Source organism: Pongo abelii, chromosome 12 (genome assembly GCF_028885655.2).
Source record: "Pongo abelii isolate AG06213 chromosome 12, NHGRI_mPonAbe1-v2.0_pri, whole genome shotgun sequence".
NCBI classification, from domain to species: Eukaryota; Metazoa; Chordata; class Mammalia; order Primates; family Hominidae; genus Pongo; species Pongo abelii.
Window position 1 is genome coordinate 94421821 of NC_071997.2, and position 121896 is coordinate 94543716.

Sequence of the window (121896 nt, forward strand, 5' to 3'; positions counted from 1 at the left end):
CTTCTACATCCTCCATGGTTCCAGCTGGAAAAAGAGTTCATTCACTTATTTAACAAGTATTTATTGAGAGTCTTCTATGTGCTAGTTGCTGTGCTTGATGGTAGGAATACTGAGAGCTATATTGACAAACAGAACAAATCATAGCCCATAAACCACTGGTGTGACATCTGGCAGAGTAACAGCTCTCCAGGTATGTACCAAATGACACCCATTCCATGAAATTCTCTTGTCCCCACTGGAGAGAGAACGAGAAAAAGGAAGAAAGCATAAAGGAAGAAGGAAAGAAAGGAAAAGCAGGGAGAATTACTTTTTCTCAAATTTGGGAAACACTATACTCTCTGTTTTCATTGTATCATAGAATAATAAATGCTTTGGTATGTTCTTTAAATAATTTTGTTGATTTTGTTTAATTTAATAGAATTCTACCTATTAATATTTTGAGAACTAGTTTTCTGTGAAACATTCTTTGAGGAAACTCAGTAGAAATTAGTGTCAAAAACTATCAGGATGGCAAAACTGCCTTGCCATAGTTGTTGGTGGTCAAGTGTTGCTGCCACTGAGTGAAATCCACCATGGAGCCGCTAAGCCTGTCCTCTGTGGCTGCCAAACACACTTCATGCAGTGCATGGGGCTCCCTGCTGTGCACCTTCCCTGTGAGAAATGGCTCGTCTCGGCTACTCACCCACCTGTTCCAATTCATTTACTTTCATAATCCTGGCTTCAAATTTACTTCACTGGTAGCATTTTCTAAAGTGGCATCATTAGAATAAAGGAACATTTTATTATTTAATTTTCTTATGACAATAGCAAAGCATGTTTATCATAGAAACACTATAAAATGGTAGAAACTAGTAAAAGGAAATAAAAGCCCATCCAGAAATAGCTACTGTTCATGTCTTGGTGAGCATCCTCTCATTGTTCTCTCCCTACCTCTACTCTCTCTCTCTTTCTCTCTCTCACATACACACATCAAAAATGAAATCATTTGAACTTTTTCACTTAATACGATATTGTGACAGGGGCAGTCTTAGTTTTCACTATACTTGCAGTGCCTCACGCAGGCAGTGACACTCTGTAACTGCCCAGTGAAGATTTGATGAGAGGATGACCAGTTCTAAGGCCTCTGCTAGCTCTGAAACTATTTGATCTTTATCATTCTTTTTTTAAAATCATTCTCTCACTCTGTGAATCTTACATGTGGCAATTTACCCTGGGTTGATTTTTAAAGGATTATTAGATTTTACTTTTTAGAACAGTTTTAGATTTACAGAAAAATTGAGCTCATAGTATAGAACCTCCTCTCCCCAGATGTTCTATTGTTTCCCTGTTATTAACACCATGTATTAGTATGGAACATTTGCTGCAGTTAATGAAAAAATACTGACACAATATTAGTAACTAAAGTTCGTAGTTTACATTGAAGTTTATCTTTGTGTTGTACAGTTCTATTGGTTTTGACAAATGCATAATGTCATATATCCATCATTACAGTATTATAGAGAAGAGATTTATTGCCCTAAAAATCCCCTGTGCTTCACTGATTCATCTCTCTTCCCCTCCCGTCTCCCAACCTCTGGCAACCACTGACTTTTTTTTTTTTTACTATCTCCATAGTTTTGCCTTTCCAGAATGCCATCTAGATGGAATCGTACGGTATGTAGCCTTTTAAGACTGGCTTGTTTCACTTGACAGTATGCATTTAAAGTTTCTTCATCCCTTTTTATAGCTTCATAGCTCACTTCTTTTTATGAAAAGAAAATCATCCCATGTATGGCTATACCACTAATTTATTATTATTATTATTATTTTGAGATGGAGTTTCACTCTTGTTGTCCAGGCTGGGGTGCAATGGCGCGATCTTGGATCACTGCAACTGCCGCCTCCTGGGTTCAAGCGATTCTCCTGCCTCAGCCTCCCGAGTAGCTGGGATTACAGGCATGCACAACCACACCTGGATAATTTTTGTATTTTTAGTAGAGACGGGGTTTCTCCATGTTGGCCAGGCTAGTCTTGAACTCCCAACCTCAAGTGATCCTCCTGTCTTGGCCTCCCAAAGTGCTGGGATGTATGAGCCACCGTGCCCGACCACCACTACTTTTTAATTCGTTCACCTATTAAAGGACATCCAGTTTTTGGTGATTGTGATTTTACTTATTGCAAAAACTGCTATAAACGTTTGTGTGTAAGTTTTTGTGTAGACATAAATTTTAAAACCAACTGGGCAAAAACCTAGGAGCATGATTGCTGGAATGTATGATAAGGTTGTGTTTAGCTTTGGAAGAAATTGCCAAATGGTCTTCCAAAGTGGTTGTACAATTTTGCATTCCCACTAGCAAGAAACAAGAATTTCTGTTTTTCTGTGTTCTTACCAGCATTTGGTACTGTCAGTATTTTTTGTATTTTAGCCTTTCTAACAGGTGTGTAGTATCTCACTGTTGTTTTAATTTGCAACTTCCCTAATGACACATGATACTGAGCATCTTTTCATGTGCTTCTGTGTTTTTTTTTTTTTTTTAAAGTTGGGTATTGATTCAGGTCTTTGCTCAACGTTTCCTTCCTTCCTTCCTTCTTCCTTCTTTCTTTTACTTATGGATGTCCAATTTTTCCAACATCATTTGTTGAAAAAGACTATTCTTTATTGATTGAATTGCCTTTGTTCCTTTGTCAAGGATTAGTTAACTATATTTGTGTGGGTCTATTTCTGGACTCTTTTCTGTTCTGATCTATTTGTCTATACTTTCTCCAATATCAAGACATTTTGATTACTGGAGCTTGAAGTTGGGTAGTGTCAGTCCTCTTACCTTATTCTTCTTCTGTATTCTGTGGCTAATTCATAAAATAATAAATGGGTCTTTTGCCTTTCCATATAACCTTCTGCTTTTCCATATAAACTTTAGGAGCAGTTTGTTGATAGCAACAAAATATGTTGCTGGGATTTTGATTGGGAGTACATTGAATCTATAAGTTGAAAATAATCAATGTTTTAACAGTATTGACTCCTCCTGTTTATGAACATAGAATATCTCTAATATTTAAATACCAAATTTACAGGTGAATATTTTGTAAATTTGTATATGTGTAAATTTGGATATTTATAGATGATTAAATATCATTTATTTTGATCTTTTAAAATTTATTTCCATCTTTTAAAATTTATTTCATCAGAATATTATAGTTTTCCTCACAGATCCTGTATATATATTGTTAGATTTATACCTAGGTATTTCCTTGTGTGTATGTGTGTGTGCTAATGGAAATGGTATTGTGCTTTTAATTTCTTATTCCAATTGTTCACTGACGGTATATAGGAAAGATTTGCCTTTTATATATTAACCTTGTTTCCTGAAACTTTGTTATAATCACTTATTAGTTCCAGGAGGGTTTGTTGTTGTTGTTGTTGTTGCTCTTGTTGAGTCTTTGGGATTTTCTATGTAGACAATCATGTCATCTGCAAACAAAAGACAGCTTTATTTCTTCTTTGATAATTTGTATAATGTTTATCTCCTTATTTACTATTTCACAAATTATGACTTCCAGTGTGATTTTGAATATGAGCAGTGAGAGAAGACATCCTTGCATTATTTATGATCTTAGGGGGAAAGCATCTAGTTTTCCATTATTACATAAAATGTTAGCTGTAGGGTTTTTTTGTAGCTGTTCTTTATCAAGTTGAGAACGTTTCCCTCTATTTCTAGTTTGCTGACAGTTTTATCATGAATGGGTATTGAATTTTTTCAGATGCTTTTTCTGCATCTGTTGATATGATCATAAGATTTTTCTTCTTTAGGTTGTTAATGTTATAATTACATTAATTGGTTTTAAAATGTTAAGCCAAGCTTGCATACCTGGATTAAATTTCATTCAGGCATATTGTATCATTCTTTTTATATATTGTTTTATTTGATTTTCTAGTATTTTGTTGGAAGGTTCGTATCTATGTTCATGAGAGACATTGATTGGTCTGTTTTTCTTTATTGCAATGCCTTTATCTGGTTTTGGTGTTAGGGTAATGCTGGCCTCATAGAATAAGTTAGGAAGGTTCCTTCTGCTTTTATTTTTTAAAGAACTTGTAGGGAATTGTTATTTCTTTAAAAATGGTAAAATTTATTGGTGACATTTGGGCATGGTGCATTCTTTTTTTGGAAAGTTATTAATTGTTGGTTAAATTTCTTTAATAAATATAGGCCTATTCAGATATTCTATTCTTTATGTGTGAGTTTTGGCATTAATAGTTTGTGTCTTTCAAAGAATTGGTCCATTTCTACCAAGTTATCAAATTTGTGAGCATAGAGTTGTTCATACGTATTTAAAAGTATCATTTTAATGTCCGTGGGATCAGTAGTATTGATCCCTCTTTCATTTCTGATGTTAGTAATCTGTGCCTTCTCTTTTTTGCTCTTGATTAGCTAAGCTAGAAGTTTATCAGTTCTACTGACATTTTCAAAGAACCAGATTTTGGTTTTGTTGTTTTCTCTATTAATTTGTTTTCAATTTCATGATTTCTATTCTAATTTTTATTATTTTACTCTTTATGCTTGTTTTAGGTTTATATTGCTCTCCTTTTTTAAGTTTCCTAATGTGGGATCTTAGATGATTGGTTTTAGATCTTTCTTCTTTTCTAATATATGGATATAATGCTATAAATTTTTCTATTTTTTTAGCATATCAATCACACATCTTAAAAACTGTTTTCTAGTAGTTACCCTAGAGTTTGCTATATACATTTACAACTGATCAAGTCTACTTTCCAATAATAGTATACTGCTTCCCAGGTAGTGCAGTCATGTTATAACAGACTGTTCAAAGTTCTTCCCTTCCTTCCCTTATGACATTGCTGCTGTTTACTTTACTTATCCATACATTATAATCACCCAGTACATTGTTACTATTAGTACTCTGAACAAATTGTCATCTATTAGATCAGTTAAGAATAAGAAAAATGAAGAATGTTACTTTCTTCTTCATTTGTTCCTTCTCTGGTGCTCTTCCTTTTTAAAATGTTGATCTGAGTTTCTGACCTATATAATTTTCCTTCACTTGGAAGGCAAGGCAAGGCAAGTCTTGCACTGGTAAGTCTACTCACAACAAATTCCCTCAGTTTTTTGTTTGTCTGAGAAAGTCTTATTTCTCCTTCACTTTTGAAGGATATTTCACTGGATACAGGACTGTAGGTTGGTGGTTTTTTTTTTTTTGTTTTGTTTTTGTTTCAATACTTGAAATATTTCACTCCACTGTCTTCTTTCTTGGATGGTTTCTGAAGATAAGCATGATATAATTTTTATCTTTCTTCTTCTACAGGTAAGTTTTTTTTTCCTTCAAAATTTTCTCCATATCTTTGGTTTTCTGCAGTGCAATATGCCTAGGTATACATTTTTAGCTATTTAACGTGTTTAGTGTTCTCTGAGCTTCCTGGATCTGTGGTTTGGTGTTTGTCATTAATTTTGGGATTTTCAGCTATTACTATGTCAAATATACCTTCTGTTCCCTTTTCTTTTTCTTCTTTCACCAGTTTCATTTCACATATGTTATACCCTTTGTAATTGTCCTACAGTTTTTGGGTATTCTGTTTCATATTTTTTCATCCTTCTTTCTCTTTGTATTTTTGTTTTGGGAAGTTTCATAGACATTTCTTCAGTCACATTGATTTTTTCCCTCAACTGTGTTCAGTCTAATGATGAGCCCATCAAATGCATTCTGCATTTCTATGACAATATTTTTGATTTCTCAGATTTCCTTTTGATTCTTTTTAGATGTCCCATCCCTTGTTTGCATTATTCATCTATTCTTGTATGTTAGCTAAATTTCCTTTGGATTCTTTAACTTATTAGTCATAGTTATTTTAAATTCCCTATCTGATAATCTCAAAATCTATGTTATAACCAAGTCTTCTTCTTATGCTTGTTTTGTCTCTTTAGCCTGTGTTTTTAAAAATTTCCTTTTAGTTTATCTTTTAGTTCTTTGTTGAAAGCTAGACATGATGTGCTGGGTAAAGAAACTGAGATAATTGACTTTTAGAGTGAAGTTTTCTAGTAACAGGCTAGGAGCTGGGCTGTGTTTAATGCCTTTGGTAGCTGTGGGTGCCAGAGGCTTCACTTTCCTTTATCTTCTTTCCTGTTGTCTTTACATCTCCCCAAGAACTCCTTTTTCAATGGAATCTGAGCTGTGCAGCTCTCTCTGCTGCATTGTACTATTGTTACACTAGAGCCCTGCTGACATGAGGATAGACAGTGGGAATGGGGAAGCATTGTATAATCTTAAGATTAAATCCCCCCTTTTAAGAAAGTGGGCCTGAATCTCTGGACTGTGACTTTCAGAAGCATTCCTAGCCCTTTCCCTTTCCTTATATGAGACAAGAAGCCCGGAGGGGGTTAGAATTGGCTAATTTCTCTTCCCCTAGATCAGACAGGGCTCTGGTAAAGTGCTTTCTCTTAGAGCACAGGCTTTTGTTATGAAGATGCCCTGGGCATAGTTCCCCTCTGTTACTTTTCCTCTGTTGTATTCCCCTGTTGTTTACCCTCCACCACTAGAGATTTTTCCTTCATTCTGCACTGTGAGGACCTGCTGGAGATCCTTGAGATAAAAACCAGGAAAGCCTGCATACCCCTACTGCCACCCCAAGGCTGGGCCCCCAAGGTTTTTAAACCTCAAGTAGTCCATAGTCTGCCTCCATCAATTCTTCAAAATTACCATCAAAATGTTCCCAGTTACTGGCTCTAATGGCTTCTGCTTCAGGTAAGCTGATCTCAGCTGTGATTTTGTCTATTCACCAGTCTCTCCAGATTTTGGGATGGGCGATTTGCCCTGCAATTTCACTTCTCTGATGGTTCCAAAAAAAGTTGTTGATTTTTAATTTATTCAGCTTTTTTCTCATTGTGAAGACAGGAGTGATGACTTCCAAGCTCTTTACATGTGAAAGCTTAAACTGGAAGTCCTCTGTTGATTTTTACTTGATCCATTTGACTGTCATTTATTGAGCACCCTCTGTTGCTAAGACATTACACTAGAAACAACGGGGGCCACAGGCATAGCAAATTCAAGGCATTATCCTCAGGGGCCATCTGAGGTCATTTTCACAGTGTGTATTTTGCCTCTCAAACTGCGTCAAAGTTCTCCTCTCCTGGTGTGTATCCATATTCTGGCTTCCTCAGGCAAGCACTTCTCGAACAAGTCCCTAGATCCACCTTCTCAAAAGTTCAAGAGTTCTGTAAGATAATTTTACAATTTTATGTTTGTATTTTAATTATAATACAGTAGTCCCCCATTAACTGTGCTTTTTCTTTCTGTGGCTTTAGTTACCCATGGTCTGAAAATATTAAATGGAAAATTCCAGAAATAAACAATAAGTTTGAAATTGCATGCAGTTCTGAGTAGTGTGATGAAATCTTGAGCCATCCTGCTCTGTCCTGCCCAGGATGTAAATTGTCCCTTTGTCCAGCACATTCACAATGTATTTACCACTTAACCAGTAGCCACATCTTGACTGTCATGGTATCACAATGCTTCTGTCCAAGGAACCCTTATTTCACTTAATAATGGCCCCAAAGTACAAGAGTAGTGACGCTGGCAATTCAGATATGCCAAAGAGATGTTGTAAAGTGGTATAGTGTTTCCTTTAAGTGGAAAGGTAAACGTTCTTGAGCTAATAAGGAAAGAAAAACAATTATAAGCTGAGGTTGCTAGGATCTGTAGTGAGAACCAACCTTCTATCTGTGAAATTGTGGAGAGGGAAGAAGAAATCTGTGCTGGTTTTGTTGTCATACCTCAAACCTTTAACATAGGTATGTACATACAGAAAAAACAGTATGTATAGTATATATAGGACTCCATACTATCCAAGGTTTCAGGCATCCACTGGGGGTCTTGGAACATACTCCTTGTGGATAAGGGTAGACTACTGTATAAAATTTAAGACAATTTAAGGGTGTTCTAGACAGAGCTCAGCCAGCTATGGCCCTTGGACTAACTTTGGCTCACCACCTGTTAATTTGTAAAACAAGTTTTACTGGAACACAACCATGCCTATGTGTTTACATAATGTCTATGGTGCAGAGTTGAGTAGTTGTGACAGAAAATATGTAGCCCATGAAGCCTAAAATAATTACCATCTGGCACTTTACAGAAAAATTTCCTACCTTTGCTGTAGAAGATCTTCAGATATTATGATCTCATGATTTCAGTGTTAGTGCTTGTGTTTACGAACATGAGGTCAAATAACAATTTCAAATTTAGGTTTCTTGGGTGTTTGAAAATGGAAAAGTGGAGATTAATTGAGTTACCATATGGGCAATTTGAGAACAAGCTTTGGAACATGCAAAAGGATCTTCCCTGAAGCAGACAGAACCATGTTTATGTTGGGGGCTGACAGGATTTGGATCTGTGTCCCCACCCAAATCTCATGTTGAATTTTAATCCCCAGTGTTGGAGGTAGGGCCTGGTGGGAGTTGATTGGCTCATGGGGGTGCATCCTTCATGAATGGTTTAGCACCATCTCCTTGGTGCTGTTCCAGGATAGTGAGTGAGTGTGTTATCAGCAGATCTGGTTGTTTGAAACTGTGTAGCACCCTCCCCCGCCACTTTCTTGCTCCTTCTCCAGCCACGTGAACTGCTGCTCCTCCTTTGTCTTCTGCCATGATTGTAAGTTGCCTGAGGCCTTCCCAGAAGCAGAAACCACTATGCTTCCTGTATAGCCTGCAGAACCTTGAGCCGATTAAACCTCATTTCTCTATGAATTATTCAATCTTAGGTTTTTTTTTTTTTTTTTTTTTTTTTTGAGACAGAGTATCGCTCTTGTTGCTCAGGCTGGAGTGCAATGGTGCAATCTCGGCTCACCACAACCTCCACTTCCCGGGTTCAAGCAATTCTCCTGCCTCAGTCTCCTGAGTAGCTGGGATTGCAGGTATATGCCACCAGGCCCAGCTAATTTTGTATTTTTGTAGAGACGGGGTTTCTCCATGTTGGTCAGGCTGGTCGAAAACTCCCAACCTCAGGTGATCCACCCACTTCGGCCTCCCAAAGTGCTGGGATTACAGGCGTGAGCCACTGCGCCTGGCCAATCTTAGGTATTTTTTTTTAAAGCAGTGCGAGAATGGACTAATCCAGGGGCCCATACAATGTGGATAGCCTGCCTGTGTATGTACTGACTTGCTGTCATTCAATAAACAACTGCAGTGATTATGGCAATAAAAAGTTTTTCTGTCTGCAATTTCTCTTCCAGAAATAATGAAGGAAGATATACATTTCATGCTGCTTCCAGTAATATCACAATGCTAATGTTAAATTCAACTGAAGATAATTATCTTTACATAATTAACAGGTGACATCTCATTAAAATTGGCATTGGAGAATTGCTTGCTGGCAGAATTTTAGTTAAGCATGAGGTCTAAATATCCTGAACCAGCAAACAAAGCTGTGCCTCAGTCATACCATTTTATACAGTATCTTTATTGTTTGCTCTGGGCAGGAATTCCAGGTTGTCCTTCTTAGGAGGCTTTCCACTGTATAGACATGTGAGTCCCTGAGTGTTCTTTACCATCCTACTTGTTCCTGTCTTGGGACCATGAGGGACACCTGGATGTTCTCTACTATTCCCTCTACCACAGCCAAGGGCCTGCCCCTGAGCCAGTTGTTGTTCTAGACTCCTTTCACACCTTTTGAGATTCTAATTGGTGCCATTTCTTGACTGAGAGCATCTGTTAAAGCTCAGTATATTACAAAGAATCTAATAATATTGGTTTCCTTAAGGGAAAAGCTGCAGGTCATGGTCCATTTCCTCCTTAGAAGCATCTTGAGCCCCATTAACATTTCCCATCTCTTTCCTCCAGAGTTCTGTACCAAGCAGTGGGTGTTGGGAATAGCAGCTTTTGATAAGCCACCAAAAATGCCCTGTTACATTCTTCATCCGGGACAACAGACATCCTTAGGAGTCCAATGAGTATAATGGGTGGACCCTCAGTAAGACCCTGGGTATTGGCTGAAGTCAGAGGTAGTGCAAACATTTTGCTTACTCTTTTTATGTGTACAGAAACCAGGAAAGGCCGGGCATGTACTTCTGGTCCTTCTGTGGGATATAAGGATGCCTAATGTACAACTCAGCTAGATGAAATTGGAAGCCATTTTTTTTTTAGGAACATTAAGTGCTCTAAGGCAATGTTCACTTCCATTTTTTGTAATAGCTTTATTAAGATATAATTCACATGCCATACCATTCACCCACTTAAAGAGTACAATTCAAAGGCTTTAATATATCCATGAAGTGGTGCAACCATCACCACAATGAACTTCAGAATAGTTCATCAACTCAAAAAGAAGCTCTGTACACATTAGCTGTCTCCCTCCAATCTCCCCATCCCCCTCAGCCCTAAGCTAATCTACTTTTGTCTGTATGTATTTGTTTATTCTGGACATTTTATATAAATGGAATCATACAATATGTGCTTTTTTTGTGACTGGCTTCTTTCACTTGTTCTCAAGGTTCATCTATGTTGTAGTATGTATCAGTACTTCATTCTTTTTTATGACCAAATAAAATTCCATTGTGCATATATACCACATTTTGTTTATTCATCAGCTGTTGGACATTTGGGTTGTTTTTAGCTATTATGAATAATGCCATTGTGAACATTCACATACAAGTTTTTGTGTAGACCTGTCTTTATTCCTTTTTTTTTTTTTTTTTTTTTTGAGACGGAGTCTCACTCTGTTGACCAAGCTGGAGTGCAGTGGTGCAATCTTGGCTCACCACAACCTCCACCTCCTGGGTTCAAGCGATTTTCTTGCCTTAGTCTCCTGAGTAGCTGGGACTACAGGCACACACCACCATGCCTGGTTAATTTTTGTATTTTAGTAGAGATGGGGTTTTGCCATGTTAGCCAGGCTGGTCTCAAACTCCTGACCTCAAGTGATCTGCCTGCCTTGGCCTCCTGAAATGCTTGGATTACACGCACGAGCCACCATGCCTGGTCCTGTTTTCATTTCTCTCGGGTATATAACTAGGAGTGGATTTGCTAGACCAAATGGAAAGTCTGTGATTAAATTTTTGATGAGCTGTTAGCCTGTTTTCCAAAGTGATGGTGCCATTTTATATTTCCACCAGCAGTGTATGAGGGTTTCAATACTTTCACGTCCTCACTAACACTTGTTATTGTTTGACTTTTTAAAACTACAGCCCTGTTATTGGGTGTGAAGTGGCTATATCATTATGGTGTTGGCATGTGTTTACCTAATGACTAATGATGTTGGACATCTTTTCATGTGCTTATTGGCCATTTGTGTATCTTCTATGGAGAAATATTTATTCAATTTTTTTTGTCTATTTTCAAATTGGGTTATTTGGCTTTTTATTATTGACTTGTAAGAGTTCTTTATATATTCTAGGTACAAGTCCTTTATCAGATATATGATTTGTCAATATTGTCTCCTATTCCTTGGGTTGTCTATTCACTTTCTTGATGGTGTTCTTTGAAGCACAAAAGTGTTCAATTTTGTTGAGGTCTAACATTTATTTATTTTTTCTATGATTGCTTGTACTTTTGATGTCATGTCTAAGAATCCATTGCTAAATCCAAGGTCATGAAGATTTACCCCTATGTTTTTTTCTAGTAGTTTTATAATTTAGCGTCTTACATTTAGATCTTTGATCCATTTTGAGTTCATTTTTGTATACAGTATGAGGTAACTTCCCTTCTGTCAAAGCATCTGGCAGTGTTTGCAATCCTAGCTTCTCTGACACTTTGGATTTGGGAGATAGGGTATGAGGAGCAGAGCCTCTAGCCAACTCACAAGTGACATATAGCGTGAACAAGAAATAAACCCTTATTGTTTCAGCTGCTATGATTTGAGGGTTGTCTTTTACTATAATATAATTAAGTCTATGCTGATTGATGCAAGCCTCTTATCAGATTCTCTTATGTTTGGTTTTATTCTCTCCCACCTTGACCATTGTCCATCTTGTATGCTGTTTGCAAATTTATCTTTCTGAAGTATAGTCCCAGTCAGGACACTCTATCATTTACTTAAGCTATTTGGTGGCTTGCAAACTTCTTAGTGTGACATTCAAGGCCCTTAGGATCCTGCTCCAATTGCATTGCCAGAATTAGTTCCTTCCTTCATATAATTTTGTTTCTAGTCAAAAAGAAATCACTTGCAATTCTCACTCATATGTTCTGCTTTCCCTTCTCCACATTTGTTAATGCTTTTCCCTCCACCTGGAGTGCTTTTTGTTTCTTTCTGGCCTGCGGAGATTCTACTCTTCACCTCCTCGATGCAGACTGATTTGCTGTAGCTGGGTCCCTTCCTTTGTTGAGTGCTCAATGTGCATGAGATGCACAGATATGATAGTTACTCACAAATACACCCTTTCCCCCAACACTTGTCTAGAGGACCCAGACCATAACCTCATCTCATTTTTTCTCTTCTTTGCAAAGAGGAGGTGCTCAGTACAGATTTGTTGAACAAACTAAGGACAAATGAATTCCTGATTTTGCTTCCTGTGTCCTCAAAATAACAGCAGCAGCAGCAGGATCCTTTTCAGTTCATTAACAATCATGTTGCACAAAACAGATGCTGGCGAATAGCAGATGTGCTGCCAAATACATGTGCTGCTTCTGGAGTTCTTCATTTTGACAGAAAAATGAGTCCTCGTGTACAGCCACAGCCTTTCCCTGGAAGCAGCCACCTTTATGTCAGTCTCCCCATGAGGAGGAGAGGTGCCTCCAAGCCCCAGGGGTTTACAATCCCATGTGATTCCTCGTGAATAGTCCTGTCTGCTGGCAGGGCTGGGGCAGCACAGAGAAGGTCTGGGGACACTGACCCAGAGCAGATGTGTAACAGCTCAAACTGCAAAGCCTCTCAGGAAACTGTCAGCCAGAAGCACAACCACAGCCATTGTCTGCTGTCCCCTGCCAAACCTCCACCTTTCCTCTGTCATCCTCATCTTTGATTCCCCAGGGGACCCGTCTCTGACTACCAGACCTCAGCACTCCCTGGAAAAGGCTCCTAGGGAGGATTTGCCCCTGACTCCTCCTAAACATCCCAAACCAGCTAGACAAATGGAGCACATTTTAGTAAAGTATTGGGTGTTTTTATAATAAAGGATATGGGGAAAAAATGTATTCTTTCAGGCAGCCCATAACAGCAAACAAGAAGCAGCTGAGGTGCCTTCATCCTATGACGGCACAGGGAGAAGGTAGCAGTCTGCGACCTGGAGGAGCACCCTCACCAGGACACGACCTTGCTGGCACCCTGATCTCAGACGTCCAGCTTCCAGACTATGAGAAATAAATTTTTTGTAGCTTATAAGTCAAATAAAAAAAGAAAGAGGCAGAAAGAAAGAAAAGAGAAAGCAAGAGAGCAAGAAAGGAAGAAGAATAGAAGGAAAGAAAGAAGAAGGAAGGAAAGAAAGAAAGAAAGAAAGAAAGAGAAAGTAGTTGAGTGAGCCTGTGGATCCCTGTAGCTTAATTGGGACTGAATCGTAAGGAAGACAGGGCAAAACTCTGTGGATGTGGTGTAAAAACATTGATTCTGGGTGCCAGCCTCAGCCCTGTGCCTGTGAGACCTTAGGCAAACTGTGGTTAGTTAATTCAGTTAATTAACCCCCGAGCCACTGATTCCTTATCCTAAAAACAGGGAAATGCCTACCTCACCCAATCTTCTATTAGGCAAATTAATGAACTAACATAGGGAAATTACTGGCACACGGTGAACACTCAGGAAATATTAGATTCTTTTCCTTTGAAGGAGGCATTGAGGATGGCAAAGAGGCTGTTACTCAGATTCAGGGACAGGCAAAACGAGGACAAATATTGATGGAGTTCCCACCAACTGTGGGAGCCCAATGTCTGCTGGCTGGTGCAGACAAGCACACAGGCAATTGGAGACAGGGTGATATGGACCATCTGGAGCTTGTGAGCTTATATGTGGGGCACCTACTCTTGGGGATAGAGGGAAGGGAGGGTTCCTGGAGGGGTCCGTATAAGCCAGGTTAGAGGATTAGTAGGAATTACCTGGGAAAAGTGTATGAAACAGCACTCTGGACAAAGGGAACAGTTAATATGAAGACTTGGAAGCCAGAAATCCTTGTGAATGGTGAACTGCTGGTAATAAAAATAATAACACCAGCTGTGGACCTACTAGGTACTAAGTACTCTGCTAAATGTTTTATATACATTGTTGCCTTAATTTTCACAACTCTTTGAGCAATGTATTATTAATCACACTGTTTCATAGATGAGGAAACTAAGATCCAGAAGCATAAAAGAATCTTTGATCAAGACTCCTTGATCAAAGAGTCAGTGCCAGCTCTTGCTCCTAACCACTGTACAGAGCTGTCATTAGTAACTGGTTGTGACTGAGGAAGTACTTTCTGTAGATGTTGGGGTGGCCACTCCTCTAGGCAAGCCTGTTAAATCAATGGTTAGGTAAGCAGAACAGATCCATGAAGCCAATCTAACTCTGCCCTTACACCCTACCTGGCCACTATGTAGATGCCCGTTGGGCCAGTGCAAAACCTCTCCCATGATTGACCAAAGAACTACTCACAGGGATGCAGTCCATTAAAGGTGTGTTGTGGGGGCCTGCCTCCCATGGATGCTATGCACACAGACTCCCATGTGAATCCTGCTCTCCAGGGTTGTGTGGAGTGGCAGTCTTGTGCCATTTGGATGATATGGTATGTTGGCATTTATTGAGAAAGTGAGTTACTGGCTAGGTCTTGAAGCTCTTTTGTTTTTCAGAATATTGAAGAAAACATCTTTCTTGCATTAGAGTTTGGCCCAATTTGAAACATAGTAATGGAGTTAGGTGATTTGGTAAGGAAGGGTGGATATTGGAGGAGACAGAGAGTTGTCACAATTTAAGCAAAAATATTTTCAAGTTTTCAAGTGAGAAGTACATTTGACACATAGAAAACGATTGGTGCTTGCGGAGTTCTATATATCTTGATACTTTTCTCTGTTAAATTTCCTGCCATTATCTTAAAAAGTAAAGACCCATTATGAGCACATGAAAAGACACTGAACATCACTAGCCATCAGGAAAATGCAAATCAAAATCACAAGGAGATACTACTTTGCACTCAGTAGGATGGTGAATACAAAAAGGCAGGTCAAAAAGATGGGTAATAGCAAATATTGATGAAGATGTGGAGAAATTAGAATCCACATACATTGCTGGTGGGAATATGAAATGGTGCAACTGTTTTTGGAAAACAGCCTAGTAAATCCTCAAAAGGTTAAACCCAGAGCTACTGTATGACTCAGCAGTTCTACTCCCAGGTATGTACCCAAGATAAATAAGAACACATGTCCACAAAAACAAAAACACAAACAAAAAACCACCTTTGTATATGAAGGTTCATAGCAGCATTATTCGTTATAGCCAAAATATGGAAACAACCCAAATGTCCATGACTGGTAGATGGATAAACAAAGTGGGGTGTATCCCTGCAATGGAATATTATTTTGCAATAAAAAGAAATAAAATAGTGATAAATCTTGAAAATATTATGCTAAATTTAAAAAATTTGTTACAAAGGATTATGTATTATATGATTTCATTTATACAAAATATCTAGAATAAGCAAATCTATGCAGATAAAAGTAGATTGGTGGTTGCCTGGGGCTGTGTGTGGGCTGGGGAGAAATGGGGAGTGACTGCCAATGAGTATGGGGTTTCTTTCTGGCATGATGAAAGCATTTTAATATTGAATGCGATATTTGTACAACTCTGTTAATATACTAAAACCATTGAATTGTACACTTTCAATGAGTGAATTGTATGGTATGTGAATTACATCAATGAAGTTGTTTAAAATAACAACTATTATGAGCTATAACCCCCATACATGGGCTTATCAACACACTTTCCTCTCTATTCCATATTGATCCTAATTATAGCTCCTTGGGGCCAGCAGAAAAGGAGAGTCATGCTTACTAGATAAGGAAACCAGGCACAGTGAGACTGTGGTGCTTCCCCAAGCTCCATAGATTTGCAGAAGGTTCATCTGGCACCCTGGTCTTCTGGCAACTAGTTCCAGACATATTTGACAGACCTGATTTTCAAGCTATGCTCTATAGAACCTCTTCAAGGAAGGCTCTTGGGTAGGGGCTGTGGGATGGGGTGGGCATGGGCAGGTACAGTTGCTGATCAGGCCAAGCTCTGGCCTCCTACTTAACTTGAATCAAAGCACTTCTGGTTTTAAATCAACACATTGAGATCGTGCATATGCTTTCTTTGGAAAAAGGGTTACCCAGTCAAAATTCACTGTGCTTAGATCTATGATTCTCAGATTGAAAAGATAATGAAATAACACTTCCCTCAGCTTCAGCATCCAAAGTGCTGATGTGTCTTCAGAAACAATGTCCACATTTCAAACAAAAAGATGATAACTTGGGCTGCCAAGGTCTTATTGCTTTCATGTTGATTCTTTGCTGAGGAATGCATTCACAAGGTGTCTATTTACAGCACTAATTGACAATAAATAAGCAAGAAATATTGCTCTTGGCCAAAATATATTCTGTTGCTAGAAAACAACACAGTGTGTTTATGAAATTATCAGAAAACACTGTCACCAAACACTAATATTGTATAAGAAGTCTTTGTCCCCAGAAATGTTCCTATTCTCACCCCAGATTGTTTTTAGAAGCAGAAGTTGTTTCTCAACAAAATCTAGTTCTGTTCTCAATTTGTCTTAATAAGGAATGACATAAGTTTACTAGACTAAGGAGTCCATTTTTCATTCCCTGGGTTTAATCTGTGCAGACAGAAAGCTGTAAATATCATAAGTAGTTGTAGCTGGCTGGCTGGCCTTGAAGGGGTCCATTTGTTAAGGACCATGGTTCGTTGATTTCATGTGTGTCTTCCAAGGGCCAAGAGGCTGTTTGCCCATCAACACTATGCGGTCTGGGGAACAAAAGCCGGGGGCCCAGAAGCCTGTGTTGAAGGATGACGTGACCTTTGACCACCACTAGAAAGGCCTGGAGGGAAGGAGGCAAAGTCAGGCTCCAGTAAGGTTTAATGACAGATCTTGTTAGGGTTAAAAAAACAGCCCAGGCATCCAGCTGGGGCTTCATCTGGGGAGGTATTCAAAGGGCCTTCAGTGACAGCCACCCAGGCACCGTGCACAACTGCACCAGGTCTTCTAAGCTGTCATTCTGAGCCTGCTCTGCTGAGGTCCGCCACTCTGCATCAGTCTGAGTCAATAGGAAGATTCATTCTTTTTTTTTTTTTTTAAATTACCTATTGCCACCAGCATATGTCATTCCTCCTGATGTTATGGTGACGTTTTGATTGTGGAAAGGCATTAATGTTGGTTTTTCTCTTATGAGAAATAATCATCAAGAGAGTGATACAGCATGCCTTTGGCATCTCTGGATTTAGCACTGTGGTTCTCACTGATCAGGAGCCTCCCTGGAAGCTCATGCTTGGTGGTAATTTGGCATTTTACTGAGGCATGGATTGTAGCAGCCCAGGACCTGGCACCTGCCCCCTGCAGCAGCACCAGGCTCTTGATTTTCTCTGTGTCTAGTGGCTCTGGAGGAATAAGGATGTTGTTGTGGAAAATGAACATACAGGGAGGAGGAAGCACCAGTAAAAGCCGAAATGTGATGAGGTGGTATGAGGATGTGTACAGGGAATGCGTGATGATGCAGGAAGTGTGATGTGAGAGAAAGCCTATGCAAACATGTTCACTTTCCAGTATTTGAGGATTCTTGAAGGTTTGGACATATTATTCTCAAATGTCAAGGGTCTGCTATAAAAAGGAATGTAATACATAAAAAACTTTTTATTTGGAAACTATTATAGATTCATATACACTTGTAAGAAATAATACAGAGAAATCTTGTGTGTCCTGTACCCAGTTTCTCCCAATGGTAACATTTAAAAAATGTTAATATAATCATCCAGAATATTGACATTGATAGAGTTAAGATATGTAACATTTTCATCACCAGAAGGATTCCTCCTTTTTCTTTTTTTTTTTGTTTGAAACAGAGTCTTTCTCTGTCACCCAGGCTGGAGTGCAATGGTGTGATCTTGGCTCATTGCAACCTCTGCCTCCCAGGTTCAAGCAATTCTCCTGCCTCAGCCTCCCGCGTAGCTGGGATTACTACGCCTGGCTGATTTTTGTATTTTTAGTAGAGATGGGGTTTCACCATGTTAGGCTGGTCTTGAACTCCTGACCTCAGGTGATCCACCTGCCTCGACCTCCCAAAGTGCTGGGATTACAGGTGTGAGCCACTGCGCCCAGCCAGAGTCCTCCTTTTATAGCCACACATACTTTCCTCCCATCTTTACCCCCTCCATAATCACTGGCCAACATTAATTTTTTATCCATTTCAATAATTTTGTCATTTCAAGAATGTTATATAAATGGACTCATACTGTATGCAACCTTTTTGACTTCCCTTTTTTCATTCAGCATAATTTTCTGGAGATTCATCTAGGTTGTTTTATGTATCAGAAGATTATTCTCTTTTTTCATTTCTCAGTAGTATTCCATAATATGGATGTACTACAATTTATTTAACCATTTTTCCATTGAAGGACATCTGGGCTGTTTCCAGTTTTTAGCTATTATGAGTGAAACTGCTATAAACATTTGTGTACAAGTTTTTGTGTGAATAAGAGCCTTCATTTCTCTGGGATAAATGATATGCCCCGGAGTGCAGAAGAGTAATTGCTGGGTTGTATGATAGTGGCATATTTGGTTATTTAGAAACTATTAAACTGTTTCCAGAATAGCTGTACCATTTTCTATTTCCATCAACAACGTATGAATGATCCAGTTTCTACACATGTGGCCAGTATTTGGCAGCATTGCTATTTTTTATTTTAGTCATGCTGACAGGTGTGTGTGTGGCATCTCATATATGATTTACTTTCAACTTGCCTATATATTATTTTGAGTGAGTTTCTTGTAGACAGAATATAGTTGGGTCATGCTTTTTAATCTACTTTACCAATCTCTGCCTTTTAATTGGTATATACAGACCATTGACAGTTCATGTAATTATTGATAGATTCAGAGTTAAGTCTGCTTGTTCTGTCTGTTTTTCATTTCTCTACTTTCATTTTCCTGCCTTCCTATGAATTAAACATTTAAAAGAATTTTATATTGATTTATCTACAATTTTTAAAGTGTATTTCTTTGTCTAACCTTTTAAATGGCTGCCATAAGTATTACATTAGATATACAAACTCATCACAGTTTACTGTTACTGTCATTTTACCAGTTTGAGTGAAATATAGAAACCTTACCTCCATTTATACCCCTTTCCCTTTATCTGTTTATAATTGTCTTAAATATGTTCTCTACACACATTTAGAACATTGTCAGGTGGTGTTATAAATATCAAATATCAAACATAATTTAGAAAATTCATAAGGAGAAGGAAAGCCTATTGTATTTAGCCACATTATTGTTTATTGAATTCTTCCTTCCTTCCTGATGTTCCAAGTTCCTTATTTTTTATTTTTCTTTTGTTCAGGAAACTTCATTTAGCCCTTCATTTCAGAATGCCTTAGTTTCCCCTCCATTCCTGAAATATATTTTCACTAGGTATAGGATTCTCAGTTGACAGTTCTTTTCTTTCAGCCCCTGGAAAATATTATGCCTCTTCCTTCTGGCCTTTATGTTTTCTGATGAGAAATCTGCTGGCATTCTAATTGTTTTCCCCCTAGGTAAGGTGTCATTTTTCTCTAATTGCTTTCAAACTTTTTTTTACATTTTTAGCTTTCAGAAGTAGGTTTATATCTTTTTGCCAAATCTAGGAAATTTGCAGCCCTGGTTTCTTCAAGTGGTCTCTTTCAACCCTCTTTCTCGTCTCCTTCTGGAACTCTGATGACATACATGCTAAATCTTTTGTTATTGTCCCCCAAGTCTTTGAGACCTTATGCATATTTTCTCCCACTCTATTTGCTGAGTAATTTCTATTGTTCTGTGTTTCAATTCACTGATTTTTTTTCTCTGTCTTCTCCATTCTGCTGTTGAGCCCATCCCCTGGGCTTTTTATTTCAGTTATTTTATTTCTTAGTTCTAAAATTTTCATTTGCTTCTTCTCTATTTCTTTTACTTCTTTCCTGACACTTTTTATTTTTTTTTGCTGGGAATTTATATTTTTGTATTCATTTCAAGTATGTTTATAATGCTTGTCAAAGCATTTTTAATGTGACTACTTTTAAATCTTTGTCAAAAACATTTTAACAGCTTTCTCATCTTGGTGTTGGCATTTATTGTTTATCTTTAAAAATTCAATGAGAGATATTTCCAGTTCTTGGTAGGATGAGTAAATTTTAAAGTTAAAATCTGGACATTTTATATTATCAGACTCTGGATTTTATTCCAATATTTTGCTTTAGCTGGCAAAATATTGGCTGGCTTTCCCTGATGTCACTGTGTCAGGGAAAGGTTGCAGAGTGCTCTTTTGTTAATTTCAAGTAGAGATAGAAGTCTAGGTTCCCCACTCAGTCTTTATGAATTCTTGGTAGGGTGGCTCCTCATTACTGCTGGGCAGAGGGCGTTCCAGCTCTCCACGTTGTCTCCACTGACACTGTGGTAAGGGTAGCCTCATTACTGCTGGATGATGATTAAAGTCCCAACTCTCTACCTGACTGATATCACCTTATGGGGAGAAATGCCTTGTTACTGCCAGGTGGGACTGGAAGAAGTTCATGTTCTCTACAAGCTGTCCACTGGTACCATGATGGAGGAAGGTGGGTTGTTATTGGCCAGCTGGGATGAGAGTCCTAGTTCCCTTCTTGGCCTTCTCTAATACCGCCCTGGCAGGGGTTTGGAGTGCCTCAATACAGCCTTGCAAGGGTGGAAATCTAGGCTTTCACTTGCCCTTGCCTGTGTGGGTGAGGATGGGCCCACAGGTTTTTTTGTTGTTGTTGTTGTTTGTTTATTTTTGTGATGTTTAGCTAGGGTAGAGTGGTTATTGTCTAAATTATCTAAAAGTTTTTTTGTCTTTCTATGCTGTTCTTTTCTTAGTCCTTTGGCTTGAGGAGAGTAAGCTTTTGTTGGGGGTGTTTTTTGGTCTGTGTTTGTTGGCATTTCTAGGTTACCTACTTCTTTAGTTCCAAGTCTGGAGTATATGAGGCAAAAAGAAAACCCATGGAACTCACCATATTTTTCTATGGGTATCACTGTCCCTAGCTGTTCTACTGTCTTCTCTTCACCTTTCAAAGTGTTCTTACGTTTGCTTTATATACACTATCCAGCATTTTCACTTGTACTTAGAGAGAGGAATGAGAAAAGCACATCTGTTTCATCTTCCTGGAAACAGGAGTCTTTTTTTTTCTTCAATTGTTCATTTCAAAAAAATTTTTTTTATTGTATTTTAAGTTCTGGGATACAAGTGCAGAACGTGCAGGTTTGTTACATAGGTATACGTGTGCCACAGTGGTTTGCTGCACCCATCAACTCATCATCTACATTAGATATTTCTCTTATTGTTATCCCTCCCCAGCCCCCCACCCCATGACAGGCCCCAGTGTGTGATGTTTCCTGCCCTGTGTCCACGTGTTCTCATCGTTCAACTCCCACTTATGAGTGAGAACATGCGGTGTTTGGTTTTCTGTTCCTGTGTTAGTTTGGAAGCAGGAGTCTTGACACAATTTTGAGAAAAGAAAAAACTATCCACTCATTATCTATTCCTCATATTTTTTTTTTGCTTTTTTATATTCCTTTTGATTTCTTGTCAACATGTATACAATATTTTACAAAATAGTAATCAGTCTATGTACCTTTTTATTTCCTGTTTTTTCATTTATTATATTTTAAGATATAATAAACATTTCCCTATGTGTTTGTATAGACTTCATAATTACTATTTTAATAGCCACTAATACTTATGCTGTTTTCAGTCCTATTTTTAAAAACTTTTTTTCTATTGGTTATTACTCCTGCTTCTTTTTTCTATTAGAATTAACACGGCAAAATTACATATAGCTTTTTATCTGGCCTCTTTTGAACTTCTTCCTTAGGATAAATTTCTAGGATAAATGTATCCTTCCTTAGGATACATTATTTTTAAGTCAAAGAATGTTTTTAAATGAATTTTGTGATATATTGTTTGGCACTCTCTACAAGGAACATAGAAATTTATGCTGAGTGTTCAGTGTAGTAATTTCTTCACAATATCATCTCTTTTGGATTTTACATTAGTTTTCTGTGGTTGTGGTCCAGTCTCATCCTTACTTGAAACCCTGAAGGACTCAACTTGCAATACTTAGTTACATCATGTGCATTTCAGCCAGTGGCCTTCCAGTCAGTGGCACCATTGGAAAATAAACTTTAGATAGAACTGTTAGTTGGCCTTCTATGGACAATTACTTAGGACTCCTCCTCCTCTCTCTTTTCTGGGATGAATTTTATTGGAGAAACTTCTTAACCTCAGAAACAGAAACTCACCCCAGACATTACTTCTATAAGGTAAGTATATCTGCATTCAAACTTCCCAGAAAACTGAAAAAAACCAACGTTTCTTTCTGGATCAGATGACTTGAGGTCCCTTCCTAATGGGGACCTGAGCCAATATGTAGCCTCCACAAGTGAGTACTTTGGAACTAGAAAGGTTGGACATACCCTAGTGTCATATTAGAAAGCTGGAGAATCAATTTGTGGCCTTTTGGACACTGGCTGCTCATTAAAATCCTCTTTTTGCATCTACTTTCTTACCATACTTTGTAGCCTGATTCTAACTACTAAATCCAGCAACCTTTTCTTATACTTCTCATCTTTTTGAGCATTCTAGCCGCTGTTCAAACGAATTAACTTTATGAAGTAGTACCTACCAACTAGTAGCCCCATTTTATAGATGAAAATTGGAAGATTTGAATCCAGAAACTCTGGCTCCAAAGCCCACACTCTTAACCACTGTGCTGCTTTTGTGTTGATGATTAGCTGCCCCTCTCTCTTCTTTGAAGCATTCTTTAGCCTGGCTTCTATGTGCATGCATTTCTTGGTCCTTTTCCATCTCTTTGTTTTCTTCTTCCAACACCTACAGGTAAACATTCCCCAAGATTCCTTCTTTAGCTTTCTCTTCCCTTTCCCTTTATCATTATCTATGACTGTTGTAAGGAATGATATATTTATCTCCAGTAATATCCTGTCAACAGCAAGTATACGTCACTTTTCTTCCTGTTGGCTGAACATCTGTATTTCCACAAAAACCATCATTTTCAATTTCAACTGCATCATCTAACCTCAAAACATGTTTTACAGTGTACATTTTTTATTGACATATAACATAAATGCAGACAAATGTACCAAATAATAAGTGTACATCTGAGGAATTTTCATAAAGGGAACACACTCTTGTAGCCAGCACTAATATAAAAAAAACAACATCACCAGCACTTCAGACACACCTCTTGTGCTTTTTCCAGTCACTATCTACTTCACCCCAATAGTAAGCACTATCATAATTTTTAATATTATGAATTAGTTTTTCCTGTATTTGAACTTTATATAAATGTAGTTGAACTTTTGTGCTCTTTGGTGACTATCTTTTTTCATTCAACATTATGTTTGTAATGTTCCATGTTTTTGCATGTAGAGGTAGTTTGTTTACTGTATAACAGCAGTCCCCAACCTTTTTGACACCAGGGGCCACTTTCGTGGAAGACAATTTTTCCATGGACAGTGGGTTGGGGGAGGTGATGGTTTAGGAACGAAATTATTCCACCTCAGATCATCAGGCATTAGATTCTCACAAGGAGCATGCAACCTAGATCCATTGCAGGTGCAGTTCACAATAGGATTTGTGCTCCTATAAGAATCTAATGCCATCACTGATCTGACAGGAGGCGAAGTTCAGGTGGTAATGTTTGCTCACCCACTGCTTACCTCCTGCTGTGCAGCCTGGTTCCTAATAGGCTACAAACTGGTACTGGTCTGGTGGCCTGGGGTTTGGGGACCCCTGCTGTGTAATATTCCATTATGGGAACATACCACTATTTATAAAGTCCATTTTATTGTTGATGGATATTTTGGTTGGTTTGCCATGTTGGGATGATATGAATAATGCTGCTTTGAACATTCCTGTGTAAATGTTTTTAGTGGTTATATGCATTCTCTGGGTTCATGCCCAGGAATGAATTGTTAACTCTGTATTGCCTGTTTTTGTCTGTTTTCTTTCATTACTCATAATGATTTTGTGATTTGGCCATTTTGCTTATGTCAGTAGTTCATCACTATAATTAATGAATAGTATTCCATTGTATGGATATGATACCATTATTTATCTATTCACCTGTTGATAAATAGTTTCCAATTTGGGCTATCGTAAATAAAGCTGCTAAGAACACTCATGTACAATCTTTGTGTACATGTACATTTTAGTTGCTTTTGGTTAAATACTTAGAAGTGAAATGACTGAGTTGCAAGGTAGGTGTATATTTAACATTTTAAGAAGCTGCCAAATTGTTTTGGTGGTGGTTGTCTGTGTTAGTCCATTCTCATGCTGCTAGGAAGAAATACCTGAAACTGGGTAATTTATAAAGGAAAGAGGCTTAATTGACTCATAGTTTCTCATGGCTGGGGAGGTCTCAGGAAACTTACAGTCATGGTAGAAGGGGTCTCTTCACAGGGCAGCAGGAGAGAGAATGAGTACCAGCAGGGGAAATGCCAGGTGATTATAAAACCATCAGATCTTGTGAGAACTCACTCACTGTCATGAGAGCAGCATGGGGAAAATCACCCCATGATTCAATTACCTCCCACAGGGTCCCTCCCAGGACATGTAGGAATTACGGGAACTACAATTCAAGATGAGATTTGGGTGGGGACACAGTCAAACCATATTATTGTACTATTTTATATTCCCCTCATTAGTTTATGAGGTCCACTTCCCCATACTCGCAAACACTTGGTAAAAAGATTAGTATGTTCAATCTTTTTAATCTTAGGCAATCTAATGGGCGTGTAGTGCTATCTCATTAAGGTTTTAATCTGCAATGTATACATATGTCATAACAAATGATGTTGAACATCTTTTCATGTGTTGATTGGCCATTCATATCTTGACTTTGGTCAAAAGTCTGTTTACATTTTATCGAGTTTTAAGCGTTCTTCATGTATTTTGGATGTGAGTTCTTTACCAGATAAATATGTTGTAAATATTTTTATGAGTCTTTTGTTTTCTTATTGGTGGTCTCCAAAGAGTTAAAGTTTTAAATTTTGATATAGTTCAATTACCAACATTTTTTCTCTTATGGATAGTGATTTTGGTGTCATATCTAAGAAGTCTTTGCTTGCCCTAAGGTCTCACATATTTTTCCTGTGTTTTCTTCTAGAAGTTTCATAGCTTCACATTTCACATTAAGATGTGGAATACATTTTTAGTTGATTTTTGTGTATGGTAGGCAGTAAGATTGATTTTTTAAAAATATGGATATTTAGTTTATTGAATGACATTTGTCAAAAAGACTTTATTTTCCCCCATTGAGTTGCCTTGGCATATTTGTCAAAAATCAACTGGTCTATTTCTGGACTTCTGTTCCATTGATCTATATGCCTACCTTTACCATAATATTAAACAGAACGAAGTACTATAGCTTTATAGTAAGTACTGAAGTCAAATAGAGTAAGTCCTTCAACTATGTTCTTTGTTCGAATTACTTTGGCTATTCTAGGTTCCTTGAATTTTCATACAAATATTAGAATCAGCTTGTCAATTTTTATAAGAATGCTTATAGAAATTTTGATTGAGATTGTATTGAATCTTGGGAGGAATTTGGGCAGCATTGCCATTTTAACAATATAGAGTTTTGTAATCCGTAAGTATGCTATCTCTCTGCATTTATTTAGGTCATAGAAGTTGGGATGGGAGACAAGATGTTTTGACTTTAGTGCTAAACCACAATAAGTCTCAATTGTTCAACTGTTGGTTTCAAAAGTTGGAAATAATTCTCCTCAGCTACGTCCACTGCTACTTCTTTCTCCTTTCGTCTCTTCTTATTTTTTTTTTCTTCTTCTACATCTTTTTCACTGAAAGCAAATTTACCACAGGCTTGGTGTTTAATTCATATCCTATCCCTGTCCTTCTATTGTTGAAAATTTTTATATTGTTTTAGTTTCTAAATATCACGTCCATTTCCCCAAAGAGGTGGATCTCTCCATAAAATGGATTCTCAATCAACTGGTTAAGATTTTCTTCACCTTGTTGCTCTTGAATTCCCTAGGCCTGGCACATTGGTGAATAGTTGTAGACTACTCCATGGATATGCACTGAAAAGGAAGACTGCAGTTTTCTAGATGCTTTAGGCCAAAAATCCTGCTCTTGAGATCAAAAGGGAGCAAATTGTTTCAAAAAACCTTGTTTATCTACTAAAATCAATTTCTCTTGAGTAATCTCTTAATTCATGTCTTCACTTTGGTCTTACAGGTGCCACATGTAAACACGTATCAGTTAGTACAAGAAAATATTTTCAGTCAAATGGAATATATGTTCTTTACAAAGTGTACCATAGAGTTCCTTGATTTTGTCTCACTTGTAGACTTTTTGCCGACCACATCGATGATCATAGTTTTTATATTTTTTGGTCAGGTGAAGATACTTTAAGAAATACTTTTAATAAATGTGATAGCCAGCCTGCAAGATGGCTCCCAGAGATTCTTGCCTCCTGGTATTCATGCCTGTGTGTATTCCCCTCCCACACTGAATACAGCTGACCTGTGTGACCACTAGGATATTGTGGAGATGGTGGGGCATGACCTTGGACACTAGGTTAAAAAATAATTTGTGGATTTTTTTTTCTGTTGGATTATTGCTGTAGGGGAAGCTAGCTCCCATGTCGTGAGGACATGCAGGCAGCTCTATAGAGAAGCTGATGTGGCAACAGAGGCTTCCTGAATAAAACTAACAGTAATTTGCCAGACATGTGAGCAAACCAAATTGAGAGGAATCATCCAGCTCCAGACAAACCTTCACATGATATCACAGCTTTGGTCAACATCTGCACTGCAACTTTATGAGGCTGCCTACAGAAACTATGTGAGATAATAAATGTTTATTGTCATTGATGCCACCATATTTTGTGGCAATTTGTTATAAAGCAATTAATTAACTAGTACAGCTAGTTAGAAAAGCTTGAAATATCTTTCTTAAATCTCATTATAAAAATCTTTATGTAATTTTGTTTTCTACTGTGATGTCACTAATTTTTGAGTTAATTTGTTATTCAGCAATCAATAACTAAAACAACTAGTTAGAAAGACTTGAAAGAAATGTTCCTAAATCTCATGACAAAACTCCAGTATAACATTGTTTAATATAGTGATAAGCTCTTTAAATAGAAAGATCTGAACTGTTTTTGTAACACACGAGTGATTTTTGTTTTAGCGACATGGCAAACGGATAGGTGTTACTTCCAGTTTTCCTGGGAGAGGAATTAAGCAGTATGAGGTGCACTCTCATCCTCACCTCTAGTATGAGGTAGAGGAGAACATAATGGTGATCTCTTCAGAGTGCCAGGCACTAAATGAAGGTCAAGAGAATTCCAGGGTTTCTTCTGTGAGTATCTCTGACTCTGAAAACTTGGGACATTTCTCCATTGTTTCATGGATGTATTTTGATGTGGCAAAAATCCTTCCTTTGTGCTACATATCGGCATTAAATGATTGAGGTATAGACTCTTGTGAAGCTTTCATTTAATTACACATGAAGCTCTATAGAATTTCACCCACAGAACAGGGGTTGTTTTGTCAAGTGTTCAAGACCTCAATTTGCCGTTGGCTCACCCCCAGCGCAGTCATGCGATTAGTCACGCAAGTAGTCACGAACACACTTTACCATAAAGGAATCATCACTGAGGGCCCCACCGGTGCTCCTTCCCCCAGATATGGCTCTGAAAACTAAATTCAAACATGTGTGTCAGTTCAGACTTATTTTTCATGTTTGTTTTGCCCAAAGCATGGACCATGTCAGAGAAGATGGAGACACCTTCACGGCCTGTTAGTCACATCTCACCAAAGCTTCTCAATGGGCTGTCAGACAAGAAAGGAGCCTCCTGTAGCCATCTTAATCAGCATCCCCCATCTGTGAGGTCATCGGGATATTTCAAACAATCTTCAGCTCTCATTAGTTGAGTGCGTTTCACAGGCAAGTCCTTATCTTTTGTAACTTTTGCTGCCACATCCTGAGAAAGCCTCTCTGCAGAATGACACTTTCCCTATGGGTCAGCCCGCCATAACGAGCCACCAACTGATGTGCCCTTTGCACTCACTAGCCGTATATGTTGATATTAACCTTTCGTGTTGCGAGATGTCGCTTTTACCCTTGGCTTCTGCCATGTAAGTCTCATTATTTCTAATAGGCTGTGGCAATTAGGGTCTTGGGGCTGTTGATCGCAGCCATGTGGAGCGGGGAAGGGGCACTGGGGAGAACAGTTGCTTTTTCTTTCATGAACAATGTGATGCATAGCTCAGCCCAGATCTGCAAACAGCGAGCTGTAGTAGACCTCCGGCCGAGGATGGGAAATTCCACACCCAGCGCTTTCACATGTCCTTTCTTCACACCAACTACTGGCTATTTGCAAATCCCTTTTGTGTAGAATGACATGCTTGGCAGATATTTCAGCACATTGGATTTGGCCTAATAAGGAATTTATTAAAGAAGATTATTTGGGGAAAAAATGGATACATTCAAAGACACTCTTTTTTTTTCTTTTAAAGATAGTTGTCTGGAAAAGGAAGAGGATGACACTGATGACTAGCCATCTTGAGGGGCTCACAGGCTCACTAAGGAGGCAGTATTGAGCCTGATGGATCTGTGAAGGCCCCTCCAACTTGTAACTGTAAAATCATGACTCTTGATGGAACTCTACAGTTGTTGGAACCTGGTGGGCCACCTACAGCTGAAGGTAAATAAAAAGCTGTTTCTTCAAGGTTAGAACAATAAATTGGTAGAATCCTAATAGGGATAAGGGAATGAGGAGGAAAAATTCCACAGTAGGGCAAATGCATAAGTAAAAGCTACAAATAACTACAAACATAACATAGGGTCAGCTCTCACATTCTCTTCATTTCTTTGACCTGAAGCTCTTACTATATTAGAAAGATAGCAAAACAAAATTAAGCATGATTTTTGCTTCAGACTAGAAGAGGTTGAAGGCTAAGGGACAACAGCCCAGAGGAAAGACATTAGCTTATGTATAGGTAGCAGAGCTTGAATATTCTACATGAGGGCAAGATTTTTCCAAAGAAATGCAAGAAAAAGCCCCTATATTAATCTGCTCTTTATGAAAATAACACTTGGGAAAGCCCCTGCAATGAATGTCTCATAAATTAAGGGCATAAATTTAGAAATCCTAGTGTGATACTGCTAAAATAATCCCTCCTGGCAATGGAGCAGTATGGCCTGCTGAGAGCTCCTTACTCCTGAGAGCTGATTTATTACTTGCTCTGCAAAATGACTAATTTAAAATATAAGTTCATTTCAGCTAGGTTGGTCACAGTATAAATATGTGGTAGTGGCAAGGTGGAGAGTTCAAAATATATAGCCAGTAAACATCAAAAATTAATTCTTCTTTGAATAGGTAAAAAGTCTCCAGTAGAAAGCATAAGAACCAATTTTCCTTCCTTCCTTCTCTCCTTCTTTCCTTCCTTCCCTCCCTTCCTCCACAAACATTTAATCAACTTGTGTTATGAGTAAGCATTGGACCGGGAGCTGATGATACTACGCACCTAGTAATGAAATCTATGGCCTCTTTGCATTCCTAAGTGCCTTTTCCAGGCTACTCCCCCACCACCCAGCTCCAATTTTATTCTTCTCCCTTACTCCATGCCTGGGAAGATAGAATATAACCCACATGGAGGGGAGGAAACTACTGGGGCACAGAGGAATTCTCAGTGGAGTTCAAAGGCATTTACATATTTGTGGCATTGGCTCTTTGGTTTTTCTTTTTTGGATGCTTTTCTTCCCACTCGAACACTGCTCCCCAGACCTCTGGAGCCGTACAAAGGGCCTGGGGCTGCCTCACACATGGCAGGGAGGATTCTGTCCTGGGAAGTCCAAGCAGGAGCAGGATAGGACTCAGGGAAGGATGGCTTGGGCCAGCTTCTCTCAGACCCAGGGAGAAGAGCTCTGGTTCCTCATATTTCTTGGGATCATCCTTCCTTACTTTTTTGAGTTTTTAAGGCTTTCCCACCTATGTATGTATGTATGTATGTATGTATGTATGTGTGTGTGTATGTATGTATGTATGTATCTATCTATCTATCTATCTATCTATCTATCATCTATCTGTCTGTCTGTCTACCTCTCCAGCACAGTACCTAAAGGGGACTTTAGAAGGTAATAAAAATGATTGCAAATGACTAAACCCATTGAGCAACTGCCAGATGAGAAAACTGAAGCTCAAAGAAGGCAGGTGACTTTACCAGGGTAATGCAGTGTCTGGTAGAAGCTGCTCACAATCTTAAATCTGTAGTGTTTAAATGCAGCATTTATTGCCTACGATGTTATGACTCTTGGAATAGTTACTAAACTTTTTTGTTCTTCTATTCCCAATTGGGATCCCCTTAGTGACCCTTATTGAGAAAAGCCTTCTAAGTTCAAGAATAGAGGACATGTGGGAGAGGGTGAATTATGGAGCTGGAGCTGGAAAGAATTCCGTAGCGTGACTGTGCTGTGTGTACTGTTGTCAGCTATAATTCAACAAGAGCTCTTACAGAGAACTTTATTAATTTATGTTTAAAGTTTTTTTCCATCTGGTGCTGTGTCCATAAATGGCCAGATTATATGGGACCGTTTTCTTTGGTATTGTTTATAGTTATCTTGTACCAATACACAAAGTTGAAGCACTTCTTTCAGAAAATAAAATTATATTATGATAAACTACAGTTTGGAAGTAAATTTGGTGGTAAGTGAGCATTTCCTGGCTCCAAAGGGACTATGTAGGGCAGCAATGAGGTGATCAGCCCTCTGACCTTAGAACAAAGAACTTGGAGGAAGAGCGCACACACCTCACAAGAGGTTATCACTTTCTCCATAACTATTTCCACATTGGGTTGCAAACCACGATTCATGTCTGTTTCTAAGAGACTGTGAGATATTTTTCAGTTCAATTTCAAATTGCTTCTGACAATTGAGAGGGCTTCACAGCTTTACAAACTGATCAGTGGTTTGGGCTTTCAATTATTTGATGCACAGAGAGTTTCATGAAGGAGTGTTTTAAATGAAACTTTCAGATTCATTCCTTTTCCAATTGGACGGATGCACAGCAAAATTCAGTGGTGTAGCATCTCACAATGGACAGATTCCGTTTGACAGTGGGTAAAATTTCGTCCCCGGTGTTTTAAGGTTCAAAGTGATAAAACAAACCTTGTACGAAAATAACGGATTGTGGAATGCGAAGGACCTGTGATCATGCAAAGGTGACAGAGCAGGTAAAATGTTTTGGACGAGAGGGAGACAGTTTGCAGGTAAAGAACCTATAAGGGGCAGGAAGAGGAATGTAGGACACTTTGGGATGTGGGTCACATTTTGTCCTGGAATCAGTACTTACCAGCTTAGTCTGAGGCCTTGGGCCAGAAGTACTGCTCATAAAAGTAGATTGTATTTCTGCAATGAAATCACTGAAACTTCAGGAGAACAGCACTTGGTCAGCTTGCTTGGGGTTACTAGTTCAGTGGTGACATACAAGTGTGTGTGTGTGTGCACGTGCGTGCACATGCATATTTGTGTGTTTAGAAGGTGGGTGCTTGCTGCTTCAGAGAGCAGTTTCAGGGCCATCTGTTTTGAGCTCAGTGTGACTACCAAGAGTAGGAAACAACTCTGGGGTGATGATGGCAGCAACAATGACCTCAAAGTAAAGTGGTGAGTTTTTTTGACTATCTTCCCTGATTGTGTGGGACCCTCAAATATTTCCCCAATTATTTCTGGGAATCCCAAAGAGCTACCTCTTGAGTCCTCTAAGCAAATTATCTCAGCAGCCTGAGAAAAGGGACTTGCCATTTTCCCTCTTCTCTGCCTCTGAATCCATTTGGTAATTATGGCCAAGAAGTCACATGTAGACTGCATTGCAGTGGGGTGTGGCTGAGAGGACTTGCTTTAGGGTGGAGCGAAGTAACATGCTATTTATCTGTTCATGTAATCAAGCTATCTGTCTTTTATTCTACATATTGTCACATAGTCCATAGAGCATTCAAGGCCTGGAAAGAAAAGAACACTAACAACAAAACCAAAACAAGTAGACAAACAAAACAACTTCAAAATACAGCTCCTGTTCTGTAGGACCACATAGTCCATTGGAGGTCCACTTACACACACACACACACACAAGGGTGTGTGTAAACAGTGGTGCTGGAGTCTCCTGACATTGCGCCCGGCAGCACTGCATCAGGAAAGACCCCATGGGAGCAGAAATTTTGAGATTGGAGCCATATTTTGAAGGAAGAGTAACATTTGGACAGATTCAGGTGAAAGGAGGGAGAACTTCCTAGGTAGACAAATGGCATGTGGCAGGAACTTGCATGAGGAGAAGCTAAAGCCAGCTGTTTGGTTGGTAGGAAGATCAGTTTTCCAGGAGCAGTCAGTCAGTGTAGATAATCCACACTGGTGAGGTAGCCTGGAGTTAGGCTGTGGAGGACTTTAAGGACACTCTCACTGGATTTGGGGCCCACCCTAATGCAGGATTATCTTATTCCAATCCTTACCTTAATCATGTCTGCAAAGATGGCATTTCCAAATCAGGTCACATTCTGAGGCTTTGGTGGAGGTGAATTTTTGGGAGATGTTATTCAATTCACTACAGATGAGTTAAGATTGGGGCTGACTATAAACTGCTATAATTGGGGTAACAAGGAAAGGCTTTTTGGAGGGAATCATATTTGAGTTGAGACTTGACCGAGGACAAAGAAGAAGCCATGTGAATGTAAATAAGCAGAAGGAACACCAAGAGTCAAGACTTTAAGATGACAATAAGTGTAGTGTTTAGAAAGAATGACAGCTTTTTTTGTCCTCCGTGATGTGAATTTTCTCCCTTGAAATGGTGCTAAAGCATTTAAGCCTAAAGAGACAAAATAGGAGACAATCTTGGAATTGAATCCACTCAATCTGCCTGCTGCTCTTGCTAAGGTCAAGGCTGTGTCGTGGATGAACATGACCTCGGCTGAAAGTATTTGAATACTATTGGTGCCCCATGAAGTGAACTAAATTATTTCATGATTCTCTTCCTCTGCTAAACTTTATTCTCAGAAATTAGAAGCCCAGAAAAGTAGCTCACACTCAGTATTCAAACTCTCATTGCAATGGAAGCAGCATTGCAGAATTTATTTAGTGCAAAGAGTTGGGAAATTTGGGTTTTAAATCCCAACTTTAACAGTGGCCAACCATGCATTTTAGGAAAGTCTCTTTACCTCTCTAGGCCTCAGTTTTCCTCATCTGTAAGGCAATGTTGGACCAGATCATGTGAGGGCTGAGGCAGAGTGGGACCCTTCCAACTCTAGCTTCCTAGCTTCACGCAATGCCCCAGGAATTGTCTGGCCTTCGCAGGATCTTCCCAGAGTTCATGGACACATTTGGCTCTTGGGTAGCCAAGGCTCTGAGTGTAGAATAGTTGTAAAACCAATATGCATGAGGGTACTTGTGAATACACTTCCACTTAAACTTGACCTCTAATGTGAGGCCCAGTTTCTGAGTGTGGATTTACAAAGGCTTTCCTCTATACACTTCTCCTTGCACCTGGAGAATCTGCTTGTGGACTTTCAGATCTACCAACTACCTTCCACAGAGCTCTCTGAGATAGGGAAGGAAAACCAGGCTTTACAGCTAGACCAGGACTTTGTTAATAAGACGACTGTTCACAGCTATATGTTTACCGCAGCCTCTTCTAGCTTTGCCTGTAATTACCTTGGCCCTATGCACTGAAGAATCTGTCTGCACTGCATTGGGACTCTTAAGTTCCCATTGATTCTGAGTAAGTCCCAAATATATTTTTGTTCTGTCCTCTGGTATTCTGAGCAGAGAGCAGGGTGTCTCTTTCCTGCTCTGTGCAGGAGGTGATGAGCTCCTTGAGTGGTTCTGCTATTAGCTCACTGGTGACCTGGTGACCATCTCATTCTAGTCTGCCCAGGACAATCCCAGCTTGAAAATGGAAAATTCTGGATCCTGGAAAACCCCTCAGTCTTGAGCAAACTGGGAGACTGGCACTCTACAGCAGTGCATGAGGGCTGCTCGGAGTCCAGGAACACATTTGGAGAGTAAAGAAATAAACTGGAGATAGGCTGGGCATGGTGGCTCATGCCTATATTCCCAGCACTTTGGGAGGCCAATGTGAGCGGATCACCTAAGGTTGAGAGTTCGAGACCAGCCTGTCCAACATGGAGAAACCCCGTCTCTACTAAAAACACAAAATTAGCTGGGTGTGGTGGCACATGCCTGTAACCCCAGCTACTCTGGAGGTTGCGGTGAGTGGAGATCGTGCCATTGCATTCCAGTCTGGGCAACAAGAGTGAAACTCTGTCTCAAAGAAAAGAAAAGAAATAAACTGGAGACAAAGCGTTAATCCTAACAGAAGGAAATGCAGATCCACAGGCAGTGCCATGGAGCCAGCTGTGAGCCCTGCTACTGCTCCCTTCTCCCAATGCATCCCCCTGCAAGGCTGCACAACGCTATGCTGAGCACAGGGAGTCTCTGGATGCCTCTGCCTAGCTGCTTGGCTGGAAATCTACCCACATTTAGATTTTCTAGTAATACTCACTCTATTTTTCTTAAGAGACCCTGGCTGACTAAAACAATATGTAGCAACATAATACATTCTGTAAGGAAAATCAGTAGGAATTGCTTACCCTGAAAAACATCTTTTCTGGCTCTGTCACAAAATAGGCCCTAAGTGGTGGTGGCCAAAGGACCACCACTTCTCTTCACTGCTGATGCACAGGTGAGAAGCTTGGATTGTGATTTCTGATGCTATTCTTTTCTCAAAGCACTCAGATTTTCTTGGAAGTTAGTTAATTGCAGTCTTAGGGGAAAAAAAAGCGAGGATGGCTTGGAACATCTTTTTGTTGTGGACTGAAAAAAAGGCATTTTCGAGAATATCAGAGGCAGTGCTTAAAGGAGTTTCTCCTAGTCCCACTGTGAAAATGTGAACATCAAATAAAAGACAATCACGGCTTCATTAATGCAAGTTGTTTTTGTGAAAGGCTATGAGTTTGATATAATACTCTAATGAGATAAGTGTATGAAAACAAAGCTATCATACAAAAAGAAGTGAATCTAACAGACAAGCAAATTAGTATATATAGATATTCTGGCTTTTAAAAAATATTAAGTATATGCCTGTTTTAAAATATTGATTTGTATTTGTTTCTTTCTGCACAAGCAGGAGAGAACAAACTGAGGGACCTAAGAGTCAGCCATAACGCCCCTGGAGAAGTCTGTTTCAGGAGCAGGAGGGATTCCTCGGCATTGTGCCATTTAATAATTAGGAAGGAATGGGGCTCAAGAGATCAGGAGTAGCAGGAGAGCTCCACAGTGTACCCCGCCCTGATGAATTATTCATTATCCTAAGGAGGGAGTTCATCTTTCATTTCGTAAGAGATGAAATCTCATCATGGCTCCACTAATGAGAAGCAACTACTACTAAAGAAAGCGTTCTTTTTTTTTTTTTTCTTTTTGAGACAGAGTCTTACTCTGTCACCCAGGCTGGAGTGCAGTGGCGCCATCGTGACTCACTGAAACCTCCACCTCCCGGGTTCAAGTGATTCTCCTGCCTCAGCCTCCCGAGTAGCTGGGATTACAGGCGCCTGCCATCATGCCCAGTTAATTTTTGTATTTTTGGTAGAGACGGAGTTTCACCATGTTGGTCAGGCTGGTCTCAATCTCCTGACCTCAGGCAATCTGCCTGCCTTGGCCTCCCAAAGTGTAGGGATTACAGGCGTGAGCCACCATGCCCGGCCATGTTCATTTTTAAGAAGGCTAACAGATCAGGCCAATATATCCAAATTAAAGAATAATGCATGAATGCATCAGGACATTGCAAATTTAATGGACATTTTATTTCTGGGAAAGAAAAGTCATGCAAAAATGAAATCTCTATGAAAGAGACATAAGAGTGCCACATGGTGAAAAGAGGACTATATTAGGTATCTATTGCAGTGCAACAGATTATCCCCAAAACTTGGTGGAAAAGGGAGAAAGAGAAGGACAAGAGAAAGAAAACCAAATATCTGCTCTGGTGGCCTAGGAATATTGCCTAATATCAAGACAAGGAACAAGGGAGGCCAAACACTCGGGATATTTCAGGGCAAGAGATGATTGTAGCGCCAGGTATGGTGCTTTTTAAAGCTCCCAGGTGATTGTGTCAGGCATCAGGGTTGAGAAGCTTTATTCCAGAGTGTGACTTGCCAATCTACATTTACTTTAGTCACAGTCAGCATGGTTAGTAGAGGTGTTGGGGGCGTATAACGAACACTCACTGAGCATCAGTGATGAATCAGGTTCTGTGCTAGGGCTCTTTTGTGTATTTCCTCATTGATTCCTCACAATAGCCCCAGGCGAGTAGACAGCACGACTGTATTATCACCATTTTATAGAGGCAGGAACAGAGGCTAGAAAAGTTTAGTGAACTGAGTCTTTCTCCTCCTTATGAAGGAAAATGGTGAGCAGTGGGCTGCAGAAAACAGAGTGTTTGGACTTAGAAAGCAATGCCCCAAATGAAGCAAAAGTTTTTCCCTGACCTTATCCTGCCGTCCTGTCTCAGTCCCAGTCTCCACCTAGGCTAGCCATAGAAACTAGAATCCCTCTTCTTCAAGGTGAGTCATAGAAACCAGAACCCCTTTTCTCCAAAGCCAGCCATAAAACCTAAAAATATTACTCTGACATTCACCTGCCTTTCTGCGTAAAAACTGGCCACAAAGAAATTATCTGGCCTACTTTGTTTGGCTGTAGGTCATAAGACCCCCATTCCAGTGAGGGTCCTGCCCATAACCAGAAGGAAGGAATGATGAACAGAGGCCAAGAGGAACCTAGGCAGACAGGCCTTGCTGGATCCCCACTCAGTCTGTTAGCGTTAGATTACAGCCTTTTTGTCGAATCATATTTCTACATGGCTGTCCATACTTTATTGAACTTAAGCTGTCATACTTTGTTGAACATGGACAATTTCCCTTGCATCTTTAGGTCTTCATTCTGAAGTCTCTCATGTACACATTAATAGTAAATTGTATGCCTTTCCTGCTATTAATCTACCTCTTGTCTGTGATTTTCAGTAAGCCTTCAGAGGGCAAAGGGGAAATTTTCACTTGGCTCCTGCAAGGACGAGGTTCAACCAGCGGGAGCAATGATGGGTGCTGGAAGGGGAAGTGATGGGGGTGGGAGGGTAGAGGAGGGAAGATCTCTAGGCTTAAATCCAAGGCTGGGATGTAAATGTGGAGCTCTTTCTCCTTCTTTGCCCTTGGAACATGGTGCTGTGGCTCTGATGAGCTCCTACTGGGTGTTGAGTAACTTTGTGTGACAAGAGTAGAGAAACTGAGACGAGGCCCAGGAGGAAGGGTCAGGAAATGCAGATTTCAGGTCACTGAAGACGCCAGGCCAGTGAGGACAGGGATGATCCTATGGAACACGTCAATGCTGCTCCAGGAGCAAAAAGATCATCTCAGGATGGGGAGAAACTGGGTGTCTGGAGGCTTCAGGTTGCTGTTATCAGCAGTTATTGGAAAATGTTTTAAAGCAAATATGCACATCCCCACTCACCCATGCACACACATCTGCTTCTAGAAACAAACTGAATTTCTTTGCTACAACAAAGGGGTCTCATTACTTTATTTACGTGGAAAATGACATAGACCATTCCCTTCCCATAAGAGCTGCAAGTTCACCTTGAAATGCAAAGTGATTGATTGTGCTACACCCACTTAGTTTCTCCTTTTCTGAACGTTTGACATCATTCAGTCTTTGCTGATAGGGAATCCTGCAGCTGTGTATCTCCTCATGTGGCCTCAAAAGCATACCTGTTGGGGCCATTTCTTTACTCTGGTAATTTATAAGGCATCTTGTGCTACGCTGGTAAATGACTTGGGAAAGCCATTGGCGCCCGAAGAATTATTGAAATTGGGAGCCAAGACGAACTTGGAAAGATGGGCATGGTGCTAGGCACCAAATGAAAATAAAGGAAACAAAGCGACCACAAAATCAACCTCAAATGCCCTGCATTGTGCCTTAGAGGCAATGAAATGGTAGGGCTGGCTTCCTAAAACAGGAACCCTTCACCAAGCAAGAACTGCCCATTTCAGAGGCTGCAAGGTGCTCTTCTAAATCACAAAAGAAGCAAGAGTAAGTGAGGTCATGGTTAGAGGTCTGAGTCTGGGGTTAGAACGAGCCCCTGTGTCTATGATACTTAGGCTTGGGCCTTAAGGATGTTTCAAGACCTGGAGAGCCGTGCTTGGCTAGACCTTGTTGCCTCTCATCACCGAAGCTATTCCCAAGCACCACAGGCCCCTCTGGGAAATTAATGATGGTTGGAGTGGAAGCCAGCTCCACAGTCAAGCTGGGGGCATTTGAGGAGCCCAAGGTGAGGAAATAAGGGAGGGTATGAATTAAAGAGGCAGAGAATTTGCTTGAGTTCTGATCTCTGAGGCAGTATGTGGCTCAGATCAAAACTCTGTGGAGCTGTTTCCTATGCTGAATGGAGTTCTCTCTCACAATATGAAAGCTTTAAGTACTGAATGTAAAGTTCTCTATCAGCTATCTGGTGAATCTCTCCTATGCACAGTGTTGTAATATATCCAGGTGAGAGGTGGAGCCCAAGGAGTGTCGTACAGGCTGGTTCTTCCTTTCCAGAAAAAAAAGGTAAGAATATTTTTGTTTAAGATGAAAATTAATGAAAGGCCTTTCTTAAGGGTTATGGACTGAATATTTGTATCTCCCCCTCCCCAAACTTATATGTTGAAGCCCTAACCCCCAGTGTGAGGGTATTTGGAGATGAAGTTTACTGGGAGGTAATTAGGGTTAGATTAGGCCATGAAAGTAGGGTCCTCATGATGGGATGAATGGCTTTATAAGAAGAGGAAGAGAGAGAGGAAAAGGCCATATGGGACTTAATGAGAAGGCAGCTGTCTGAAGCCAGGAGGAGAGACTTCACCAGAACCTGACCATGCTGGCACCCTCATCTTGTGTCCAGCCTCCAGAACTGTGAAAAAATCAGTTTCTGTTGTTTAAGTCCCCAGTCAGTGGTATTTTGTCATGGCAGCCCAAGCTGACTAGACATTAAGTATCCACCTTTGCCCATGCTGGCCTGGGCTGTACTGAGAACATCTATCTTTTCATTGACTTTATCTGTCCCCAAATGGAATATTCCTTCCCTATGATTGTGGCTTCTCCAGTGGGGATCAGATGGCCAGTCTAGTAACAGGTAGGTGGCATCATAGGAAACTGACATTTTGTAGGTCAAAAGTTATTAAAAAAAAAAAAAGCCATTGAAAATTACTGCCATTTGGCCTATAAAATGACTTTTCCACGTGGTTGTAACGTTCCTGGCATTGTGTACCTAGGTGTTGTGGGTGCCCAAAATGTAAGAAGCACTTTTGTCTGCAGAGGATTTATATTATACCAGGATTCAGCAAACTATGACCCACGGGCCAAGTCTGGCCCATCACTGGTATTCGTAGTCTTCCTGGAACACAACCACACCCACTTGTTTACTTACTGTCTATGGCTGTCTTCATGCTACACCACCAGAGCTGAGTAGCTGAGCAAAGACTGCACCACCCACAAAACTTAAACTATTTACCATCTGACTGGTTAGAGAAAAAGTTTTCTGAGCCCTGCATTACACAGTGTAAGTGTAATGCAAGTAAGACTCAATGATCACGCATAAACACTGCCATTTTTCTTATTGCAATTTCACACATCTCCTACCTTACCCTTCTTACCTTTCGTCACTATTTTTTTCACTCCTCTACTTGTTTGAATTTCCAAAGTCTCTCCTTTCCCCACTCTTCATGATTCCTGCTGGTTTCTGGCCCCCATTCCTTTCCACTCTCTTCTGTTTGCTTTTCCTTCTTCTCTTGATTGGCTTCTGCTCTCCCATCCTTGCCCATCTCTTCCCACCTCTTCATTCACGTCTTCTTCTTCCACTTTGTTCCTTCCTCTTTTCCTCTGTGCCTCCTCCACGGAACTGGTTGGATTCTTTGACTTAGGATGGACGGATTGACTCACCTTCTTACCATTCACAGCGGCCTTTCTGGCCCACACACAATCTTGTGTAGATTTTCCTCTTTAGATCTTCTCTTTCTCTGAGGCAGGACTGATATTTAACTGGTAAGGAAGGTAGGTAAGAATCAGTGTTTATTTAGACTGTCTGCTCTGATTGGTCAGTGTTGAATGTTTTGCAAATCATTCTTGCCATCAGATCATCTGTCTCAACCAGCCAGACAGCTCAAAATTTAGAAATGTTGCCCAGATATCTTTCTCTTAGAGACTCTATGAATTCCTGTTTGTGGGCTCAGCCTCTGGGGTTTTAATGAGGCTCTTGTTGTTTTTATATCATTGTGAGGCAGTGTCTAGAATTCAGAAATTAAGTCCATTCAAAATTAGGATGGGTGTGTGTGCTGGGTGGTGCCTTTCTTCCCACAAAGAAATGTGTTTTGAATCTAAGATATTCTGTGGTCAAGTGCTTCTCAGAAGCATGTACCAGTGGTTGCTAAAGACTTTCTTATGCAATACTGTTGAAAACTACACCAAAAAACTGGGTAGTGTGGAGTCATTTCTAAGCAATTATCGGTGATACACCAAGCCTTGTCACACCACTCATCATTGATGCCAGACTGAAAAAAGACTTTATATTTCAGGGTTATTAACCATCAACCCAACCCATGATTGAATTGAGAGGAAATGGCCCCAGCACACAGCAGCCACAGACTTTGCTTGGCTTTGAAGAATGTTGCCTAGAATATATTTTAGTGACAAAGACTTGGCTGCATTTACAAATTTTTTTTTTTTTTTTTTTTTTTTTTTTTTTTTTTTTTTTTTTTTTTAAGAGACAAGGTCTTCCCGTGTTGCCCAGGCTGGACTCAAACTCTTAGGCTCCAGGGATCCTCCCACCTTGGCCTCCCAAGTAGCTGGCTGGGACTACAGGCACATGTCACCATGCCTGACTTTGTCTAAAATTTGAATTTATTCACCCTAATTACTTTTCTTTCTCTTTAAAATGTTCTTGTTAAAGCTGTGCTCCATTTTTTCCATGGTGAGTATGGCAATTCTGATTTCTGTATATTTTCAAAACTTGTGGACAAACCACTTAATCATTGTATCTAACAATAAAAGTCATAGGCCGGGTGCGGTATCTCATGCCTGTAATCCCAGCACTTTGGGAGGCCGAGGGGGGCAGATCACAAGGTCAGGAGATCGAGACCATCCTGGCTAACATGGTGAAACCCTGTCTCTACTAAAAATACAAAAAATTGGCCAGGTGTGGTGGTGGGCACCTGTAGTCCCAACTACTTGGGAGGCTGAGGCAGGAGAATGGCGTGAGCCCAGGAGGCAGAGCTTGCAGTGAGCCGAGATCGTGCCACTACACTCCAGCCTGGGCGACAGAGTGAGACTCCATCTCAAAAAAAAAAATAATAATAATAATAATAATAAAATAAAAGTTATAAACTTGCTATGGAAAAAAGAGAAGGAGATTTAGCCAAACAATGTCTAATAGACATTTGTTTGTTGATGCTGTAGCTTCTGTTATTTTCTTCCTAGCAGCCCTCACTGGAGTTTGGGAATCCATTTGGCTCTATGGAATCTGATTCCACCTGGGGCTCCAGGGGTGGAACATGTGACCCAGACCAGCACATTTGGCTTCCCAGTCATGTGGTTGGCTCTGGGTGGACATATGACCAAGCAAATCCAATTAGAGTGAATCCCAGGACTTTTGCTTGGAATTCTAGAACAAAAACCTTCTTTCTTTCCTGCTGGATGTAAATGAGAAGGCACACAGCTCAGGGACCTCTTGGTGAACATCTTGGGACTATGAACAATATTGGGCAGAGATTAGACAAAAGGAAACTAGGTGCTCAGTGAAACTGTTGAGCAACTGTTCAGTTGCCTCAACTGAAACCTCTAGACTTTACAGTTATAAGAGCCAATAAATTCCTTTACTTATTCAGGTCAAATTGGGTTGGGTTCTCCATCACTTGCGATCAAAAGATTTCTAGCTTATGCACAGGACAATTGAATAATGATCATAGGCATAGAAACAAGAGACCAAAGACTGGGTACTAGTGTCTGCTCCATGCCAACTAACTGAGACCTTCAGTGGGTCCTTATCCTCCCCTCTATGGGCCTCAGTCTCTAATATACAGACAGGAAGTACAAAATTGGGCTTGGTGCCTTCTAAGATCTGTTTTAAATTTAAGAATCTCTGAGTTCAACCCTCATCTTGATCCATTGCAAACTAGCTCTCGGTTTGCCGTTTCTATCAATGGCCCATCACACTCCCAGCCTCTGGATAGAAACTTTGAAGTTGTCACTGTATCCAACTCCAACTCCATCTCTCCTCACCAACTCCAACTCCTCTCTCCTCACCATCTCCTATATCTGGTCCGTTACCAAGGCTTGTCAGTTCTTCTTTCTAAACATCACTTTTAATCTTTCCCTCTTTCCCATTCTTATGAACATTATTCATGTCCAGGCCTTCATCCACTTGCTACATGTCCCTACAGTTCCTAATCCCTTGAATCCATCTTCCTCATTCCTGCCAAATTAATATCCTCAAACAGACTTTTAAAAATTACAGGAGCCCCACGATGGAAAAATAAAGTCTATACTGCTCAGGAGGCCTTCTGTGTGCTCCATTCATTGCAGCCATCCTGGCTTTTTAACATGGGTTACTTATAGCCTTGATTGAAACACAGAAAGAGGACTGTTTTTGTTTGTTTGTTTGTTTTTGAGGGTATTTGGAAAGGACTTTTTCAGGAAGTATTGGAGGCTCATATAGTAAATCTGTTGTTGCTGGGCCCAAGTTGTAGGGGAATACATGTTGGTGAATGAAGCATGGCAGCCTCAGAGCTAACAACCTAGGGCCCCATGAGCACTGCGTCCTCTACAGACTCCCTCAGATGAGTGTGCCCTGGAAAGTGTGTGGCAATTTTAGGTGTTAAATACACTTATCAAAGCAAGATATATCTTATATGTGGTTGACTGAAACGATGGGCATCTTAAACATTTGTGACTTTAACATAACCAAAACAGATATTGGTTAATGTCTAACTGCTCTTCTTTTTAAAGCATATATTAATGTATCAAGTATATATTTTACTAGGATACTCTGTAGTAGGTAGCCATGAAAAAAGTGACTGTTATTATCTTCTTGGAGTTATTGCTGGATTAAGAGGAGACATTCTCTGTTTTTTTTCTTTTCTTATTTTTAATAACAGAAACCCTGGCCCATGAAGGCCTGTGCGCTCTGAGAGAATGTGCTGAGGCGGCCTTGTTTTTCTCCTGTTTCCCGTGACAGGGCGCTCCTCCCCACAGGACTTGCCAAGTCCTCATGCATGTTGAGTCAACATTTTGGATATGAGCTCATGACATGGGAAAAAGTTTCAACAACAGCTCAACATGCAAGTGTACTATGGGCTCTTTCCTGTTAATGTTTCAGTTCAAATTTCCTGAAGCTTGGAAAATTGCATATATTTGTACAATATCTCAGCATTTTCCCTCTGGCCTGAAGTGAGGCAGTTGGCTTCCTGCTATAGACTAAACAAATGAATAAAAGATTCATGCCATGTATATAGTGTATCTACAGCTTTAGGCATTGTCTACTTTACTGGCCGCCTTGTGGGTATACTTATGTGTACAATGGCCCATTGTGCTAATCCAGTGGTCAGACTAAGAATTAACATTCTTGAAAACCACTTCAGCTGGTCAATTTTGATTTCAGCTAGCAATCAAGTCAATTTGAACATCTAGAAGAACTAGATATAGTTATTTTCTTTATATTCATGGGGGAAGGAGGGGATCTAGAAGTGAATTAAGCTTCTTTGAGGAATTAGGGTCAGGAAAAAACAGGTAAGAGATGAGAAGAAGATAAGAATGACTTGGGAAGAGAGACTGGGAGATAAATGGTGAATGGGTAAAGATGGAACTTAATCTTCACTGCGTTGTCATGTCACAGACCAGACATCAGTACCCACTGAGTACTCCCTTAATCTTCTCTCTGGGGGAATATTTAGCCCAGAATGTCGTGAGTACCCCTGGCAGATGTTCATTATCTAATTGGTGCTTGAATAACTGAATTTGATTTTTTGTGTGTGTTGCCTTAACCTGAATCCCTTAGTCATTGATAGTAGAACTGTGGAGAAGTATCTCTGGAGATGACCCACAATCTCAAGAAGGCTGAAGAGGAGAGGAAGAGAATGGATAACATCGAAACAAGTGTTTCGATGATCAAGGCCTTATAAGCCATATTAAGTTTAATAGTAAATAATACACAGAGGGAAATTTCTTCCTCTGAGTCATATGTGTTTATCAGTTTTCTATAGATGTTGATTGCCTTTGCCATATATAAAATTTTATGCTTTTATGAGACTTTTCTTAAAAATATCTCTTGGTCGGCCAGGTGCGGTGGCTCATGCCTGTAATCCCAGCACTTTGGGAGGCTGAAGCAGGCAGATCACGAAGTCAGGAGATTGAGACCATCCTGGTTAACACGGTGAAACCCCATCTCTACTAAAAATACAAAAAAATTAGCTGGCATGGTGGTGGGCGCCTGTAGTCCCAGCTACTTGGGAGACTGAGGCAGGAGAATGGCGTGAACCCAGGAGGTGGAGCTTGTAGTGAGCTGAGATCGTGCCACTGCACTCCAGCCTGGGCGACAGAGCGAGACTCTGTCTCAAAAAAAAAAAAAAAAAAAAAAAAAAAAAAAAAAAAAAAATCGCTTGGTCAAAGTTGAACAAGTGATGAGTTGAATTTGGGGAGTAAAGAGTGGTTGCCCTTCAGAAGGCAGATGTGAGCTCAGTAAAATGTAGATTCACAGGTGAAGAGTTTCTGAAAATGTGGGACTCCTGGAATATACTATATGTCTTTCTTTTTCTCTTACTTCCTCTTTCAACTTTCCAGTTTTCAATTGAGAAAAAGCTTATCTTTTTTTGTGTGTTTGACTCTGAAGCAATGTTTACCACCAAGGGTGGAGGCAAGAGGTACACTCTCTTCTAAATAACTTGGGATTTTCCCAAATAACCCAAGGTGTGAGGCTCTTTGGGACCCTACCTGGCTGACGCCTTTTTGGATGCCTGCTGATGGGTTGAGTTTCTTCCTAGGTGATGGGGCATGCCTGGCATGGAAGGGACTTTAAACTCCCTGATGGTTATGCCCAGTGTGGTAGGAGAGAATTAGTATCCATGTCCTGATAGATGAGACTTTCTAAACTGAACTTCCCACCCCCTCAGATCTTGTCTTTCTTCCAAATCACATTTGTAATATCCCTACACACCTCAGAGGCATTTATCTTTTTATCAAGCCCTACGTCATCTTGCTTGATAGACATTTGCTCTTTTTTCCACTCCTCTCCAAAAAGGAAAGGAGAAACAAACAGCCAATATTAGATGAACAGACCTCTTTCTGCCTTGTTTTATAGTTTCGTAAATCATAGTAAAACCTCACTTATTCAGATTTAAAGGTTGAAGGGCAGTTCAGGTTCATGAATAATCTCAAACATTGAAAATTATAAAAATAATGTATTGTTAAAACTGATATGTATATATAATGGTATGAACTAGTGGCTGAGAAAGTGGCCTCACTACTCCCAGGTCAAGGTTCTTGCCGGCTTGCTCTAATGAATTGAGAAACGCCATTTGTATTCAGTGTGTTTCTTGTTGGTTTGCAAATATTTACTGCTAAGATGTTTGAAAACAGCTTATCCTTTTAAGTAGTACCCAATCCATGATTTGTATCCAATTCATGATTAACACATTATTCAGGACTGGATGAATCAGACCTTAGCCTAGATTTCCTATGGGAAGTTGCTAAAACTCCACCGAGGAATATTTAGGAGAAGGAGCAAAGCTGAGTCAAGCCACTCAACAAATGTTTGTTGAGTCTTTCCCTTTGTGCTCAAACAGGACTGGATGTGGTAAACTGGGGTAACATAAGTATAGCAGCTAAAAGCAAAACCAACCAAACAAAAAATACCCACACATTTTACAAATCACACTTTGGCCACAAGCACCTCTTCACTCCACACATCTCTTAGCCAAATGGCCAAGAAAAAGTAAAGTAAAATGATTTGAGTTTTACTTCCTCTCTCTTATACTGTCCAAATGCTGGGGATCAGAGGATAGACAAGAGGAGGGAGTGAGAAGAGAAACAAAATTTGAATAACCACAGAAACAATTGGCTTTTGGGTGAATTCTAAAGCAGACCACAGGAAAAGGAAACCATTAAAATATTTTTGTTTTATCCCTCTTTCTCTCTCTCTGTGTGTGAACCTTAATTTGAATCTCACTTTTTTCAAATACCATCTAGTTTCTCTTGGCATGCATCTCCCTGCTCATAATTCCCTCCACATCTTGAATGAACTTCATGTTCACCTCTTTGAACATTATTTTCATTTGAAGTTCAATGCTTTTCTCTCAACTTAGCTAAAATTGCCACTGCTCATGAATTTATGTCCTATACTCCAGCTTCCAATTTTTTGCCAGGCTGTGAGAAGTCAGTTATAACTTACAGATTCTGAACTACAGTCTTCCCTACCTTCTTACTTCTCTTTCTCATAGTTCAAGTTTTGGTCTATTCCTCTTACCCACTCTCTCTCTGGGCACACTGATATGGTTTGTCTGTGTCCCCACCCAAATCTCATCTTGAATTGTAGCTCCCATAATTTCCATGTGTTGTGGGAGGGACCTGGTGGGAGATAAGTGAATCATGGGGGCAGTTTTCCCATACTGTTCTCATGGTAGTGAATAAGCCTCATGAGATCTGACGGTTTTATAAGGCAAAACCCTTTCCACTTGGCTTATTCTCTCTTGTCTGCTGCCATGTAAGACGTGCCATTCACCTTCCGCCATGATTGTGAGGCCTCCCCTGCCACGTGGAACTGTGAGTCCATTAAACCTCTTTTTCTTTATAAATTACCCAGTTTCAGGTATGTCTTTATCGGCGGCATGAAAATGGACTAGTTTATACGGGAAGGCTTTTTATTGACTGTCCCTCTCTGAAAAGTACTCTGACCCAAAGGTGCCCCTATGCTTATCCAAAACCAGTGAAGTGAGAGAAATGAAGGTAAAGCGTCATTCAATATGGTACCATTTTTAGATGAGGACATGAGATCCTGACTTATCCATAGAAAGTCAGTGTCATGCCAAACCAAACAGAGACTGTGGCTGCTGTAAATAGCTTTCAGTGTAAAGGAACTGTGGATAGAGAAAATAAAGAAGGTAAACTCTTTATACCATCCCTCTCTCCTATCTCCTTGCTACTGCTCTTCCCTGCTGGTCAGGGTCTCTGGGGGTTTTGATGGGCAAAACTGTCATTTCTGCTGTTGAGAACACAACACAAGAAGCAGCCCTGTTTGTTAATTTTGTATCAGGATCAAGAATATTTTCCCAATGAATTCCTGTTTTCCTAGGAATTGCTTGAGAGCTGGGAGGCTGTGGTGGTGTCAACCAGTGATTTAATGAGATGCTAGGGCCCCAATCTCTAACAGCTTCTCTTAAAATCACTCACAGCAGGCCGTGTGTGGTTCTCGGGCCTGTAATCCCAATGCTTTGGGAGGTCAAGTTGGGAGGACGGTTTGAGGCCAAGAGTTCAAGACCAGCCTGGGCAACACAGTGAGACCCCCATCCCTACAAAAAATTTAAAAATCAGCAATGTGTGGTTGTGCACACCTGGAGCCCCAGCTACTTGGGAGGCTGAGGTGGGAGGGTCACTTGAGCCCAGGATTTCGAGGCTGCAATAAGCTATGATCACCATTGCAGTCCAGCCTGGGTGACAGATTGAGACCCTGTCTCTAAAAATAAAATAAGAATTAAAACATCACTCACAGCAAGCATGTAGCAAAGCATGTGGTTAACATTACCATATAAACATATACATGTAATAATCGGGAAAGCATGTGATTAAAATTGTCATATAAGTCTACATTTTAAAAAGAATTGGCAAAGTATGTGTTTAAACTGCATTGCGCCATCATTTGTAGAAGGAAGATGCTAAGAAAGTGCTGTACTTTGGCACTGGGAAAATGCATTGTTTGAAAGGGGGAGATATTCTAGATTTGATTTTACTGAGTTTGTTTAAGAAACTGTCTACATGGATTTGTATTGGTGGTTTTGGCTGAGGGGCCGCTGGCAGATCATATCCACCACCTAAACACAGCTTCAACGGAGTGGCTGGCTACCTCCTCGTGCTCCTCTCTCATTGCCTTCTCAAGCCCCTCTTAGTTAACGATTCCCAGGCTCCCACTGGTTGCTGGTGAGGTACACAGGTGGATGCATCAGAACCGTGGGACTCAGAACTCAGAGCAGAGAAGGATTCTGGGATCTGTGGAGTCTGAAAACTCAGGAGTTGGCCTTCATCTTTGCTCCTGCTGCTGCTACTAGCTGACATTTATTTGATATTTCCCATCTGCTGGGAACTTTATATACTTTTCATCTGTAGTCCTTCCAACAGCCTTGAAAGGGAGATTTTCTTCTATTTTGTTGAGCTAAACTGGAGGGTCAGACAAGTTAAAACATATTTAATGTGGCATAGCTAGTTAGCAGCAGAGATCCCACAAAGATGTCTGACCACATACCTGACCCCTTTCCCTGCACCCACGTCTCCTCAATGATGGTGGACTGACCTGGAGAACATAGAAACCACTGCAATCATGAGATGACTATGACCAATTTTTAGCCTTATTTGATGTACAATTCCATTTGATTATTCAGAGATAAACTCTCATTTCCCTTTGCAGGCACACAGGGCCATCCCTGCAGCCCAAAACAACACTGCAAACTCCTATCCAATTTCCTGTCTCTGTATCTTTTAGAGTAATTATGGCTAGGTTTTCTCATTGATATTTATGCTTTGTTGATTTTTCTACAGATGTGTTGGGGGCACATGTCCAAATTAAATATCATTTTATTATTTCCTGCCTCTTATTTTAATTTCTCTTTGTCCTTTACTCTCCATGGGGTTTGTATTATATTCCAATTAGTATCTTACACAGTTAGGCTGTAGGCTATTAGCTACACTTCCATATCACTAGATAAGCTCAAGGCATTCAATTCTACCTGTTATTTAATTTTGGACTCTTAGAAATTAGACCTTGATCATAAGTAATGCTTGGAGTCAACCACTGAAGACCACCTCTTACTTTCAACTTGAACACTCAATTCACCACTCTCACCAGCCCTCCAGGCAGACAGGCTGGGTGTAATTGTCTATAGCTCATAAATAAGAAAGTCAAGGCCAGCAAGGTTGTGAGGCTTGCCCAGGCTCATGCAGTGATTATAACCATGAGCAGCACTAAAAGCTTCTGACTTTATAAAAGATCAAAACCATTCATGCGCCAAATACATTTTATATAAAAATGATTGACAATTTTTTTATTAAACTGCACTTTATTTGTTGGCATAAAACAGCTTTCAGGCTTTTAAGTGAGTTATGGTCACCTTGGAATGGCTCTGGGTAAAATGCTGACATCGCTGAAGTATGTTTTCAGCTTTTGGGGCTCCTACTTTCATTCCTTACCCTGGGTTTGGTCCCCACCTCCGTATTCCCCTGGTAGAGCAGAGTCTCCGGCTGCTCCTACCCTCCCTCTGCCAACCCCACCTTCTGGGTCCCAACTTGGAAACTCTGGCCTCTTGATTCTCCTCAAATCACAGCCTGACTATGGGGGTCCTTTGCCCCTCAAGTCAAAGGTCCAGCTTTTGGTGGATTTCTCAGTCTGGGGCATCTAAGCTCAAAGTTCTTTTAACAGAGAACAAAGCTTTTCATTCCTCAATCAGAGCTAAGATGCAAGCATGTGCTTGGGAGAGGTGACACTTTGATTTAGAGCCACATGAAAAGGTAAGTGACTGATGTCATATCTGCTCTTAAGCTGGTTTTAATGAGCATGGAGAAGGGAGGGCAAGGGCATGAGTATCTGAGGGGGCTGGTATAGAATGGATGTCCCTGAGAGAGTGGAGGAGGGACCTGGGAAGCAGCTTGAGAATGCTCATTTCAGGGCTACTGGCAATGAATGGGCTTAAAAATGCTGCTGACTTCACAACTTCACTGAGTGTGGCCTCCCCACCATGGGCTACCACTTTTCACCTTGATCCTTCTTCCCAAGAATTCTTGGCGTCAATGTAAACAAATCAAGTCAATTATTTATCACCTGAAAGGGTGTGGGGAAATAGGGAAAATTAGTGCATCCCTTTGAAAAAACCTTGGCCTAGTAATTTAGGCCAAGAGTCATAAAAATGTTCATGCCCTTTGAATCAGTAATCTTTCTTCTGGGAATCTAGCCTAAGGAAAGGATGCCAAATAGAGCAAATGGTATGTAATCTGTTCCACAGTGTAGGGGTACAAATACTAACCTGTTTCCTAGTTAGTCGCTTGAACTTCTAATGCCCTATTAGTAGGAAGTCTAATGATGACTTTTGAGGCTCTGTTCCAACCCTACCTCTGTTGGTCAAGAATACTGCGAGTTTATTTAGTCCAAAGAGGGTCAGAGAAAGAAGATAATGAGATTCATCCACAGCAGATCTCCCAGTTTCCATTTCTATTGCTTCTGCTGCTAGCACCTGCTTCACTATTGAACATGGGCCTGGGCATCCATGGCCACTGGCATACTGGTCACTGCTAGATCCAGCACAGGCTACAAGAGTCCTTTGAAGCCTCAAAGCTCAGCTTATTAACAGACTCCATATGCCAGCTGTGAGGCCTGTGTGGCCATGTTCAGTTGTCCTTCCTAGAGCAAGAACGCTGTGCCAGAGTGGCTGGATCCAGAGTGGCTTCCAGCCTTGGCTGCGTAGTGAGTGCAACCATGCCCCATGTTTCATCTGCATCATAGCTGGATACTCTCTTTCTTCATCAGTCTTTGTCTCCAGGGCCATTATCTTTCTCAGCGATGGGATCTTGGATGGTCATAACAGTACACCCCTCTCAGGTTTCTCTAACTTTGAACTGTGGGAGGAAGCTTTGAATATTAGTTTCTTCTCTCCTATGGCCTTGCTCCTTAGACAATTTAACCATCTCCTTTTAGTCATCAACTTTGCACTATGATGGCTCTCATCAAAGACAATTTTGTGACAGTTTTGATAGAATTCTACTTTACCTGAACACCAGAATAATAGACACTTATTTCTCTATTGTTGCATAACTAAGGCAATCACTCAGTGATCTTTTATACAGCAACAATAACAACAGCAAAAATCAGCTTCCCTACTTTAAAAACAAAAATAAAACATCTGTATAGGCATGCAGACATTCATTGAAAATTGTTTATAGAAATAAAATGTGAGAAGACTCCAAAGATACAACATTAGGGGGACTGTAAAGTAAATTAGGATGTGTCTACTCAATGAGACAGCGTGTGCTATTAAAATGATAATTATGAAGATTATGAGAAAACATGGGTGTTTTCTCTCCCACTTTCTAAACTTTTAAAAATTGTCAGTTTAAATTGAATAAAAGATTCTTAAAATTAACTCTTGACATGAAACTGTTGCCAACGGGACTTGCCGATGATTCATTTGGGAAAGTGAGGAAGAGAGAACTTAAGGATGACTTCTAAATGTTTGCCTTCACCAATGGGTGAAAATTGCTGCTGTTTACTAAGATGAGGGAGAACAGAGAGAGGCAAAGATGGACATTGGGAAACCAAGACCTTTGTCTACACTACATTTGAGAAACTTCTTAGACACCCATGTGGTGATATAAAGAAGTCAGTAGGATATAAGAACTTGACCTTAGGGGTTAGGTCAGATAAATCAAGACCAGAAATTTTAATTTTGAGAGCCATCAGTATGTAGATGGTATTTAGAAGACATGAGACTGAATGAGCTCACTTACAAAGAGCTTGTAGATGAACAGTAGAAGAAGATCTGTGACAGAGCCTGGAGTCATTCCAGGAGAGATCAGACAGAGAAAGAGAAATGAGCAAAAAGGCCTGAGACAATGCAGCCAGGGAGGTCAGAGGAAAAGGGGAGAAAGTGGTGTCATGGAAACTGGGAGAGGAGACAGCTTTAAGAATGAGGAAGTGATCAACTATGTCAACTATTTTCGAAAGTTGAATAAGATGAAGACACAGTGGTGGCCACTGCATTTGGCAAAAGAGGTTATTCATGACCTTGAAATGAACAGATTCAGGGGCATGGAGAGAAGGAAGTTGACCAGAGTTGGCTGAGCTACGAAAAGGAATTGATGAAGTGGAGCAGTGACTACAAATTCTTTGCAGGAAGGCGTGCTGTGAAAGAGTTGAGAAATAGGATTGTGTCTGGAGGGAGCAACGATGTGAGAGGATTTTTTTTTTGGAAAGTAGGCACCAGAACACATCTGACTTCTCATGGAAATGATCCAGGAGGGAGAGAGAAATTGATCATGTTGGGGAGAGCGGGGTTTATTGAAGGAGGAAAGTCTTTGGGAAGGACAAGGGGATGGTATCCAGAGCATGAGTGGAGAGATTGGTTTTAATGAAACGGACATGCTTGCTCTGCAGATCCCTGGTGTCCATACGAAGAATCTTGGCATACATACTAAGTGCTCAGTAACTCCTTGTTATTACAAATGTCAGTCTCCTTGAATCACTGAGAGGAATGACTGCTGGCTGGTCCATCTCATTGCTCAAAAGTCAGGCCTTGAATGAGGCATTGGCAATTGATATGGCCTGGACAAAGAAGAAAATGATGAAATGATAGAGAGGTATACCCTTCTCTCCTACAGCCCCGCTCAGACAGGCTATACTCCTACAAAAGGGGTGTTGATATGATATGCTTAAAAAATGAAAAGATCCCAGTAATTGATGAATAACTGATATGACTGTCTTTAAATTGAGCTCTTCAGAGGTCCTGAGAGTGGCCGCCAGGGAAATGGGCAATGTGGAGAAAACCACAACCTCAAAACCTCTGCTATTGTGCAATCAGGATGAAAACCACTCGAACTGCGCAGAAGCAGTCATGTGGTTGAACCCTGAGGAGAAAAGCTCCTAACCAACTTGTTTAGCAACCTAACAGAACACAAGTTATAGCTGTAGTTCCAGAAAGTGCTGTATTTAAGCTGGGAAGTCACAGCTTTTATCTACATGGAATGTTATTTTTTATCATTAGGCTTCACTGTTGAAACAGAGTAAGTAGATCTTCGTTGCCAAATAGCTCATGAAAAAAATGTCTATGTCTTCCAAAGCGTAGTTTAAAAAGAAGAATTTCTACAAAAACCCCGAAATTTTCACTTGATTTCTTAATCAATAAAAAACCTAGGTAACCCAATACAAATTTAGAATTAAAACAAATGTGGATCAGGCAGGATTCTTAGTTGCAAACATCAGAAGCCACTTCTAACAGATTTCTGCAGAAAAACAGTTTGTTAAAAGAATAGTGGAATAGTGGAAATAACCCTGATGTCCATTTAAATAAAATACACTGTGATGTAGTGATACCATGAAATATGACAATGAAAAAAGAACAAAACACCAATACAAACAACATGAATATATCCCACAGATGTAATATTGAATCAAAGAATCTATGCAGCATGTATTGAGTATGAACTGTATATTTCCATCTATATAAAGTTCAGAAAAAGGCAAAACAAACCTATGGTGCTGGTCTCAGGATAGTGGTTACATTTCAGTGGTAGGGGTGGTAAAAGAGAATATAAGGAGGGATTTGGGGTACTGGCTGCATAGATGTGCTCACTTTGGAAAATTCATTGACCTGAGTACTTTTGATATGTGCTTTTTTCCCTCTATCTATGTTTTCATGAAAGTCACACAGGAGAAATCAACCCGAGAGCTATTAGGTAGGTCAAAATGTCACCCAAGTGCTGGAAATGCAGATTTGGGATGTTAGATTCAAGCAGGCTTCTCAAATCTGGCATAGGACTTGAATGAGCACATCTCTGAGCCACACTAGATGCTGTTGTTTGCTCTGTGGACCCTCTGCCTGGGATACACACATATCACAACCAGACATCCAATTATAAATGCATTTATTTGTTTTCTGTCTCCCCAGCTAGAATGTGAGCTCACTGCTGGAACACAGTAGGTACTCAACAAATATTTATTGAATGCAGTTGCTTTGTTCATAACTTAGCAGAATTCTCCTTCTCACGAATGTGTTCTTTCTTTAGATTTAGAAATCTCATCAGTCAGGATCCAGTCAAATCTTGCTATCCTAGGAACACATTTGTTATTTAAAGTGGTTTCCTGTATTTCTTCTCTGATTCATTCTTAAAAGGCAATCTAATTTCTTGAGGTTCCAAGTTCATAGCACAGGGGTCATCCCATGGTAACCCCTGCATACTCACAACAGGAACATGTAATATACTCATGAACATGCAATTTGACACAAGAATGCACATTGGATGGAGCTGAGGGAAGTAGTAAGGAAAATGGTAAACTAAGAGATAGGAATATGCCCATCAGAGAAGAGTGATGAGGTGATTTCCTTGACCTAGATGAGATTGCACAAACACCATCTTTGTTTATTGCTTCACTTTCCCTCCCACTGACACTATGTCATTCATTTGCAGGGCCTGCTGAAGAATTCAGCAGTGGAATCTTGCCCTCCCACTGCACTTTCTGTTGTTTAGAATGGTTTAATAAAGAACTGACTGACTTCTCAGATGGAGAATCTCAGAGGGTGCCTATCCTACCAGCTTTAAGCCTCACCTCACCCTCCAAAACAAGGCCCTAGGCTCTGTGGCCTGTGTTAGCATCTCAGCCTGCTCTGGCCAGTAATGGCGGTGGTATCCTGGGATACTGACCAGGCCTTGGCATTCTTGTCTTATTCTGAGGCAAGAGAGAGAAAGAATGGGTTGCCCTTCATAATTTCAGTTAGACAGCCAGGAGTGGTGAGGCACACCTGCAGTTGCAGATACTTGGCTGAGGTGAGAGGATCTCGTGAGCCCAGAGTTTGAATTCAGCCCGGGGAACATAGCAACACTCGATCTCTAAAAAAGTTAATAATTTTACTTAAATTTTGCTTAGAATCTTCACACTTCTACTAAAGCTGCCTCTCTTCCTCCCAGAGATGGGAAGTCAAAGAATTATTCTACATGACCATTTTGTAAAATTTTGACCTACATTTCTCCATTTCATTCCCGAATGGGAGTAGATAAAAACTCAAAAGTCATCTCTATTCCAAGCTGAGTAAGAAGAAAAGAAACACCTGGGATGATTTTCTTCTGCCACCCTCCCTTGAGTATTTGCCCCTCTACTGCTTGCACGTGATGCCTCAGTTTCTCTTTCTAGCTCCATCTCCCCTCTTTAGCAACCAAACTATATTTCCAATGGCTGGATAGACATTTTCACTGGGATCTACTAATGGCATTTCAAACTCAATATAACTAAAACCATGTTAATAATCTTTTAATCATTGCCAAGTCTTTCTTCTGGTTTCTTTATTTAGGTTAGTAACAGTATCATTCTTCTTTTCACCCAGACACCAAATCACAGACCTCCATAGGCTCTTGTTGGTGAAGTCTTGCCAATCCTACCTCTAAGAATTTGATCCCTCTTTTCCATTACTATCTCCAACTTCCTAATTCAGACCCTAGTCACCTACCACCCATTCTAGCTTCCTTAAGAAGCTGTCAAGCATAGTGATTAAGGGCAGGTACCTGTGTCTAGATTAAAACACTGCCTCTTCTGCTTTAGCTGTGTGAATTTGAGCAAGTTGTTTAATCACCCTAAGTCTCAATTTTATCATCTGTAAAGTGGGCTAATAATGTTTCTTGCTATGAGAATTAAATCAGATTATGTATATGAAGTAGCACCTGCAAAGTACTCAGTACTGGTAGTGATTAGTACCACCTGTTCTCTCATTACTCCATTTCATTTGACTTACCACCACTAGGTTTACCTTCAACAAGGCAGCTCTGATCACGTTTTAAAAATCCTCAGTTCCCACACCCAGTATCAACCTAACACATAACAGTACCATTCTGGCATTCGAAATTTTCCATATGTCTTATGACCTCCTACTGCCTTAAATTTACCCTCTGTTCCAGTCAAATGGATCTCTTCCCTCTTCCCCACATCCTCTCCACAGTATAGCCTCTGTGCATTTGCTTACATTATATCTTCTGTTTGATTCACCCTCCCTGTCCTTCAAGGTCTAACTTGAATGGCTGCTCTCTGATGACTAAATATCTTTTTCTCTTCTTTTAAAGTCTCTGCACGTAATTGCACCTGTATAACATGATGACCTGCTTTCTTCCTGGTCCTGCATGTTCATCTTACCTCTCTAGCTAGAGGAACCTTCATTCACCTGGCTTCAAGTCACCACATGTCAGCATTAAGGCTGAAACATTCAAGCAGTCATTTCCCCTTCTGCCAAAAAGATACTAAAAAACCAATTTGAGCAAATTCTCCACTAAGCCACTTGGCTAGATCAATGTTTGATACACAAGGTCTTGCTCAAACAACAGCCAAAGCTGGAAAAAAATTGTGGCTATGAGACACGGAAAGGATCTAATTATTCTTCCTTAAGCAATGTTCTTAACCCCAGCCTGTTTCCCAGCTTCTGAGCACTCTGCTTGAGTGATTAGCAATGCAAGATTGCACATTGACCTTACCTCATACAGGATGAGGTAGTTCAATCCAAATTTCTCAAATAGTTTTTATTTTAACTTTTTTCTTCCCAGTATGTCTGTAAGAGCTGGAAAATCATTGAATAGTTTTTAAAGAAAATTTGTGCCTTTAGCAGCAACTGGATACAAACATCAGTTCTCATTAAAAAAAAATTTTCAGCTTTATTGGGGCATAACTGACAAATAGAAATTGCATGTATTTAAGGTATATGACTTGATGTTTTGATATATGTATACATTGGAAAAGGATCACCACAATCAAACTAGTTGACTTATCCATCACCTCACATAGCTGCCTCTTTTCTTTTGTGGTGAGAACACTTAAGATCTACCCTTGTAGCAAATTTCAAGTCTACAATATGGTATTGTTAACTGTTGTTACCATGCTGTATATTAGGTCTCCAGAACTAACTCCTCTTGCATGGCTGAAGCTTTGTACCCTTTGACCAACATCTCCTCATTTCCTGTATAACCCAGCCCTGACAACCACCATTCTACTCTCTGCTTCTATGAGATTAACTATTTTAGATTCCACATATACACAAGATCAGGCAGTATTTGTCTTGCTGTGACTGGTTTATCTCACTTAGCATAATGTTCTCCAGGTTTGTCCATGTTGTCCCAAATGGAAGGATTTCTGTTTTCAAATATTAGTTCTCTTCAAACTGTTTGAGTACCCTGAGAAAGTTTTTGGTTTCCAATGGCTGCTCCTTTCAGAAACTATGCTACTTTCTAAAATCTCATTTAGGATAGCAATACTTTACTCCAGACACTGGCCCCAGACCAGAGAGTGTGGGAGGAAAGCCGTGAATCCTTACAGAAAGTGATGCTTTAAAATTCTGAGGTAAAATTCCATTTTAAAAAGTTTTAGCATAACTTCCCTTCGCCCCAGAGCTGAACCTCACTTCGTGCTATTTTTTACTCAGTTCGAGTGTTTTTTTTAAATAAGCTGTCTCCTTATGAATTTTAAATGAGTTAATTAATAGGATATTGCTAGTTTAAATCATAATATAAATTCAGAAAATATTTTATAAATGGACCTATGCCATTCAGACTTAAAAAAATTATAAAGGCTTGAAACGTTTGTGTGCATAATCTTGTTTTAATAATTTCAATATTTTGCATTGAAATATACCTCACACTACACAGCTGACCTGACAGTTCTACGAATGGCATTCAAAAAAGTCGGTCTTGTTTCATGAATTTATCTGTCAACAAAATGCCTCTTTTATTATTGTTTTAAAATATAGTTATCGGATTTACTTTTGCCTTTTTTTATGATGTTCTGAAGATATTTACATTTGCTTTTCTCTTTCTCTCTTTTTTTTTTTTTTTTGAGACAAGTTCTCGCTCTGTCACCCAGGCTGGAGTGCAGTGGTGCCATCTCGGCTCACTGCAACCTCCGGCTCCTGGGTTCAAGAGATTCTCTGGGACTTCAGGTGTGTGGAAACATGCCTGGATAATTTTTGCATTTTTAATAGTGATGGGGTTTCACCATGTTGGCCAGGCTGGTCTCGAACTCCTGGCCTCAAGTGATCTGCCTGCCTTGGCCTCCCAAAGTGTTGGGATTACAGGCATGATCCACCATCCCAGTCCTTCTTTCTCTCTTTTGAAAAGAATTTTTAAAATTCTTTAAAAAAGTTTTCAAGGAAAATTTTCCTAGAAAATAGGAAAAATTTCAACCATACACAAAAATAGAGAATATAGTATTGGACTTCAAACATCAATCACTTAAATTCCAGAATTATCAGTATTTTCATACTTTTACTTCTGTACATTTTTCCTTCCTTCCTCCTTTATTTTGGCTGATGTATGATAAGCGAATCCCAGAATTGTGTCATTTTACCTTTCTGTATCTAAGTGTTGATTGCTAAAAATAGTGGTGTTTTCTTACATAACCACAATACCATTAATCACACCTATCAAAACTAATAATATGTTATTGGTATCATCTAATACACTATCCAAATTCAGATTTCCCTCATTGTCTTCAAAGTGTTGCATTGAAGATGGTTTGAGGCCAGGTGTGGTGGCTCATGCCTGTAATCCCAGTACTTTGGGAGGCCGAGGCAGGCAGATCACTTTTGAGCTCAGAAGTTTGAGACCAGCCCAGGCAACATGATGAAACTCCATCTCTACAAAAAATACACAAATTCGCCAGGCACGGTGTTGAGTGCCTGTAGTACAAGCTACTGGGGGAGGTTGAGGTGGGAGAATCACTTGAGCCCAGGAGGTTGAGGCTGCAGTGAGCTGTGATTGCGCCACTCCATTCAGCCTGGGCAACAGAGAGAGATGCTATCTGAAAGAAGAAGGAAGGAAGAAGGAGAAGAAGAAGAAGAAAAGTTGGTTTGCTCAAATCAGAATCTAAGCAAGGTCCATGCAGTGCATTGAATTGTCCGGGGATGGAGAAGAGGCTGAAGAAGAGGCTTAGGTAAGCAAGAGCATCAGTGCAGGGGAAGTTCAGGAAACACTGAGCTGGAGGAAAGGATAGAAGCATTACTTGAATAATGATCTTTGAGAGGTGCAAGTCATGATTGGAACAATTTTAGCTATTATTTAGCCACTAGATATTGCCTCTTTAAATTCCGTGCATAGACTGAAACTTGGAGGATCCCAAGATTTGTTCTATTTAGAGACCGACTTCCAGAACTATTCTACCTCCTCCATCACTTCTTACTGCAGTAAATGTCATGGAACACCCTTCTCAGGTTGAAAAATTTAGAGACTTCCAGAGTAGGCATTGTCACAGCTTTTGCTGGCAATCCATTACAAAATTAGCTGTCCATATTTTCAGAGGAGTGTTATGTGAGATCTCAATTCCTTTACCTAGTATTCTATTCCCAGCAAAGTAGATGTTGTGTTTGATAGTTCTGAATGTATTCTGTGTTGATATTAAGGCTTCTGGGTTTGCTAATCATATGAGAATATATGTCAGCAACTCTGGTGTTAATAATTTAGCCTATAAAAATCAATTCTAATGCAATCTTGGAATATTATGCAACCCACTTGTTCATTAATATTTCACCATCTGTAGATCCTAATGAAAGATGGGTCAAATTCAAATATATTTTCTTTGGCTCTGGAGACAAAAATAATTGGCAATCAACAGTGGTAGGGACAGCTTCTGTCAATGCACAGTAGGAGTCATGGAAGAACCCTCAGCTTCCTCCTACAGCTCTTCCCAGCAGACTTCAAACACATTTTTTCATCCAACAGGGAGCCCTTTAGGCTTCTATTCACCAACCCAGCGGGACCTCCAATTGCTGGAAATTTCATAAAGCAAAATTCCCCAGGGAGTTTCAACAGAGGTACTTGGGAAGCCAAAACCCCACTAGCTCTTTGGCCCAACTCAAAAACACAGCTGCAGAATAGCTTCCCACACTCTGTGCTCCTAGCCACTTGAGATTTAGCAGCTGTATTGTTCTCCTTGGTGTCAACTCCTGTCCATTGCAGGGGACTCTTGAAGGGTGGTCTAAATGGAGGTAGGGCTAGGGAGAAAAATGTCATACTCATTATCATCATCAGGCCACACATTTCTATAGGACTCTATGGTTGTACACGATGTTTATGAACATGGTATTCTTGTTCCTCATGTTGACCTTGTAAAGTAGGAAATGCAAGAAATCTTTTACTCTGTTTTGTACATAAGCAGACTGAGGCTTACTGAAGTTAAGTGCCTAGTCCAATGTCCTACACTTGGCAGAGCTAGAACCAAAATGTTGGTTTTTGCCCTCTAGTTCAGCACTTTGTTCTTTCCCCCAAATGGCTGCAGTATAGGTTTTGCCTCATAGACAGTCTTTGATTTGGCTTCTTAACTAGTGGATCCAGCTCACTTGTATGCAAAATAGGTATTCCTCAGTCTTTGGGGAGCCTAAGTGGACCTGGGGTGGCCCAGGCCAAGCAATCTCTGCCTCAAATGACTTAGTCCATTTACCATAGTGCCATAAAATTGTCACTTTCTTTGTGTATAATGACATGAAAAATGATGGAAACCACTATTTTAAAGGAAAGTGTAAAAATGTTCCCCCTTTCTACAGTGCTTAATATCTGAAAGCCAATTAATATGCCTGACCTTGAAAAGTCACGTCTATCAACCGTAAGTAGAAAATGAAATTTAATTTGCCATTTTTTAGTGAGCTTTTAAATTGTACATCTCCCCACAGCCTCTCATAACATGCATTGTGGATTAAAGTGCTATTTGAATACCTCTTTTTTCAAAACTTTATGGTCAGTCACTATAAAAGAACTTCTTGTTCCTTTTTCTTCTGTCCTCCAATGGAATGACTAACCTCCATCTCCCTGACCGCCCCCCCCGTATATTTAGGCCAGATTCCCTGACCTACCCTCTATTTCATGGTATTTAGTTCTGAAACAAAATAAGTCAGTCTCATTGCGTGAAGCAATTTCTTTGTTTATACTTCAAATTGGATTAAATCACGTCATTACTCTCACTTGGGCTATTATGAAAATTTTTCTTCTCCATGGGTTTTGTTTTCATTAGGTTTTCAATTCTGCTATTCTTGGTTCAGATCCAAAAGCCAATTAATGGAAACATGCCCACAGGCAAAATTAATATGTTCATTTTAACATCCATCAATTCCTTCTCTCTTTCCCTATTCCACTCTTTTCTCTTAACACACATTTGAGCACGCCTCAGGAACCTGTACCCAAAGCCTCATACATTCTCTGTCTTCACTCAGCTCTCATATCAAAAAGGTCAATTCACACTGAGTTATAGGAATGTGACTTTATGTTGACACCTAGTTTACTATTTACAAAGCTGTTTCTCATGCGTAGACGAGATTCTGGGTGTTGCGGTGCATATTAGGGAAGAAATGCTTTTGGGTTCATCTGTCCCACGTAGTGTCCGGGCAACACTTTTGCATGAGGGCATCCAATGATCCATGGGAAGAATGCTGTAGTCGTTAGGAACCTTCACCTCCAAGTGACAGAAAATGAACCCAGCTGCTTAAACAGAAAGACAATGCATTTTTTCATGTAACTGAAAAGTCCACTGGTACACTTGAGTCATGGCTGAATCCAAAGTCTTCCCACGCCAGTTCTCAGGCCTTAGGACTCTAACTGAATGACACCTATCCTGGGTCTCCAGCTTACAGTGGCATATTGTGGGACTTCTTGGCTTCTGTAATTGCATGAGTCAATTCCCATAACAATCTCCATATATATACACACACACACACATATATATATACACACATATATATAGAAATATATATGCACATATATATATAGAAATATATTTCTCTTTCTCTGGAGAACCCTAACACAAGACATTTAGTAGACCTATCCCCTTTCAATGTCCTCTTTACCACAAAAATTCTTCTGACTCAACCTCTAGAGAACTTGTTCTATGTTTGTGGTTAGGGAAACAAGTTCAGAGAAGCACAGGGAGGAGAAAATGGGGTACCTGTGAGAGATCTGGAAGCTTAACTTTCACGTTCATAATACAAGGGCACCATAGAAAGACTATAACACAAAGACACCATGTTTGAGATCTAATTAATGAGCAGAGACACTGGTTGGCAAAGGCCTCTCCCATCTCAGACAGAATAGGACCAGGACTGTAAGAGTGATAAGGTCAAGAAAGTAGTGACAGAAACTGTGATAAAAACACAGCAACATGGCAAGGGGTTTCTCCAGACTCACTGCAAGTTCAGCCCAGGTCAGAGCAGCAGCAGCAGCTAATGCAATAAAGCACAGCAGGTGCAGTGTGCAGTTCTGAATCCAGATACACCCTAAATCATATCCTCACACATCCTAATTGTGTAAACTTCAACGCATTTCTTCCTCTGTTAAGTAGGGATGGTGATATCTTGTCCCCCTCTGTGGGTTGTGTGAAGACTGAGTAAGATTTCATATGTAAGGAGCTTAGCAACACACTGATTAAGCGGTAGGTGGTAGGAATGAGATATTAATGTCTTTGACATTTCCATTTTAAGTTCTAAGAGGCTGTTTCAGGTGGGAAATGTCTAGAAATCTGGGTAGAACTACTTGAGTGGTTCTTTTGGGGCTTGCGGTTTTCAGGCAAGTATCCACCCACTGGAGGGCATTTTTTATTTGAGGCATGGATGCTATTGTTGTATGTTGTCAGGCTGTGTTCTTCCCCCCACCCTTACCACATATCTATTTGCAGACATAAGTTCACATAAGGAGAAAGGATCTTGATGGATTTGCAGTTCTGATTTATTTAACTATCTGATGGTCAAATCTGGCCCTAACTAAGGCCATGTGGCAGGGCAGGACTACTGACCATTAGGGAAGGGGAACTGTACTGGTGACCCCCAACTCAATATCAGGGTTCACCAGCCCATTGCAAATGATGCGCCTTACAGAAAACGTGTGTGTGTGGTGTGTGTTGAAAGAACCTAACACTAGGAGCCACAACACTCCAGACTTAGACAGTTTTATTGTCAGCATCTGGGACCTGGCCTAGAACAGAAGAAAGAATGATCGTTCCTCACATCTCAAGGAAGCAGCAACAAGATGGGGCTGGAGCCAACAGAAATGGGGGACATTTGACATGACTATAAGTGGGGTCGAAATAGTCAAAGAGGAACTGGCTTGGTCTCAAATCTCATGTTATTCTTCTGCCTATAGCAACTGGGGTCAGATTTAACATTCCTTTTAAAAAGGTCACATTGAACTTTTGTTGTTGTTGTTGTTGAGTTGGAGTCTTGTTCTGTTGCCCAGGCTGGAGTGCAATGGCACGATCTAGGCTCACTGCAACCTCTGCCTCCTGGGTTCAAGCGATTCTCCTGCCTCAGCCTCCCAAGTAGGTGGGATTACAGACACGCGCCCCCGTGCCCAGCTAATTTTTTTTGTATTTTTAGTAGAGATGGGGTTTCACCATGTTGGTCAGGCTGGTCTTGAACTCCTGACCTCGTGATCCACCCACCTTGGCCTCCCAAAGTGCTGAGATGACAGGCGTGAGCCACTGCGCCCAGCCAGTCACATTGAACTTTATCTACCCAAAGGCAAATTTAGGGGTCATTCTTCCATGACATTTAATAGTCCTAGGACAAAAGACTTTTCTGAGTCTCTAACTTCAGTAGTGACATATTAATAGTCATTATCAGTTATGAAAACAGGCTCGACTACTGTTGACAGTAATTAACTTTCCCAGTGCTGCGCTGGCACTGCTACTGGCAAATAATGTTAGCCACTGAGACATCTGCTAATTAGAAGGCAATGGTTTCCAACTTTGCATTGCTTCTGTGACCCACGCATGCCATATAAATGAAAAGTTGGAAAAGAATAAAAGCTGAAATTCCTATGCTGGAACAATATTTAGAAACCTCAGGGAAGAATCAAGATAAAAAGCAAATTTGATGCTGGTCCAAGGATCTTCCTCTTAGAAATATACAACAATAGGTCTAGAGCTTTCTCCACTGCACTTTACTCCCAGAGTGCCGAGTCAGTGGTAGCCAGGGATTAAGTGGAGAAAAGAACTGGATTGGATTGAATCTTCTCCTTTCTCCCTTTATTATTATTGTCCTGACCCCCACAACCTCAAACTTTTGAACTAGGGGATAGGAGGAAAGATAAAAGCCAAGAGCAGAGGTTTATGGGAGAATTCAGGAAAATATTCTGAATCCATGGTTCTCAAACTTGGCTGCACATTAGAGTAAACTGGGAGCTTTAAAAAACACTGAAGCCTGGGTCCTAGTTCAGAAGATTCTGATATCAATGGCATGGGGTGTGGTACTACGATTTTAGAAATATCACTAAGGGTGCAGCCAAGGTTGAAAACCATTGTTTTAAGTTTCTTGCATTTAACCCGAAAGTGAGGGGATTAATTTGTGGTTTCCTCTTAACTAGCCAGATTTCATAATGGTAGTGTTTCTTAGCTTTAGATGAATATTAGAATTACCTAGGCAGGTTTTAAAACATGCAATGCTAGGGCTTCACTGTAGTTGAAACTGAGGATCTCTGACAATAGGGCTTGAACAATGGCATTTTTAAACATTAATTCTCATATGAGCCAGGGTTGAGTGCTACCACTAAGGCAAAGGTTCTAAACTTTTAGTGTGCATGAGAATCACCTGGTGAGACTATTAAAAATGTATATTCCTGCATCCTACTCCCGGAGAGTGGGGCCTGAGAATTTTATTTTTAACAGACAACACAGGTCATTTTGGTGAAGTTGGTCATTAAGACCATTCTCATCCATCATTCTGATTGCTTTCTTGTGCTGACCAAGATGCAGTTTGCTCAACACAAATGCAACCCTGCCAACTGGTCTTTGGTGATCCTCAATTGAAGGGACAGGAAAATGAGGCAGTACCACCCTCCTAGGTGGCATTTGAAAATATCCTCGCTTGTTTTCTAATAATCATGCCTGGAGATGCAACAGATATTTAGTGAGCAAAGGCCAGGTATTCCAAACAGTCAGTTCTGCAAACAAGAATTGTCTTGCCCAAAATTTTAATAGTGTTTCCAGTGAGAGACCCCAGAAGGTGGAAAAGTTTGAATTGTGTGTGATCTAAAGTATCAAAGTACAGACTTTGGCACTAGGCAGTCCTCAAACTCAGTAGCCAAGAGACGTGAGGAAGGGTCCGACTGTTCAGGAAAGAAACCAAGACATGTAACAAAGCCTACCTCCCAGCTATCTCTATTTCTCTCTTCTCCTCTCCCAAACCCCCAGCCCTGACCCAATCTCTATTAGGATCCCAGAGGTGGACCCAGTAGTCTCATATTCATTTCTGGTGAAGTCATAACACAAGCTGTCTTTTCACTGGCCCCAGACCCTGTCATTCCTAGCTAGGTGTCCCTGGGGAGTCACTTTATCATGCAGGACCTGGAGTCTTCATTTGTAAAATCAGTAGCTCGAGTTGGATGATTTTTAACACCTATTTTATTTCTGACATTCTGATTTTATTTCAGTCTAGAAATTCTTACTCTGTGTAGAGAATAGCCTTCGGTATATTATTCCTAGTTGCTCAGTTGATACCTGAAATACCTTGTTAACTGGAGCCAAACTTAAATCCACAATAAAAGACCACGCTTACACCATTACTTGTTCTAAAGAAGGAGTACATTTACTTGAATTCTTTCTCATGATCCAACAATTGTCACATGGACCTTACTTAAGGGCAGAGTTTGGTTCAGTAAAATATATTCACTTTTTATCATTCATTAAGCAGCATTAAGTTTGTAGTCTTTGTCCTAGATTAAGATTTCTATTGACAGTTTGGGGCCAGATAACTTTTGGTTATGAAGGCCGTCGTGTGCATTGGAAGCCACTTAACAGCATTCCTGGCCTCTACTTACTTGGTATTAGTAGTACCCCCATCTAGTTATGACAACCAAAATGTCTCTAGACATGGCCAAATATCCCCGGGAGGCAAAATCACTGTCCTTAATGTTGGGGATGTGATGACTAATACCCATTCCCTGTTCTGTAGGATCTCACAGTCCTTGGTGAGGAGAGAGCCATTGCACAGTCAGTTACGATACCTCATGGAAGCGCACTGATGGTGCTATCCATCACAGCATATTTTGGGAGCAATCAGCCAGGGAACTTCCCTGGCTGAGCCTTCATGGATGAGTAGGGTTAGCCAAATGAAGCATAGGCAGAGGGCAAAAGGTGACAGCAGTTGCAAAGCCACAAAGGTGAGCAACAGCTTGGGGTGTGTGAGGGACTTCTTGCCCATCTGCAAGGCAGCAGGTTGGCAGAAGTGATATTGAAGAGGCAGACAGTACTTTGTAAGGCTTCTCACATGTTCTCTTCTGGGGAATGGGGAGTCTCAGGGAGGTCTGAGGCAGGGGAGAAACATGGTCAGATGTAAATTGTAAACAGACTGGATTTGCAGCAGACAGGCTTGGAGGGTATTGGAATAGGCAATCCAAGATAAAGAAGATGAGGGCCTGAGTCCAGGCAGAGGGTGAGGGGCTGGAGAGGAGAGATGAAGAGGGGCCTGAGGAAGCACCATCGTGGAACAGCAAGGGAGGCCCTTTTGCACCCATGGCCAGAGTTCTCCAGTTGCCCACATTCTCAGGGAAGGTACACAAACCATTATATATATATACATTTAAAAAACAAATCACTTTTATATGAAGTACACTATATATCATTTATATATATGTGATGAAGGTACATTCAATGAGAAGGTGATTAACCTAATTTTGTAACTAATTGTATTAGTCCATTTTCATACTGCTGTGAAGAAATACCCAAGACTGGGTGATTTATAAAGAAAAAAAAGTTTAACGATTCACAGTCAGACATGGCTGGGGAGGCCTCATAATCATGGCAGAAGGCAAAGGTGGAGCAAAGGCACTTCTTACATGGTGGTAGGCAAGAGGGCATATGCAGGGGAACTGCCCTTTATAAAACCATCAGATCTGGTGAGACTTATTCACTATCATGACAACAGCATGGGAAAAACCTGCCACTATGATTCAGTTACCTCCCACTGGGTCCCTCCCATGACACGTGGGGATTATGGGAGCTACAATTCAAGATGAAATTTGGGTGGGGACACAGCTAAACCATATCACTAACCTAATTAACCAGTGAAGCTTTTCACCAGTTTTTAATGTGTCGAGAAAGACAGGCCTACTTCAGTTTACAGATCTGCAGCAAATGGATGATGTTTCGCCAACAAACTGTTCTCCATAAGAGAGCATGCCTTTGAATTTCCACATGCTCCTCAGCAGATCCAAACTGTAGGGGGCCACCCTGGGAAATTTCTGGAATCAGGAGGTCTTCCACCACCACCAGCTGCTAATGCTGCTGCCACAGTTTCAGTTAGATGGAAATTGAGAGATAGATGAATGCTTAAAGAAGATTGCAGTGAGAAAGCAAAGTGCACACAGTGTATCCTGGAATGATTGGCAATTGGCTCTCAGGTGTCAGGAGTGTTAGGTTGGTACAAATGTAATTGCAGTTTTTGCCATTAGTTTTAATGACAAAAACAGCAATTACATTTGCACCAACCTAATAGATTGTTTCTCCCAGAACCTCCAAAATCATTCCCTGTTGGTAACAAAGTTAGGGCACAGGTTACTTTCAAGTTCCTTTAAGTCAGAGATCATGCATTATATACCACTCTGGCCCTTCCACAGAGCTGTGCGAAAGCAGACATTTAATAAGTATTTGTGAAAATGAATCAACATGATGATTGCGTTAAGTTCTCCGCAGCCTAAATAACGCTCCCAAGAGGAAAAAAAAACTCCCAAGAGGGAAGCAGGGATGATAGCTGAAATCTACGGGAGTGCAAGTGGAGACAAGCCAAGCCTAGAAAATTGGTGGAAGGGGGTATTTCGACATGCAGAGCTGACCCCAAGCAAACTCACGAATTAGACAAACTGTGTCTCTTTACCTTTATTCTCATGGCAACCCCTGGCTTCCCATGCTTCTCACCTAGGTTCTTAGGTTGGACCATGCCAGGTGGCACTCTGGGTCCCTCTACTGCATGCAAACAGCTCCTCTATGATTTATGCTGACAAGCTCTATGATCTTGGAGGGAGTAGCTCCAGGGCTATTATGAGGTGATAGCAGTGACTTTCTTTCTTCTAGGACTGAAAACTTTTCTCTGCTTGGCTAACCCATATTATCTCTGTCCTGCTGCGAAGTTTGACTACGTAAAGACAGGATGGATGGGATTTGAATTAATTATACTGATTTCATCTGAAGGAAGTCTCTTATTCAAAATATCTTCCTTTTTGGTATATCACTGAAGATTGTTTTGAGTGGAGCTCTGTGTTTAAAAAGAGTTGCTTTATATTAGAACACAATATTCTTAGCAGATTGAGATCAATGTCCTAGAAATAGAAATTTTGCCTGGGACAGAGAGGAGAAAGGAGAAATGTTGCATTTTTACAGTAGACTTAGATGGCAAGGCAGTAAAAGGTTGGGGAGAGGTTCAAAAATGGAGATAGGAGAACAACAAGAGAAAGTGTGGCTTATATTGGGATTGTTCTCTAGGGTCCTGGTGGTAACCAGTTCTTCCAGGGCTTTGTGGTTGAGTTCCAAAGGTCACACAAACCCCTTGGCTCAGAATCTCTAATTGAGGAGAGGCTCTCTCTGCAGATCAGCACCAAGTTTCTTTGCTATTCTTTGCTATTCCCTGCTTTAGGGAAAGTTGGAGAAAGTAAAAAGAGACTAACAACAAGCCAGGGAGATATATCCTGAAATACCTTAATGCTGTATGTAGAATTGAAGAGAGCTAGAGCTGGAAGGGCCCTTGGTGAGCCCCTAGTTTAATGCTTTTTTTTTTTTTTCCCCCATAGCTGAGGCCCATAGAAGGTAAGAGCCCACCCCAGGCATGCTGGTTCTAAGACTAAGGTCTGTCCAGTACCTGAATGACTGATGCCGAGAATGGGGTATAGGATGGTCCTTTTTTTTTTTTTTTTTAATGCTCTGTCATCCAGGCTGGTGTATAGTGGCGTGATCTCGGCTCATTGCACCCTCTGCCTGCTGGGTTCAAGCAATTCCCTGCCTCAGCCTCCCGAGTAGCTGAGATTATGGGTGCCCGCCACCATACCTGGCTAATTTTTGTAGTTTTAGTAGAGACGGGGTTTCACCATCTTGACCAGGCTGGTCTTGAACTCCAGACCTCGTGATTCACCCATGTCAGGCTCCCAAAGTGCTGGTATTACAGGCGTGAGCCAGTGTTCCCGGCCAGGTTGGTCCTTTTTTAGGAAGCAAAAATACTTGTGCAGAAAGGAAGCCACACTGTGGCTGGGTGGCTTTAGTTAGATCTTTTGCAACTATTCATGCCATAGTTGAGATCTGGATTTTTTGCTTCCCGTTGATGTTTGCCATTAGGTTTATTAAAGGATCTTATGTCAAGCTGACAAAGGCATCTGAGTTGAGAGAGGGGGGCTTGAGGGAATGAGAAGAGGAGCCCAAGCCCATGCCTGAAGGAAACAGCATCAGAACAAGGCAGCTTTGCCCAACACTCACGAGGCCATTGCCAGATGAAGCTCTATTTAATATGTGTATTTAGTTTCAATATAAAAAGATGTACTAGATTTATCCTGCAGCTAGAAAAATCCCAATGTAGGCCACCCTTTCTCTTGCTGGTCCCCTAGCTCCATTTCTGAACCCCTCCCCAACTGTTCACTGCTTTTCTTTCAGAAGACTTCCCCCATCCCTGTCTAGCCCATCTGCCTCTACTGCAAGATGCAACATTCCTTTCTCTTCTCCAGACACAATTTCAATTCCCAGAATGTCGATCTCAATCCACTGAGGATATTAAGTTCCAATGTAAAGCAACTCATTTTAAACAAAGTTTTTAAAAGTTCAGCTGAAAACTCCAGCTGCAAACCACCCAGAGTAGATGTATCTCGGTTTAAGATGTGTGGCCTTAGAGCAAGTAAGTGTATTCCTCTCTCCTGAAAATACCCTAAACACAGATTCTCATAGAAACAAATCAGACAGAATTATTTTATGAACTATCCCAGCTTTCCTCCAGAACTGAAGATGGGCTATAACATTCCTGCCTAGAAGTTTCTTGTTGTTAAATTCTGGTCATTTGTAATTGACATTTACTCCATGCCTACAAGTTTTTAGGGAATAGACTTCAATGGATTGAGAGATGTAACAGTAAACCATATAGATTGTAACAAAATACCATAGGCATGAAAGACTTGTGACCTACAGGTGTAAGACAGAATGTCTGAAAAGTACACCCTTGTTTTCAGTATCCTAAATGGCATGAGTGAAAACCCTAATGACTTAAATCCTGATTCATAGCAAAACATTTATGAAGATAGCCCAAAGGTATGTCTCCTGAAGTCACTGAGAAGAGACAACTCAGGCAAGGCAGAGAGAGCAAGAGAAAAATGCTCAGAAAAGAGCATCCACCAGGCTGTTTTACGAACAAGTCTTCTGCCCCTCCTCCCAAATGCGAAAGGTCTTTCTCTACAGCAGGTGCCTAACATGAGCAGCCTCATGGTGTTTTCAGTTTCCACAGCTGGATATATAATTCACTGGCTCCTGGGGAAAGCTGGATGTTAGATCATTCATATGAAATCATGACATAAAATTTTCAGTGGAAATCCATCCGATTTTCATTTCTCTCATTAAGCACAGATGAAAAGTTGCCCCAGAACGTAAAAGGTCACTTCTATACCTTGGTTTTTCAATTTATCAGCCTTATTAGGAGTGGGGCAATTCAACTCACATGTCTCACTTCCCATATCCTTCCTCTAAGCATCCCTGGAGACCACCGCAGCAGTCCCACGACAAGCCCCCAGAAACCCTGTAGATCATCTCATTAAGTGTGTAACACAGTAGTTTTTCAATAGTTTGTTTGGCACGTGAGTCTGTGCTAAAATCGATGCTTTGATTAAAACAATAGGGGAAGAATTCACTGAATGCATTTGACTCCACCATACCCATTTGTGTCCACAAGGGAATAGTTTGGGTTCAAAATCATCAGGTAATAGGGAAACCTAATTACCTTCCATCCCATCCCTAAGGCCAATTCAGTTTTAGTATAAACAGCACAGAGGTGAAAGCCTATTCCAGGCTAGGTTTCAAGAGTAGGGACCTGCCCAGAGATTATCCCCCCTCCAAAAAAACCCTAGTGCATTACATTCTATACCTTCTACCCTAGTCCATTTTATTTTCCGTATCAAAGAGAATGCTCAGGATTCATCCCCCTCATCAGTAGCAAGACCACCTGACTTGGCCAAAGTCACAGCTAGAGTCTCTTTTACTCATAGAGTTCTTCAGGGACAAATCACTTAGCAAAGCACAGGATGTTTTTTTCAACAAGAGTCACTTCTAAGAAAGGGCTAGTGTTCCTAGCAAGTATTTGACTTGCTTCACTGCCAATAAAAGGGGTTGGAGTGAGCAGCATTTGGCAGCTTCTTGATCCTGTTCACTTTATTAGAAAAGGCCTTCTTCATTTTCAGCCTTCCTGGAACCTTAATTTTTTTGACTTCCCCTCCAGATGGTTTTGCTGGTCTGCCCACCGTCCTCTGAGAAGGGTGGCTGAAAGCAAAGTTGGAGTCACTCCCTACCCCAATACCCTTTCTCAGCCTCTGATCCTCATATCTAGACCCCTCCAGGTTTTGGTCTGCCCTCCAAACAGCGAACCTCCAATATCATGATAGGCATGTTTGTCTTGAGGCCTTCTAACTCCTCGCTGGAGTTAATACAATATAAAGTACCACCGGATTTATTGCTTGCATTTGGCTTGGTCAGTGCACTCATTTTCTGCCAAGGGAAATATCAGCAGGCCGTAGAGACGCGTATGAGAACCAAACAAACATAGGTTTACTCCTTACTAAACTCCTTACTAAACAGAAAGCAAACCCATCATCTGTGTCCACATAACCATCTCCAGGAGGCCCACAAGTAAGTTCTCCTGACTTGAAGTTGGCAATTCCATATGCTGGCAGAGGTTCCTGTACCTTCCTTTGTGTGTAAGAAGTACTCTAAGACCTTGCAGAATTAGGAGAAATTGCCCTCTGAATAGCCTATGTGTTGTCTCCAATTCTCAGGGTTTTAGGAGGAATTTATTATAATTAATTTCCCATTCTCTCTTTTTTCCTCCTGCAAAACTTGGCTATGTGACCAGCTCAGCTTGTCTCACTAATATCCCATTCATCTCATGCTCTTCTGCCCAGAGTTTCCTTTATCAGCCGCTAGTGCCTGGGGCCAGCTGCTGTTGCTGAAGCTCTTATATCAACTTTTCTTTCACTCCTGACCTCTGCTTCAGTTGGCTTCATTTTCTTAATATATTTTTATCTGAGATGGAATGAGAGTGCTGAGAGGGTAAAAAATGTTCTCCCAAGGCCATGCCTACTTCTCAAAAATGAACTGAAAAATTGTCCAGTTAGCTGAGTCTCAGGCCTAAAAGCAATTTTTATCCTCAAATAATGAAAACTGAGCAAAAAGTATGAGTCTACAGAGACCAAATTCAGCAAATAATTGTCTCCATTTGCCATTTTCTTCCAGCCTGTAGTGACGAAGAAAAACTCCTCCAATGTTTTTCCATCTGGGCTCATTCACATGGAACCTTTGCTCAGGATGTGGAGAGGTGGGGAGGTTAGGCTGAGAGGAGGCCAGAAGCAGTCCTGTGGAAAAGTTCAGTTGGGATAAATGCGCAGATACAGGGAAACTCAGACCTCAGAAGAGCCCTTCCCCTGAATTCCCCAGCATCCTGTCCTCTGCCCCCACTCTGGGTTTTATGGTGGCCTCACTGCCTTTGGTGTATTTTTTTTTTGTTTCCCAAACCCAAAGGAGTGAAGAAAGACACCGTGTGCTTTTCTTCCTGATAAGAACCTTGTACCATCTGGCCACATAAACCAAAAGACTTCACCAATCCTCTGTTCAAGTTTCTGCCATTTCTCCAGGAGCCAGAAGCTTCCTTTCCCAGGAAATGGCAAAATATATGCCGGTGAGCCCTGGTCTATATAAAGACGCCACACTTTTCCTCCTCTGGCAAATACCCAACCTTTGTGTAGAGCTCTGAGCAGCCAGACAACTCTTAGGCTGTTATCGGTGTCCCTGGATTCCTCTCAGTAGAAATGTAACCAAAATACAGGTTTAGTCACTTGCCACCTGCATAGTCCAATGAACAAGAGCGGAGTCTGGTATAAGGAATGTGATTTTGTATTCCAAAGCTAGCTTAGGGAAGTACAGGCTGCCTGCCTTATGGGTACCACTTTGCTTTTGGAGCAGAAAGCAGAAACTTTTAAAAGGGGACTTGGCATGAATGGCATGCAAGGGAGGGCGTGAGCAGGTGGGGGTCTGCATGACTCGATTTGTGTCTTATCTACCAGGTGGTTGAGCTGGCACCATCCCGGGCAGAACTAGGTTGTAAAGTGGCCTTGTCTCGAGATACTCTCCAGGTGGGAGAGGGTTTCATAGTGGGTGCACTTTAGGTTGCATATTGATTGTTGTCTTTTGAGGAAATCTCCTGGTAGGACAGAGTTCTGTCCTGGAGCTTTTAAGTAAGCACATAGTCAGATAAGCTTGCCCTGTAGGGATGTCTGGTGGAGGGAAGGTAAAATATTATCATTGCATTTCTAAAGAGCTAAATATGAAATGGGGAACAGGGGAAAAGGGGGAAAGAGAAAATAAGAGAAAATAAAATATAATTCATTCTCTAATCTCTTAGAAAAATGGGGGGTACTTGGTTACAGAACTTCATGGGGTTCTCAACATTAAAAATTCCACTGCACTCTTGATGGGATCACCTCCCAGAAGCTGAGGGATATGGCATCATTTTTCTTTCCTCTACTCTGACTCACAACATACACATCCCCCAACCCCCAGAGTTTGCCTTGTTATGTTATGAGCAGATGAACTCATTCATCCTTATAGCTCTAGTACACCCACCTAATGGGGTACATTGTCCTTAGTAGGTCCTTAGTAAGCTCTAACCAGAATTCAGTAAGTGGCTACTTTTGGTTCTTGAACACCAACACACAAAAAATTGGACATAACCATGATTATTCTCATTCCTTGTCATCTTCATTTCCGTCTGTTCCTCAATTCCTTGCTAACATTCCTGAATGCCCAGGATTCTCAAATAGATCTATCTCTTTGCATTTTGCTTTGGCTATAAAGTTTTCTCTCCTCTCTCCTTCCACAATAAATCCCCAGAGAGCTGCTTCCCTCAGAACTGATATGTTAATGGATGATGATAGCTGAATTCTATTAGAATCATTGCATTTTATCTGATGCCTCCATGTAAAAACAGAACTAGGCACTACCAAGAGCTATTGAGGAAGTTACTTTTGACCAATGGTAGGCATTGCCAGTGATATCAGTTTTATTTCTTAGAAGCTTATCTCTTCAGTGTGCTCACAAAGATGCACCTGAATGATTCGATGTTCTCTGATATTTGAGGACAAGTATACCAAGAGCTGTGTCTGTGTAGCTCAAACTTGCCCAAACAATAGAAACCAGCTAAACCAGCAAGCTGAAGAAACTGAGTAGATGTTAGCATTCAGAGTCAAACTGAATAGTTTATGACACGCCAGTTGGAATCAAACCAAGACATGGGAGTTCAGGACTTGCCACTGGCAGCAAAAAGAGCATAGCTCCCTCTTCCCAGGAACCCTATTTTGGCTCAGCTTTAGAAGTCACATTTCGTGATCTTTTCTTCTCTTTCTTCCCCCATGTCTCTGTGCAGACTGACCTCATCCTGACTGTCTGTATTAGTTTCCTAGGGCAGCCATAATAAATCACAACAATTTGGTGGCTTAAAGCAACAGAAATTTACTCTCTCACAGTTGAGAAGGTCAAAAGTCTAAAAATCAAGGTGTTGGCAGGGTTGGTTCATTCTGAAGGCTTGAAGGAGAATTCATTCCATGCCCTTCTCCAGACTTCTGCGGGGTGCTGGCAGTCCTTGGTGTTTTTGGCTTGGGGGTGCAGAACTCCAATGTCTGCCTTCATCTTCACATGGCCCTCCCTCTGGGTCTCTGGGTCTGTTTTCCCTTCTCTTCTAAAGATGCCAGTCATTGGATTTGGCTCCTCAGTCCAGCCCCTACCTCCAGGATAATCTCATCTCAAGACATTAACTTAATTACATCTGTAAATACTATTTCCAGATAAGATCCCATTACAGATACAGGGATTTAGGACTTGGACGTATCTTTGGGAAGAGGGGTGGCACAATTCGACTGACTTCTCAGTCTAAGGGAAGCAATATGAAGTGGTAGTAAGAGTTAAACATAGGACTTTGGAGATCTTTTCCTCGGTTGGGGTCCCACTTCTGCCACTGACTGGCTCTGTGGATTTTGGTTAAGTGCTTTACCACTCTGATTCATTTGTAAAAAGGAATGACACTCTCTTTTCATAGAAGTATGAAAATCCTTTTTTATAGCAATAAGAAGTATTGAGATGTAATTAAACAGATGTAGTGTCTAAACCAGTTCTAGCACAGAGAAGTGGCAAGCAAATAGGAGATTCCTTTTCCTTCCTTTGATCTTATCCATCCTGTAGACTGCAGCTTTGTGGGCTTCTTGTGTCTCACTGTCCTCCAGTACCTGGTTTCTGAGACATTCACTGGGCACTCACATTGGTCAGAATTTTATCTAAGAAAATGACAAATTTCCCAACTACATTATAAGTAGACATCTAATTATTCTTTGTATGTTTTATAGAATCCTGTATGGTGCATCGCATTCAGTAGGTAATCGATGTATGTTGTTAATTATTATTTTATGAAAAATGAAAATCTCACATTTAAAGACTTCCAGAGAGGGAAGGGAAAACAAACCTCCTTGGAAAATTCTTCCTGTGTGTAAATGAAAGGCAGAGCCCACAATTTAAGCAGGTTGATGTTCCTCCTAGTCCAATGGTATTTTGCTTTAGGGATGTGGCCATTTCAGGCTGCTGGGAATTAAGTGGCTGGAACCAAATGGTGTCAGTAATCAGACCAGTTATGATAAAGTCTAGGCAGCAGGAAATGTATGAAGTAGGGTCTGGAGTCTGAGAGAACATAAGAGAATTCTCAGGATGTGGGCAGGAGTACTAACAGAAAGATTTGGAAACAAGGTTCCCATAAGCCTGCAGACTTATTTTCCAAGAAGGTTTCTCATCAGATTTCGTTTTAACAACTCTTTGAGAGAGAGTCTTATGCTTTTATTTGTTAAAGTGTCCAGATTACTTTAGTGTACTTGCTTGGTAAGTCCATCTGAGACTTAAATCTCTCTAGTCAGACCCTCTCATTCTTGAATCAGACACCAAAGATGTGCTCAGGAAGATCTGGGAAGCCTGCAGAGAGGTCTGCATTCTGTGTTGGCTGAGGGACCATCCCTCAGGCTGTTCATTACTGAAATGCACTCTGCTAAAAGTTAGCATGAGTCTGGCTGCAAGGACCATGACATCCTTCTTTGAGCCCCTCTTGCCCAGCCCAGCTTGGGCTGCCCTCTGAGAAAGTTGCCAGCCTACCATATTGAAGATATATGTTGCTTGGCCCTGTCCAGATGACAGAGATTCAGCCATGCCAGGTTCAGACTTGCTTGGGCAGTTAGTTCCCTCTTGGATGCCAAAGCCTGCTGAGGCAATGGATATCATTAGCTGTCAGGGGTGTGCTGAGATCAGCTTGCAATGTCTGCTGAGATCAGTTTGCAATATCTCCTGAGAGCCAATTGTGTGCATCTCTTCTAAACTCTGCATTCAATGACATCACATTAACAGCTTGAAATCAACTCTGGTGGGAGTATTTTCAACACGGAAATTGGCAAACTCTACAAATCAGGACTTTCTCTCTTCCCAGTTCTCATCCTACCCCAGTTCTGGGCATGCTGACACAGCAATCATTCACTCTTTCTAGGAAGACTCTCTTCATCCAGCTTCCAGGAGGCCACGTTTCTCAATCTGCTTTTCTCATTTCTTCTTTTGACACTGGAATGCCTCAGAATTCCATTCTTCAAACTCTTCTCTTCCTACACCGATTCCTTGGTGGTCTCATTCAGTTACGTGTCTCTAAATTCCATCTTTATGCTGAGGACTCAAAATGTATATTACCAGTTTGGACTTCTTTGAATTCCAGCCCTGTATATCCAGTTGCCTACCTTATTTTTCCACTTGGATATTAAGTAGACATCTCACCTTAAAATGAGTAGAATTGAAATTCCCTCCAGAACCTGCTTGATCTACAGTCTTTTCCATCTTAGAATGGCAACTTCCAGCTTCTCAGGCCAAAAACTTTAGAGTCATGTTTGACATCATTATTTCTTTCACAACTACACGTGCAATCCACTGGCAAATCCTGTTGGCTCTGCCTTTGAAGACATCTGGAACCTAACCACTTCTTATAATTGGCGGTACTTACTCTCCAAGTCTAGATTTTTGCAACACTCTTTTAATTGCTCTCCTGTTTCTCCCTTGGATGCTTATCATCTTTCACTCAGCGTGAAAGCCCCAGTCATTACAATGACTCAATAGGGCCAGGCCCTATTGAGTTGACCCCTTCTTACTTCTCTGACCTTATCTCCTACTGACTCCATTTTGGGCACATGAGCCTCCTCCTGGTTTCCACAACATGGCGGGTTTGTTTACATCCTCAGCCTGTGTACTGGCTGTTCCTTCTGCTGTCTTCCAGGAAATTGCTTAGTGTTCTTCCTCATCTCTTTCATCAACTGTCTCAACTGTTATATGATTCTTAATGAGGTCCACCCTGACCATTTTTTTCTAGTAAAGAAACAGAAAACAACAGTAACAACAACAAAAAAGGCCACCTTGAATATCCACTCCCACCTCCCATCCCTTGCTTTATTTTTTCCCGTAGCACTTATCACCTTCTAACATATATATCATTTATTTATTTATTTCATTTATGTTTTCCCCTCTCCTCTAGAATATAAACTCTATGAGAGCAGGGATTTTGGTCTGCTTGGTCGCTGTTGTATCTCCAGGGCTTATAAAAGTCCTGATCTACAGTACAGTTGATTCTGATTATTTGTAATATAAGTTATGCTCTATAAAGTCACTGCAAACAATGAATTAGCAAATATTGAACCACTGCTCCTAAGAGAAATGCAGGTTTAGGTTCCTGTGAGCCTCTAGTTACATTTTTGCCAACTGATCAATAGATAACGTTACTTTATGTGTGTTTCTGATTAAAGATGCCTTACTTAATATATATTGTTGATTCATCAGCATTGAGCTCACAGCCAACAGCACTTAACTCATGCCTGAGCAAGGTGTATCGAACACATGTATTTTCTCTGTAAGGCACATCACAGCCTTATTGTTTTTAGGAATACTAGACTTGAGGGTCATTTTTAGAGAGTGAAATTACTAACGAAACCACAAAAGTTTGAAAAATAAGGCACTAGGTTGACCATAGAAGGTCACTTGTTTACAGTATGAGAATGGAAACAAAAGGGCAGAGCATTGCCTTGTTCAACTTCATCTGTTGATGTACACATAAGGTAACTCAATATTTTGCCACTTGGTGCATGCCTACAAATGCCTGCAAAAGCTCTGTGAATACTGATTTGGGGGTTACAAATAAATTTTAGTCAGTAGGCAAATTTACAAATGCAAAAATCTTCAAATAGTGGGGATCACCTGTATATTCTCAACATCTACTTATTGACAATATAAACTTGATTCTCTGATACTAACACACACGTGGCCTCTGGAAATCTTGAAGTTAAACATCTGTAGGGCCTCTACTTAGTGTAATTTGCATAGTTCCTTAGAGTTGCATGTCTTAATGTCTTCTTCCACTTTTTCCTTACCTTGGTTTGAAAGGCTAGGAAAGGATTCACTCCTTTGGGCTTCAAAACATCATTGTTATATTGAACATGTGTTATAAATAATCAGGACTGGAAACACAGAGGCAGGGTGAGCTGAGGAGGGGAGAAGAGCAGATAGCACTTCCTCATTTGTGCATTAACACATGATGAGTGGTAAATTGTATTTTCCAAAGATGGCCAATGTCTCCTATCGTCTGTGCTCTTCTACAGTGTGACCTTAGTTCCTCCTCATTAAGACGTGGAGTCCACTTGAATCTGAGTGGGCTTGTAATTGTTCAAACAGTAGAGTAGGAAAAGTGATACCGCTTGACTTCTGAGGCTAAATCATAAAAAGTGATGCAGCGTACTCTTAGTTTTCTTGAACACTAGTTCTTGGAGCCTTGAGTCTGAATACCTAGGCCACCATGTTGTGAACACACCAACCCATGTATAGAGGCCATGGGTAGGTGATGAGTCACCTGTCCCAGTCTTTGAGTCCTATTAGCATAGGAACCAGACCTGTGAGGAAGGGAGCCTTGAGATGATATTTGCTCCCAGCCATCAAGTAACCGTTGGCCTTTGCTTCTTTCCAGCTAAGGTCCAAGACATTGTGGAACAGAGACAAGCCATTTCTACTGTGTCCTTATTGAATACCTGGCCCACAGTATCCCTGACCATAACAAAATGGTAAGGGATTAAGTGGTAAAGTCATTACATGTTTTGAAGGTGGTTAATTCTATGGTAAGTGACCAGACAAATGGTTCTAAATTCACTTGTGTTGCTAGTGTCATAAGACAAAATTACAACAAATTTGGCTTAAAGATCTTAATTGTTGCCTGTGCTTTTGAGGTCTTAGCCATAAAATCTTTGCCTAGATCAATGTCATGAAGCATTTCTTCTGTGTTTTCCTCTAGTAGTGTTATAGTTTCAGATCTTACATTTATGTCTTTAATCCATGTTGTGTTGATTTTTGTATATGGTGAGAAATAGGGATCCAATTTCATTCTTCTGGATATGGATATCCAGTTTTTCCAGCACCATATATTGAAGAGAGTATTTTTTCCCCAGTGTATGTTCTTGGCACCTTTGTTGAAAATAGTTTGCTATAAATACGTGGATTTATTTCTGGGTTCTCTATTCTGTTTCACTGGTCTATATGTCTTTTTATACTAAATACCATGCCATTTTGGTTACTATATGTAACCAAATGTAGCATATTTTGAAGTCAGATTGTGTAATGCCTACCACTTTGTTCTTTCTACTCAGTATTGCTTGGCTATTTGGGGTGTTTTGTAGTTCCATATAAACTTTAGGATTATTTTTCTATTTCTGTGAAGAATGTTATTGGTATTTTGATAGAGATTGAATCTGTAGATTACTTTGGGTAGTATGGTCATTTTAATAATATTAATTCTTCCAATTCATGAGCATGAAATGTCTATTTGTTTGTGTCTTCTTCAATTTCTTTCATCAGAAAGAATTTATTAAATTTGATTAAATTTATTCCTAGACAATTAATTTTTTATAGCTATTTTAAATGGGATTACTTTCTTGATTTCTTCTTCAGCAAGTTAATTATTGGTATATAGAAATGCTATTGATTTACGTATGTTGATTTTGTATTCTGCAACCTTATTAAATTCATTTATCAGTATAGCCATTATAGAAAACACTATGGAAGTTTCTCAAAAAATTAAAAATAGAACTACCATATGATCCAGAAATCCCACTACTGGGTATTTATCCAAAGGAAAAAAAAGTCAATATATCAAAGGGAGACCTGCACTCCCATGTTTATTGCAGCACTATTCACAATAGCCAAGATATGGTATCAATGTAAGTGTCCATCAACAGATGAATGGATAAAGCAAATGTGATACACACACACACACACAAAAAGGAATACTATTAAGCCATAAAAAAGAATGAAATTTTGTCATTTGCAGGAACATGTATGGAATTGAAGGGCATTTTGTTAAGTAAAATCAGCCAGGCACCAAAAGACAAATACTGCATATTCTTACTCATATGTGGGAGCTAAAAAGATGGATCTCATGGAGGTAGAGAAAAGAATGGTAGCTACTAGAGGCTATGAAGGGTGTGTGGGATGAAGAGAGGTTGGTTAATAGGTACAGACATATAGTTAGACGGAATAAGTGCTAGTATTCAGCCTCACAGTAGGGTGACTATAGTTAACAAAAATGTATTGTATATTTCAAAATAGCTAGAAGAGAAAATTTGAAATGTTCCTAGCTCAAAGAAATGATACATGTTCAAGGCGATGGATATCCTAAATACGCTGATTTGATCATTACACATTCTGTGGCTGTATCAAGATATCACACATACCCCATAAATATGTATAATTACTATGTATCAATAAAAACTTTAAAATATATATGAAAAAACATTAATTTGCTTTATTTTTGATTCTATAATTGGGCAGCACTTTATTCCATAAAATAGAATGAGTGTTCTGATGAGCCAAGAAGAGGTGGTTGGTTTTACAGACAGGAAAGGGCTGTGGAAAGCAGAAAAAAAATAAAAAAATGTGGATTGGTCATTTCAAAGTTTCTTTTCATGTAAAGGTTAAAGCAGAGGGGACTTTCTCGTCATGCTGGCACTGGATCTAGGTCACTGTTGGAGATGATGTCTGGGACTCAGGGCCTTCGCAGATCACAGAGGCTGGTCTTGCACAACCTCTAAAAGGCCAGGCCAGGCCATGGCTTACCCAAGGGCATGAGCTCAGGGAAGCCCTAGGTCTTTTCCTGGCATCTCAGAGGGAACCATGTCTTACTACCTCAGGCTAGACTTGCACGTTAATCCATTGAGTTGACTTTGGATCTTACAGGCTCAAGGGGTGGTCTTTGGGAGCAGGAAGTGATCAGGACCCTGGTCAGATTCATATATCTGCAACTGAGCCCACTCAAAGAAAGAAATAAATGGAAAAATTATATTTTTTTTGTTATTTGCCTTAATGTCACACATTATCATTAGGCCAAAGGCCTTCTGAGGTATATGCATGCAAGGCGATTTTTTAGTTGTTTTTTTTTTTTAATTCTTTTTCTGTAAATTTTAATGATGACTTGAGTATAAGACAAGTTGATCCACTCTGCAGCACCAAAGTTGGGCAAGAGAAGAGATCAGAATCTGGTATGAGACTGAAAATCACTGTGGCAACAAGCTTCAGGGGGGCAGCTGGGATTGGCTCTGAAGAAAGTCTGTTCCATTTGTATAGCAGACAGGAGTCCATGGGGTTCCCATCAGCTAGCACTGCGAGAGGGCTTCAGAGGCAGCACGGGCTGCTGCTGGGCTGGTCTAGGGGACCGGGGAGGAGGGAAGATGCCTGTGAGGCAAAGCAGAAGGGCCTCTAGACCTCAGACTGAGGGTCAGGGAAGACCTATCTTCCTAAAGGTGCTGCGGAATAGTTAGGCTAGCAGATCAGAACGGGTCAAAAGAATAAGCACTATGGAAGAGGCTATTGTGGGTTTGGGGAAGGGGAGAGAGGATAAAGGGAGGAGAGATCTGCAGCTTGTGTGCCTACACTCTTTCTCAGAAGCCTATGCCTGGGAGCTGGTTAGCAGCAAGAACACACAATAGGTAAAGCCCCATAATTGTCCTGGCTCCTGGCACTGGGAGAGTGACTTAGTTCTCATGGTGAGGAGCTCTCTGAGAGTTTCACCTGGTCAGAAATGTAAGGAGCACACCTGGTTTTGGCCAGTCATTGCCATGTTTGCAATAACATGGCTGTGGGCCAATATCGTTATGCAACTTTGTGACTTGGTCATTGAGCAATGAACAAGGTCCTATTTGAAAGCTAAGGTCAAGCTTATGAAGCAATGCCAGCTTGTAACATTGTCCAGGTTAATTTAACACAGATGAAACCAAGACATATCTTTACCATTCAGGAGTAAATTATCCCAGGCACAGGGAAAGATGAAGTAGGAATGTTTCTTTTGGTGTCTTCCATGTCTAGTTTCAGAAACCCCATTCAGCTCCTATCTCACTCTGTATCTCACCCCTCACCTGTGCTGTATTCTCTCAGGGCCATGACCCTTCCTCCATCTCTCCATCCCTCTCTCCTTCCTTCTTTCCTCAAATATATTTTTTGAAACAGTACTCATGATTTTATTTATGTTTGTTTTAATTTCAACTTTTATCATAAAGGGTACACATGCAGGTTTATTACATGGGTAAATTGCATGACCCTGAGGCTTGGGATCCTAATGATCCCATCACCCAGGGCATAAGTATAGGACCCAACAGGTAGCACTTTGGCCCATGCCCCCCACTCCCTTCCTTCCCCATCTAGTGATCCCCAGTGCCTATTGTTCCCATCTTCATGATCATGTGTCTTCAATGTTTAGCCCTCACTTACAAGTAATAACATGCAATATTTTGTTTTAGGTTCTTACATTAGGTCATTTATAGAGGTCATAATGCCCTCCAGCTCCATCCATGTTGCTGAAAGGACATGATTTCATTCTTTTTTATGGCTGCATAGTATTCCATGGTATAGTCGTACCTCATTTTCTCTATCCAGTCCACTGCTGATGGGCTCTTAGGTTGATTCGATGTCCTTGCTATTGTGAATGGTGCTGCAGTGAACATACGAGCACAAGTGTCTTTAAGATAGAATGAATTACTTTCCTTTGGGTATATACTCAGTAGTGGGATTGCTGGGTCAAATGGTTGTTCTATTTTGAGTTCCTTGAGAAATCTACAAACTGTTTTCCACAGTGGCTGAACTAGTTTGTGTTTCCACTAACAGCGTATAAGCTTTCCCTTTTCTCTGCAGCCTCACCAGCATCTATTATTTTCTGTCTTTTTAATAATAGCCATTCTGACTGGTGTGAGATGTTATCTCATTGTGGTTTTGATTTGCACTTCTCGAAATTATGGAATGCTGCATAAATTTGAGTGTCATCCTTGTGAAGGGGCCGTGCTAATGTTCTCTGTATTGTTCCAATTTTAGTACATGTGCTGCTGAAGCGAGCACTTGAATATTTTTTGAGCACCCACTATGTGCCAAGGGTAGAGCAGAAAGTCTCTTCTCGTGTGGATCTTACATTCTAGTCAGGCGAGACTTGCTACAAACATAGACTCATTGAACGTATCAGGTGGTAAAATGTGCCACGAAGGAAAATGAAATAGGGGAAGGTTATACTCAGCATGTCTAGGAAAGACTGGTCTGACAGGATGCTCTCTGAGCAGAGCCTTGGAAGCAGTGAAGGGGAAGCCAGATGGGTATGTGGGGGCGAAAACAACGGGGGCCCAAGGCCTCAGGTGGGAGCCATTCTCGAATCAGCAGGGAGGCCTGTGTGGCCTCTGCTGAGTCAGACAGACAGGAGGTGGGAAGAGATGAGGTCAGAGGGAACTCAGGGTCAGATGATATGGTAACAGCTGGCTGTATCTGACTCAGCTTCAGGAATTTGTCTTCCCAGGGTCAATTTTCTTAGTGGCTTCTTAATTATTGAAGACACATCAAAACTAAAATGAATGAATCTGAAGTATCCTTTCAATTTTGGGGGAGAAATACTTGAACAAGGGGCCCCTCCAAACCCCACAGGTATCTGCTTTTGAAAGCTTTGCTTCCCTTCTCCTCTCTAAAAGTTGTTTCCAGGCTGAGGAGCTGCGGGGGTGGCAGGAGAAGGGGGACTTCCTGCAGCAGGAACAGAAAACACCAGACTGTTCTCTGGCAATGAGCCTCCTCCCACCCAGCAGACATCTCAGCGGGGGAGGTGAGGCAGGAGGTGGGTGACGTGTCGCATGTGGCCTGGCCCCACTGTCCCTGCCCTCCTCACAATGGGCCTCAGCTTCTTGTGGCTTGAAACCTCTCAGGTGTCAACCAGTTCTTTTTCCTGAAGCAAAGGCAAGCTTTGGGATTCTGTAAGCCTTGAAAAAAATGTGCTCACAGACTTGTGGTAATCTCATGGCTCTCACTTGCTTTTCTGGAACTCTTTCACTTTACATCTGTGGGGTTGAATCACCAAAAAATGTTCAGCTAAGTTTGCATGTCAAAATAAATTAATGACCATTTTGTTTTTCTACTGAGAATGGGGAACCCAAGGGGCCAAGTGGCATTTTAAAAAGTATGCATTTGCCCTGTGGAACAAGAGACAGCCTTTAATTCCAAACAGGAAAGTCAGTGGTAGTATTTAGTCAAAAGAGGGATAGAGCTCATGCTTTCTTTTCTTCCTCTTTCTTTTTTAAAGGACCAAATTCTTGACTGAAAGTTCTATTTTTGTGAGGAATGAAGGCCTTTGTATAAGGAACGATCAATCTCTCCCAGTACTTTTCTTTCTTACTAAAAAAAAAAAAAAAAATCTAAGAACTTCTATTACTAAAAAACTACCTAAGAACTTCTGTTCTGTCTTTCTCCTTGTGTGTGTTTGAGATACCAAAATTCACCCAAGAAACAGAAACAGAAAGTATCACATAAGCATCAGGAATAGATAAAAATGACTAAAACCAATAAAGCCAACTCACTGAAGAGATTCTGCGTTGTGTTCCAGATGGGCACGTACTTGGCCTTAGTTGCCTGGTGATGTATTTCTACCCCTGACATCTGCCTTTTCTACTACACATAATTTCTGCATCATCCCTTGTTTCTTCCCTTACTTGAGTTTTTAAAACCCAGAATATTTACTGGATTTTCACCTTTATAAGCTATCACCATCTCTGTAGAAATTTCTGACATCAACTCATTTCTGGTCACCAGTCATTGCTTCAGAGTTGGTCTTAATAATCACCCTCACCTTCCCAGGGTTACTCTTTTCAATACAGTGCCCACCAATATCCCGCTCTTATACATGCTGATCCTATTCCACCAAGATAACTATATCCCAACCCAGCCAGGGGCTAGACAATATAGTATGGAATCCCTTCAAAATGAAAGTGCTTGTGCTAGACGTGAAGCATTAAAAATCAGGTGAAGATCCAGGATTTGTGATGCCCTTGATGACAGAATCATTTTGATTCCTTCTCATGGCTTACAGGAGGGAAGGACAAAGTGAGTCACCAGTCCCAACAGTAGATACTTTTTTTTTTCCAGTCAAATACCTTTATTGCCATCTCTAGAAGCACTTATACATTATACTTTTCTTACTTCTGATCATTCCTTCAAGTCATTACACCCACCTCCTTGTACCCATTTTTTTAATTTTATTATTATTATACTTTAAGTTTTAGGGTACATGTGCACAATGTGCAGGTTTGTTACATATGTATACATGTGCCATGTTGGTGTACGGCACCCATTAACTTGTCATTTAGCATTAGGTATATCTCCTAATGCTATCCCTCCCCCCTCCCCCCAACAGTCCCTGGAATGTGATATTCCCCTTCCTGTGTCCATGTGTTCTCGTTGTTCAATTCCCACTTATAAGTAAGAACGTGCGGTGTTTGGTTTTTTGTCCTTGTGATAGTTTGCTGAGAATGATGATTTCCACTTTCATCCATGTCCCTACAAAGGACATGAACTCATCATTTTTTATGGCTGCATAGTATTCCATGGTGTATATGTGCCACATTTTCTTTTTTTTTTTTTTTTTTTTTTAAATATGCTTTTTTTTTTTCTTTTTTTTTTTTTTCTTTTATTATCATTATTATTATTATTATACTTTAGGTTTTATGGTACATGTGCGCAATGTGCAGGTAAGTTACATATGTATACATGTGCCATGCTGGTGCACTGCACCCACCAACTCGTCATCTAGCATTAGGTATATCTCCCAATGCTATCCCTCCCCCCTCCCCCCACCCCACAACAGTCCCCAGAGTGTGATGTTCCCCTTCCTGTGTCCATGTGTTCTCATTGTTCAATTCCCACCTATGAGTGAGAATATGCGGTGTTTGGTTTTTTGTTCTTGCGATAGTTTACTGAGAATGATGATTTCCAATTTCATCCATGTCCCTACAAAGGACGTGAACTCATCATTTTTTATGGCTGCATAGTATTCCATGGTGTATATGTGCCACATTTTCTTAATCCAGTCTATCATTGTTGGACATTTGGGTTGGTTCCAAGTCTTTGCTATTGTGAATAGTGCCGCAATAAACATATATGTGCATGTGTCTTTATAGCAGCATGATTTATAGTCCTTTGGGTATATACCCAGTAATGGGATGGCTGGGTCAAATGGTATTTCTAGTTCTAGATCCCTGAGGAATCGCCACACTGACTTCCACAATGGTTGAACTAGTTTACAGTCCCACCAGCAGTGTAAAAGTGTTCCTATTTCTCCACATCCTCTCCAGCACCTGTTGTTTCCTGACTTTTTAATGATCACCATTCTAACTGGTGTGAGATGGTATCTCATTGTGGTTTTGATTTGCATTTCTCTGATGGCCAGTGATGATGAGCATTTTTTCATGTGTCTTTTGGCTGCATAAATGTCTTCTTTTGAGAAGTGTCTGTTCATATCCTTTGCCCACTTTTTGATGGGATTGTTTGTTTTTTTCTTGTAAATTTGTTTGAGTTCATTGTAGATTCTGGATATTAGCCCTTTGTCAGATGAGTAGGTTGCAAAAATTTTCTCCCATTCTGTAGGTTGCCTGTTCACTCTCATGGTAGTTTCTTTTGCTGTGCAGAAGCTCTTGAGTTGAATTAGATCCCATTTGTCAATTTTGGCTTTTGTTGCCATTGCTTTTGGTGTTTTAGACAGGAAGTCCTTGCCCATGCCTATGTCCTGAATGGTATTGCCTAGGTTTTCTTCTAGGGTTTTTATGGTTTTAGGTCTAACATGTAAGTCTTTAATCCATCTTGAATTAATTTTTGTATAAGGTGTAAGGAAGGGATCCAGTTTCAGCTTTCTACATATGGCTAGCCGGTTTTCCCAGCACCATTTATTAAGTAGGGAATCCTTTCCCCATTGCTTGTTTTTGTCAGGTTTGTCAGAGATCAGATAGTTGTAGATATGTGGCATTATTTCTGAGGGCTCTGTTCTGTTCCATTGGTCTATATCTCTGTTTTGGTACCGGTACCACGCTGTTTTGGTTACTGTAGCCTTGTAGTATAATTTGAAGTCAGGTAGCATGATGCCTCCAGCTTTGTTCTTTTGGCTTAGGATTGACTTGGCGATGCGGGCTCTTTTCTGGTTCCATATGAACTTTAAAGTAGTTTTTTCCAATTCTGTGAAGAAAGTCATTGGTAGCTTGAGGGGGATGGCATTGAATCTATCAATTACCTTGGGCAGTATGGCCATTTTCACGATATTGATTCTTCCTACCCATGAGCATGGAATGTTCTTCCATTTGTTTGTATCCTCTTTTATTTCATTGAGCAGTGGTTTGTAGTTCTCCTTGAAGAGGTCCTTCACATCCCTTGTAGGTTGGATTCCTAGGTATTTTATTCTCTTTGAAGCAATTGTGAATGGGAGTTCACTCATGATTTGGCTCTCTGTTTGTCTGTCACTGGTGTATAAGAATGCTTGTGATTTTTGCACATTGATTTTGTATCCTGAGACTTTGCTGAAGTTACTTATCAGCTTGAGGAGATTTTGGTCTGAGACAATGGAGTTTTCCAGATATACAATCATGTCATCTGCAAACAGGGACAATTTGACTTCCTCTTTTCCTAATTGAATACCCTTTATTTCCTTCTCCTGCCTGATTGCCCTGGCCAGAACTTCCAACACTATGTTGAATAGGAGTGGTGAGAGAGGGCATCCCTGTCTTGTGCCCGTTTTCGAAGGGAATGCTTCCAGTTTTTGCCCATTCAGTATGATATTGGCTGTGGGTTTGTCATAGATAGCTCTTATTATTTTGAGATATATCCCATCAATACCTAATTTATTGAGAGTTTTTAGCATGAAGGCTTGTTGAATTTTGTCAAAGGCCTTTTCTGCATCTATTGAGATAATCATGTGGTTTTTGTCTTTGGTTCTGTTTATATGCTGGATTACATTTATTGATTTGCATATGTTCAACCAGCCTTGCATCCCAGGGATGAAGCCCACTTGATCATGGTAGATAAGCTTTTTGATGTGCTGCTGGATTCTGTTTGCCAGCATTTTATTGAGGATTTTTGCATCAATGTTCATCAAGGATATTGGTCTAAAAGTCTCTTTTTTGGTTGTGTCTCTGCCCGGCTTTGGTATCGGGATGGTGCTGGCCTCATAAAATGAGTTAGGGAGGATTCCCTCTTTTTCTATTGACTGGAATAGTTTCAGAAGGAATGGTACCAGCTCCTCTTTGTACCTCTGGTAGAATTTGACTGTGAATCCATCTGGTGCTGGACTTTTTTTGGTTGTTAAGCTATTGATTATTGCCACAATTTCAGAGCCTGTTATTGGTCTATTCAGAGATTCAACTTCTTCCTGGTTTAGTCTTGGGAGGATGTATGTGTCGAGGAATTTATCCATTTCTTCTAGATTTTCTAGTTTATTTGGGTAGAGGTGTTTATAGTATTCTCTGATGGTAGTTTGTATTTCTGTGGGATCGGTGGTGATATCCCCTTTATCATTTTTTATTGTGTCTATTTGATTCTTCTCTCTTTTCTTCTTTGTCTTGCTAGCAGTCTATCAATTTTGTTGATCTTTTCAAAAAACCAGCTCCTGGATTCATTAATTTTTTGAAGGGTTTTTTGTATCTCTATTTCCTTCAGTTCTGCTCTGATCTTATTATTTCTTGCCTTCTGGTAGCTTTTGAATGTGTTTGCTCTTGCTTTTCTAGTTCTTTTAATTGTGATGTTAGGGTGTCAATTTTAGATCTTTCCTGCTTTCTCTTGTGGGCATTTAGTGCTATAAATTTCCCTCTACACACTGCTTCGAATGTGTCCCACAGATTCTGGTATGTTGTGTCTTTGTTCTTGTTGGTTTCAAAGAACATCTTTATTTCTGCCTTCATTTCATTACGTACCCAGTAGTCATTCAGGAGCAGGTTGTTCAGTTTCCATGTAGTTGAGCGGTTTTGAGTGAGTTTCTTAATCCTGAGTTCTAGTTTGATTGCACTGTGGTCTGAGAGATAGTTTGTTATCATTTCTATTCTTTTACATTTGCTGAGGAGTGCTTTACTTCCAACTATGTGGTCAATTTTGGAATAGGTATGGTGTGGTGCTGAAAAGAAAGTATATTCTGTTGATTTGGGGTGGAGAGTTCTGTAGATGTCTATTAGGTCCACTTGGTGCAGAGCTGAGTTCAATTCCTGGGTATCCTTGTTAACTTTCTGTCTCCTTGATCTGTCTAATGTTGACAGTGGGGTGTTAAAGACTCCCATTATTATTGTGTGGGAGTCTAAGTCTCTTTGTAGGTCACTAAGGACTTGCTTTATGAATCTGGGTGCTCCTGTATTGGGTGCATATATATTTAGGATAGTTAGCTCTTCTTGTTGAATTGATCCCTTTACCATTATGTAATGGCCTTCTTTGTCTCTTTTGATCTTTGTTGGTTTAAAGTCTGTTTTATCCGAGACTAGGATTGCAACCCCTGCCTTTTTTTGTTTTCCATTTGCTTGGTAGATCTTCCTCCATCCCTTTATTTTGAGCCTATGTGTGTCTCTGCATGTGAGATGGGTTTCCTGAATACAGCACACTGATGGGTCTTGACTCCTTATCCAATTTGCCAGTCTGTGTCTTTTAATTGGAGCATTTAGCCCATTTACATTTAAAGTTAATATTGTTATGTGTGAATTTGATCCTGTCATTATGATGTTAGCTGGTTATTTTGCTCGTGCAGTTTCTTCCTAGCCTTGATGGTCTTTACAATTTGGCATGTTTTTTCAGTGGCTGGTACTGATTGTTCCTTTCCATGTTTAGTGTTTCCTTCAGGAGCTCTTTTAGGGCAGGCCTGGTGGTGACAAAAATCTCTCAGCATTTGCTTATCTGTAAAGGATTTTATTTCTCCTTCACTTATGAAGCTTAGTTTGGCTGGATATGAAATTCTAGGTTGAACATTCTTTTCTTTAAGGATGTTGAATATTGGCCCCCACTCTCTTCTGGCCTGTAGAGTTTCTGCCGAGAGATCCGCTGTTAGTCTGATGGGCTTCCCTTTTTGGGTAACCCATCCTTTCTCTCTCTAGTAGATACTTTTTGATGATGGTTTGTATTTCATCTTCCAGGGACCAAAAGATCAGTTTTAATATTCCAGTTTAAGTTTGAAGGCAGAAGCAAAAAATTCTTCAGAGAATCCTAAGTGCAAAGAACCAACTGACTCTGTTTCTGTGTTACTTGATTTTCTTGCTGCCTTAGCAGCCCCTTTAGCATCCTCCTCTGCTTAGGCCGTTTGTTAGAAAGGTAGAGTGAGAGCTAAGCATGAGTATAAAAAAGAATCATGGAAGAGTGCCTTTTATTCATTATTCACTGATTCAGTAAATATTTATTAAACATCTATACTATGATTGATACTGGAAATATGAGTGTGCCAAAACAGACACAATTCTTGATTTCATGACAGTTATAATTCAGTAGGGGTGTCATACCTCAATGAAAGAATCATGGAAATAGATGTGAAATTACAAATCTTATGGGGACTACAAATGAGAGGTACATTGTGCCAATGTGAGCATAAGTGTGAGATTGACTGGCCAAGGAATTCAGGGAAGGCCTCCCCCAGAAAAGGACAATTGATTTCAGGTTTGGAGGAGGTGATGAGGAGAGAAAAGAGCATTTAATACAGATGGAATAGCACAGGCAAAGACCAGAGGCAGATACACTCCAGGAAATCCAGAAGAGATAGGACCAAGACAACAGAGAGGGATAGAAGAGAGCAAGGAAAGCATGGTAACATGAGTCAGGTAGGGGCCAGCCCATGTTAATGATTTTTGTTTTCATCCAAAAAGCAATGGACAACAATTTAGCCTTCTTTAAAACTGTGTGTGTGTGTGTGTGTGCGCATGTAGAGAGAGAGAATGAATTCGATTTGCATTATTAGATTTGCATTTCTAAAATGTAATGCTGGCAATGATTTGGAGAATGGATTGTAGCAGGGAAAGATTAGATGCACAATAAATTTGGAGCTATTTCATAATGCAAGTGAGAGGTGGGAGCTAAAAACTGGATAGTGGCAGAGAGAGATGGCAATGGAGAGAAGTGGAAGTATAAAATCAACAAAATTGCAAGATGGAATGTATATGGGGAATGAGGAAGGAAGAGGTGTCAAGGTGTCTATATTTCAAACATGCATAATTGAAGTGATGGTGGTGTAATTCACTGAAATTTATGTCACTAGAAGAAGTTTTCTATTTCATATGGTGTGTGTGTGGTGTGTGTTTGCACATGTAGGCAGGCCAGAGAAATCACAATATTGGTTCTGGACATAGTGAGATAGATGTGTTATTGAAACAAGTAGCAATTAGTCTGAAGTTAGTCAAAGAAGAGGTCTCAACTGAATGTATATGGTTTTGAATCATCAGTGTGTAGGTGGTGATTGAAGCATAGGGTGCAGATGAGACTGCCTAAAGAGAAAATATAGTGTGAGAAAAGATCAAATATAAGATTGAGCCATGAGGATCTATGACATTTAAAAATCAAGTAGAAGATAATGAGTGTTAAATAAGGTGGACAGAATCCCAAAGAAGTAGTAGGAAAACCCAGAGATCATTGTGTCACAGGAGCCAAGAGAAGGGAGTTTCAAGAATTTACAATAACCAGCACACAATCAGAAATTACTAGATATGTGAAGTAGTAGCAAAATGTTACCTATATCCAGGAAAAATATTAACAAAAAATTGAAACATACCCAGAGATGTTGGAATTAATAGACAAAGACTTTAAAACAGCCATTATGCATATGTTTACAGGTTTAAATAAAAAGATAAACATAATGAGTAAACAAATGGATACTCAATAGAGAAATGAAAATGATAATAATAACAAAATTTCTCAAATAAAAAGTTCACTGGATGGGCTTAGCAGCAGAGTGGACACTGAAAAAGAAAGGATCAGTGAACTTGAAGACAGAATAGTAGAAACTATCCAAACTAAAGCTAAGAGAAGAAAGGCTAGAGAGGTAGTCTCTGTTGTCTGTGAAATGGTATTAAGGGTTCAAATATTAATGTAATTAAAGTCCCCAGAAAAAGAGAGATTTGAGACTAAAAAAAAAAGAATAGAGATTGGAGATAAAAAAGTTTTGAAAAAATAGGCAGTCAAAATTTTTTCCAAATTTGATGAAAAATATCAACATGAAAATCCAAGAAGTTCAATGAACACCAAACAGGAATGGAAAATGATGGCAGCTGCCTGACTTCAAATCTCCCCATACAACTTACAAAACTCTTAAAATAAATAGAGTGAAAATAGAAAATAACATATGGCTTTAGCATTACTAAGAATTGGAGAATACTACAAGCTGTAAATGATCAGCAAGTAGAAAAATGCACCATATTCTAACAGTTACCTTTTGCCTACTGCTTCAAGCCTATGGGTATGGAAAGTGAAGTAGGGAAGTATTAAAGAATGGTATCAAAAATAGTAGAGGGCATTAAGAACTTACATAAGGTATGCACACTCTCAAAAGAAAGCCCAACTAAGTTAAGAAATCCTCTACACAATTTGGAACTTGGCAGTTCACACCACCAGCTGCAGGGAAGAGATTTGAAATGAGTGAGGCCCAGAAGTGGCAGCCCTGGAGAAGCACTGCTTCTTAGGGAGGATGAGATACAGAGAAGTGGTGGTATTCCTCCGTGAAAGAGTAGTGAAAGGAAAGAAAAAAGAAAAGATAAAATTAATGTTTCTAGGAAAAAAGACACAGTAGTCCCTTTTTTTCTTCCTAGCTTCACCATCAACATCTTCCATAAAAGAAACTTCACAGAAAAGGGCAGAACTGAAAGGAAATGCTGCTGTCACACGAGGAACTCTCTCCACAGAATGAAGAGGTACAGAAAAACAGCAATCATATCCAAATAAAATTGTAAAAAATGAACCAAGGTAATTCAGCTGAAGAAAGTACTCCCTCACCTCAGGGGCAGGGTATGGTGGGGGGAACCATGAGCTGAGGAAAACCGTAACATAATACTCCCACAAAAATTAAATTTCCTCAAAATAGAATTTGGAGATATATAAAAAGAATCAGAAATATAAAACTCGAAAGAAGAAAAGGAAGAAATGAAATGATAGTCATTGAACATAGGAAGAATATCAAAGAAAATGGCAAAATCGTACCAGAAATGTAGACAAAATTATGAGGCCCAAGGGAGAATAAATTTAAATGGAAATTTAATAAAAGGCATTGAAGAAAAGCAGGAAAAAACAAGAGAGCAAAAGGGAGGTAAAGAAAGAAATAAAAAAGGTCAGAGGAAAGTGATTGAAGTGAAAGACCGGCCAAGGATGTCCAGCTGGAATTCTTGAACGAGGAGAGCAAAACAATGGAATATAACCATTATTTAAAATTATAATCCCAGAAAACTTTCTGGAAATAAATCAGGTATTGAATCTACAAGTGAAAGGGTTCACTTGAAAAAGTTGACCTGGCATTATTATATCAGAACCATATCCTAGTAGAACTGCTAAGCTTTAAAGAGAAAGAAAGGAATCCATACGGCCTTTTGGAGAAAACATAAAATAGCTTGAAAGGAGAAGAGGATTCGACTGACATTGGATTTCTCAACAACAACATACAGATCGAGACGTGAATGAAGCAGCACTTTGAGAAGCTTGAGAAAATGCAAATCAAGAACTTTATATCTAGCCAAGCTGTTCTTCAAATATTAACGATATAGAAAAACAGTTTTGAAGATGCAAGAACACAAGAATACTGTGCTCACGTGTCCTGCCTGATGAATCCACTGCAGAATTAAGTGTACTTTATTCAACTGAGAGCTGACTGTGGACACTTCAACAGGAGGATTGAAGGTGAGCATTTCATATATAGATCTAGGTCTAATACAAGGTTGGAGATATGGGTATAAGAATGGTAGTTAAACACTGCATTTTCTAACAGAATACAAATAGTACAATTTTTAAAATGGGAGAAGTGGGTAAGAAAGAAGAAAGTAGAATAATTATCATTGAGTTTACACTGTAAGTAATAGGGAGCCAAAAGATACCATTTAAAACTGACAGACCAGAGGGTAAAAGATTAAAATTTTTTTTAAAAGGTAATAAAGAGTACTACAAAGGTAACCATTAGAACAAAATTAAACATTTTCCTAAATACCAAAAGGAATTTTCCAGAAAGGAAAGAAAGTACACAAAGAGCATTTTAAAAATAGGTTTGATGATTAAATTCTGCCAAAAAAAGAACTAGTTTTTCAGCTTATTTTATACAAAACAAGAAAATTAAACGCAAGTGGTAAGCTCCTATGCACCAAGTGTTTAGCTTAGAAAAATAAAATACTCCTAGGAAACAATTTATCTTTTGTTCACAGGACAGTCAAATAGATCTAATAGCACATCAGTTCTAGATGAGTGCTTAAACAGAATGAAAAGCATCTCAACAGCAGCTACTTTGCACCAACCACTTACTATGTCTAGCTGCCTGCTAGTCACTTTATAGTAAGCCTTCACTGCAACACTGAGGCATTATTTTTATGGATGAGCAAATTGAGACTCAGAGAAGTTAACAATTAGCAGTAGGTCACTTCATTATGAGTGGCAGAACCAAACTTTCAGTATAAGTGTGTTGACACAAAGGCAATGTGTCTTTGCTACTTTGTGGTAGGACACTGTTTTCCTTCTGTATCTCTTTCTGTCATCAAGTTCTAGCCCAGAATACTGGACATTTTTGAGCTATTCACCTCTGTTGGGATTTGCAAGCATTGAGTGAAATTGTGAATTTGCCTGTCGCCGACTCTAGGGAAGAGATGAGTCAATCAACTCTGAAGAATCAAGATTTCCAGAAGATCTAAAGCCCCCTTGCCTCCCTCTTTCTCAGCTACCCATCAAATAAGAGACCCCGTTGGAGAACCAGAAAGGACATTCTCCAAGCTGTCTGAAATCGCGGTTGGTACTCCAGGTTTCAACAACTGCAGCACAAGGAGAGACAGCAAAGAACATCCTGGCCTTTGACAACCCCCTGCCTTGTAATATACCGAGGTTAATCAGACCCAGGACAATTTGGAAGGGGCTCTTCTGCCACAACTTGGGGAGTGGAGGTAGAGAAGACCATAGGAGCCCCAGCAGGTAGGCCACATAGCCTGAGTTATGGAATCTAATTTTAGTCTGTCTTCCAAATGTTTCGGGGTGTCAGATCTATGGCAGCCTGAGGGGCATATTCTGAAGCCATTTCCCTCCCAGAGATCTCTGACTTCTTTCAGCTTCTTGATGTTATTACATGAAGAGAATATGAACACCTCCTTACAGCAAATGCTGTAGTTATAAAACAGTTCACCAAAGAACCTATGTTTCCTTGAAAACAAAAAGACAATGCAACAAGAAAAAGCATTTAAAAAAGATCTTCAAAAGAGGCTTGATAATTACATCATTTAAAGGACCTCAGGGAAGTCTCAATGCTACATAGGTCCTGGGACAAGGCACCTGAACTCCATGCCCTGGTGAACTGCATTTCTTTTAGCTTCTCTGCTTGGAATCGTGATATCCCCAGTGTATGCTGAATTTTGAAGGCCAGTTAGCATTTTTGGCTCTTCCCTGCTGGCATCACCCTACTTCCTTGGGGACCCCAGGCTCTCAGCTGTAGAAGACGCTCAGACAGACACATATTGCCCAAACATGCTACCCTGCACACGTGCTAAACTCTGAGGCTCCTGTGGAGTTGTGCGTTGTACTCCTCAGCTCCAGACCACTGTGTCCTGCCCTGGCCTCCACCCAGCCCTGATGGAGGCCCCAACATATGTGCCTCAACCCACACAGGCCCCAGAGTTTGGCAGTGTCCCACTCACAATAACTTTTGAGTCAGTGGTGCCTGCCCACCCACCTACCCCCACCTCCCCCTTCCCCACCATCTGCAATGTCTTGGAGCCTACTAATGAACTAATTAATGTATCTTACATATATTCATGGGCTCAGGGAAGCCTATTTTGTATTTTTTCTAATTTGTGCTTCCCCTGGACAGTTTACCCATACCCTGCTGCAGGCGTTTACATTTAATGTCATCAGGAAGCAGTGAATATAAGTGTGCAATAAATGTGCAGCTGTCCTTGGGTTCTGCACAAGCAGTACTTTAAAAGTAAATAATGAGCTAACAGAACAAACTTAGAGGGTAATTTCCAACCTCCTTCATGTCTCTAACACCATGAAGTTTCACTGTATTGGTTGCATCTTTTGGCATTGTTCATATACTACGTGCCTGGATTCTGTTTCTTGAACTTGTTGGGAAATGGAATCATATTGGGGATGGCTCCGAGTTCCTTATAACCATAGCATTAGTTTCAGAGTGTTCCCTATAGTAATAATAAAAAGCTTCAAAACATGCTGAAAATGTTTTAGAACATGGTAGCTTCAAAGACATTTGTTAAAAGGATAGGCTGGTCTGCATGCTGGCTATTTTATTGCTTTTCTAAACTTGGGTGAACCCCTGGAGGAGAAGCCCCACACAGGGGGTAGTTCTACCAGCCCAGGATGGAGCAAGGTGGACAAATCATAGGTCTGCTGGAGACAAGTGGTCAAGAGAGCATGGGTCACTGCTGAGCAGAGCTGGGGTCAGGCAGGTTGAAGGAAAGGCACAAGAAAAGGACACCTCTCTGTCTGCCATAATGCCAAGGTCATGCTTCTGCTGCCTGGAACTTTCTGTCTGGCAGGAGTGACTCCTATTTCTTGTCTTTAAGACAGGACAGGGGAGGAGCCAAGATGGCCGAATAGGAACAGCTTTGGTCTACAGCTCCCAGTGTGAGCGATGCAGAAGATGGGTGATTTCTGCATTTCCAACTGAGGTACCAGGTTCATCTCACTGGGGAGTGCCAGACAGTAGGTGCAGGACAGTGGATGCAGCGCACCATGCACGAGCCGAAGCAGGGCGAGGCATCCCCTCACCCGGGAAGCACAAGGGGTAAGGGAATTCCCTTTCCTAGTCAAAGACAGCGGTGACAGACGGCACCTGGAAAATCGGGTCACTCCCACCCTAATACTGTGCTTTTCCAATGGGCTTAACAAATGGCACACCAGGAGATTATATCCCGCGCCTGGCTCAGAGGGTCCTATGCCCATGGAGTCTCGCTCATTGCTAGCACAGCAGTCCGAGATCAAACTGCAAGGCGGCAGTGAGGCTGGGGGAGGGGCGCCCGCCATTGCTGAGTTAGTTGTTTGATTAGGCAAGCAAAGCTGCTGGGAAGCTCAAACTGGGTGGAGCCCACCACAGCTCAAGGAGGCCTGCCTGCGTCTGTAGGCTCCACCTCTGGGGGCAGGGCACAGACAAATGAAAAGACAGCAGTAACCTCTGCAGACTTAAATGTCCCTCTCTGACAACTTTGAAGAGAGTAGTGGTTCTCTCAGCACGCAGCTTGAGATCTGAGAATGGGCAGACTGCCTCCTCAAGTGGGTCCCTGACCCCTGAGTAGCCTAACTGGGAGGCACCCCCCAGTAGGGGCGGACTGACACCTCACATGGCCGGGTACTCCTCTGAGACAAAACTTCCAGAAGAACGATCAGGCAGCAGCATCTGCAGTTCACCAATATCCACTGTTCTGCAGCCACCGCTGCTGATACCCAGGCAAACAGGGTCTGGAGTGGACCTCCAGCAAACTCCAACAGACCTGCAGCTGAGGGTCCTGACTGTTAGAAGGAAAACTAACAAACAGGACATCCACACCAAAACCCATCTGTACATCACCATCACCAAAGACCAAAGGTAGATAAAACCACAAAGATGGGAAAAAAAACAGAGCAGAAAAACTGGAAACTCTAAAAATCAGAGCGCCTCTCCTCCTCCAAAGGAACGCAGCTCCTCACCAGCAAGGGAACAAAGCTGGATGGAGAATGACTTTGATGAGTTGAGAGAAGAAGGCTTCAGATTATCAAACTACTCTGAGCTACAAGAGGAAATTCGAACCAATGGCAAAGAAGTTAAAAGCTTTGAAAAAAAATTAGAGGAATGGATAACTAGAATAACCAATGCAGAGAAGTCCTTAAAGGACCTGATGGAGCTGAAAACCAAGGCACGAGAGCTACGTGATGAATGCAGAAGCCTCAGTAGCTGATGCGATCAACTGGAAGAAAGGGTATCAGTGATGGAAGAGGAAATGAATGAAATGAAGCAAGAAGAGAAGTTTAGAGAAAAAAGAATAAAAAGAAATGAACAAAACCTCCAAGAAATATGGGACTATGTGAAAAGACCAAATCTATGTCTGATTGGTGTACCTGAAAGTGACAGGGAGAATGGAACCAAGTTGGAAAACACTCTGCAGGATATTATCCAGGAGAACTTCCCAAATCTAGCAAGGCAGGCCAACATTCAAATTCAGGAAATACAGAGAATGCCAAAAAGATACTCCTCGAGAAGAGCAACTCCAAGACACATAATTGTCAGATTCACCAAAGTTGAAATGAAGGAAAAAAATGTTAAGGGCAGCCAGAGAGAAAAGATGGGTTACCCACAAAGGGAAGCCCATCAGACTAACAGCTGATCTCTCAGCAGAAACTCTACAGGCCAGAAGAGAGTGGGGACCAATATTCAACATTCTTAAAGAAAAGAATGTTCAAGCCAGAATTTCATATCCAGCCAAACTAAGCTTCATAAGTGAAGGAGAAATAAAATCCTTTACAGACAAGCAAATGCTGAGAGATTTTGTCACCACCAGGCCTGCCCTAAAAGAGCTCCTGAAGGAAACACTAAACATGGAAAGGAACAATCAGTACCAGCCACTGAAAAAACATGCCAAATTGTAAAGACCATCAAGGCTAGGAAGAAACTGCACGAGCAAAATAACCAGCTAACATCATAATGACAGGATCATATTCACACATAACAATATTAACTTTAAATGTAAATGGGCTAAATGCTCCAATTAAAAGATACAGACTGGCAAATTGGATAAGGAGTCAAGACCCATCAGTGTGCTGTATTCAGGAAACCCATCTCACATGCAGAGACACACATAGGCTCAAAATAAAGGGATGGAGGAAGATCTACCAAGCAAATGGAAAACAAAAAAAGGCAGGGGTTGCAATCCTAGTCTCGGATAAAACAGACTTTAAACCAACAAAGATCAAAAGAGACAAAGAAGGCCATTACATAATGGTAAAGGGATCAATTCAACAAGAAGAGCTAACCATCCTAAATATATATGCACCCAATACAGGAGCACCCAGATTCATAAAGCAAGTCCTGAGTGACCTACAAAGAGACTTAGACTCCCACACAATAATAATGGGAGTCTTTAACACCCCACTGTCAACATTAGACAGATCAAGGAGACAGAAAGTTAACAAGGATACCCAGGAATTGAACTCAGCTCTGCACCAAGTGGACCTAATAGACATCTACAGAACTCTCCACCCCAAATCAACAGAATATACATTTTTTTCAGCACCACACCACACCTATTCCAAAATTGACCACATACTTGGAAGTAAAGCACTCCTCAGCAAATGTAAAAGAATAGAAATGATAACAAACTATCTCTCAGACCACAGTGCAATCAAACTAGAACTCAGGATTAAGAAACTCACTCAAAACCACTCAACTACATGGAAACTGAACAACCTGCTCCTGAATGACTACTGGGTACGTAATGAAATGAAGGCAGAGATAAAGATGTTCTTTGAAACCAACAAGAACAAAGACACAACATACCAGAATCTCTGGGACACATTCAAAGCAGTGTGTAGAGGGAAATTTATAGCACTAAATGCCCACAAGAGAAAGCAGGAAAGATCTAAAATTGACACCCTAACATCACAATTAAAAGAACTAGAAAAGCAAGAGCAAACACATTCAAAAGCTACCAGAAGGCAAGAAATAATAAGATCAGAGCAGAACTGAAGGAAATAGAGATACAAAAAACCCTTCAAAAAATTAATGAATCCAGGAGCTGGTTTTTTGAAAAGATCAACAAAATTGATAGACTGCTAGCAAGACAAAGAAGAAAAGAGAGAAGAATCAAATAGACACAATAAAAAATGATAAAGGGGATATCACCACCGATCCCACAGAAATACAAACTACCATCAGAGAATACTATAAACACCTCTACCCAAATAAACTAGAAAATCTAGAAGAAATGGATAAATTCCTCGACACATACATCCTCCCAAGACTAAACCAGGAAGAAGTTGAATCTCTGAATAGACCAATAACAGGCTCTGAAATTGTGGCAATAATCAATAGCTTAACAACCAAAAAAAGTCCAGCACCAGATGGATTCACAGTCAAATTCTACCAGAGGTACAAAGAGGAGCTGGTACCATTCCTTCTGAAACTATTCCAGTCAATAGAAAAAGAGGGAATCCTCCCTAACTCATTTTATGAGGCCAGCACCATCCTGATACCAAAGCCGGGCAGACACAACCAAAAAAGAGACTTTTAGACCAATATCCTTGATGAACATTGATGCAAAAATCCTCAATAAAATGCTGGCAAACAGAATCCAGCAGCACATCAAAAAGCTTATCTACCATGAGCAAGGGGGCTTCATCCCTGGGATGCAAGGCTGGTTGAACATATGCAAATCAATAAATGTAATCCAGCATATAAACAGAACCAAAGACAAAAACCACATGATTATCTCAATAGATGCAGAAAAGGCCTTTGACAAAATTCAACAAGCCTTCATGCTAAAAACTCTCAATAAATTAGGTATTGATGGGATATATCTCAAAATAATAAGAGCTATCTATGACAAACCCACAGCCAATATCATACTGAATGGGCAAAAACTGGAAGCATTCCCTTCGAAAACGGGCACAAGACAGGGATGCCCTCTCTCACCACTCCTGTTCAACATAGTGTTGGAAGTTCTGGCCAGGGCAATCAGGCAGGAGAAGGAAATAAAGGGTATTCAATTAGGAAAAGAGGAAGTCAAATTGTCCCTGTTTGCAGATGACATGATTGTATATCTGGAAAACCCCATTGTCTCAGCCCAAAATCTCCTCAAGCTGATAAGCAACTTCAGCAAAGTCTCAGGATACAAAATCAATGTACAAAAATCACAAGCATTCTTATACACCAGTAACAGACAAACAGAGAGCCAAATCATGAGTGAACTCCCATTCACAATTGCTTCAAAGAGAATAAAATACCTAGGAATCCAATCTACAAGGGATGTGAAGGACCTCTTCAAGGAGAACTACAAACCACTGCTCAATGAAATAAAAGAGGATACAAACAAATGGAAGAACATTCCATGCTCATGGGTAGGAAGAATCAATATCGTGAAAATGGCCATACTGCCCAAGGTAATTGATAGATTCAATGCCATCCCCATCAAGCTACCAATGACTTTCTTCACAGAATTGGAAAAAACTACTTTAAAGTTCATATGGAACCAAAACAGAGCCTGCATCGCCAAGTCAATCCTAAGCCAAAAGAACAAAGCTGGAGGCATCATGCTACCTGACTTCAAATTATACTACAAGGCTACAGTAACCAAAACAGCGTGGTACTGGTACCAAAACAGAGATATAGACCAATGGAACAGAACAGAGCCCTCAGAAATAATGCCACATATCTACAACTATCTGATCTCTGACAAACCTGACAAAAACAAGCAATGGGGAAAGGATTCCCTATTTAATAAATGGTGCTGGGAAAACTGGCTAGCCATATGTGGAAAGCTGAAACTGGATCCCTTCCTTACACCTTATACAAAAATTAATTCAAGATGGATTAAAGACTTACATGTTAGACCTAAAACCATAAAAACCCTAGAAGAAAACCTAGGCAATACCATTCAGGACATAGGCATGGGCAAGGACTTCCTGTCTAAAACACCAAAAGCAATGGCAACAAAAGCCAAAATTGACAAATGGGATCTAATTCAACTCAAGAGCTTCTGCACAGCAAAAGAAACTACCATGAGAGTGAACAGGCAACCTACAGAATGGGAGAAAATTTTTGCAACCTACTCATCTGACAAAGGGCTAATATCCAGAATCTACAATGAACTCAAACAAATTTACAAGAAAAAAACAAACAATCCCATCAAAAAGTGGGCAAAGGATATGAACAGACACTTCTCAAAAGAAGACACATCCTCCATGTATCAGGTTTCACCTGAGGCAATTGGGATACATATTTATGCAGCCAAAAAACATGAAAAAATGCTCATCATCACTGGCCATCAGAGAAATGCAAATCAAAACCACAATGAGATACCTTCTCACACCAGTTAGAATGGCAATCATTAAAAAGTCAGGAAACAACAGGTACTGGAGAGGATGTGGAGAAATAGGAACACTTTTACACTGTTGGTGAGACTGTAAACTAGTTCAACCATTGTGGATGTCAGTGTGGCGATTCCTCAGGGATCTAGAACTAGAAATACCATTTGACCCAGCCATCCCATTACTGGGTATATACCCGAAGGATTATAAATCATGCTGCTTTAAAGACACATGCAGACGTATGTTTATTGTGGCACTATTCACAATAGCAAAGACTTGGAACCAACCCAAATGTCCAACAATGATAGATTGGATTAAGAAAATGTGGCACATATACACCATGGAATACTATGCAGCCATAAAAAATGGTGAGTTCATGTCCTTTGTAGGGACACGGATGAAACTGGAAACCATCATTCTCAGCAAACTATCGCAAGGACAGAAAACCAAACACCCCATGTTCTCACTCATAGGTGGGAATTGAACAATGAGAACACATGGACACAGGAAGGGGAACATCACACACCGGGGACTGTTGTGGGGTGTGGGGAGGGGGGAGGGATAGCATTAGGATATATACCTAATGCTAAGTGACGAGTTAATGGATGCAGCACACCATCATGGCACATGTATACATATGTAACAAACCTGCATGTTGTGCACATGTACCCTAAAACTTATCAAGTATAATAATAATTAAAAAAAGAAAAAGACAGGACAATAATACACATTTGGTGATACAATTAAGAAACATGATATTGGAAAGTTGCTGACCAAGTGCCACCTAGCATTCCTTCTCCTGTACTAGCCACATGCCCACTCCTCATGGCTACTGCTAGCCCCATCCAAGAACTGGGACCCCAGCCTGGCAGGATAAGTGTGGCTCCATGCTTTAAGCCAGAGAATTTAGGAGACTATGATCTGTTGCTGTGTCAGTCTAAAAGCTGAGGGCTCTGAAGGGTACATGGTACCCATTCTCTGACTCTCACTCCCAAAAGTCCTTTTCTCCCTGGGTCAACATATGGTTGGTGGCCAAGGCCCTTCCTAGGAATTGGAAGCCAACAGTGACACAAAACACTTAGGAGGCACACAACCACAAATGTGTGAGGTTTGCCTTCCCGTATTTTCTGGACCCATGTTCAAGCCTGGAACTCTCTAGTTCATAAAGAGTTTTACTCTTGCAGGAGTCAGCAAACTATGGCCTGTGGGTGGAGGGCCAGATGGGGCCATGCTCATTCATTTACATACTGTCTAATGGTTGCTCGAAAATCACAGAGTTGAGTAACTAAGACAGACTGGAAGGCCCACACAGGCAAAAAATGTACTATCCAGACATCCACATAAACAGTTTGCAGGCCCCTGATTTAGAGTAAGACCAGTTCTCCTGGGGGCAATGGATTGTCTTTGCTTTCAGCTTGACCAATGCCCCTGGGTAGGGATGGAGAGGGAGCCCATCTCTCTAGTTGATTCTGATGAGAAGAATCAGGGTGACCCACCTGGAATGTGAGCCTCTGATCTTCCAGGCATCTGGCATGCCCATTTCTTCCACAGAGCAGGATAGACGCTCCCCCCAGCAGGGGGTCTTGACTATTTGAGACCACTGTAAAAGAAAAGAACAAGTGATTCGTGTTTGTGTTTCCTGTAAAATGAACATGGTTATCAGTGCTATTAACCTGGTTACCACTGACTTTGACGCAGATACAGCCAGTTCATGTTTCAGAACTTCATGAAACAGGCCTGCACCTTCAATCAGAGGCAGCCCAAATGACAAAATTGCCAACGCTTTCTATTTGCAGTGGCCCAGGAATTATCAAATCACCTTAATTCCTATTAAACTCCTGCCTAGCCTATTTACCATTGCCTAAACCTTGAGGCAAAATCTAAATCCAAACCATCACAGGTAATCTCCAATCTCACATACTTTTCCAAAAGAATCATGTGTTAGGAAAGGATGATTGATGGCTCAAAAGTCACCAGTGCGGATTCTTGTGTTAGCAACCATAGTTGAGGTCAATGCTTAGAACTGGCGTGGGAAGATGTTCTCAAAACTGCAGCTTTGTGCCTTTGTGGTTATGTAACAGCCTCCTCCATACAGAGGATTACTACAAATGGGTGCTTCCTGCTGTTGTCTCATGTTGGTGAGGCATTTTATATTCTGGAGGAATATTCTGGAGGGAGGAGTTTGGTGAAGACTGGTAAAATAGAGAAGAGAGACATTTTAACAAAACATTCACATTTATCTGGTCTCTAACATGAAATCTGCATAGTTTGTGGTATATTAATTAAGTCATTTTTATAAGTTATAAATGATACTAGTACAGTAAGTCCTCACTTAATGTCATTGATAGGTTCTTGGAATCTGTAACTTTAAGCAAAACAACATGCAGCAGGTTCATAAATAATGTCACTTCCTTTAATGTTTTGTTATAACATTGATGAGAAAAAAGTGCTTTTGTTATATGTCATTTTGCTTAAAGCTATAGTTTCCAAGAACCGATCGATGACATTAAGTGAGAACTTACTGTATAATAACATTATGTTAGAGTTTAGTGGGCTCCCAAAAGATCTTCTCTCACCAGGTAGACAGTTCTCTTTTAGAGACAAAAGAATTGAGCCTCACAGAGGCCGTATAACCAGTCAGAGTCCCACTATGTTCCCACCTACCATTCACCACTAAATCCTTAGTCTGGCTGCAGACAACAGAAAAGATTTATTTTCTCAAAAGTCAACTTCTTTAGACTACATTGACCCTAATAAGAGAATTCAGAAATCAACTCTTAGACTCAACTTTTTCTGCTTATTGCCACCACCGCATTCCCCCAGTCATATGACAAGAGTCATTTGCAGTAGGAAGCAAAACCAGAAATGCACTTGAGCAGCCTTTCTATGTCCTTCCTTGCCTTGCCCCCATTGGGGGCCTGCATGATGGTGAGTGGCCAAATAAAGAGTCCCTACGTCTCCAGGAGTTCCCTTGGCCATGGCTGCTGGAATGACTCATCCTTCTCCATCTGTAGCCTAGGCTTTCCCCTTCTCCTTAATTTCCATGAGGGAGCAGTCTTAGATCAGAGCTTCCCTCAGGGGACAGGACCACAGCCCTCCCTAAAAGGTCCTGGATCTGGTATAAATCTAACCATGGGAGAAAACAGAATTCAGTTAGAGACAATATCAAGGGCAAACTTGAAGGGGAGCAAAAATCACAATATGGGTGTGAGAACTGGACCACAGAGTTACAGTGGTCATTTCCTCCCCACCACATCTTGTGAACTTTACCTTGCCCACTGCCCCAAGGGGCAACCATGTGGCTCATGGCCCTGGCCACCAATAACTGAATTGGGAGTAGACCCACTTTAAACATGACCCACTTTAACCAATCAGACATCTTTATCTAGAACTTGGAGTTGGGACACTGAAAGCCTGAGGGCGTTTTTTATCTGTGAGTGCTAGACTCACAAGATTCTGTGGGCTCAAGGACTGAGTTAGACAGTCATTTAAGGTCATGTGCTAACAGAGTATGCTTGACAAAGGGGAGAGGATGGAGCAGAGACAAAGATAATTGAGAGAAAGGGAGGAGGAGGAGTAGCTCCAGACTCTAGCCCTTCTTCAATTCTTCAAACTGGGTTTCATAGTATTCCCTTATCACTGTGCAAGTAATCCCCATTTACTTAAGTTATTCTGAGTGGGTTTCTGGCCCTAGCAACTGAATGCTCCCCCACCATAAGAAGAAATGGCTAGGGTGGAGCTGGGAGGCAGAGGCAGTGAGTTAGGAAGCTAGACGGATTTTTCCAGAGAAAGTAAATCCTAGAGTCCAAGCATATGCACGCTATCCACACATTCCAAATTTTAGGAGACAGCCCTGTTTCAAATGTGCCAGCTTGCCCAAATTTCTGTTTAGGCAATTGTGGTATATCTGTTTACATATATAATTTTAGCATTGGAAAGGCCCTCCTAAGTAAGACACAAACCTGGAAACCATAAAGTAAAGAAAAGATTGACAGATTAGACCACCTAGCCCTAAATTTTAAATTGCCTTTGACAAAAGCTACTGTCAGCAAAATTAAAAGTGAAGGGGCAGCTTGGGATCTAAGTGACAGCTGGAGACCCCCTGCACACTGCAGACTCCCTCCTGCTGCAGATCAGACTTCTGGACAAGTCCGGCCCTGGCTTTGTGGCTGTCATGACTACTGAAAATGTCATAACTGTTGGCAGCAAGAACATGACCTCTTGCTGTCCCAAAATGAGGAAACGAAAGGGAAAAAAGAGGAAATGGGATGAAATGAAAAATGGATGAGAACAACAGAGAGTGAGGAAGAAACATTGAGAAAGATGATAAAAATGAGCTGTTTATCTCTCCTCTACTTCTGGGCCCTCTCCTTTGTGCTACCCTGGTGATGTGCTCTATTAGTCCATTCTTACCTTGCCATAAAGAACTACCTGAGACTGGGTAATTTATAAAGAAAAGATGTTTAGTCAACTCATGGTTCCTGTGGACTGTACAGGCTTCTGCTTCTGGGGGAGGCCTCAGGAAACTTACAATCATGGCAGAAGGTGAAGGGGAAACAGGCCATGAGCAGCAGGAGAGGGGCAAAGGAGATGCTACACACTTTCAAACAAACAGATTTCCTGAGAAATTGGGGGAATGGTGCTAAACCATTAGAAACCACCCCTGTGATCCAATCACCTCCCACCAAACCCTCCCTCCAGCACTTGGGATCACAGTTCAATATGAGATTTGGGTAGGGACACAAAGCCCAACCCTACCATTCCACCCTTGGCCCCTCCCAAATCTCATATCCTCTCACACTGTAAAATATAACCGTCCCCTCTCAACAGTCCCCCAAAGGCTTAACTCATTCCAGAATTAACTCAAAAGTCCAAGTCCAAAGTCTCATCTGAGACAAGGCAAGTCCCTTCCACCTATGAGCCTGTAAAATCAAAAACAAGTTAGCTACTTCCAAGATACAATGAGAGTACAGGCATTGGGTAAATACTCCCTTTCCAGAAAGGAGAACTCAGCCACAACAAAGGGGCTACAGGCCCCATGCAAGTCCGAAACCCAGCAGGGCAGACATTAAATCTTAAAGCTCCAAAATAATCTTGACTCCATGTCTCATATCCAGGCCACACCGATGGACGGGGTGGACTTCCAAGGCCTTGGGCAGCTCTGCTTCTGTGGCTCTGCAGGGTACATCCCCTGTGGCTGCTTTCATGGACTGATGTTGAGTGCCTGTGGCTTTTCCAGGTACACGGTGCAAGCTGGGGTCTGGAGGATGATGACCTTCTTTTCACAGCTCCACTAGGCAGTGCCCCAGTGGGGACTCTGTGTGGGGGCTCCAACCCCACATTTCCCCTTTGCACTGCCCTATTAGATATTCTCCATGAAGGCTCTGCCCCTGCAGGAGACTCCTGCCTGGACATCCAGGCCTTTCCATACATCTTCTGAAATCTAGGTGGAGGTTCCCAAGCCTCAACTCTTACCCTCTTTGTACTTGCAGGTTTAACACCACATGGAAGTCACCAAGGCTTGTGGCTTGCACCCTATGGAGCAGCAGACTGTGAAGTATCTGGGGCCCTTTTAGCCACAGCTGGAGCTGGAGCAGGTGGGATGCAGGGTGCCATGTCCCAAGTCTGCACAAAGCAGCAGGGCCCTGGGCCTGTCCCCACGAAACCATTTTTCCCTCCTAGGCCTCCAGGCCTGTGATGGGAGGGGCTGCCCCAAAGGTCTCTGAAATGCCTCATAGGCATTTTCCCCATTGTCTGGACTGCTAATATTTGGCTCCTCTTTACTTATGCAAATTTCTGTATCAGGCTTGAATTTCTCCCCAGAAAATGGGTTTTTCTTTTCTACCACACGGCCAGGCTGCAAATTTTCCTACCTTTTATGCTCTGCTCCCTTTTCAATATAAGTTCCAGTTTCAGGTAATTTCTTTGTTTATGCAGATAAGTTAGGCTTTTGGAAGTAGCCAGGCCACATCTTGAACGCTTTGATGCTTAGAAATTTCTTCTGCCAGATACCTTAAATCATTTATCTCAAGGTCAAAGTTCAACAGATCCCTAGAGCAGGAGCACAGTGCCACCAGTCTCTTTGCTAAAGCATAGCAAGAGTTACCTTTACTCCAGTTCCTAAATAAGTTCCTCATCTCCATCTAAGACCTCATCAGCCTGGCCATCTCTGCCCATATCACTATGAGCATTTTGGTCAAAACCATTAAACAAGTCTCTAGGAAATTCCAAACATTTCCTCATCTTCCTGTCTTCTTCTGAGCTTTCCAAACTGTTCCACCCTCTGCCCATTATCCAGTTCCAAAGCTGCTTCCACATTTTCAGGTATCTTTGTAGCAATGCCTCACTTCTCTGGTACCAGTTTTCTTCATTAGTCTGTTCTTGCAGAACTACCTGAGACTGGGTAATTTATAAAGAAAGATGTTTAATCAGCTCACAGTTCTGTGGGCTGTAAAGGCTTCTGCTTTTGGGGAGGCTTCAGGAAACTTACAATCATGGCAGAAGGTAAAGGAGAAACAGGCACACCTTCACATGGCCAGCAGGAGAAGGGCAGGGGAAGTGCTACATGCTTTCAAACAACCAGATCGACTGAGAACTCTATCATGAGGCAGCACTATGTGGATGGTGCTAAACCACTGGAAATCACCCTCGTGATCAAATCACCTCTCACCAACCCCCACGTCCAACACTCGAGATTACAATTTAACATGAGATTTGGGTGGGGACACAGAGCCAAACCATACCGTGCACTAACTCATTTAAGCTGTTGTTATCTTAGTCATGGGCTCACTGTAGAATGGGAGTGGTAGGAAGAAACATTAAGTGAGTGGTCATAATGGTGGCTTAGAATTCAAACCCATTCCATGTGACCCCACACTCATGCTTGGCAAATTAAATCCATGATTATCCAAAGGGTTTCAAAATCGATTTTTTTAGGTCTAACCGTTTCCTTCCCATTCTTATTATTTCCTCTTCCCTTAAAGAAGATTCCCTTTATTCTTACCACCCACTAGAATGGAGACTTGAAATTAGGTTCTTTCAGCTTGCCAAATGATAAACAGCTCTCTCAAATTAAGCCACATCTCATCCAGAGAGAAGGCAATAAAAATAGTGATTTATGTGGTCGAGAGTACAGTGAGACGTTTTTATAGCATCACAGATGGTTTTCCAAGTTGCAGAGCAGCTTTATTTCTTTCTGCATATCTCAGTTTCTCAGTCCACAATTTGAAAATAATAAAGCTGCCCTCTTCCTACTTCTCGGGTGAATTGGTTAAATCATGAAAATCTATAAATAAAAGCACTTTGAATCCTAGAGAGGAGTCAAATAATAAAATAATCCCATTTTTCATCCATATGATGAAATTATATAAGGTCCCCCATATAATGGGGACCTTATATAATGAAAAGGCTAGGCATATTGCAATGTTCGTGGGGAAATGATCTGGCCCAGAGAACACCTGACTCCTAGGAGTGTCAAGCTGGGGAAGAGGACTCAGGTATATACAGAGTACCGTTATTTCAGATATATCTTTGATAGCTCTAAAGTAACTACTGGAAACACCTATGGGGTGGCATGATAAGATAACTGAGATTTACATTTATACTTTACTCCTCCTATTGGTTTTAAAAAACAAGACTGCTTGAGTTTGGTTTTCATCATGGCGGCTTCAGTCTTAGCCCAGGCTCTCCACATACTCTCTGTTCCAACTTCGACCCTAGGTGCACCTGAGATCCATTCTCAGCACCTCTGGGCCCGCTCCCTTCTACCCAAGCCAGGAGTGCTGAGTGCTGATTAACAATCCAGATCAGAAGCAGCACCATGCAGTGTTGAGAACACAGGCCCTGGAGCAAGTCTGCTGCGTGTGAATCCCAACACGCCTCTCTGACCTGGCATATCTCGTTATCCGTGATATGGGCATAGCACTAACATACCTACTCATAGGACTCTGGGGACAGTTAAACGAGACAGGGTCCATAAAGCACTTAGCTCACTGCCTGGTACAATCAATGCTGACTACTTTTTATAGGCAATTGTGAGAAACATGGTGAAGCTGGGCACGGTAAAATAGTTGGATTGGTGCTTCTTCTGCAGGTGGCATTCAACTCTTTTTGTGTTTGTATTTATTTTTCTTATAGCAAATTTCCTTTTTTAAACTGTGACTAAACATAGAATGATTGCTATGGTTTTACAATTTGCATGGCTGAATGAATGTACCTTTGATAATTTTTTATCATGTTTCTAATTGTTAGAAAAAAATTCTTTTTTTCTCTTCTGGGATTTCAAGGCATTACATTGGAAAATAGGTATTAAATTGATATGGGACAGAGGCCATGGCATATATCATACAAAATCTGTATCTACACTCTTATATTATACTTACTTGCCCATATCTTTGAACTTGGGGCCAACCATAAGATCCTACATTCTAGAGTTCCCAGAAAAAGAACATAGTAATTGAGTATGTAATTGAATATTGTTGGCTGGGCGTGGTGGCTCACGCCTGTAATCCCAGCCCTTTGGGAGGCCGAGGTGGGTGGATTACTTGAGGCCAGGAGTTTGAGACCAGCCTGACTAGCATGGTAAAACCCTGTCTCTACTAAAAATTCAAAAAAATTAGCCGGGAGTGTTGGTGTGTGCCTGTAATCCCAGCTACATGGGAGGCTGAGGCAGGAGAATTGCTTGAACCTGGGAGGTGGAGATTTCGGTGAGCCGAGATCACGCCACTGCACTCCAGCCTGGGCAACAGAGCAAGACTCTGTCTCAAACAAACAAACAAACAAACAAAAGTTTATGGGGGAGTATTGAGTGAAGTGCATTATCTCATTCAATCCTCAATCTTATGAAGCAAATACTATCATTAGCCCTATTTTACAGATGTGGAAACTGAGCCTTAGAGAAGTAAGTAATTGCCATAAGTCACACATCTAAGAAATAATGAAGTGAAAATCTGAACCAAAAGCATCTGGATCCAGAGCCCATGTTTTAGGAACTTGCTGTGGCTTTGATGCATCAGAATGTTGGAGCTGCAGGCCTGCGTGGACTAGTCTTGGACTCTTAACTGCTCTGCCATCCCACAGCAGCTGATAGGTTCATATGGAGCCACTGGCAACTGGTGCTGAGTTACCAGGAAGAAAATCAGACATTGTGATCTATCTATCAATTGGAATGTGCATGTCCAGAATAGATCTAGATATTTTTTAAAAAGCATTCAATGCCTAATGTTTAAACAAACTCCACATGCAAAGAAAATGCCCATGCATTTCTTTAAGCAGAAATATAAGTTAGTGAATTTGTTTCTTCTTGATAAAATGGTTAGAAATTCCTTTTATAAGGTAAAAATTATCAGCTTTAACCTTCTCATTTATCTCCTACTGCTTCTTTTCTTGTTCTTTATTCTCATCCATCCTCTTCTCTGTTTTTGCCTCTACTCTTCCTCTATTCCTTCATAAGAATCTAAGCAACTCCTTTAAACATCAATTCAAATGTTCTTCCCTTGGATAGAGATCACTTCCATCCCCTTCATAAGTAGCCGGGCCTAGTAGGTTTGGGTTAGCAATTTTGCCAGAGATGTTGGAGAAAAAGGGGGTAGCATTTCCTCTTGAAAATCCAGCCTGCAAGGCATTTACGATCTCATGCTGGTTTTGTAAGGCCCTGCTGTCCCTCCAGAATAGAGGCCCACAGCACTCACTAGGTACCAGGCATGGTGAACTTGCTTGCCCAAGCTCTCTAGTAGGTGGCAGATTTACCCAGGTCTGCCTGACTTTAGAGCCTATTCTTTTAATCATTATACCTTACTGTTTTTATAGACAAGGTCAGGCTCTCTATGCTTCTGTGAGATAATTTTCCCTAGGAGTGTAGATAGTTACTTTAGAGACACTAGATGCCACCTGCTATAGCCCTCAGAAGTGGCATCAGACTATGCCTGGGCTTTCTGTTTTAAGGACAAGGAAGAATGAGTGTGACAGTGAAAGACTCTATTTGTAAAGGCGGGAAGAGCAGAAATCCCCAAGTGCTAGAGAAAAGAATGTGGACAAGTATATGGTATCCAATCATAGTATGTTAGAGCTGAGTTAGGCTTTAAAGATGATCTCCTCTAACCCCTTTATTTGCAGTTGAAAAAGTTGAGGATCTGAGACATTAAGTGAATTGTCTGAGGACACACAGCCAGTTTGTTAGATGCAGAGCCAAGAATGAATTTTTTTCATTCAGACTAAGCTGTTTTTTGCAGTCCACCTTCACTCTACTTGGGGTTCATTTCTTTTTAAGAAGTCTCAAAGATTAGAAAATTGAGTCATTTTGAGCAATATAATGTCATAGTGTACAATTCTGCTGAAAGTAATTTTAATAGCAATGCCAGCAGATCTCCCAAATCCATGGGTTTCAAAATGTTTCCGCCTTTTGCTAAGCTAATATATAGAATTTCAAAACCATATTTATACCACATAAAATTTCCAAAGAGCTGGGCTATTTCCTATAAAAACTCAGTTGTGCACTGATTGCCAAGTTGGAAAACTCAGGGTTTCCTGGCAACACCCACTTGGGCTCTAGGGAATGCAAACTTCTCAGCAAACAACCTCTCCTGACTTACCAGCTCCATCAGCAGCCATGACCCGAGTCACAGCGGCCCTTTCTGATGTTCTTGTCTCTGTTGCTTATGTTTCTCAAGAACCTGTAATCTTGCCTTAATCCCTTACCAGCTGAATACCTCCTACATGCTAAACTCCTGGAACGAAAGGTCCACATTTCTCTCATGCTAGGAGTTTGGGACTAGAATTCAGATGAACTCATTTCTGGTACTGGTTCAAAAGCTAATGAGCCCTCTAAATTCCCAGGTCCTTAGTTTCCTCATGGGTAAAATATAGACAATAACTCCTACCTCTTCATCTTTCAGGGCTTTTCTGAAGATTTTCAACATCTGAAATTCACAGGATCATGGAGACGAACTAAACCAGATGCGTCTAGCCCCTCATGTTAGAGTTGAGAAAACAGAAACCCAGGGTTTGGGGACTCCCTTGAAGTCATCAAGGTCCTGGTTGATGGCAAAATCAGGACCAAGCTTCTGATCCTCCCAAATATTCCTTCACTCCTCAGTGCTGCCTGTGATGAGAAAGATCAAAGCATGCATACAATTATAAATCATGACACAGAGGCGACATGCAATTATTTAGGTACTAATTAATAGGCTGTGTACCAAGTCAGCAGTAATCAAATTTTTCATGCCTTGACAGGGTAGTAGCTTCTCAGGAATTTCTGAAGATGAAAAAACTATTTGTCTCAGGACAAATCCTTCTCCTTCCAGTAAATACAAGGAAAGGAGAAAGTATAACCAGGGGTATTTAAGCTCAGCCTCCTCCAGCAGCCATCTGCTGCTGCTTTTTTTTTTTTTTTTAATGTTATTGAGATGTAATTTATGTACCATAAAATTCACCATCTTAAGGTGTGCAGTAGTATATTCACAAGGTTGTGTAACTATCACTACCCTCTAATTCCAGAACATTCTCATCATCCTGTTGCTTTTTGAATGTCAGTTTTGTCAGCTCGAGTACAGCTTCACTCACATGTGGCTCTCAGTTCAGGTATATGCTGTGCTGTCGCTCGTGTAGTGTTCATCTTGACCCACATGATCAGATGCCCCAAGTTCACTCTGTATTTGAAGAGCTCTGTGTCTACTAAAGGTCTGATTCCCTACTGCGGGCCAGCAGTAGGAATGAGATGGTCACTAAGCCTCAAAATAAGCACTAGCAATGAGAACCTGAAAAGCAAAACTCAGCCACCAAGGCTAATTTTCAGGGCAAAAAGAGGAGAAAATTTCCTAAGCCAAGAGTGGGTAGAACTGGAAGTGGGGCTGGTTTAAGGACTGTGGAGCGTTCTACAAACTGCCACTCTGTCCTGCCTTAGAGCTCATATGCATGCTGGATCATCCTCCACCCTTGTCACATCCCCCATTTTCGCTTCATCTAAGCCCCCTGCGATGCTGGAGCACCCACTGCAGGAGGCGCCCGAACTTCCCTTATCACAGTCCATCTCACGTGTGCACACCGTGATTACCTGCTGACTTGTCTGCATTCCTGAATAGACTGGAAGCTTCAAAAAGGAAGAAACCTTGCCTTTTTGGTTACTTATTCACCCTGCTTCTCAGCATCCTCTGGCACTATCTCAGTAAAGATTTCTTGAACGAGTTATTAATCTGGCCACAAGCCCAAATTTCTTTCTATATCCCTCTAATGCTCAAATTAAAGTTTGAGTGTGAGAATGTACCTGAGCCTCACACACAGTTATTTATGGTGGATACACAAAATAATAATAATCCTGGGTCAAATCTGCTTTCTTGTAGCTTTCACTAAATAGTCCTCATTCTGATCCAAAGACCAAGAGAGAATACATCTTTTCCCTATTCTCTGTGGTACCCCTTTAGGTATGTGACATGAGCTGTCATGTCCTCTATACCTTTTAACCAACTGTACCTCCTTCAACAATTATGCATAACATACGAATTATTTACTCATTTATTCAACAAATATCTTACGGCATGGTCTATGTATAAAGCACTGTGCCAGGGCAGTGGGGGTGAGCAAAGGCATGGCACAGATGCTGCCCTAAAGAAGTCTACGGTCCACCGTGGTTGTGCTCTTCCCACTCTCTGGGATTTCTCGAATTGGTCAATGTCCCTTTCCAGATGTGGTTTCCTGAAGTGGACAATATATTTCGAAGTAGTCTGACCAACACAGAGTTCAGAACTATAATTCATGATCTAGATCCTCTGCTTCCAAAAACTTTTGATTGTTCATGTTATCCTTAGATAAATGCTCAGTGTGTACTAATGGGGGGGGGGTGTGTGATGTAAAAAGACATTTGGTTAACATTTTTGTAAGATGCTTGTTCTTTATGCTTAAACCAAATATGTGGTAGTATTTCTGGTGATCAAATCCTTACATATCCTTATCTTGAGTCCCTCTCCCGCTCCAAAAACCTCTTAGGAATAAGCGGATTGCAATCTTCTTCATATCAAACTGAACTCATAAGAATGGACAAATTCTTTTAAAAAACAACCCAGGATATTTTGCACTGCCACTAATGGTTCTTTATGATGTTTCTGAAAATAATTGGAAGGGAAGCATGGACATCTGGCATGTGAATGAAGCTGTTTCTAATTAGGAGGACTGTTTGTCTTCAAAGCAGAGTGAGCACTGGGGTACTCTTGGATGTGCTCTTCTTTGATGATGCTTGCTCAGGGCCTGGCAGCCTCCAACCTTCACCTATTTGAAGCCTGGGGTCTGTGGGTAGGGGGTAGGCCACCTCCTTTTAGCTTCTGACCTAAATAACTTTGGTCCTTAAATTCCTTCAGGCGTTGGGCTTTTAACTTTGGTGTTTGCTTTGAAGCTGCAAAATGTGATTTTTGTTGTTGTTGTTGTTATGCTGTTTCCTGGGTACTTTCCGTCTGTGCAGGAGACAGTATCACCAGGAGCCAGAAGGTCAGCAGAAGAGAAAGTGCCTCTCATCCGTGACAACTGGGATAAATGTGGGAGAACTCTGTCAGACTTGGGTGGTCAGGAGACCCAGGAACAATTCCAGAAAAAACAGAGTGCCTGAGAGTCATTCTGATTCTATTTTCTACTCCTTTTTCTTTCTTTTTTTTTGAGACAGAGTTTTGCTCTTGTCGCCCAGGCTGGGGTGCAGTGGCGTGATCTCGGCTCACTGCAACCTCCGCCTCCTGGGTTCAAGCGATTCTCCTGCCTCACCCTCCTGCGCAGCTGAGATTACAGGTGCCCACCACCGTGTCCAGCTAACTTTTGTAGTTTCAGTAGAGACGGGGTTTCGCCATGTTGTCCAGGCTGATCTCGAACTCCTGACTTCAGGTGATCCACCCACCTCGGCCTCCCAGAGTGTTGGGATTTCAGGTGAGCGCCACCGCCTTGTTTTCTACTCCTAATATAATTTGTAGAAGGCATTGTGCTGAGGACACACTGGTCATTTCATTGTTTAATATTTTCTAGTATTTTTTCTTTTAAACAGGTAAATAAATACTTACCTGTTTAATATTTTCTGGTAATTTTATCTTTTCTTTTCTTTTTTTTTTTCTTTTTTTGAGACGGAGTCTCGCTCTGTCACCCAGGCTGCAGTGCAGTGGCGCGATCTCGGCTCACTGCAAGCTCCGCCTCTCGGGTTCACGCCATTCTCCTGCCTCAGCTTCCCGAGTAGCTGGGACTACAGGCGCCTGCCACCACGCCCTGCTAATTTGTTTGTGTTTTTAGTAGAGACGGGGTTTCACCGTGTTAGCCAGGATGGTCTCAATCTCCTGACTTCGTGATCCGTCCGCCTTGGCCTCCCAAAGTGCTGGGATTACAGGCGTGAGCCACCGCGCCCGGCCAACATCTCTTTATTTAGCCAATATTTATTAGGCACCAAATACGTGCCAGGGACTTTAAACTTTAGAAAGAACTATTCTCATAAGTGTCTTAAAAAGAATCTGTAAGTTTCCTGTTCTCTACATGGTTGCCAACGCACATACTGTGGCTCGCTAACATTGCCCTGGAAACAGTGACCCCTCTTTGAGGGCAGTTGAGGTCAGGAACTTTAGAAACCTCCCGAGTGTTGTTTCTTATCCTAGGAATTCACGGGCATGGAAGACAGGCCTTGAGAAGGCTGTTGCCATGAACTCCCCACTGTATTTCTAGAAATTCCATATGGAACCCTGTGATACCTATAGCTATGTCTGAAAATCAGTGTTTCTTAGTGAAAATAGAATTAATTTTAAAAAATGGTTACACAGACAATTTTTCTGATTACAATGTTCTCACCAAAGATATTCTTTGTTATATATTCTCAACCAAAGAAATCTGGAAAAAAGAGAGAAGCACAAACTAAGAGATTAAAATCATCTACAATTCCATCATGCAGAGAGAACTACAGGTAAAATGTTGCTGTATACATCTCTTAATCTTTCTAGATCTGTTTTTGTTTAACAACAGTTTTATAGCCTACTTTTTATGTAACAATACATTATGAACATTTTTCCAGGCCATTGCCTTTTCTTCTATGGTATAATTATAATGGCTGCATAGTATTCCATTGTGTGTATGTAGCATCATGATTTCACTAATTGCATATTATTAGACTTCACATCGTTCCCATTTTTTTTTTCACAAAAATATACTGGGATAAAAATTATTGTTTCTAACTCTTTATTCCCATTCATTATTTCCTTATAATAATTCCCAGAAGTAGACTTTCTGGGTAAAAAGATAAGCCAAAATTTAAGCCTTTTGAAATGTACATAGAGAAGCCTTGGGTTTTGAGTAGAAAGGTCTTTGTCCCTAGCTCTAACCCAACTGTGTGACCTTGGGCCTAACTACTCCATCTGTTAAATGGGGAGCATGGTCATACGCCCCATTGCATTTCAACAGCTGATTCTGACAAGATACCGCTGACTGTCTGCCCAGAAGCCGTTCTTCACTTCATTCCAACAAACCCTGATTTTTTTCAAATATTCACCCCTTCCCCATTGCAGTCTTTGTACTTCCAGGTTAGGCCTAAATTGTCTAAGTATAATCTCATCCCCCTGCCAGTGAGAGGTTCAGGAATAGGCATATGGACCAATTAGGTTTAATAAGATTTATGGGGAAGTTTGCTGGGGCTTCTGGAAAATTCTCCGCCTTTAAGAGCCATAGGAAAAGAGAGTCTCTCCCTCTGGATGTTGTCAAGCTTGGCCCTATTATTGCAATAGCCATGTTATCCCCAGCCTGAGAATTAAACTGAACACAGATGAGGCAGAACTGAGAATCCTAAGGAAATGGGATTGGAACTGCTGAATTAGGCAAACTTGAAGCTTGCCCTGCCTCTAAATTTCCAGTTATGAGACCAAATTCTGATGGCATACACTCTTGGAATCAGTTAACTTTAATTTATAACCCCAGTTCTGATCATCATCTGTTTAATTTTTTCTTAATTATAGTAAATTTGTTTTCTCTCATAGGCTTTCCTTCCAACTTCTTGTATCCTTCTCTTCCCCAATTTTGAAAAAAAAAAAAAAAAAAGATACCGCAAGGGAATATTTGAGTGAAAAGGATAGGCCTTATGCCAACAGTTCAGAAATGACTCATTTAAATCTGCAGAACTAAGAGAGCCCAACCCAGGCCTTCCAATTTGGTCATAGAATCAGAAGATTTTTCAAGTCGGAAGGAATCTTGATGCTCAACAAGTCCTAATCCCATTTTGTAGATGAGGAAACTGAGGTTCAGAAAGATATTACGAAAGTGCCAGACAGCTGGGTACTCCCCAGGCAGCACCTTCACAAGACTTACCTGGTACCCTAGTTTGACTCCTGTCATATTTCAGTGGGGAGGGGGGGGATTTAAGTCAAAATATATCACAATTGGTTCTTTGAACACTTTGTTTCCTGGCAAATCAAAGTTCCCCATTTGTAGCAAGAACTCAAAGAGCAATGTTCCTATCACCACATTGGAAGTCCAGTCTTCTTTTAGACCTCACTAGTGATTTCTTTCTAGAAGTCCCTAGGGAATTGTCCTCACAAATAATCCAGACTTCTCTCTGCAGTACCTGTGCTCTTGGTCTACACCCCTTGCTACCTTCTGCTACTTCAATTATTATTTCTTCGTACTCCTTGCTCACAATCCAGGCTGCTGTCAACCACCCCCCGCCCCCCCCCCCACCCCCACCCCCACCCACTGCAACTCCATCTCTGCTCAGCCGGTGAGCCATTGTCCAGGTTCCTTCTGGCTGTCCCTGGATTGCCACCTACTCATGTTCTTTTCCCTCTCTAGCATGAAGAAAAACTCTTGTTCCATGGCAGCTGATTCTCCCAGGAGATCTGGGCCTCTGGTGGGCAAATTGCTGCTCTCTTCCCCAGCAAGCTTCTCCCTGGAACACATGTGCACTCGGGGGAATGGGTTTGACCAGGGCTTGTTCCAACCCAGCATCACGCTGTCTGTGGGATCACATCTCTTTCCAACATCCAGCTCTGACTCCCGGTCCCCTCTGTTTAGCTGCTTCTTCACATAGGATGCTTCTCAGAAACTTCACTTCCAAATTATGGGGTGGGATTCAAGCTGGAATTCTTCATCTATGATGAAATTTTAAAACGGTATTCAAAGCTTTGTGCAAAATAGCATTTTATGGTAGTAAACCTCTAATTTTTATCAGACTCTCAAAGGGGTCTGCTAGAGACCATGGGCCTCTAAAGCTCTTTAAGTTCTAATGTTCTGTGACCCTGTGATTGCATAATATGATTTTGTGGCAAATTTGCCAAAAGCAGAAGCATTCAGTCACTCTCCCAAACTGCTCTATTACATTCCTAAGTGAGTACAAGAGTGTATGCAAGAATTTTAGCCTTATTTGCACAGAAGACATTAAGAGAATAACCAAGGATTCAGCATCAAAAGCTTTATCAGCAAGATACTAGTACTCTACCTAGAAGACTATTCTAACCTCAAGTACTATAAATATTAGGAGATCTTTATTTTCATAGCAGCAAGATCTTGGAAACTGTACTGGTGAAAAAAAGATGGTGCTTAGAACTCCTGCCTCCCTTTTTAGTTGCTCTTTCTGTTCAAGGAGTGGGATGCATGGGAAAGGTGGCCGGCCTGGCTCCCTTCTCCTCTGTGTAGCCTGTAGTTCTAAGATTGGCCCCTAGATGGCGATCTTGTGTTAGTGAGGGGCATGGTAGCTAAATGAAGTGGGAGCCTGCAGTAACTGATGGCTGAAACTGTCAACTGATCAAATGGTAAGAAGTGAATAGAAATGATTTTTAACCATGGTTGCAAGATGAAACTGGAAAAGTAACACAAAATCTTCCTATATTACTTAGAAGGAAATTTGGAAACACTTAGAATTAGTCTGTGTATTGAAAACATGATTTAAGTGTGATATTTAGAGGAAACTGTCAATTAAAAAATTTTTTTAAATTATGGTAAAATACATATAACATAAAGTTTGCCACGTTAACCATTTTACAAATGTGCAGTTTTTAAACCAAATGCACAATCGGTAGTGTTAAGTGCATTCACGTTGTTGTGCAACCAATCTCCAGAACTCTTTCCATCTTGCAAAGGTGGAAGTCTGCATCCATTAAACAGCAACTTTCCACTCCCTCCCTCCTCTCCCAGCCCCTGGCAAACGGTATTCTACTTTCCATCTCTATGAATTTGAGTGCCTCAGAGAAGTGGAAAAAAGTATTTGTCTTTTTGTCACTGGCTTATTTCACTTAGTATAATATTCTCAAGTGGGACCTGCCCATTTTCATTACAAAATTATTTTTTAATTTGTAAAGAAAAACTGGCAATTAATAAAAACCGTAAGACTGGACATTGTCTCATGCTCACAGCTTCACAGGCAAATGCACTCATTCAAACCAGTAAAAGTGAAAACCTCCATCCACAAGACCCACCAGGAGGTCTCATAAGGCTCTATTAAACATGCAAACTCACAAGACTGCCAAGGCCCACTCTAGACAGCAGTTGACCCAGAAGATTCATAGGCCAGGAGGCAGAGCATGTCAGTAGGGCACATCAGACTTCCTCTTCTGCGGGACCTTGGAGCAGACCACAAAGCCATCCACACAGTGGGCAGAAGCTGTTCTCTTTGGCCCCCATGTGGACTGAGTTGTGAAGAACTGAGACTCACATCAGTGGGGTGTGGAGGCCACACTATATCAGAGGCCCTGTATTTCACAGCAGCTAATATCTTTTGGAGGAACTCCATGGCCATAACTTTCATGGTCTTCTCAAGGTCATGCCAGTTACAAGGGTCACTGCACTTAGGGAAACTCAAAAATATGGCTTCTTCTCTGGTGTTTGTAGTTGTCCCAATCCAGATAGGATTTACCAATCAGGGCCCAACTGTACTTT

General features: G+C 40.8%; 1 long non-coding RNA gene, 1 other non-coding gene and 1 pseudogene across 7 annotated transcripts; all 3 read right to left on the reverse strand.

Moving 5' to 3' along the window:
* LOC100436338 (large ribosomal subunit protein uL30-like) overlaps positions 1–19 on the reverse strand; it is a 742-nt pseudogene extending 723 nt beyond the window's left edge.
* A 27232-nt stretch (positions 20–27251) lies between these two features.
* Positions 27252–121632, reverse strand: LOC100936539 (uncharacterized). 6 transcript variants are annotated; one of them, XR_010136196.1, is made up of 5 exons: positions 121477–121599; positions 113910–114130; positions 104529–104632; positions 39872–40256; positions 27252–28592 (listed from the first exon to the last, which is right to left on the reverse strand). It is a non-coding gene; the product is annotated as an uncharacterized LOC100936539 (long non-coding RNA). The 6 variants fall into 6 exon arrangements; XR_010136195.1 differs by lacking the exons at positions 27252–28592; positions 39872–40256 and adding exons at positions 74638–77832; positions 83410–83482 and having other exon boundaries at positions 121477–121626; XR_010136193.1 differs by lacking the exon at positions 27252–28592 and having other exon boundaries at positions 35977–40256; positions 121477–121626.
* On the reverse strand, positions 83777–83883 carry LOC112132253 (U6 spliceosomal RNA). The gene has a single exon (XR_002914047.2). It is a non-coding gene; the product is annotated as a U6 spliceosomal RNA (small nuclear RNA).
* Positions 121633–121896: the final 264 nt, after the last annotated feature.